We start from the raw sequence: 110953 nt of genomic DNA, 5'->3' as shown, positions 1-110953 counted from the left end.
GCTGTGGAATTACCCACTTGTACTTCAAATATGTGTGTTGTGGTTTGTTGGTTTGGTTTGGTTTTTGTTCCAGTTAGTTAGCAGGCTGTCTACAAAATGTTCACCTGACATTTGTGTATGCACCAGAGGCCCTGGTGATCAGGACAGCTTTAAAATTTCATCTAGAAAATCCTTAAATGTAGGACCTGCTAGCTGGAATGTCCTGTGATGCATTAATTTAATAATGTAGAATGGTTCAAGATCAAATTTTCACTCCTGGGCAAAGTGGGATTTAACAGAGCTGGCTCCTGTGAAACTCACCTTGAGTTCAGGAGGCTTCCTTCAGACCCTGGGACTTTGGCCACAATGAAGTCTGAGCTCAAAATGAGTTTTATACAAACCAAGTGTGAAACCACTGGGATATAATGCCTTACTCAGGATGCCTCTACAGCTGTGAGCATCTAAGTTCTGATAATGATTCTGGATGTTAAAATACCTTTTATTGAAGCTTTAATAGGAGAAAGGAAGTAATGAGTAACTAAATAAAATTACTCTGCTCTTATTTAGAGTTTAGCTAAGCAGTTCCTATATTGGCTTTTTTAATGGTCCAGAATATTGTACATTGATTTTTTTCCTTTCTTCAAACATTACACTTTGAGAATTTTAAGCACTATAGGGGTCTAAAGCCTTGTGTTGTCAGTTAGCTTGTCCTTGAGTGTGCAGGAGAATTAAAGATTTGAAGAGTCAAACTAAAGCTTTAAAACAGTGGCGTACCTTCCTCCCGTGACCATTGTAATCCATATTTTTAAACTATTTGACATGTGGAATAATCTGTATTCTCCTTCCCACCCCTGCCATTCCAAGCACTTCTCCAAAATAAAGCCCCCAGCTCTAGGAAGGTGATATCATGGGACCAGTATCAAACTGGTCAGAAAGAGAGTTTGCAAAAGGGACTGGAATAATACAGCGAAGTCCCTAGAATGCTTTGGCTATAAAACCTGGAACAACTCTTGTATTTCATACAGTTCTGGTGTAAATTACTTATGGTTTATGCATTGGTATGACTTGCTACTACACTAGTCCTAAACATTGATTATCATTCCTGGATGAGAAAAATAAATTACAAGTAAAGGGAAAGGATACCAATGATTTGCGAGTCCAGAAAAACAGATGCTCACTCATTATGGGCATTCTGAATCTTCTGGTTATTAATCAGGGTTGCTGTTATTTACAAAAAATTGTGTTTATGTTTGAGGACTTCCTAAACTTTTGGAAAGGTTTAAAGTACAAGAATATAATGGAAATCTGAGAAAAAAACCCAACAGCAAACACTCATCTTAATATTAGCTACAGAGATAAAACAAGTTGTTCCACTTGTACGATTGGAGCCTTAAAAACAGGGTTATTTGGATTCACTTTGCATTTGGGTTCAATTTAAGAAAACATTTAAATGCAGCCATTTTGTACATTAAGTATTCTCTGTTCAAGTGTTACTCTTGTAAATGTGAGTACTCTGACTCTGTTTTGTAATATTTTCTAACTTAGGAAAATCCAAGTCCATTATAGTCTACTCTTAAGTATAAATAAAGTAGCAGGAAAACTCACACTAGATTTATAACTGAACATAGATGTTTGCCAAGCTAGGGTGAAATCAGGGTGTATTATTTTCTCAAGCCCATTTGAAAACCAGTTTGCATTGCATCATGCTGCCTCTGCTCTCCACCCTGAATGCTCAGGTACCAGTTCCAGGTGAGCAGATTGGGGCTGCCTTTCCCAGGAATCCTCAGGGAGGGATGCACTGACACACTGGGTACTTAACTCTTTTGCCTCAGTGTGCCTTCTTTGCCTTGGAGAACAGCCCCGGTTAATGCAGTATTTTGGATATGTTATGTTGTCCCTAGACACTAACTAATGTCTCTAGAAGGAACTCATTGTACATTGTACATTGATACTTAATGGCTGAGAATGATAATGGGCTGAGATGCTTAGCTCAGTGGCTCAGCACAGATTGAAGGCAATTGATACTAATATCAGTATTCTGTTGAAATAGTCCTGAAAAGGTGTTAGAATAATTCATTTCATTCTGAATTAGTATTTACTGTTACCATTCCTAAAGGAGAGGCCAAAACCTGTCAGACATTTGACACTGACTATTATCATTGCAGTTTCAATTTGAGATAATCTTTGCCTGCGGGGTTAAATACTGAAATAGAGGGTATTATCTCAATGCTTTAAATAAAAACCTTCCGTAGATAAATCAGTTCTTTAAAAAGAGCCAAAACAACAGTTGCTTAGTCATTGTCATATCAGTTACTTTTAAAATAATTTTATTTATTTGTTTGGTCCTCACCTGAACATATTTTGCTTTAGGAAACCCTGCTCCAGAGAAAGCCTATCTTCCTTCCAGATGTAGCTTAAGAAAGTTTGTGTTGTACAGCTGAGCCAAAAGGCCCCACAGACAACACTTTTGCACAGTCCTTTGAGACAGGGGCGAGTGAGAAGAGGAAAAGGTAGTCAGCTGTTCTGTACCAAAATGTAACCAAGATGTTCCAGGGAAAAAGAGCATCTCCTCTGTACAGACAGAGCAATGTGTTTCTTCCTGATCACTTCTCTGCTTATAGCCAGTAAGAATAATGACAGACTGGACTAATTGCATTATTGGATAGACATTTAGTCTTTTAAATCCAAAGCAGTAACGACCTGTCTGGAGATGTGCTGAGGTAAGAGGCCTTCTAGAAGGATGTTACTCACTATTAAAGATTGAATAAGGAAAACAGTGTAGCTTTGCTCTAGGAAAAGTAATGTGTAGTGAGGTTGGGTTAAAGCAGAAGCTTAGAGTGGAGGTGAGATCGAGGGACCCTAGCTCCACAGAGGAAACTGGGCTAGATGTCCTCCAGACACTGCTACTGTCCCCTATCTCAGGAGCTTTTCCAACTGTGAAATTGGAATGTTAATACTTCATTGCCATCTGTTCCTTTCAGACATGTTGAGGTGATTAATTTGTCTTCTTAAGCCCCTTGAAAATGAAAGCAGTTTATTAGTGCTAAGTAATACTGTTAACTGGCAAGAGAGAAAGAGGCAGTATGTGGGTTTATGAGTTGGAAATAAATAATTCTAATCAACTCTCACTGTACTAGTTAAATAACTTAGTGGAACTTGCTGCATCAGTCACTTGTGTCTTTCCCTTTCAGGGGACTTTAGGGGTCTAGGATTAATTTCTAAATTTTATTTCTTTTCCCTCCATTCAGAACTATGGATCTGAAATGAAGAATATAATGTGCCTATTCAGCTTCCTTCCAAAGCCTTGTTATTTACACAGGCCACAAGATCCAGCTGCTCTTGGCAGAACAGAGGAATCTAATGCCTGTGAGCCTGTGTGCAGACCCCTGGGCTGCTTGTGTCTGCAGGTACTGCCTGTCCACAAGTACTGTGTGTCTTGCAAGCCCTTCATGCCTGCTGAGGGAGGGAGCTGTGGTACTTTCTGATGATGCTATAGTCTGGGTCATCCCACTCCCCTGCCCCTCTCCAGGGCAATTCTACAGAGCCATGTGGTTTTCAAGGGAAAGAGATTGGTAAGCTTTGTGGGTGACATGTGGATTAGTGAGAATTTTGTTCCTTTTCTTGCTCAGAAGACAACTTGCAGACAGAAGTTACACCCAGTTTAAAAATGGTTGTGCTCCCTTTTCACCTCTGCCAGCTCCAATGAGCATGTCCATTTTCTGTGGGGTAGCACCCCTGCCACTGGAAAAACCAGCGTCGTGCAATTGTTTCTTTCTCCTGGAGCTCTTTCACCAGACTTGGCACACAGTTACTTGCAGCTTTTACTGCATCAGTGAAGGGAATGGTGCATATCTTTTGCCATGGTTGCTTGGCTTCTGTCTTTCTCGAGCTGTAGAAGTGCTGAGCCTTGAGCTGACAGCCATCACATGTACCAGGGCCAATGTGTTCAGATAGCAGAGTACTAAGCTGTAGCTTGTAAGTCTTTGGAAGCATTAATCCTTTCTAATGTGTGACCTAAACAGATGTCATCTGTCTTATTATCAGGCTTTCAGTGCTGTGCCACTCAGATGGCATGTGAAGGAAGCTTAGAAAACAAAGGGGAGAGACACAAGCAAGGAAACGATTCTGCAGACTTCCATCCCCTTCCAGCCACCTCCCGCTCGCCCACAGGGACTACAGACAACTCCAGTAACAATGGTGTCACGGGTGTGATGAAGGGGAGATTTTGTCTCCCGAGGTGTTAAAGGTAGCGGCACATAAGGAATGTGGGTCAGGCACTCCGGTGCACTCCTGCTGGCCAGGATTATATCTCTGAGCTCCACCTGGCGCTCATCGCCGGCGGACGGCTCCGCAGGACAGACCCACTCTTCCTCTCTGCCTTCTTCTGGTCCTTGCTCACCTCCTACAGTTTTTACTGTAAAGCAGAGATGGGGGTCACAGCTTGGGGTGCAGTGACCCCTGCCCGAACACCCTTCTGTTTGTGTTTTCCAGCACACATCTGCTGACGGGCAGCTTTTTGTGGTGCAGGAAACACACAGAACTATGCAGGCCTGGGTGCCAGCACCTGACCTGTGCTGTACTGCCCTTAAAGTGACAGCATTTCTGGTCCTTCGCTTGACACAGACACAACACCCTCAGTGATGACACATGCATAAAAAGTAAGCCTTTTGCCTCCTCTGATGGCTTTTTGCAAGCTTGTAGGTAATTTGTTTACACTGCCTCTGATGCTGGTTGTAGTGCAAACTGGTGCACTCCAGATTGGGACTGGGTAGAAATTCCTGTGTGCAGGTAATTTGAATGCTGTCTTGTGTTCACATTGTCTGGAAAATCCCACAAATGCCATTGCCTCAGAGAATCCAATTTTAGAAAAGCTTCTACATCGATTTAAATTCATGGTGTGATGTTATAATTTGTTATGTTGTAATTTCTTCCTTGTCCACATAGTGATCTGTGTTTTCTACATTTCATGCTTTTTTTCAGCATCAACCTCACTCTAACAGCAGAATGAAGGGTTAATTTAATGTTGTGCTTTCTTAAAAAGGATCTTGGGAAAAGATGAGACACACGTTTCTGAGAAAGCAGAAGAGATCTGTTTCGATTGTGTGATGCCTGTTGTTCAACAACCTGCTTCCCCACTCAAATGACAGCAAACCCTAGAGCTGTAACGCAGCCCTTCTGTTCCAAGTCTGCACTATGAGACCTTTCCTGTTCCAATTTTGACTGGAATATATGTGTGTATATATGTTGGGGGGAGCTGCAAAATGTCTAGTGACCAAAATCACACTGCTGTTTTACTATAGGCTCAATCTATGTTTGTGATAGAACAAGTTTTCTGAAGCAGGTTGAAGCTTCATGAAAACAATTTTAGTCTAGTTAAAATTGTTTCTACACTGTTTACATGCCTCCCTCCCTCTAGTGTGAGTCCTTTGGTGCTGTGCCTGTTATTTCTTGCATTGATAGGTTTGGGCCATAACAAGTAAGAGATTTGTTCACATCTGTGGTGGGACCCTAATTCACAAATGCAACCCATTGGTTCCAGAAATTCTGCCTTTGGTTAGGCTGGCTGGAGAAGCTACAGAAGACCTTCCTGAGAAACTCTTTAAATGAAAGATGAGTGTGGAGGTAGGTGTAGTCTGTACTTTTGTTCGATGTGAAGTAGGATAGATGAATAGACAGCAATTTAAAAGTTTGCAGAAATTAGAAACCTCTAAACTAGAGAAAGGAAAAAGGCTGTGTGTGGTGTGCAGGAAAAGGCTATTAAAACATCTGTTTACAGTCTATATATGAAACTGTGTGGGAGCTCAAGAACATTTCGTTTCTCTCTGGCACCGAGGTAGCTCGACACAGAAAGCAAAGATTCAAGGGGAGTAAACACAGCGCAGAGAGCTTTGAAAGTGCCTGCAGGGCACTGAAGCCTTTGGACTTCAGCACAAGCGGCGGCTGCTCCGCTCGGTTCCTTGGGCGGGCTGGGGGCTGAGGTCGCCCTGGAGCCACAGGCGGGACGGGCCCTGCGGGAAGGCTGGGGATGGATCTGGTGCACAGCTGTGGGACCGAGTGCCAGGTCACGGCCTGCCTGGAAGGGGACCAAGGACAGACGTCAGAGAGGATACGTGGAAGGGAGGGTCATGCACCCCGGCTGGCAGGGACAAAGGGAAAACAGTCCTTTTCCAGCGGCAGACCTTGAGGAAACTGGAGATTCCCGCGGGAGCTGCGTGAGGTTCCCTGACGCCTACAATGACCACTCCTCTAGAGTTTCATACTCCGCCTTGGGACTGCTGCTGTTTGTGACAGGAGCAGCCGGCAGCTTGTTGGTCTGCCTCGGCTGTGCCGGGCTTGCTGCCCCCCTTATTCCCCCTTTACGCGGCAGGGATGGACTGCTTAATAACTGCGTGGTAGCATTGCAGAACAGGGAAATCACATTCTGGGGCATTTAACAGGGAAGTTAACACCGCTGATGCTCTTCAACTACATTATTACAGTTGTTGAAAGAGGAACGGTCTGAACAGAAAACAGAAGCATTCTTTAAACCCCATAAAATTTGCTCTAAAATAATTGCATCAGAGAATATTTGTCAAGTTCTTTGTGGTTTGAGTGTGCACAGTAGTAGAGTTTTGCAGGCCCATACCTAAGAAATGCAGAAAAAGCCTCCAGTTCTCCACCGAAGCTCATGTTTCCAAGGGATGGGAAGGGACGAATCTCTCTCTGGTCTTCATTTTCACACTGCAGATGAGCAAGGAAGAATGTCTTTGAGTGTGACCAGGGAGTCATTATGCACTTTTGCCAAATCAAGGAAGGATTAGTTTATGCTGCAGAACTATATGTGGGATTCCCATTCAGCAAGAAATAGCACTGAATCATGGGTATAGGTGTGCATTACATGGTGTCACACCTCTTAAGGGAAAAGCTGCAGGCTTTTATCCTCATTAACTATTTCTGATGTGTATGTAGATCCCTTTTATGTATCCAAAATGCTTTTCTTCATACTCTTATTGGAGGCTTATTGTGAACACTGATACACAGTTTTATCTAGTGCTGAGGAACTGCCCACTATATGTCTCCATCTTTGCTGCCGTTTTAACACGAGCAGATGATCTTGTTTATTTTCCCATGAAACTGCATCTCTACCCAACCTTTTGCCTCTATTGTAGTAGACCACCAATTTGCCTTTTGCTTAAGCCGATGTAATTTTAAATTTCTTTTTCTGATCTGCTATGTAGGTTTGTGTAAAAAGGCACATCTGGCATGGCAAAGGGTATGGCTGAGGGAGGAGCAGTGTGTACTGCCATGAGGGATGGGAGGAAAGAGACCATTAAAATATGTATGTGGTTCCTTACCCTTGATATTCCTTTAGGGATAAGATGGAAGATGTATCCAAAGAGCAAATCCTCTTGGAAAGGCATGACCTTAACCACAGTGAATCCACACAGAAAGTGTACTGTGCAGAGCAATTCTACCAACAAAAAACCACTCAAACCATCTGGATTATGACAGTGCCTTGGTCAAGCCCTAGGAAGACATGACAGAAACCTGCCATTGTCCACTCTGCCTGCTTGCCCAGAAGAGGTAGCTTTCTTTTCTTGGGAGAGTCCTGCTGGGCAACTGCATGGGCGGACACAACAACACTGCTGGTTTTCCAAGGTCAGGCAGGGTTGGTATTGTTTTTCCTTTTAAATCCAAATATCAGAGAAGGATTATATAATACACCCTGTGTCTCCTACATATTTATACAAGGAAGCCAAATACCTGAAATGCTGGTTCCTAGGGTAACAGCACATCTGGGATTAGGTGGCTGACTTCTACTTTCTCTTATGTCAGCACTGAATAGCAAGGTCCTGTTCAAAAGAACGGCTCCTTGGTCTGTGCCCAGAGGAGGAAATGTGTAGGAAATTGTGACTCAGCTACCGCATGTACTCAGCTACTTATATTTCCATTTGAAGTCCTTTCTGCTTGAAGCCCCAATACATTCTCTGCTAATCTTTAAGTGCTGTGCACACACCTACAAAAGGCAGCATTTCACACATATGCTGGCCGGGTGGTCATAGAAAGGCCGAATCTCACTGAATCACAGAATATCCTGTATTGGAGAGGACTCACAAGAATCATCGAGTCCTGCTCCTGAACAGCCACCCCAGGATCGAACCCACAACCCCGGCGCCATCGGCTCCGCGCTCTGACCAGCTGAGCTGATCTCCTCGCCCCTCACCAGCTGAGCTGATCTCCTCGCCCCTCACCAGCTAACGCGCGTGGGCAGCGAGGAGTAACTGGATTCTTTTCCCAGCTGGAAAGCGGGATGGCAGTACTGGGAGGTGTTCTGCCGGGCTTCACACTTGTGGAAAGGAAAACCCCAAACCTGTACTGTGTAAAGCCAAACCAAGCCACGTACACTGGGAGATTTCCGGTGGACACGCGGAAGCCCCAAACCGGTGGCTCGGCCCAAGATACACGTTCTGTGCTCCGGGGATTTGCCGTGCCGGGTCGGCCGTGATTCCCGGATTTTGGCTGCCGTGTGGAGCACCAGCAGCAGCAGCAGCACAGCCCCCGCCGCTCCCTCAGCGCCGCCGCAGCCCCTCCGCCGCGCCGGCAGGGGGCGCGCGGGGCGGCGGTCTCGCGAGAGCGCGCGGGACTGGCGCGGGCCGGCGGGCGGACGGCGCGGGCTGAGGGAGCGGCGCGCGGACGGCGGTGAGGGAGCGGCGGGGCCGGCGGGGCCGGGGAGGCGCCCGGGGAGGATCCGAGAGCAATCCCGTAAAGCTGCCCGTAAGGCACCCCGTAAGGCACCCCGTGCCGCGCAGCGGGAAGTGCCCAGGCACCCGGCCTGGATCGAGCAGGTCGGTCGGGAAATGGACGCTCCGCGGCGCTGGGCTCACACGGGACACGGAGACGGGGTTTTGTACTGATCTCGCTCTCTTCGCGTCCCGGAGAGGTTGTGTCGCGAGCGCTCCTAAAGCCACGTCTCTGATTGCAAAGGCAAAGTCTTTTGTTAGCAGCTGCGCTTCTCGGACGTTATATAAGCAGTAAATGTCTGGGTTAGGAATGGTCGGGGTTTTGCCGCATCGTGGTTGTTGAAAGTTTGTCCGACCTGTGTTGTTCGGTGCCGGTAAGTGGTGTGAGCCAGAGCTTCCAGGGGTTTGCTAAGCAGTTTGACAGCTTTAAACTCGGTGTTTATGGCTGGGACTAAAGAGAAAAGCTGTCAGAGGAACAAGGTTGCCTTCCCTTGAGACTTTGGGTAAGGTATGCAGTCACGGGAGCGGAAGAAAGCTGGCAGCCATGTAAAAACCACTGTTCATCACGGTGTAAGTGCATAACATTGGATAGATGGATGTGCAGAGAGCATGGCAGTGCTATCTTTGGGGCCATATGCTTCACGCAGGGCTAGGGATTTGTTACTTGTTTTCCAAAGGGTTTTCAGTGCAAAAGTGTGGAAGATAGTTGTGTTGTAATGTGTAATCTGTATTAAGATAAGTGTGTGTCTTTCCCACTCTGGGGTATTGTCACTCTGGTACTGTCAGTAGTAATAGCATAGAGATTTCAGGCCTTCATATTCAGATAATTTGTGATTTCACTTATATGCCTGTTGTGCATAAAACATACATTTATGATAGATGGAATGAAATGGTGATCAGACTTCTTCACAGCTGCATTAGTGATTTGTGACTGTTCAGAGCCCAGGTCTTGTGAGAGTGTCTCAATACAAGTACTTTGTGCACTGGCTGGGCTATTTTGAGGCTAAAATAGGCAGAAAAGGTAGTCACACATGTTCAGATCTGTGCCACAGACCATATACTGTGCAGACAGGTGAAAACTACCCGAATTTTAGAAAATGTATTACCTGAAACTTTTGTTACTATTCCTTAAGGTGTTTATTTCACTTTGTCTCTTACTTGGAACTGTTCAAGGTTATTTTTTTTCCTTTACACAACTTGTAACTTAAAAAATAGGGTGTTATATATTTGTTTTGGAGTAAAATAATCCCCTCATCTGGAGCTGCGTACAGATACTGGCACATTACACAGATACTGAACTGTACAAAGTGCTTGTTATGCTTGGATGTAAATGGGAAGTTCCAGGATTCAGCTCGTGTACTTAGAGTAGTTCACTCCCTGACCACAGCTCCCACGTACCTAATTTGGGAGAGCTTCTTAAGAAGAACTACTGTTTTTTGGTGGGGTAAGATGGAAATCCATGGGGATTTCAGTTCAAACAGGCCAGTTGGTTTAAAGCCACATAAAGACAGGTCAGAGAGGCCTTTGGAGCAGCCTTGTCCTGCCAAATGGAAGAAGTCATTCCACATTTATAAATAGAGCCTGTTCGATGGGAGGCTTCGTTCCCTTTAGAAGCCTTTCCCCAACAAAGGCTCTGCACAGCCATGCTTTTGAGGTGACCCATTTGAAATGGAAAACAATGCTCTTCCCAAGGGCAGCAGGGATGATTGTGCTGAGAGTGAAAGCTGGTAAAACCAGTTTCCTGCTGGCCTGTTTGCAGACTGTGCAGAAGAGGCAGGGTTGTCTCCTCCTCTTCTGCTCCCCAGCCACCAGATACTTAATTAAAAGCTGAAAATTATTTTTCTCCAGTAGTTTCTGATCTATGGAAATTAACACCTCAGGGGTGGAGTGTAGGCAGTCAGGAGGTTGCACAGAGCACCAGGAGAAGTAATACTGTGAGCAGGAGTTGTGGGTGCAGGGTCTTGGGGTGACAGCTCTCCAGCAAGTCAGAAGTCTTCCTGTAAAAACTGGTAGTTGTTTTCCTAGGAACAATAATACCATCTTCCTGCATCATTCAGGCAGTTATTTTGGTTTAATGGCTATAACATTTTTACTGATTATATGCAGGTGAGGACACCTACATTGCCCATCCCTGGGAGTGTTCAAGGCCAGGCTGGATGGGGTGCTGAGCAGCCTGGTCTAGTGAGAGGTGTCCCTGGCTATGGCAGAGGGAGTGGAACGAGATGATTTCAAGGTCCTTTCCAACCGAGGCCATTCTATGTGCTTTCCTCAGCTGTGTGTGTGAAATTATGGAAACAAGAGTTGTGTATGTGTGTGCATGTCATTTTGGTCCTTCCAGGAGCTTAACTTGCATCCGAGAGGCTCAGGATTTCCGAGTGTCAGGATTTCCGGCACGTTGCAGGCTCAGTGCTGGATGGGGAGCCTCACTGCTGGGCTGTGCATGGCCAGGGACGGAAGGTTGAGCTCGGCGGCTGGGTCGGCTCGCAGCTCTAGCTCTTGCTGCTGCATCCGCGCTGGATGCCTTGGCGCTCGGGTCTGCTTTGTTGTTGCATTAAGGAGGCACATTGCCGCGCTTCTGAAGTTGCAAGAAATAGCGGTTTTGTTGCAAAACCTTGAGGTTTCGCGGTTTGAAGTGCTGGTGGGATGCTCGGAGGCACTTGGTGTTTTGCAGAGCGGATGCGGCTCGGCTCGGTCCCCGCCCGGCACGGGGGTCGCGGCCGGCCCCGGGCCCGCCCCGGCGCTGCCGACGTGCGGGCTCGGCCGGGCGCGGTGGCCGGGGAGGGGCGCGGGCTGGGCCACCGCGATAAGGCGCGGGGCCGCTCCGGCGAGCCAGGGCTTGGAGCGGAATTTGCAGGGTTGGGTGCGTTCTGGAAAGCATTCCGGAGGCCGTGCCTCAGCGGAGCGGGAGTCTGGGAATGGAAGCCTTGTTATAAACAGGACATTGTGGGATTGCTTCCTGAGCGCGGAAAGTAAGTGCGAGCTTATCTGGTGGGGGGTGTGCATCCCGTGACGCACATAGCGGGGACTGGGGGGACCCCCGTGTGCTTGGAAACAGTTTGGTGGCACGGAAATGGCCAGAACAAGTGAGTGTGTGTTGCCGGCTGTGTGTCTTCTTGCAGAAGTAATTGTATTTTGTTAACTGTTGAGGCGAAGTGTGTGAACGCGGGTGTTTCAGAGCATGTGACCTGAAAACATCTTAAATTCCCAGTGCTATTTGGGAGAAACTGGGAAACAAGGAAGTAGGTGCTTGCCCTCACTTAGTTTTGTTAGAGGTTTGTGGAAATTGAAAAGAAAGGTGGATTGGCTCTCATGCTCAACATGGGAGTTTTACTGGCTAATTTTCGACAAAGCCTAAGAACAGCCATTTTAACAGGAGTTGGCTGGCTGGAGGAATTCATTCAGCATTCATTCTCCCTACGCATTCCGGAGAGAGTCTCTTGCTATCATCGAAAAACAGGAAAAGCAACAAACAATAGTTTCAGAGATCATTAGAGAAGCGTGTGCAAGCTTCTTTAATTTGATTGTGCCATTATGGTGTTGCTAATGAAGAGTATGATAAAGTAGGTTAACATAATTTTCACAAGAGTTTTAAGTACATTGTCTATTATGTGAGCAAATATGATAGTTACATTTAGCCTTTCAGACTTTGACTTACGTGAGAATATAATAAATGAATTAATAATCAATATGATTTTTAATATTTACTTTTGAGTTTACGATAGTTTTTAAGGTATCTGATATCCTTGTTTTCTTGGCTGGGTGTATTGCTGTAATCTACTTGTTAGATTACATCTGAGGACTAGGGCTCCCGCCTACACTCTTGGCTCCTACCTCCTGTAGGTTGAACATGAGAGTTGAAAAAGCAAGATAAAGTCTAAGGAGTGTTGTGAGGAGAAAGGTTAGCTTACCTTTTTTTGAACATGACTAGCATGGTGAAGATGATGAAACCTTACAGAAGTGAACCTGCGAATGAGTTAGGGTGTGCAAATACTGGGACAAAACTGGCATTCATAGCACAGCATGGAGAATTATGTATTTTGGACTTCTGCACCCTGTCTGATTTGGTGCAAAATAACATAAGCTTAAAAATTCCATTTGAGTTCTCTTCTCTTGTATTTGTGCTCTGCAGTTCCTAGAAGATGAGATGTTATGGTGAGGATGGGATTGAGTTGTGTTCAGGGTCTTGGGGTGGCTTCTGTGCCTAGTCCATGTCTCATGTCTGGAGGCACTGGAGAGACAGGAAGCCCATGGTGTTGAGGGAACTAAGGGAGGTGCAGCCTCTGCTCCTGCCCCACAGTGACCATTGCTTTTTCTGTCACCTTGCACTTGCAAGCCACGCTTAGCCCTCTCCTGTCTGAAACACATTTTAATATCTGTCTGGTGGATCTTGGCTGTAGAAGGATTTTTGGGTTGCAGTTTATATGATCATGAGGCCTGGAAATTGCCGACTAAATAGCTGCTTAGGAACACAAGCTCATGGTTGTCTTGTATTCAAAACTACTTTCACTTCTGTCTAGAGCCGTGGTAAAATCTGTGACATTTTAGCTTGGCACATGTGTACGCTTTAAATCTGCTGGGAATTTCCATAGCTGTCATTGCTGAGGACTTGTTTTAAGTAGAAGGAATACTATGAATGTTTAGTGCTTCAGGAATCCCATGAAACTGACAAGAGAATTCAAACTCTTCGGTAACAAAATAACCCACTGTTGAGGAAAAGTGCTGATCCTTCCCATTTTTACTAAAAATCTATACTATCTTTTCCCCCTTACTTGCAGAATCCTTACCAGTATAACTTCTGTAGAAATTTTGTATTTGAGCCCCTTTTACTTGAGACTATGCCGAAGCTGACTAAGCTACCACAGCTGTGACCAGGACAAAATAATGGGTAGCTGTTAAAAGTTGTGGCCTTTGCAGCTTAGTAAAGAGTGATCTTTGTAGCAACACATGGGCTTTCAGTTGGTGAAACTGTATTGGAATTTTCTCATTTATGGGAGCCAGCTCATTTGCCTGCAGAGGAAAAAAGGGTGACTGAAATATTTCCTGCCCCCGGCTGGGCCATTCTCCCCCAGCTCCAGCATTGCTGCTGAACCTTCCCTTAACCAGCCCCTCAGCTCTGGAGTTTGCTGGCTAGGCATAAAAGCAGGAGGAAGGTGGCTGGCAGGGGAGGATTGCCTAAACTCCTGCGGCTGAAGCTGTTGTCAAATATCTGTTGGTTTTCCTGTGATTGTGCAAATTCTGTGGGCTGAGGTGTTTGAGAGATGGCTGTTGCTCCTGGAGGAGAGCTTTATCTATGTTTAGAAAACTTGCATCTGTGTAGGGTCTTAGGGGTTTTTTTGTTCACCTTTATAGTGAAGTAGAGCAGATGGTTCTTCATATGATGCTGTTCCTCTTCTGTTAAAGAGGAATAGAAACTATTAAGAAATAGTTTTTTCCATTGTGTTTTAGGAACACTTCAAGAATGAGTCCACCACAAGATAGAAATAGAAATTCCTGCAGCAGTGAGACTCTGGCAAAGTGCCTTCAAGCAAAGAAGGACTTGGAAACAGCTATATCTGGAATTGTCAAAGCTGAACAGCAGATTAAAGAAAACTGGCGGGAGGTAATTTAAAATTCTTTATCTTAATTTAAATACTTCTTAAAGATGTTTTAATAACTAACATGACTTCAATGAAAGTTTCTATTATTCCAGAATACTTACTATTATCATGGTGGTCTGAAATTTTCCTAGCGATTCGCAAACACATTGCTGTGTCATTTGGCCATGCTCTTCTTAAAGGTATTCCTGTATTACTAGCTTAGGCATGCAGAATTTCCAAAAGCTGTTGGTTGAAAGATCAGAATAGAGAGAGATTACAAATAACAGTATTCTTTGATACCTCTTTAAAGGTAGCCCTGGAACTGTTACTGATCTGAGTCATGTGGTGCTGTGGGTGACTGGGATGAATTTTTGAGAAATAAATCGCTCTAAAAATACCACTTGCCACTGACAAACAGTAGTTTGTAATCAGTGCAGCACATGCTTGTTCACTCCGCTTGACAGATGTAGAAATGTGCGTGTTCCCTGACAGGTGAAGGCCAAGATCCACAGCCACATCAGCCGGCAGCTGGAATGCCTGCGCAGCCGTGAGGTGTGGCTCTTCGAGCAGGTGGATCTCATCCAGCAGCTCAAAGAGGAGGCCTTGCAGCAGCAGGCACAGCAGCTCTACTGGGTGAGGCTTGGTTGTCGGTTGCTGCACCGGCATTTTCAAGCAAACTTTGTCCTTGCAAGTATTGTCTCACTTTTGATCCTGGAAGCTGAAACAATAATGTGTGTTTTGTCTTCCATGCAGTACTTGGGACAGTTCAATTGCCTTATTCATCAGCTGGAACGCTCCTACAGTAACGAACTGGCAAACCAGATTTCAGTTTGCCTGGAGAGGTAAATAGATTTTATGATGCAAGTTAACACAGTTGGGTTTATTTTAACTTATCAATTGAATCTGATTTTTTATTCTAATAGAACTAATAATAGATCTCACTGTTCCTACATTTTTAATAGTTCCTAGAAATAAGAACTTCAAAAAAGTCTGAGGTAATAAATCAGGACTATAATGAGCAGGAGAGGTACTCACTTATGCAGATTATTTCAAATATTAGTTGTTGATGGCAGCTGAAGTAAGAAGGTGAAACTTGTGTTTTGCTGGCAATTTATTCTATTCTTGGTTTGTAGATAGCCATTTCTTTTTTGTATGCCATATTAAAAGTCTTTTTTGTTACCTAATAACTGCCAAGTAGCTTGAAAGCCTTTTTATGAAATAATGGACTGACTTCCAAAACAGAATGGATGAAGAATATTGTAATTTCTTTTTCTTTCTGTAACTATCACCTTACTCTTTCAGACTGGAAAGTCTTACACTTAAACCTGAAGAGTCTTCCATCTTGAATTTTGAGGCTGACACATCTTACCTTCGCCAAGCTATTACCTCATTTGGTTCCATTAAAACGATGGTAAGCACCAGGACTTCCCTGGGTTGGAATACTTGCCTCAAAGATTTATTTTCAGTAGTGCAATCTATTCCAAGTGCTATTTTTGCTTTTAGTGACAGCTTGAATGGATCCTGTGCACGAGTCATATAATTTTAGCTGTATAATAAATACACAGTGGTTTATTAATTGTTGCATGTAGTTCTCACTTTCCCTGAGTTTAGTTATGTATATGTTATTTTAATGTATTTTGGCAGAGGCTGAGGGAATGACTACTGCATTCTTTCTCTATTCCAGCAAATGAAAATTTGTTACTGTTCTCTTTAGCTAGCAATAGTTAAAGCATTGTAGATGCTTTCTGTTATAGAAGTATTTTGGGATTCTTATGTAAGCAGCATATTTCCTGTATTGTTGGAGACAATTCTGTTAAAGGAAGCAGACTCAAGGTAGTATTTTTATAGTCAATCTTTCTCCATTCTGTTTGTAAACGTTGAGAACATTGTTAGCCATGAAGCACTGAGCAGGTGTAACTGTGCTTTACTTCTGCTTTATTGTAGAATTTGTCCTAGAAACGGGACAAAACGGAGATTTAAATTAACGTTTACTTTTCTTTCAGCAAACCTCAGAGAGAGAGAATGCTTCTCCCTGGTTCCCAGGGCAGAACTGTGCCCTAATGAACTGTGAGCAGGTGAGCTTGACCTGTGTCTGTGAGTGTTTAATTGCATTAGAGGAAAGAGGAGAACTCAAGCATGTTAAGTGAGCTTGAGTAATGGCTTGTGTTTGTTAAGATGCTTGAGTAGCCAGTGGCTGTGGTGAGCAGAGTGATCTGATACTGTAGCTGCTCCAGGAACAGACAGGCAAGAACACAGTGTGAAAGTGTATATGGAGTGTGACTGACAATTTTTTAACTGAATGTTCCTTGATGTTGGAACTATCCAATTCCTATGGGTTTTTTCGTAATTAGAAGGGACTGTGTTTCCTTTTGGTGCAGAAATACTGATGCATGATGCTGAATGCCTGTGTTGATGTTCACCATAGATTGGCTCAGCAATTAGTCTTTCTCCTAACCAAGGACATTCTCTCTCAGCAGCAGACACTGTGTGGGACAGTGAGTGCCTCTCTGGCTGAGTGGTTACTCGGAAGCAGGCCTGTGGGTGTGTGCCAGGCTCCCTATGTTCCCAGCACCAATCTTGAGGAATGGGTTACGCAAAAATGTGTGTCAGAGCCCAGCCAGGTAAACCTTTTGTGCACTAACCTAGTTTTTAACAGGGGAAAACACAGTATCTGATTGCAGGCAGAATGTGGTGGGAATTAAACTCTGTAGAACTCTTCATTGTCTCATGTTCAGCTGATGCTTTGGCACTTACTAGCTGAATGCTCCGAGCTCTATGCAAACAATAACTGAACATTGCCTTTCAGTTTTAATAGATGAATTTCAATGTGTCTTTACTAGGATTTGAATTCTTCCAAAGTCTGTTATTTTGAGCAAGCCTGGGGAAATCTAAAGGATTTGGAGAACTGGCTCCTGCACAGTCAGCAGTGTGATGTTGCTGGGAAGACAGAGTCCCCTGGTCGCAAGGACTCCACCTCTACTCTCAACTCATCCTTTTCCACTCTTGGAAAGGTGGAGGAATTAGAATCCCTTGGACAAGAAGAGATGGACTTTTCTGACTGGCTGCTTACTCCTGACACAGAAAATGGAAGTATTGCTTCAGAGGAGAAATGGAAGAATGAATTTAAACCTTTTAGGGAAGAATGCAATTTGAATGATTGGCTTCTCAAAGCTGAAACATGTACCAGTTGTTGTGGCAGCCAGAGCAAAAGTGTGGAAATTGAGAACCTGGGAAATCTGAAGTGCCTGAATGAGCATCTTGATGGAAAGAAATCGCCCACTACATCTGCTGTAAATGCTTGGCTTCTTCAGCATCCCCAGGCCCCCTTTAAAGTGGAAGATGTGTGCAAAGCTAATGATCTGTGTGCCAGCTTTTCAGAATGTGTGTGTGATGAAAACTGTGGAAAAGAGGCTCTTTGCAAATGGCTTCTGAAGAAAGATGGGAAGGACAAAAACGGAGTTCCAGTCAGCCAGAAAGATGTACCAGACCCTGAGCATGAGAAGACCAAATTTCCTGCCAGTTCCTGGCTTAGCCCCTCAAAGCAGCTCCCAGGGGAACCTCTGAGTGCAGAGAAAGCAGATTATTCAGCAGAAGTCGCAGAACCCTGGAAAGCATTGCTCGAGAGGCCTCTGACAAGCTGGCTGGCCAAGACTGAGCATAAAGCAGAAAGCACAGAAGAAAAGGAGAGTCGGGAAAAAGCAGACAAGAGTTTCAAGAGTCCTTTCCTAGACCTCCTGGCTCCATTCCACCTCCCCTTAAATGTAAACAGTTGGGTGTTGACTTCAAATGACCAACAAAATGCAAACCCACCTCCAGTGGAAGATAAATGGCTTCTGCGCAAGAAAGCACAAGTGAGCATAAGTTTTTGATACTTTTGTGTCTTATGTGCCAGGTTTATTGCTTTACTGAATTTAATGACTTCCTTTTCTTCCAAAGTCTTAGCTCTTCTGGATAATACTGACTGAAGATTTTCAGGTTTCTCGGCTCTTTTAATGTTTTCACAATTATTAGTTACTTAGCACTAAACAAGTTAATATGTTGTACTAAATGAAGAAAGTATTAATCTCAAAGACTCAAAAATCAGATTCGGTTTTTTGAACACTTTACAGAAGATACATGAGAATGTAATTACGTTCAGGTTGGTAATTAAGGTGACTTCTCTTTCAGGACTTTGGCCTTCCTACAGTTTGTGACCTTTTTGCCTGTATGAAACTCAGTGGAGATAACGAAAAATGGCTGTATCGGTCTCCTTTACAGGTAGGATGCAGAATGTATTAGAACAGCTAAGCCTAAACATAACTTGGGGGTACAGAACACAGACACTGGCAGCTAATGGTCATCTTCAGTTCTTTAAATGTGATGTTTAACAGTGTAGTAATTCCCTCCCCATAGACCTGTTTAACAGCTTGGACCATTCTCCTTTGTTATTATTCCTCCTCTCTTGATCACAAGCCAGGGAGGGAATTACTTCTGGTCTTGTGTAAATCTCTCAACTGATGGACACTTGGTAACTTCCATTGCAACTAAGATGTGGAGTCAATGTGTAAATTTCCAGGCAGCTTCTTTCTTATCTCAGTAATGTATTTACAGCTGACATCATGTTTTTCCTTTCTGATCATAATTCTTTGTAGTTGCTTTTGAAATAATGAAAATGGTCCTTAGCAGGAGTACTTCAAACCCTAAAAGGTAGGATACTCAGTTCTAGGAGGAATATTAGTATCACTTTTTTTCCAGGGTATCTTATAGTTGGCTTTTTTTTTCCCCAAAGTGTTGCTTGCTGTTTATCAAAGTGAATAACCCTATTTTAAATTTGTTTAGATGTGAAGAACTGGAAGTGTTGAAGTCATCCTCTTCCTGCTATCAGTCGCACATCATGCTGAGTGACTGCAGCCAGCTGAGTGCTTGTGTTTTGTGTTAGGCCGTCTGCTTTCTCTTCTAAAATTATAACAAAGATTCCTTATCTAACAGTTACGGAGCAAAAGATCCCTTTTTGTTGTCATTGATTCTGAAATGTAAACCCACTGAGCATAAGCAATCTGATGCAATAGAGGTGTTAGCAAGTTTGTATCTGTTACTGGGAATACAAGGATCTTTAATGGGTTGTCACTTGAAGTATGTTGAAGCCAGTGCAGGTATAAAGCAGAATCTTCCTGGTGCTGTGGAACATCCACCTTTGACAGTGACTTCAGAAGTGCTGCTGTTCCTTTCAGCTGCTACAACTTTGTCATGCGTTGGGTTCCAGCTTACTTAGGCTGTACCTGGAAGCAATTTGTTTTATGGAGCAGTTGCTCACTGTGGAGGCTTCATTTGCATCTTGTGTTGGTGCAGTTCCCAGCTGAGTATATGTAGTCCAGACTTTGAAAAAGACATGGATTTATGGGACCTAACACTCGACAGGAGACTTACTTTTGTATCAAAACTTTTCTTGTGTATTTTTGAGCCTTTCAGAGAACAGGGTAGGGTGTTAATTTTCGTGCATCAGTAGATCAGACCCTACTGTGTCCCCAGCATTTACAGACTATTTGAATGTCACTGAAAAAGCTGTAAAATGAAATGTGTTTCTGTTAGTTCTAGATATTTCATAATGAATTTTTACTGATTAAACCACTGGAAAGCAGGCATCTTAGCCACCTAATATTTAAAGGTAATATTTGGGGAATAAGATACCTTTCAGCAGATTGATGTCATGCTGCTTAATTGGGAAACACTGACGTGGCAACCTGTGGCTCCTACTGATGCAGTTTAAAAGTATTTAATCTGTGGTTTCCATGTGATTATGTATGTGAAAGTGGGGTCCAGTAACTCGGATCTCCCTGAAGCTGTGGATAAAATATGAGCAATACCTCTTCAGATATTTAGCCGTTTGAGCCTGTGGGAAAGAGTGCAAAGATGTTAGATGAAAACGTGGATCATGCCTCTCAGGCTCCTTGGAAAAACTGTGAAGTTCCATTGTTTCTGGTGCAGCTTCTACTCACTTAACAAATTGCTCTTAATGACTATGAAAATAGGCCCCCCTTCTCCCCATCCCTGCTGCCTGCCTGGGAATAAAACTGATTTGAGTTCTTCACAACCCTGTAGAAAAGAAATTATTATTAAGATCCGACCTTGGTATCACTCTGCAGTGTGAACACATTCCTGTCTGATTGAGCCTGTGCATTTATTTAAAAGTAAGTTTTCAGTCTGAGAAGGGGAGACTGCACATCTGAAACCAGGCCCTGAAAGGGCTTAACATCAGCAAAACACTTGAGGCTTTTGTACTTTCATAGCCAGGGCTTTCTGCAGGAGGCAGAGAGGTGTTTTAGAAGTTCACTTTCCCCTTCACATGTGTCCTTGTTGCTGTATGGGAAGACTGCACTGTGACTAACTCCAGTAACAGCCTGATCTGATTAGCAGTTGAACTTAATGAAGGTGATTGATGTGCAGCCCACCTCTTCTAATCAATTCCGTATAGTTGTCATTATGTGCTTCTTTGTCAGTTCATTATGAGCCTTTAAAACTTGGGGGTATGTATTCCTTTACTTACTCAACTGACTTGTTGTCACTAATTGATATTTATGTAAAACATTGATTAGACTTTTCCATTAAAAAATAATTGCAACCGAAGTGTGTGTTATGTCTCATTTACAAGCTGGTTAACAAAAACTGCTGTGGCAGGTGTCCAGTTTGCCTCTGTCTGGAAGCTGCTGCAGTTGTGCTTCCATCCAGATGGGATTCACGTGCTTTAGTTCATTTCACCACTGCTGGAGCTGCACTGAGCTCCCAAGCAGGGAAACTCTGGTAGCAGGCACACCCTTACACACTTAGTGGGAAATTCCTGTCAGGCACTGCCACACTGCACCTCGCGTGTCTCAGTCACTTGTGCTTTGCTCAGCTGTTGGGAGAAATAGAGACTTGGACAAAATGACCCATTTGCTTTTTACCACTCTTGAATACTTCAAGAGGACTAATGGATTTTAGTAGCATGTGGTCCTTTTCTCCCGTGGCTGAAGAACATCTGTGGTCTGGCTGTGCAATTGAAAGTGAGTTCCTCTCTGCCTCCCTGGTGTTTGAGTATCAGCCTCCCTGCATGACTGGTTCCGCCACTGAGGATTTTCCAGTATTTACACTCCACCCTGCATTGTTCATTAAGAGAACATTTACAGCTGGGCCTGGCAGCCTTTCAACCGTGGTACCTTAAATTTCATGTGGGGGTGCACACACACACACACACACACACACACGTTTTTTTAAAGTGGACTGGAAGTTCTTTGTTAGAAGTAGTCACATGCAGAACTCCTGAATGTGTGTCCTGAATGTTTAGCTTTCAAACACAGGGGAAAAAATACTTTTAAATTATCCCAAGACAGGAGGACAGAGTAGCAGGAACAGAGAATGCTATTCATGGGTTCTCAAATGGCTGCACTTTCTTTGAACACGCTGAGATATGTGATCGATGCTCTGTACTGAGGAATGCTTCTTTCCCTCTCACGCTGCTGTGGAGCAGGGTGGCCACAGGTTCCTGGGCCACCAGCTCCCTCAAATCCTTGTCCTCAGGCCAGCTGTGGGGTGAGTGGGGCAGCTGTTCCCACAGGGCAGGGAGAGAGGGCGGCTGACAGAGGGGGAAATACCCGTGAGGAACACAAAGCAGGTCTTAATCATGCTGGGAAAGTACCAGAAAGGGTTCGGGTACCCTCTGGTGTCCCTGCACTGGCCGGCATTCAACAGCACAGACCACTACTCACAGAGTACACAAAGCTCCACTTAAAATACACCAGTTTCCTATCTAGAATTTATTAAGCACAGGGGTAGCCTTCTGTTAAAGCATACAAAAGGACTTCCCCCCTCCTTTTGAAGTCCCATCTTAGATCACAGGAAACAGACTATGAACACTGCATCATTTTTCTGCCTTAACATACATTTGCCTCCTGCTTTCAAAAGCTGCTTCTGCTTCGAGGTGCCCATAGATTTCCAGCCTAAGTAGTGATTTTTCAACAAATTCTTCCATCCGTAAGAGACGTCACCTGCTGACTGGGAACGATGGAAGTGGATTTGCTTTTCTGTTCTAGAGACTGAGCAAAACCAGCTTCACAGGATTCAAACCCCCTTCATTATACCTGCTGTCTCAGCTCCCTCACTGGGTGCCACAGCATGGAAAGCTGCCTTTTGGATCTATCAGCAACAATACCACGACTGGCACCACAACCCCGCTCTTCCAGGACAGTCAAGGTCTCCCATGCTCACATTTATGTAACACTGCATAGGAGGGCTCTAACTTGAACCAAATCCTGTTTTCAACTTGATTTTTACACCCTTCTATTTCTACTCAACTTAGATATACTTTTGGTCACAATTTAAAGTAGCAACTTCATACTGATTGCCAGTAAACTGTGAACACAGTATGTCATGACACAGAATATTGTAAACACATTCTCTGTAATTGTATCATACAATTCACCTCCCTCACTGCCGCCTCTGTGCTGGTTCTGTTTCATAGCTCAAGCTACAGATCACTCCATAGACAAACAGATTATGAACCAAAACTTTTAAGAGCTGTAACACAGCTATTTCAGGAAAATGCTCTCAAGCTCTGCCCTTGAAGGGAGCAGTTGCAGGAAATCTGAGGGCACTGCAGACCAGGTAACGTGCTAAGTTGTTCAAGAGTTAGCCTAGCCTTAAGGTTGTGCTAACTATGAACTTGAAAAGGCTTGTTTCTATATCATCTTCAGTGCACCTGAAGAATTAAATACATTTGTTAAGCTTCACAGTTTTCCCACTTCAGTTAGGGCAGATAGTTCCTGGGTCATATTTTAGTCCTGAAAAAGTTTTTAGAAAACATAAGATATACTGCAGAGTTCCTGACATTTAAAAAGCCACCCTTGCCCACCATCAACCCCCAAAGCCGTTCTCAGTCCTTCATCCAGCGTGGTCAAGAGTGCAGGAACACAAGTCCAACCAATGGTGACCAAGAAACATGCAGGGAAGGAACTCACTGATGCCAGTGGGGAGAGAAAAACGGAGAAAGTGCATGTGTTTTCCCAGTGTCCCATGTAACAGCACTGTGCAGATGGAGCCCACAACACTGCTCTGCAGCCTGCGAGTGGGGCACAGTTACTTTGGTGGTGCAGCCCTCAAAAAAAGTATGCTAGGAAGTCCAGCTCTCACATCACAACAGTAACATGCAGAGCACTAAAGACTGGGGAACATAAGGCTTAACAAAAACCAGCATTGACAAAGGGGGTGAGAAAAGGCCTGTTTCCTTATGCTACTTTTAAGTGCTCGCATAAATCTCATCTAATTTCACCTGGTATTCAAGCAAAGCTAATCAAGTTCAACTGTGAGGGCTCCTTAGCTGGAGCACTTGCTCTATAAAAAGCTGGTCTCAGGTTATTTTCTGCCAACGAGGCTTCTTAGCAAAGTGGTATTTCTTCTTGGGAGAAGGTAAGAGCTACCATCTTCCCTTTACTGTTTTTTGTTGTTTTTATTTTGTTGGGTGCAATGCAATTATCAAGAGCTGTTTCAGTAGTGGAAACTCAAATGTAAACTTGGTTTGCATTAAGTTGTCTGCTGACCAGTAAGTTTCCTGTTTTTCCCTTGCTCTGCTTTCCCTGTCTTCAGACCTCTTTAATCATTTACCTGTTTAGTTATTTAAACATAGAAGGAATGAACTGTTATACAGTAACTCTAATTACTGAACTAATTCCCAATTTACTGTTTAACTTATCTGCAAATGATGCTTGGTTTATAGCTTAACACTGGAGAACATGTAGGTTCATCACAGTCTTTGTTCTGCCAGTAACCTACAAATGGTACTTCAGGCAAAAAGTTTCTTGCTAATTAAAAGTCCTGTAATAAGGCATGAGTGGAGTCTTTATACTGCTTGGTTTTTAACTGTTGGGTAAATGAGTTCTGGAGTACCCAAATATTTTGATAATCCACTGGCAGCTGTTCTGCAACAGCAACTGTATTTCATCTATAAACAACCAGATCCTTATTTATTAGAGCAAATAAGGGAGTGAAGTCAAACCATGGTATGCCTCACCATAACCACCCCTCAGGAGACGATCAGCCTGCCCGTCCGCTTCCCCTCCCCACCAACTCCCCCAGGATTTCTTCACACTAGTCCTTTAAAATGAATCCATAAACAGGTCACTGGATGCAGCACACTTTTGTCTTACCAGTAGCAGGAAGAGCAAAGGATAGAAATGGTATTGAGTAAGTACCACCCTTTTTATTCTGATGATGTCCCTTTTCATGGCTTGCCTTGTGCTGTCAGAATAGCAAGGCCTGCCCTGTGCCATGGCAACTGGGGCTGTGCTGCTGGGCTGGCCAGGTGAGGCGCTGGGACTGCAGGGAATGCTCTATGGACACAGACCTTACAGGCACCCCAACAAACCTGGCAGCGAGCAGGAGCAGCTACGGGGGCCCAGCGTGCCTGGCAGCTCTGGCCAGGGCTGCCTGGGGAGCATGGCAGGGAGACTGTCTCGGTGGCAGCTGTGTTCACTTGCAGGTCCAACAAACATTGCTGCCTCTCCAGCAAGTGGCTGGCGGGAAGGGCCAGTCCAGCTACAGGACGTCAAGAGGTTCCTCTCAGCACAGCTTCCATCAGTTTCACACTAATTGTAAATAAAATAGCAAGGGGCACCAGATAGATCTCACAACTGATTTGATTGGTGACTAAGCAAGCGTGTCCTCGGCCCTGCTCACAGGGACTGCCGGGCTAGGGAGCCCTTCATGTGCTCCCAGTTGTTGTACAGAGCGTAGAGGCCGGTCAGCGTCAGACCTGCAATCCCACCTCGTGCTATCCCGCGCACTCCACCTGGAAAAAACAAAGCACATTACAGCTCATCAGTGTTACTCTGCAGGAAATAGTCAGTGAACAGCAACTTCCAAGAAGTTATCTAAATCCAGAGGCATCTTAATGAACAGTCCTTTCTTAAGTAACTCTCCAGAAAGAGTCCCTGTGCTTTTTCTACCTCCCTCTCAAACCTGCTGCCAGGCTCAGGTTGATTCTGGCAAATCAACCTCATCCTGACGCTAATTCTGCTGGAATGACTTCCTCTCAAACTGTGTTAGTACTACTGCCTCAGGGAATCACTATGGAATCACTGGAAGCCAAGATGGCTTTTCCCAAGTCCTACTTACTCTATTCCATCTGTCCTTAATACAATTGTTTCTACAGTTAGATATGCTCTCCTCCTGTTGCAAAAACTCCTCAATTTAGGTTTTCAACTGAGGTTTTCAGTTATGGTAACTAGCTCTGGGCAGAAGGAGAAAGGGCAGGAGGGAAATAAGTGAACAAAACAGCAGCTGATACAGACATGACACTGGGCTCCAGAGATTCATTAGGGCCATCATGCAGAACCTATCACTGCTTTTGTGTCTTTGGAATTTTAAAACCTTTCGGAAGTAGATGAAAGGGACTAACTGGCAAGAACTTACTAGGGTGTACATTGAACAGCTTTCTTTATTCTTACTTTTATTAATACTCAAAATTATCACCTTGCAATGGTAAAGCGTGAGTCACACAGGTGACTGAAGTTTCAAGGTGCTGGTGAGCACCTTAGCGTAAGGCAGAAATATAGGGCAAGTTTGGCTACTGCCTGCAAGCAGTGCATCTGGCTGGAGCTGGGAGTCAGCTGGCATCCCACCTCCACTCCATCCATATGAGGACTGGGGTGTACAGGTGCACAAGTAGAGACTTCTGTTGTTCTTACGAAACAGCAAAACACTTCTGTGCCTCAGCAGAGCTCCCAAAATGTACTGTAAATGCACAGAACACCTGGGAGTATGACCCTCAATGCTAGGAAAACTTCAGTGAGTTTGATTCTGCAATGTTTATCATTGTAGCTGAACCAAGCTAGATAATATGTACAGTGTATAGAACAAGGCCAGTTACTGCCGACAGTGAGATAAAAAACCCTGCCTGTTTTATTGGAGAAACTGGCAGTGCACTTCAGGTTTCTCGAACTTGAAAATAAATGCATCTCAGTAATCAGACAGATTGCCTTTTTTTCTTTTTTCTTTTTTTTTTTTTTTCCCCTCTTTCTTTCCATTATGGGTCATAAAGTTGTCTCACAGAATTCCTTTTAGTGAGGCAAGAAGCTGTTGGCATCAGCTAGACTGAGACTGTGTTCCCTGTGCTGCAAGGTTAAATGGGTTTCACTGGAGTTGTTAAACCTCCCCATATTGCCCAGGTATGCAATGAAACCAAGAAACTGCACAAGTGGGACCTGGTACTAGAAGCCACGTCTAGCCACAGGTTCTGGGAATTTCATTGCCAGACCAGTTGTGACAATTTGAGTTTTTTTTAGGGTATAAAGCTAACTGTGTTCACCGCTGTAACCATTCAGAATTCAACAGCTCTAAGGAAAGCCCTACTGAGTATGCTCTATGTGCCTAAATCAGCATTTAGGAAAGCAAATGTACATTTGTGTTTGCTAATTGATACTGAATTTGTTGCACAAAAAGCTTTTCATATGAAGGGCTTGCAGCTGGGTACACAAAACTAACCATGTGCAAGCAATGTCTGGCAAAAAGCCACAGGTGAAATTTAAAGTAGTACTGTTGCAAAACAAGTATTTGAGACAATCTGTAAAAATACTGACTCCTTGTTCCTGCTGAGGTAAATGAATACAACATTAGAGCCCAATTTTCTGCTGTTCATATCAGGATTCAAGAGATCACAGCAGAAACCCCCAAAGGGGGTCCATGGCCATCAAGTGCACAAGGAAACATGGAACATCCCCACAGAATGTGACGCACTACAGAGCTATGACTATTCCTGTAGGCTCTTCCCTCAGACCCCAGGTTCAATTCCTCTCCTTCCCCCTTAAAATCCTATTCTTCCTATGCAAGAACAGGTAGTTGAAGGCTGATCAAGCCTGGCTCCAGATTCTGTGAAGTCAGGGTTGTACAAGAAAGGTGTCATCTTTAATTCGGATTGCTGAGCTGCTTTCTAGCATCCATGTATGTGGACTTAAGATGTGCTGCTCCTACCACAACAAATGTTAGCGTTCTCTTATGCTTAGCCAGCCAGGTAAGGATGGTAGCTCTAAGCCCACTGACAAAGGGTCAAGTTCAGGGCCTAAAGCCATCTGTAGGCCTGCAGGCAACCTAGGGACATTGCTGGAGATGTTTCATGAGCAGGGACTAAACTTGCCATTGGTATAGGTGCATGACTGAGAGAGAAAATACCCAAGAAAACATGCAAGAAGTGTTTCTTTACCAATGTTTCTATACTATGCTTCTTCTACAAAATGTTTGGGTTTTTTTCTTTTTTGTAGCAGTTGCTCCTGGTTTCTCAACTACCCACAGTTATTACAAAAAAAAAAGGGAAAGAAAACTTTCCCTAACTGGTCAGATTTACATTTGAATAAGTATGTTCAGGGCTGTGGCAGACTTCAAACAGTAATGCACTTTAGAATACAGCCTCATTGTTGGGCAGAAAATGTTAGGCCCTCTGAGAAAATTACCTTGTTAACAAAAATAGAAACTAAATTCTCCACTCCCCATCCCAGCTGTGTTTGCATGATAGAACACGTTCCCACTCCTCCTCTGCAATCACTCCCTGCAAGCCTTTGATACCAATATTGCCCTGACAAGCCCTGCTGAAACATGGCCGTGTGCCCCTAATCTTGCATGTCCCAGTAAGATAAAGGTTTCAGCTGACAGACACTTCTGGAAGCAGGTATTTTGAGATCAGGCACCTTACACAAGAGTTGAGAAAGACAGATCTGACGCTCTCTAAAAGGGAAATTAGTTCTCTGGCTTCAGCTGCTGCACCTTTTCACCACCAGGTATAGTCCCTCCTCCACGCATTTCGAGTAGGTTCCAGCCATGGCACAGCTCAGCATTCCAGTGCACTATGCCATGGCACACAGCCTTCCAACAGCACAGCTCTGCACTTCATCATAGCAGGGGCCACTCCTAACTGAGCTGCACTTGTCCAGTAGGTAAAACCATGAGGGCAAAATCTTCCCTTTAGCACCTTCCTGTCTCTATTTTTAGAATGTTACTCCAATGCCCTGTGATGTTCCTGGGATGGTTAAAGCAAGAACCATACAACAGTAAACATTAGAAATACCTTAACCAAAACCTCAGACCCACACACTTATGCTAAACAAAAGAAGAATAATCTTTAAATTGTGATTAGTTTTCTGTCTTTCAAACTCTCTCAGATACTCTGAATGAAAACAATTTCTCTTCCTCCCGGGCTTTCAGGAACAAAAACACTTTTCAATGGTTTAAAGAGCTTGAGTTAAGCATACAAGGCAATCTCAATTTTGCTCCAAATTCAAGCTCAGTAACCAGACCATCTGAACCATCAAGCAGTCATTTGTTTGAACATCTGTGGGTGGCCTGATGTCATTAGAAACTATCAAGAGTTTCCTCCTGCTGCTCCATGGGGTTCATTTTATGAAATCCTGTAAGTAGTGGGCAAAGTCTGTGGATACAGAAATTACTGAGGAAACTGATAAAACTTCTATTTGGAAGCAAAATATATTCCAGAAAAGCATGTTCCATTTTCATATTGCTGTAGCTAAGGCAGTATTGTGCTCAGAATACAGAAACAACAAAGCCTGACAGAGGGAACATTTCCTGTAGCTATTGTGGTATGAAGGCTAAATTAGAAAAAACAGTAGGAATCTACTATTTAGTTTACTAGTTCAGAAGTACTAAAGCTATTGAAATTACTTTGCAAACATGATTAAAATTTGCTGTCTTCTCACTGAGTGAAAGCAGCAGAACCTGACTGACAGGAGGCTACTTCAGCTCCTGTAACTGGCACCTGCAAACCCTGAAAATCCCTGCAGCTCTGAGTTCACTGCTCCTGCAGACCTGGGCAGCACTGAAGGCAGCTCTGCTCTCAGTGGCCACACATGCTCTTAGACATCAGTCCTCAGGAAACTAAAAAAGCCTCATCGAGCTGTTACCTGTAGCGCTGCTTGTACACTGTCCTTATCTCTTCCTTGTTTCAGATCTCAAACAAAATCCTTTCTCTAAACACCATCTGATTGATAACCCTATAAAACTTGTTAAAACAGGTTTTAAAAGGGATTCTTAATTTCCAAAATGCCTGATAGCCCTAAACTTAAGTGATGACAAGCAACTTCTTTACTTTTCTCCAAATACTGCAGAAAGTAAGATATCCCAGACCTGTACCTGCAGCAGCCCCCACAAGCTCTTCTTTCCCCTTCCCCAGCCAAGAGAAACAAGAAAACAGACCTGTCTGGCCCAAAGAAAAACATGGGCTGGGCTCAGAGAACAGGTTTTTTATAGCTCAAGAAGTTAGTCAGCTAACACAGCTGCCCTGAACTACCACTGGATGTCACAAAACTGATCTTTAGCTCCAGCCAGATTTTACTGCTGGCAATAAAACATTTAGCCCTTAATTCATAACGTATTGACTCTTCAGGGTTGTGTTCTGAGGCCTTGAAATGACAACTACTACCTTCAGCTATTGCTAGCATGCAACTCCCTTCTTTTCAGACACACACCATTTTCTGTACCAAATTATGTAACGCCTATTGTTCCAAAGGCATGAGATGCTGTACCTAGGATCGGGCTCCTACTGCACAAAAGTAAACAAAGGGATTTAGTTTGTCCAAAGCATTACTTTACTTTTGTTCCTGTTACCCTGACCCTCAAGAAAGGAAAAAATTTATCCAAGAAAAAGAACATCTACAACCTGTGTAACCCTCAGATAAGAGGGTTAGTCTTAATCCCGAGGTTAGTTAACTTTTTTGCTTACTGAAGTCTGTCAGGGATTCCAGTGAGAAATTAACAGCTGTCACACTCGGTCCAAGTTTGTCAAAGGCCAAAATCCCATCCAGCTCGGTATCTTTTCCTGAGTGATCAATCCTGCATGCTTGAGGAGGAGTGCAGGAGCCCCAGCCAGCTGTACTTTGTGACAACTGGAACCACGTGCATTTTCATGGTGGGAGGGAATCACAGTGACAATTGTTTTTGGTTTTTTTGTTACTTTCATAACTAATACAAGTATGAGAAAACCTAATAAATATGGTTGGTTTAGAAAAGAGGTTGAAAACACATGCAAGGAGGGGAAACATTTGTTTTAAGATGTACTTGTGCTTTGTAACATTTATCATAAAAAAACTAATATTAATTTAAGATATTAACTAATATTTATTTAAGATACTAATTTCTGCCTTTGCTTAAAACTGAATGAAGAATAGTATCTTATTAAATGGAAAAGCCATCCTGTGGACTTAGGATATCAGACCCCCTTTTAGCAAAACTCGAATTGACTGAGTTGCAGTAACATTTTTATTGCATGTTACTTGCAGAGGAACCCAAAGGGTTTCCTTCTGACTGTTACCCAAACTGAATGTTCTGCACAGAAGTTAAGTGGTGAGCTCAAAAAACAGCTCCCATAAAGTTATAAGACCGGTGTAACAAATTAATATGTACTCTGATTGCTGCATTTGGCCTAAAATCTAGTCAGTAATTGTGGCATTAAATTTAAATTGAAATAAACGTGAAAGTTGGCGATCACTTTGGTCAGATGAATCAAGCAGTAGGTGTTTCAAAACTCCTCACATCAGCTCTCCATTCCCACTCAGGAGGTGTCTGATAACCTAAGCTATGCAGTAATGCTGAGATGGAGCCCAGCTATCACCTGGGACTGAACTGCTTCAGTCACTTCAGTGGGGAACTTTCAGTGACTGATGCCGCTGACCATGAACACAGGGAAGGGACTGAATTGCCACTGTCCTCACTTGAACAGTTTTCAATCCTCTCTTATCTTCTCCCACACAGGCTGTGTCAAGTAGCTTTGCACAAAACTGCCCACCATCAGTGGCTTTAGAACGTGCACGTTCTGCTTGACTGCTGGCATTTTGGTAATGATTAACACTTCTACAAGGACAAATTGTGAAAACTGGGACCAGTTTGGGGCAACAGATCTCAGCCTTCACAAAGTCTTCCCACTGTTGTTTTTTTTTTTTTTTCCTGTCCACTCATCGAATGCTTCATCATTGGTTTCAGAAATTCAATCTGGGCTTTGCAGTGTACATAGGAGTGTTTTTCAGCAGGAGTGTACATCAGCAGGGCTGCTGATGTGATTCCTCCATCAGTGCTGTGCTTAAACATGAAGTTACAATGAAAGACCTGCCATACATTATCTTGTTTCTTCTTATGTATGATCCTGATCCCTGTACAAAGCAGGAACGATGGAAGTGGAAATCTGAGTATTTGAACAGCACTGCCTGCCAACTCTATACCCACCTCTTGCGGACTACAGAACAGCCTTGATTTGCATTGGCATGTTTGTATGAGCTGCCAGCTGACACTCAAATATGGAGATTTATAACTCAGTGTCCTTGACAGCTTTTAAATTTTCCACTTCTTAATGCCAACACATGGCATTCCATGTAACACAGGTAATTATTACAGTCTTGATATGTCACAGATGTGTGCTGATCTTTTCCAAGGTTCAAATATTCAAGGTTTTAATGTAAATATAGATACTGATGCAGGGTAAAGGCAGAACTTAGAAGTTTTACCATACAGAATAAGAAAGGGTGTTCTGGCATAAGGTGACAGGAGAGGCAGCAGTTTCTCTGCACTATGGTTCATATGCACAGCACACACTCGAAGTACAATACTGTAATGAATAGAGATTTACTGACTTAATTTGCCTTTATCAGGGCTACTACTAGCTCTGTAGATCTTGTGTTACAAAACATATGTCCTACCGTGCTCTGGTAATAAAAACTTTAGTAGTGTCAGATGACTGTGCATGTGACGGAAGTAGTTACCTGTGGTTGCACTGTGCCAAAAAAAGATTACACATAATGCCAGCTCTATACTTCTGAAAGGTAAGGGGGATGCTTCTGCTGGAGTATAAGATGACAGTTCTCCTTATTAATAAACTCCTACAGGAAATATTAGGCTTCCATATGCTACCCTTTCCAGCTGCTCTTGGTCATCTGTCATATCACTCATGAAATCTCAAGGAAGTAATGGAATACAGGAGAGCTGTACTGTGCCCTTGCGAAGTTTAAGAGTCTCATATTTATGAAGGCTGCTCAAGCCAATTATTTTTGACTTCAGGTAGTCTAAGCCATCAGGAAAATAAAAGTTACTCAAACTGTTTTGCCCCATATATAAAGCCGGCCTTTGGGAACACTTTTAAGACACTGTGGCTCAGTTAGATATGCAAAAGTACATAGGTTAATTCTTGCATTATCTCCTCCATAAAATGCAGGTGAGTTATGCAGCCAAACATTTACTGAGTTACTTAAAACATAAGACTTTTTTCCATGTGGTAATATCAATCTGTGGTACACAGCAATCCTCTAAAAAAGATGATGCCTCCAATTGTTAAGCTTGGAACATGTGTTAACAGGCATTTTGCTGATGAAGCTCAGACCCTCTCTCCTGCAAACAATTCAGTTTGCAGAAGCAAACTCACCTTAAATCCATGCTGTTCTCAAATAACATTGTTTGCTGGTTTTGACCACTTTGCAAAGACTAGAGTCCTACCACAAGACAACAGTTTCATGAACACCTAAGTAATAATTTCAAAAATATTCTCTGTGTGTAGGGTTTTTTGTGGCTCCAGGTACCACTTTTGTGTGAATCACTGTTACATTAATCACTTGTAGTAAGTTTCATCCTCATGCAGTCAAGCTCTGTGTTCTCCATGTGTGTATTTCTCCCCTGCCCCCATTCACTTTGGAAGGTAGTTCCCATTTGCCTGCAACCAGTCATGGACTTGAGAAACAATTAGTTTTATCCTGCTATTGCTGAAAAACATGGCTAGGAATGAGGGGGGTATGTATTTTATACAACCTCACCATATATCTGAGGAAATAAATGAGTGTTTCTTCAGTATATATGTATAATGGTCATAACTTGGCCCTCATGGTTACTGTCAGTCCTGGGCAGTTGGAAAGAATCAAATTTAACTCAGCTGGAATTTTGTTTTTGTTCAAGTTTTCCTTAAGTAGCCTTAGTTGTATGAAACACATTGTGGCTTAGAGGACATTGAGCTAATAGCCATTTTTACACTGTCAATTTTCAGAGCAGGACAGTATTTAGTAAAAATAGTGAGAATCCTAATAAATAGGATAAGCACAAGAGCAGGGAAAAGAGAAATATTTTGCTACTCTACCAGTGCTTTTGTATAGCATTCCTGTCAAGGTTCCAGCAGCTATGGTGTTCAGGTCATCTTCTGCACCTCGTGTTTTTTCAATGATGACTCCAAATGCACTGTAAAGTAGAGCTGGGGGAGAAAAAAAAGTTAAAAAAACCTTCCACTGTCTGAGGCCCAAAGCTTAGAATTCAGGCTTGGTGTAGCGTTTAGACTATGCTTTTGAAACACAGATTTTCTGCTTATTTGAAGGGAATCCTCTGCAAAATCCCATCTCCGGTGTGTCTTTTCCAGATCTCTTTCTTTATAGCTATTTCTTCTTTCTAGAGCTATAATTTGGTTATAAAGCAGCATTGTTCATGACAATATGTGATACAAAGCACTGACTGAAGTTTTAAAAAACTAGCATATTTTGCCAGTTTGAATTTGTTTAAAAATTCAGGGTTTAAATGTGTACTGGCAGTTTCATACTGTCTTCTGTGGACGGCATGAAACTAAACCCAACACTTTCTAGGTAGCAGAGAAAACTGCTGTTCATGTGTGACAGTGATGAAATGTTAAGTACAGCATTCAGATCATGCTACCAAGAACTGGAGTACAATGGGCTATGTTTCTTTTAAAAATTACTATTAGAATGCTTTGGATTTGACATTTACAGCTGTTTCACCTCTGCTTGTGGATGAAACCTTTATCCCCAGAGGGCCTTTTGTTTTGGGATTACTTTAGGGACTGTCCTGGAAAGGACTATAAAGAAAAATGCATGGGCTTTTAGTATGGATGCATTTATCATTTATACATTTTGATGAAGGGAAAAGCACTCCCCACCCCATCCTCAGCCCTCATGATATACTCATATTCCATGTTGGCAAAGAACAGTAGAGTATGTCATCATTTTAAAGCGATAAAGACAATGCCATTTAATTCTTTCCTTGTCCTCCAAGAATTTGAAATCTTTCCTTCTGCTAAAAGGCAGTAAATCCTTCATAAGCAACCATAATAATGTCAATGCCTTAACAGCAGCATCGTTCTCCATTCAGCACAGGCAAGGGTATTTCAGCTTGTCTTAGCAGCAAGTAGATTAACAAGAAGGGAAGGAAAAGCTGAATTCAACATAATTTTTTAAAAAAGTTCAGCACAGCTGTTGCTTCTGTTCAGGAACAGAATGACAAAAATTGCCAGTAGTGACAAAAAGAATCTCCAAGGTACAGAAAGGCTGCACAAGGTGAAGTAATATGCAAAAATAATTCAGCTCCTTGAAAGAAATTTCTCTGGTAGCTAGGACAAGATAGAGCTCTACCTGAACCCCAAATATAAGGTTCTGCTTAACTCTGTGATTTTGGAGGCCATATTTTGTAAGAAAAAGAACAATTTGTTACTGGAATGCACAAACATTTTCTTGAGTAATCTTTCTCCAAACACAGCTGAAAAAACATGTTAATGTGTCACTTAAACTGAAACCTTGAACTGCAGTGTACCTCCATCTCAGTTCTCAGACACGTTTTCATTAGATTTGGAATTAAAAAAAAAAAAAAAGAAAAAACCCATCCAAACAAAAAACGGCCTGATAAAACTTATAGGCAACATGTGTTTCTTATGGAAAAAGTGCCATTCTTGCTGTAGTTCAGAATCCTATCTCTAACCATGCCCTCTATACTATGCCTCAAAAGCTAATGCCTGAGATAAATGGCAGCTAATCTGCTCTTCAGAAAGAAGACCGAAATAAAATGTCATAAATGCAACTTAGCCCATGCTTTGATGCATTTCTCTGAAGTCAAGCAGATGTAGACTGGGTTATAACGTGATGTAGTCTCTGATTTAAATATTGCTAACTTCCAGTACAATTTTGTAGGACAACGAGTTCCATCATTATTTTTCTTCAAAATAATTTCATCATTTTGGATTTCTCCTTTCAAAGTGACTGCATCAGTTTTCATTTTTTAAGACTGTGGAAGACTGGGGAGAGGCGAAAAAATCTGTAATCTCTAGGGCATTAGTTATTTCACTGACTTTTATGAAATAATTTCGTTTTTCTGAGGCAACTGATGTGATTTTATTTCATGGCCCCCTCCCCTCCCCACCCAAACCTCAGTTCACAGAAGTTACTTTCTCATACATCAGGCTATTGATCATTTTCTTTTCTCTTTTTTTCTAACCCACATTAGTTGTAAGCAATATTTAGGTTTAGAGTCAGTGGTATCATGAGGGATTATTCTAGCTAATGTACCATCATTTAAAGAATAAATCTTCGTAGTGACTATCATATTTCTTCCCCACATAAACATTTTGTTGACTCTTTAACAGGAAACAAACATCAGGCAGTTGATCACATGACCAGTCTCAATGTAGGTTGTTATTTCAGAAATATTGTATTTTTTGCCTTAAATTGTGAATTAACTGGAATTTATTAACAAGTAAACATTATCTGTATTTTCTAGTTATTTCTGATATAGCTAGAATTTGTTTGTAATGTAGTGAAAAGTCTGGGTTTTTTATTTAAAGGCTTTTGGCTCCTTATGCTGTAAATCCTATTTTAGCTTTTAATTTCCTTTTGATGTCTATTGAACTGCCCTCATGTCCCAAAGAAAAAATCCTGTACTTTTTCCTGATGGATTTAATAATGAAAATTTAGAGAACACTCTTATTCAGATAATACACAAATATGCTTTCCCAACAATTACATCTTTAAATTGCTTTCCCTACAAAGGAATGACTACTTACCCAGTGATCCCAGAGTGTTAGCCCATAACGCTCCTTGCCTTGTCACCATATTTAGAATTCTATAAAGGAGTTAAAAAGGTAGGAAAACCTTTAGCACTCTGTGTTTACATAAAGACAGTGTTTACGACAGTAGGGCTTGTGTGTTTATGCTATACAATTGGTTAATAAAACTGCAATAATGAACTAAAAGCTCTTGAAAGCAAATATTCAGTCCTGTCAAGTCTTAAGAAAATCTTTCTCTCTTTCCAAGGCAAACTTGACTCCCACCAAGACTCAAATTTCTTCCCTTCAAATGACTTTCTAACCTGAGTTGTCCTTCCTTATGTGGTGACTACACACAGCTCCTGGAATGACTGATACACTTATGCAGACTTAGCTGGGTAAAAGGTTTCCAAGAAAGCCTCAGTGCTCCTCTACAAGGACCATGTGGCAGGGAGTGTGGAGATGCCTGAGCAAATGGTGTGGGTAATAAAACAGGTCTGGACTGCAGCAAGTCAGGAAGGGAAGAGGCAGTCCCTTGCACTGCCATTTGTCCACTCAGCACCCAGCAAAAAGCCGAGAGGTGGGTCTGTGTGTATGGTCTGTGTGTAGGCTTCCAGACTAGCACTAAAGAGGGCAAGAGAACCTCTAGTGCACTCTCAGGGAAGCACAATGCCACTTCTTCTTGGCACCAGCTGTCTCCAGAACAGTGACAACAGCAGCCAGAAGAAATGACTGACCTTTATCTCCCAGCAGTGTAACACTATCACAGGCATAGTATTGCTCTGGACAGCTGACTACCACTGGAACTTAGTTCAGCATTTAATGTGTGACACTTCCATTGCTTTATGTTCCTTCTGATTTAATTTTCTACTATTTATCCTCATTTTATAATTTTCATTAGGACACAGGTCATTACTGAATATGGTTAGGCAATGAACTAAAAAATAATGGAAAACTTCATTTTGAAACAAGAGAAAAAAAAATGTAAGAGGCTAGGGTATTGACAACCTCTCCTTAATTACAACCCCCACCTTCTAACCTGATATTCATTCTGAATTGATAAGAAAAATAGTAATTTTAATAACCATGGCATACTGTGAGACATTTTGATGACAAATGAATACCTGCAAAATTAAAATTCATTAAGAAAAAAATCTGTGTACATCAAAGATAAATTTGGATGAAATCTAGCTAGGCAAGTCTGTTCTTTGCACCTGATGAGGGAAAAACAGAACTTAATGCACTGTTGGAAGGTGATGACCTTGAGCAGATCTTTGCCTTGCAGAGCCAGGATAGGAGCAGTGTGAGCACTGACTGCCACCTCCTGGGCTTGACCTGCTGAAGTTTGTGCTTAACATCATGGTTTTGTCCAACTCTGCTCATTCCAAACACCTAAAATACAACTCTGTTCATCTAGAACATTATGAAAGAGCCATAATTATAGTGGTGAATATTTTGATAAAGAAGGGGATGAATACAGAAACAATTTAAAAAGGAGCAGAGCCAATATAAACCGTACCAGGAAATATTAAATTCCTCTTCTAAAATTCCCTTGTTCCCAAGTATTCTGCGAATGAAAATTGTTTTCCCCCAGTTATTCTGTTCCTCTGGTTTTCTATGTCTCTTTCACTTAGGTTTTCCTATAGTATGTCTAATTCACCACTATTTTCAGAAGAGGCATCCTGTTGAAACAAATGTTTCTGTCTTTGCTGTGTTCTTTCAAACAATCAGGTAAGGTGAAAACACAGCAATGTCACGGGTGCTCATGGATACCACAATCCAGAACAGCTCCCCCCACGCAATGCCTGCTCAACAGCATGCACCAGTGTCATCCCTAATGCAAACCCAGGCAGGCCCAGCTTCTGCATTTGAATCCTTTCCTGGTTGTGAAAATCTTGGGAAAGAAGGGAGATTTGTGCTTAGACAAATTACAGCAAAAAATAGCTCAAAGCAAACACTGCTGCTTGTGGGAATATTTCAACATATAAAAACACTGCTTTGGCTTTGAAGTAGATTTTTAGTAAGCATCAAAGTAGTAATTATTTCTCAAAATGTTTAAGATAAGTCAGAGGACACACCAATTGTGAAAATAAAAAGCAGAAGGTTGAAATGAACGTCACTGTAACTAAAAACATGCCATAACTTGATGAAGACAAATACTGACTCCACTAAAGAAAAAAACCTCCAAACATTTATTTTTTGCGGTATAATCAGATCTAGCCTTGTATAAGCTGGAAGAAACAACTCTGTCACTAAGAAGTACATTTTTTTTTTAGATGAAACACTTACTGTACGTTTCTAGGTTTTGACCATGCCATATTCTGTGTCTCCTTCAAGCCAAGTCTCAAGCCATTCAGTGCACCAAATGCTGCCCCTAGTTGGAATAATATCAGTTATTACTTTTTAAGAAGAAAAAGAATCAACAATACTAGAAGCAAATAGCGAGAACAGAATTCAGTGTATAGACTAAAATCAAGTATCTCTTTATTTAAGACTAGAACAGACAGAATTCTTGCAGAACAAGACATTTACAACCTCAAAAATCACTGTATGCATAGGTGTTACCTGGACAGCTGGGAAAAGTGAAACCCACAACCCTACCTGTCATACAACATCCTCCAATGGTAAAAAAGGCCAGCTCAAATCTGCCTCGAGTTTTGTTGGCTCCTGTGGGCAAGATAAACTCATCTGTATCCTGGGGGAAAACAAAAACAAATGCTTTTGTATTTTCCAAGTCTAGTTGAAAATGTAGGCCATATTCACTTTTTTCTCTAATCCATGCAATAAACTAAAGATGGATAGAAGTATTTCTGGAAAATTATTGTCTACAGTAGCACAGAGATGGAATACACTATGTGTATACTTTATTAAGCATGAAAAAGGACTGTAAAAAGATAAATTGACTGAAAGCTTTTCTTTCCCCCTAGCTGTCCTAACTTTTTATAAATTACACCAGTCAGCCAAGGAACTCATACTGTGTGGGTTGTTGGTTGTTTTCGTTTTTAATTACTATTTGCTTAATTATTTATTACATCTTGCAGCAGGCAATAAAAGCCTACCAAAAGCCTTCCTGTTGTCTGATTACACAGCACTGTTTGCTCACTGAGCAACCTAGTCCGATACAAAAATGCATTAATGCAGGTTTCCCACTACTCTGATACTAAATGAAAACTGCCTTTCTACAAAAAAAAAGTATTTCCTTGCCCTGAAATAAGTGACCTATTTTGAGGATGTGAAAAATGCAAGGAATACACTAAACACTAGTGATGATAAGGCATGAAATATGTGGGGTTGGTTAATTTTTTACTTGTCCATCTTTCTCCCACAGGGCCAGGCTTGTGTTCTTGTAAATCAGTGGTCTAAAATGTTAGAGAAATGGCCTAGAGAATGGCATATGTGTAGGGATAAGGTGTTCCAAGGTATTTCTTCAGTATGAGACATTGAAGGTGCCTGTTCTTAAGGTGCTAAAGCAGCAGATCTCTTTTAAGGTTCTGTGCTTTCCACAGTATTATCCACCCCCTACTTAACTGACACATGACTCCAACAGCTGCAGGCTCAAGGAAATGCATCCTAAGGGGTTTTACTGCCTCACACTTAACACTAAATGTGAATGGCAATACAGAAAAAATAGCTTCTAGAATTGTTAATTCTGTTATCAATAAAATGAACGTATAATATGCTTTCTATCTTCCTTGTAACTAGGCAGTTGGAGAAACTCAGTAGTTAGCGGTTTCCAACAGTTTTCACTTCTGTCCCAAAAGTCAAGATTAAGCAATCCTTGCCTATGTAACATTTAAGTTTCTAGAGACAACCTCAAAAGCCCATCCTCCAGGCTTCTGCCAAAGGCTGACATGCTAATTTGTAACATGTGCTACCTGCTGCAGGCAACACAGCATTGCAGAAAACACCTTGTTCTGTGCCTGCATTCATGGACCAACCAAAAAAGTGGGGTTTAAAGTAATGAGTACCATTGTACTATGGGAAGACCAGAACCAAAATATAAGATTCTCAACAGTAAGGCTGACTTTCCTGCTGCATTCTGAAAGCAAACAGATAGTCTTTAAACACCAGAAGACCCTCACCTCTTCACGTGCACCTTCAGAGAAACCCCAAATTTAAAGGCTAATAATTTAAGTTCTTCTATTCTGAAATATTAGCTATGCCTTTTTCCTTCAATATTTAGAATCCTAGGAACCTGTGGAGACTGTTTAGTGCAACCCCCATTGTTAAAAGAAGGGTCAGCTAGTGCTGGGCACTCAGAGCCATTCCCAGGTCTTCTGATTCTCTAAGGAAAGAGACCTCACAGCTTGTATGGGCAACTTTTTCAGGTAAAAAAAACAATTCTAACATTTAAAAGGAATTCTCTTTTATTTCAATACACTTGCCTTTTACTTCAACACACTAGGGCTAAACATGATGGGCAGTGAAGTTTTACAACACAGACTGCAGCCTCTAGTGTTACATCAACAGGTATTTTTAGAACTGTATCATGACACTAATGCCAACACCTTTTCATTTAAAGCAAACTTCTCTTTTGTTTCTAAACTCTATTAGTATACACACACTTAATTCCAAAATCTCTGCTATACCATTTTCAACACCAACATGTTCTCAGACAAACTGTACTAACGAAACAAGACAACTTTAGAGAATGTTTTTGGAAAAAGTCTAAATAATCTCTTAGCTTCTTTCTGACCACTCAACAGCAGCCACAGTACTGAACCCAGTCCCACCAGAGGCACAGCTGCTGTTTTCTATCCTTATGGGAATGTTACATCATAATCTGGACTACAACAGCTTCTAGCACCCAGAACTGCATGCAGAGCTTCCAGTTACAAAAGAAACAGTGACCCAGAGCAGCATGAAACAAGGCACAGAGGTTAGCAGATACTATGCAACTGTTGACCTTAAGTGCTAATTCTAGAAAATTTCAAGTTCTCAGATAATATGAGCCATATATGTAGAAAAATACTAACTAAATAAAATCATTGACATGCATCCTAATTTGATTAAACATTTTCAGCTACAGTTAATAATTATGAAAAATGAAAACATAGCTTGATTTAAAATATTTTTTCCTTATGATGGTCTCATTTTATATTAAGTCATGTTAAGCCGTGTAAGTGTGACAGCTACGTTATTCTGTAGAATAAAATGTAAACTTTTACTTCACAATAGTCTCCCTTCAGCTGAGTAATGACATAAGGAGTGGTATGAAATTTGCTACTGCTGCGTGATGGCAAAGCCTGTTATCAGGTATAGGGCTTGGCTGAACTGATCAAACTCATCCATCATAGTTCAGAAAACTCACCCATGAAACGAGGGGAGAGATTCTGGCTGTTCTGACTGAAGGGGCTCAGTGGAGGCTGTGAGCAGTGCCACAACTTGTGTAAGGGGGTGTTGGGCTGTCTGCCTCAAGGCAGGGAGGGAGAGCTCTTTTCAATAACAGCAGGCTTGTATTGACACAACAGCCCTACCTATCCTTTGTATTATCACTGGTCATTTTCTTCTAGATGCCATGCCACTGCAAGCTTTTATTAGGGACAATACTGAAAAAATTGTTTCTTTCCACTGTTCTTCAGTTCAAGACTTCAATACAGAGTGCCCAGCACTGCAGAAGGTTTGAGGTGTTCACGCATGGTCATGCAAACACTGAGTTCGAGTTCAACACAATAAAAACAAGCCACCTTCTCACCTGTACGAGGTACTTGGGGTCCAAGTTTAAATACGGTGACAAAGGGCTCATCCCAGTTACTGAAAGGAAAAGAAAATACAACACTTTAACACGAACTTCCGTAATAACAATTCGCATCCTGTAAGGCAAAAAGGGGCAGATCTCGTGCGAGGCAGCAGGGAAAATTCTGCCGTGAAGTTGCCCAGCTCCTTAAAAGGCGGCACCGGCCGGCAGCTCCCCCCTTCCAGGGAGCGGAGCGGGAGCCGCTGGGGTTACGTGAACACGATGTCCCTGTGACCAGCGTCCGTCAAGACACGCGGCCCCTGCTAAGGCCTGGTACCTCCGCGCCCACCCCCAGGAAGCGCCGGGGGTCGGGATCTGCTTCCCGTGGCCGGGCGGCGGCGGAGCCCCTCGGGGCCGCGTTCATTCCCGGAATCGGCACCGCCACCGATCTCGGTCCCGGCCGCCCGGCCCTGCAGCGGCCGGTGCATAGACACGGACCCCCCGGGCCGGCCCCGCCGGCCGCCCCGGTACTCACGCGGCACCCCGGCCAGGTCGGCGTGCGAGTAGCCAAGCCCGCCGGCGCCGAAGAGGCCGCCGAGCCCGGTGCCCTTGGAGTTCCCGCCGCCCTCCATGGCGGCCCCGCGCCCTCCACCCTCGCCGCCACCAACGGCTGCCGCAAACCGCAGCCGTAAAGCACCGCAAAGTGCTGCCCGACCTCGCTGCTTTGCGGGTCGCCATGGCGACGGGGTGAGGCGCGCCGGCCGCCATCTTGCTGCGAGCGCTGGGCCCCGCTTGCTGGACGCCGCTCGTTCCCGGCCCCGCCGCGCCCCCCGCGCCTTGGGAAGAGCCCGGCGTGCGGGACGGAGGATGCGGACGGGCGGAGCCGCTGCCGCAGCGTTGCGCCGTCCCCGGGGGGCGGGTGCCGGCCGGCCCCGGCGGGCAGGGCGGCCCCGCCGAGGATGAGCGCGGGCTGCGGGCGGGAACCCCCGCGGAAGAGAGCCCGGCCCGGCCCCGGCAGCCCCGGCGGCGGCTCCCAGGGAGAGCGGCAGGAGGGGCCCGGGGGCAGCAGCTCCGCCACCGCCGTGGGGAATAAAGGTTTGTACCAGCCCCGGGGCGGCGGGAGCGGGGCTCGCTGGGATCTGTGCCGCTCCCGCCTCTTTTGGCCGCCTGCTCGCTGTCGGGGTGCGGGGACGGGCCGGCGGTGCCTGCAGGGCCTGGGCAGCGCTGAACTGGCCCGAGCCGGGAGCGCTGCTCGGCGCCCCCAGCCAGCCCGACCCGCCCGCCGTCGCGCCTGGGGCTGGGCGGGAGGAGGAGGAGGTGACCGGGCCGGGGGCTCCGCCGCGTCGCCGTGTCCCTCTCTGCCAGTCATGGCATCTCTGCCGTGCTGCTGCCGGCGTGGGCAGCGTTGAACGGCGGGGACCGCATGTGCCTGTGCACCGAGCCTCCCCGGAGCTGCCCTTCCTCGTCGGGCTGGCATTCTCTCTTAACTTCGCTTCCCGGTGCCAGCGTGTCCCCCGTATCCCAGCCCGGTGGTCCGTGCGCGCTGCTTCCCCTTGGGGACGGCTTTGGGTGCAGGATCTTTATATTGGTTTTATGCCTGATTCTTTGCAAGTTTCCACTAACAGTGCAAATCATTGAAGAGAGGTATGAGCCGCTAAAGGTAGCGTGTTCCGCAAGGGAGGGGACGGATACTTGCTGCGGGAAAAAGGGCTTTCAGTGGGGGTTGTGCCAGGCTGTCACACAGGAAAAGCCAAGGGTAATGACAGGAGCTCACATAAGCACGTGGCTGCCAGCCTGGAGCGCTGCTGGCCCGTGGGGTGGGGTGCCTGGTCCTTCTGCCGCCTAACAAAGCTGTGTAGACGAAGTTCCCACGTGGCTACCTTAGTTTTGTTTTCTATTTGGAGCTAACGCTGACAAAATAAAATTTTAGTGCACAGTGAAACACTTCTTTCAGGAACAGAGAGGAGTGCATGGAAGGGGAAAAAAGACCACAGACAGACTTGCGGTCATCTGCAACTGATGAGTTAAACCTCTCTAACCCCTGAGAGGCAACTTTGAGTAGATAATAGTTTGGAGTTAGAGGTGTACACTCCTACAGAGTGATAATTTTTAGAAGATTCTTACTTAAGTTGTTTTCCTCAAAGGTAGATTGTAGGGAGTGTTTTGTTTTATGGGACTGATTTGGGGAATCTTGAGTAGAAATAAAGATGCCATTTAAAAAAAAAGCCAAGACAGCAAAGTCTGGTTCTGCTGTTTATGCTGAGAATAAGCATGTGCTGTCTTTTTGTTGCCTCTTGTTTTCACCACCTTATCTGTAGCAAAAAGCCTTGCTGGAAGTATGAAAGTGATGTGTGTTACATTGGTTGGAGGGCTTATATGGCTGCTCAGATGCTGCAGTTCAAACTAAAGCCGTTTCGTTCTGTTCTGGTGCTGCTGCCATCATTTCTATTTATTGTGCTAATGAATAAGTATTTCTTCCTCAGCACAAGTTTAAACCTCAAGAGGTAATCAGCTGCCTTTGAAGAGGTTTATTTGTCCCATGTTTTAACATGTCTCTTCAGGGTTTTTGGTTTTTTTTTTATGGCTGCTTACCTTTAGGCAATTTGGATTAACACTTCAAATGTAAGAAGGTGAAATTTGCTAATCAGAATGACTACTAGATTTAAGTTTAGTGCATCTTTGGAAATAAAAATATTTTAGTTCATAAAATCTGTCAGTCTGCTATTTTTGTCTGAGTGGGGTGAAGCTGAGTGTTTTTTGAAACACTGAATGGCTGATGATGGCACAGGTATCCCTGTGCTTGGACCCTCCATCCAGCTTGACATTGCTTCCTGGTAACCCAGTTACATGGTGGCAGTTTTGCACTATTGTTTGTGCCATTACAGAAGAACTGAAAATGATTTTAGTATTTTCTGGAGATTACGTCTCATTCTAAAAATTCCGATATCCTCTGATGAGGGTATTTGATAAGCAGCTGTATAAAAGTGTTCAAGGCCTTGAATGTTAGGGAAAGTGTTTATGAAACGATCTCTCTTAAGTTACTGATGGCCTAAGCTGTCTTTCTTACAAGTTACACAATCCCCGTTTGCAGAACACAGCTAAGACTTCCCATATTCACTCAGAATCAGAAGAACCAGATCTGCTTTATTGGCTTTTCAGTTCTGCAAAGCTATTGTTACAGTAAGGTACTCCAGCTGTTGCTCACCCAGTTGAAAGCAGTGAGCAAGCACCTTGCACAGTCAGTGGTGGCTTTCTCCTGGCAAATGGAAAGAAAAGGAATTGAAGCTAGTTGCCAAATTTGCAGAGTATCTTTGAATAACAACAATAAAACTAAACATCCCTTAAACTAATGAAGACTGTTTTCCATTTTTGAAAGAATTGCTTTGAATTTTTTCTCCCTATTCCCCCCCCAAGTCGCTGCATAATTAGTTCACATGTTGCTGTTCTGTTGAAAGCTTGTCTGAACTGCAACAACACACAGATAAGACTGGAACTGTGTTGTTGGTAATAAATCTGAAAAAAATGTATCCTTCATTATGTTGCTGTTTAGAGGAGTAAGCACTGAGAAGTTTTCGAACTGTTTATGGATGGAGGAGAAAAGAAAAAGTCCTGAGTGCTTATCACTTCTGGTGTGTGCTGTGCTTATATTGAGCCTTATGTTTCACAGTATGCTACATACAAATAAAATTCTTGGATGGGTCCTCAAAGATGCCTTGTTTTCTTCTTTTTTGATTTTAAGTTATGTCAGGTTGCCTCTTTATTCCAATATTCCGCAGATGTTTTTGGGGCTCACTGTGGTAGTGATTAAAGGTAATGATGGGGGCTGGAAAGTACAAAATATATACAAAATCACTGTATATTTTTAACCTTTTAACTATATTAAAAAAAAAAAAGCTGGATGAAACAAATCCCACCATTGACCAAGCCTGGAATTTATAAATATTATTACAAAACCTACAGCTGCTGACTGATGCAAATTAAATATTGCATCACATGTAGTTTTAATACTGCTACTGTCTGGATGCTTTGTATAATAGAGCTGCTAATGAGTGCTTAATTGTAGGTGTTTTTATCTTCACCCAGTACAAGTTATCTTTTTCATATGCAATGATATTGCAGTTTTATCATGTTTCATGTAATAACAGTGAACTGTGGTTTTTCAGTTTGTAAGCAGCGGACAATTACCAGTTGGTTGGAGAATAAAGGACCCAAGACAACGGAGTCCAAAAGGTAAGAAGCACAACATAAGCATGTTCAAAAGTTGTGTTCTTTGAGGGGGCCTGGTGGGAGCTAAAAGTGCAGGTTGCCAGTACAGCTGGCTGAATGGAGGTAGCCCCATTTCTTTCCTTAGCTTGGCACATCCTCTTGAGTAACAAACTGAGACATTTTCACTACGAGCAGCTGCCTGGTCCCCGCCATCCCCTCTAAACACCCAAGCCCAAACATATTGCTGACATCGATTACTGAAGCACCTCACTGTTTACATGAATAAATACATTGGCTCCTGCAAAGAAAAAGATGAGAACCTGGAGCAAGGGAAGGCAAAGTGGGAGTGTTGCTTCCATTGGCAGCCAAACACTGGATCAATTTAGTTGTGATATCAGATTATGTCTTTGGTCAACAGTTCTGCTTTTATTTTTGTTTGACATAGGACACTTAACAGTTGCAGATTTTTGCTGATAGTGCTGTGATCAATTCACTGTTTTGCTGTTAATTTACAGACAAAAATCTGTTTTGGTTTGTCTCAGTGGACTGTGATTGTAGTTTAAACATGTGCAGCTTGATTTAATACAGCCAGAATTTACAGGTGCATTGATGTTTTTTAATGAAAGATGTTACAAAATTTTGCTGCTGAATGTTATCAGATAAAGTTTTATATTTTTGGCTAATGTGGTCTGTCAGGAGCAGTGATTGCAAGGCAGCATTAAAATTATACTCCAAAGAATTTAACTATCTGGTGCAGAGGAATATCAGATATTATTTTTCTGTAGTTGCAATTGCAAATGTGCTGTTTTATTTTTCATTGATGTTTGCTAATAAATAAAGATTGAAGTCCGTAGCAGTGTTAAAAACAGCTGGAAAGACTTGTGATAATGATTAATACAGAAGTATGTAGAGCTAATTACAGGCTTAGAGGTTGCACTAAATCAAGGATGTTAAGAGGATTCTTAAGGAGGGAATGAATTATTTTATTTTTTTAAAATTCCATTTAGAGTATTGCTGTTCTATGCTCTCCTCCATCCCTGCTGACAGATTAGAGCCTAGGCAGCTCTAAGAAGCCTTTAGTTGTGTAAACATTTAATGTGCCTATTGCAGTTAACATCACAATTTTAATTTAAATTTGTCTTTGTGTTAGGTTTAATTTCTCAAGTTCGCAACAGATATCGTCAGTACCTTTAAAGAGTCATTGAGATGGCAGCAGTATTGTAACTCTCGTTTTTGTTCATCAAAATTTGCAGGAATAAATGCCTACATGGGAATTTAAATTATCAAGAAATAAACCCCACTAAAATCCTTTTGTTTTCAAGTAATCATCCTGTGGATGAAGTTTCAAGCTATCAGCTCTCCTTATCCTGAGTGGTCTTTTAGAAGACGATCTGTTACCATTCATGAAGAGAATTAATGCTTTTAGGAATCTATAATTATTAAAGTGTTCAGTGGCTGAATTTAGAGTTGTGTGGTAATTGCATATTTTCCTATTTAGTGTAAATGGGAAGCTGGGCAGTGATCAGGCATACAGAGTTTAGCGTGCTCAGTTTGCACTGGGAATATACTGTGTTGTAACAATACATTCAGGAGAAGATATTGTTCAGAGTGATGTATTCATCAAGACTAGTCAGATTTTTTTTTATATTCACGTGTCTTCTAAGTAATTATCAATACGCTGACACATTAATTAATATCTAAATGTGAAACAACTTTCTAACACCTGATCATACAAAACTCACTTCATTTCCCTTTGTAACCATTAAGATACGTTTCTATCCTGCACTGCCTTACACAAAGACAAATCTGGTTACTTTCCTCTTAAAAGCCCCTGATTTAGTGCATCTTTTTTCTTATCAGTTTGAAATGTATTTTACCCTTGAGCTTTTGAATGGAGTTTTTTTCAAGAGTCATGGGCTGTTTATAAGAGTAAGGGAGTAAGTAATAGGAGACTGTGGAGCAGAGCTGTGCCCTGCTCTTCTAAAAGATGAATTTGTAGCTCTGAGGGAATGGCCATAACACCATTGATTTCCTTGCTCATTTATTTAATGGATAAAAATGAAAGTTAGGGAGGACTCTTATCACAGCTTCTAATTTTTTTTTTCATCTGGAGAAAATATCTAAATAATAGCCTCGTATTGTTTAGATTTGAAAATAAGGATAATGAATGACAGGAATAGATTCCTGAGGTAAGCAACTGGCTGATCATCCTTTGGAGCCTTTAAATGGAAATAGGTTGCTAGTGAGCTACATTCCTTAGTGCAGTAAAACTTGTTGATCCTGGTAGTGCTTATTTACAGAGTAGAATGAATAAAAATCTGTACTTCCTATTGTTTGTTTATCATTGTTGCTTAAAAAAAATATGCACAGAAATTTCATTTGGAAGTAAGACATTGAATTCCCTTACTTCTCTTCCACAGCTTACACAGCAAAATTAATAACAATACTGAAGCAAATCCTAAGATGACTTCCATTAAAAAAGATAACTTTTGTGAGCATGATGTGAAAAAGCTAGAGAATACTTGTCAGCAAAATTATGCAAAAATATCTGTGGAAGTTGGTGCAAAGCAAGTAAATTTGCCTCAGACAGGCTGCATGTGTAGCTGGGAGGCTGAGGACAAAGATGCAGTCTTAGATACAGATCCTGTGAAGGGTCTGCAGTCTGGAGACCTCTTTAAAAATGCCAACATTGATCAGATGCACAAAACTGGCAAGCAGAAAGGCTGTGAAGAAAGCAGTGCCACTTGGGCTCAGAGGAAGTTATCATCAGGCCGGGCTTCAAAACCAGGAAATTCAAAACCTTCTTCAAAAGCCATCGAGACAGATGGACAAGTGGCTTCGTGCAATTCACAGAAGCTGAAGAGTTGCAATTCTCTCTGTTCAATGGGTGAACAAGAGGAAGGGGATGTAGTTCCAGAAAGTCCACTTTCAGATGCTGGTTGTGATGCCTGTATCTCTGATCTTGGAGGTCCTGGGAAACTGAGCAAATGTCAGAGCAGTTCAGGGGACTCGCCTGCTTTTGAGAAAGAAAGTGAGCCAGAATCGCCGATGGATGTGGATAATTCTAAAAATAGCTGCCATGGGTCAGAGGCCGATGAAGAAACAAGTCCATTTCTGGATGAACGAGAGGAGATTAATATGTCAAAACCCATAAACAAATCTTTTAGAATTCAATATGGGGATGCTGAATTGGAGTCAAGGAAATCACGTTTTTCTGCCAAGGGCTGTGAAAGCTTTGAGGAAGTAGATAATTCTGTTAAAGAGGACGGCCTGCATACAAAGTCACCTGGGATCTCTCCTGCTCCATCATCAGAATGCAAAGGTGCAAAACAGGGTGTGAAGAGAGACTCCAAAATCACCTCTCACTTCATGAGGATATCTAAAGTTGAGGAGAAAAGGTAGCATTCTGTCTGCCTCTTCATCTGTTTTTTTCATGCTTGGGGATTTCCTCTTTGGTGATAGAATTTCAGAGGCTGGATTGTATAAAGAGTTTTGCAAAATGTATTTAAAGATACAAAGAAAACTGACATCAGATTGAAATAACTTATTTTTAATGGGGCTATTCATGGGGTCTTTAAAGGATATGTTTGTCCAGTGCAATTACAATTCTTACTAGTTTCATTTGTTGAAAACAGTGAATCTATTTTGTTAAACCATCAGTGCTATTGATGCTTTGATTGAAATAGACATGGAAAAATTCGCTTTTGAGAGCCACTGTAGAGATGTTTGGGGGTTTTTGTTGATGTTTTTGGGTCTGGGGGTTTTTTCGGTTTGTTTTGTTTGGCTCTATTCATAATTTGGGAGAGAGAAGGACTGGTGGTTACACACTGCAGTAATGGAAATAGGAGTCCTGAACATGGCACAGGACTCTGCATGCCAGGTGTTGTGGAAGGACAAAAGGATAATCTCTGCTCTGAAGACCTTACGTTTCAGTAGGAGCTGAGAAAGTGAATAAGCATCTAAGGAGTGAGCAGAAACAAAAGGGCTGTGTATTTTGGTATGACATGCAATTATTTTACTTGACTCAAGTCCTTCAAGTCGGGCAAGAAAGTAGTTTTGCACATCTTTACTGAGGCATTGTCCATGGATAAACAGACCCTGTTGGGAAGGAGCATGGCTCTGCAGAGGGATATTCTGCCTTGCTAACCTACTGCAGATCTGTGAAGGGGTTTGTCAGCCTGTAGAGAGGAGTGTTTTTGTAGACATGTACTTTGTGTGTTGGGCAGGGGAAAGCTGGTGGTGGTGGGAGTTTTCCCCCAAGTAAAGCTTTGGCCTGAGGCCACAGCAAAGGCTGGCAAATAAACTATTATTGTTGTAACTCTGCAATGGAAGTTTGTGTATTTGCCTACCTGTTTTTTCAGTGCAAATAAAAAGTTTCAATGCATTTTATTTTAACAGCAGGAAAGAAAAGTGTGAATTCAAACCCCAGAGGCCGGGAAGGAAGATTGCTAAATATACACCACCCCCTCTTCCAAGCAACAAGAAATGGTTTGGAACCCCGATTGAGGAGATGAGAAGGATGCCAGTGTGTGGGGCCCGCCTGCCTCACCTGCGGCCCTCAGCCAACCACACCGTGACTGTCAGGGTACAGTAATGCACTGCATTGCCTCAAATCAGAGTTGTGCCTGAAGTGTTCAATAACACGAAATGCCATGTGTTAGTCTTACATTTTGGCATCCTGCTAGTACTGTTTCTTTTCCATACCTTGCATGCAGACTGGGCAACTGATTCTCCTGAAAATTGGCTATTCTGGTGCAGAGAATTAGGATATTACGATCCAGAAGAAACATAATAATGGTTTTACTGCCTCTGTCTTGTTAGGGGCAAGTATTTTTCTTCTGCGTGGAGGTGTGTGTGCTTCCTTGACTGAGTTGTAAAGTGTAGGAATTTAAATACGCCTACAAGTAAAATTGGTACTTCCAACATTTTCATGCTCTGTTTTTATTTTAATGTGATTCTGGTTTGGGTTCAAGACACACAAACGGCTCAAGATATTCAAGATATGGAAAAGACAAAGAATGAAGCAGAGTTTCTAGCAGTTTTACCGCTGCATTTTAGATCAAATCTGGTATGTTTGCCTTTAATCCTTTGGAGTAAAAGGCAGCCTAAATATTGTTGAAATAAAATGTGACCAGAAACCTGTAAGGTTATGGATAAATCCCAACCAAAAGAAAGCCACATTTAGTTCAAACACGTACTCTGAGACACTTAGTGCTGCCAAAGGGCTGTATAACAAGTTAGGTCTTCAAGAACATGGTGTTTGTTTTTACTTTTTTTGATGTTCTGTAAGTAAATTTGAGTTTGTTCTGGAGTAGATTCGAGGTATTGCTCTATCTATAATGATTTCTCATCCCTTTGAGTGTTAGGTTAAAAATACTACTTCTGCACATGACTATGGGTACATTTGTAACTACATTTTGAATATGTTTGGATGAAAATATGTAGATACTTAAATTAATAAATGAGGATATCTTCAGCTGGTGATTGGATATATAGTAATTGAATATATTACCTTTATTTGAGTGTGTTTCAAGAGGTCTAATGATAAGGTGGCGTTCTTTTCAACAAGTATAATGTTAGATTAACAGATGGATTCTTTTTCTGTGTAGCTCTCAGTGGTGAGTTGGTAGCTTTCCCCTTTCCAGACAGGATGGCTGTACATGAGAACTTTTAAAACTGTATTTTTGCTTACTTTTTATTTCTTCCATTTAAAAACTGAAAGTAGAGTCTGATTTTTTTTTTTTGCCTTCTCTTCTGTGTTAACAGGTAGATCTTCTAAGGGAAGGAGAGGTACCTAAACCTTTTCCAACTCACTACAACGATTTGTGGGACAACAAGCATGTTAAAATGCCCTGCTCAGAACAAAATTTATATCCTGTAGAGGATGAGGTAAGATTAAGTATTTACACTTGTGTAATCAAATAAGTTTGTTTACACATAGATGAGTTTTCATTTTACTGCATTTGCTCAATTGTCAAACTGACTGTGGAATTAGAAAATGAAGTCTGAAAAACTGGAATTTGGGTCATGATGCTTCAGACAGAGCAGAAGACTTTTTTTCCCTTGTAATTATTTTGCCTAGCTAATGATTTGATGATATATATATTTCTGTACTTATATGGACTGTAAACTTGAACTCCTTATAAGTGATATATTTATTTACTTACATATTTTTATGTTATATATTGTGTGCATGTGTGAAGTAATTTGCAGTTTCAACAGATGTGAATGAATTTGTAACCACAGTTGGATTATAATACTCTGTCAGGTATTGCTGATAGTGAGGTGTATCTGGCTTGTTCTGCTAAGACGTAGGCAGAGATTAGCCCTGCGTGGTTTGTTGATCTGGTATTGTCACTGCTTGAGACATAAACATACCCACTGAAATACTTCAGACTAGGGTGGATATAATCAGCAAGCGTGTCCTGTAGTAAAAACTCCATAATAGTTATCTATACTTGGTTCAGGAATGAAGAATTCTTATAGCCTCCATTAAATACACTCAGTCTTTTCACTGACCAATTTTACAGATGGCAGTTATTAGTAAATGTGTCTTTCTGTTTCAAATGACTCAATCTGACTTTCTTTTGGGTTTTTACTTTAAAGAATGGGGATAGAACTGCTGGAAGTCGATGGGAACTAATCCAAACTGCCTTACTTAACAAATTTACCTGCTCACATGATTTGAAGGTAAGTTTGTCAGTTTGAAATCCAACCTATATGCGTATGAATACATTCAGGTTGTCTGTATACTGCCAAGTGATTCTAGCTTGGTCCTATTTGTTTAATCACTTAGAAAAATAAACTATAAAAAAAATCTGCTGTTCAAGGGTCTCCCTAATGAATGAAGTCCTAAGTGTTACCACTGAATTTATTCCGATTATTAAAATGAATTGCCATTTTAAAGTCTACACAAAACTGTTTGTCCAGCAGTATATGGTAGTCTGTGGTAAACATAGCGTGAGGGTTTTGTGTAGCCAGATGGTCAGGGATGCACAGGTGAGAGAGTTGGAAATAGTAACTCTTCGCATCAGTTCACTCCACTAAAATCACAATTCAAGCTGCTGACAAAAATCTGTAGATTTTGGAGACTAATGCTCTTTTGATAACTCTTACAGTAACACTGGCATGAAGTCTTACAGTTACAGTACATTAATTGTGATTTGGTGTGGCTCAGAGTTGCTATTACGTTTTTTTGTGAAGAATGTAGGCAGGGAAGGAGGAGAATGTGAAAGCCATAGATAAACTTCAAATGAACAAATAGTTGCTCCCCAGCAACTGGGGAGACTTCCCTTGATGTTATTTTATTTGGGTTTTTTTTCTTGTGATTTTTTAAAGGGTGGTGGTGTTGTAAATGGTCTATTTAATTTTGTGGTGGTTCTGATTCTTTAAGTTCCTAAACTGATGCAACTTCTGCTATATTGCTTTTATACCTCAAATACCTTTTATTAGTACTTTCAACATGAGCAAGCACGGGGTGAGGAACATTTATGTTTGTTGGGAGATACGAGCATGCCTTGTCTTGTTTTGTGTTCGGAGAAAAAACCGCATGGACTGAAGCTTATTCACTGCTAAACCCAAAATAGAAGGTTCAGTATCAAGGATTTGCACTATTTTGGCAGGCTCTGTGGCAGGTTTTAGCCACCAGATGGTGCTGTTCCTTCAACAAGGAAATGTCCTTAAATGGTTTTTCTTCCATTAATAATTACCTCTAAGCTCTGTTTTGTTGTGCTTCTTCTCTAGGAGGCCATATTGAGGTACAATGTTGCTTACTCCAAGAAATGGGACTTCACAGCCCTTACTGACTTCTGTGAGAAGGTAAAACAAGTTGATTTAAAATAGAAAGAAAAGTAGTATGAAAGTGACTACTTTGCCTATATGTCTCAATGCTTTTGGCTTTATTTCCATTTTCAAGAGTAAATGTTTGCAGTTGTCATCTAAGTGAGCAGCTATTTAGCTGGTAACTTCAGCTGAAACAATAATTATACTTCATAAACTGGCTTAACTTTAAATTTTATACATGTAATTTGGGTGCTTCAGTGATACCTAAGCTTCCTGGGGGTAAGGTGAGAAATTCCCTTTTCTTGTTTTATGAAAACCAGATTTATTAAGAAATTGTATTAATATTCTCAGTGTATTTTTTTAAGAGGTAGTCTTTTTTCCCTTTTTTGTAAAACTTTAATGTTATATTGTAGTGGTGTTTGTATAGACTGTGCTTTGCTGGTGTAGCAGGAAAATTCTCCTATTTGGTGAGATGGTGAATTTAAACTGTAGAGCCTTTTAAAAATTGGGGTGGGTTTTATGGCTTCAGGTCTTAGGTATTAGCTCTTTCATGGGGAGGATGGAAAAGAGAAATGAATAGTAGGTCTCAAATGCAAGTTGGACTGCTATTAATGTACATCATGACTGACAATCCGAAACTACGTTAATTAAAGCATAATGAAAGATTAAATGAGATGCAGTAGAAATTGTAGTGTTTTTCTTCAACACTTCAGAAGTACTTCTGAAACATACATGCTTGTTTTCTTGGGAGGGGCTTGCTGAGCTCTATTAAGGTTCAGTGGAAACTAAATCTGAAGTGAATTTTGTTAGTTCTGTATGTAAATAGATGTCTGCTTAGGCCATGTGATCAGAGGAGCTGTTCTGTTCTCTCTGTTGCCTGTCTCCATTGCATGTGGGGACTGCTGTTTCACAGAATGAGTTTTCTTTTGCATGTAGCACATTATTATTACTGCTGACAGAAGGCACCTATAAAAATCCCAGTGGTATCATACTTGCAAGCCACGAGAGCTACTGTGCTCACCCATCTTGCAGATTTAGTGCTCCCCCCTCTCATCTCTGGGGTCACTGACGTGGCTCCATGGTAGAGGCTGTGGACAGTCGGTCTCTGCTCCTATTGACTCTTGTGCTAAATGAAATTAACTTGGCCTGTTCAGCTGTTCGCTCGTGTGTTACTGAAGTATACATAAATTAGAGTGTTTTAAAGTGTGAGTGCTGTTCAGTTAAAAATTGGACTCAGGAACATACCAGATTTGCATCATATTGCTGCAAGCACAACTGAGCTTGTCCTGATGTGTTCACACTGTGCCTTTGGGATTTTGGAAACTCTGGGTGATTAGATTCAGAGATCATCAGCCAGAGAGCATAAGTAATATCAGCAGTCTCCAGAGGAGAGAGAACAATAGGGAAATAAGCTATGGATCGGGCATCAATCTTTCATGAAGATGAAAAGGAAATTTCTGTATCCTGGGAATGATGATTTATTTGTGTGGTTCTCAGATGAAGGGAGGAGATCTGTTTTATACACAGATTTTAGACCAAGTTAAAAGAGTGTGCAGCAGTATTTTAAATGAGAAACAGTGAAGTGCTTGTGACACAGTCACCTCTTGTAGACCATAGGAGCAAAATCTTGCCCTGGCTTGCTTTGTTGATTGTGTGGAGTTTAGTGAACAGGACATGGGGAGGGGATACATTTTGCAGAGAAGGGCTTGAATCTTTTCTATTATAAAGGGATGTGTGAAACTTTCCAAGTTTTGTGAATTAACAAGGCATCTGCTTTCAAGGAATGCTTGCAGTCTGTTTAAGTGAGCAGCTCTTGTGTGAAAGTTGATCACCCCAAGACAGACATCCTCTGTGGAAATGACATAAATATACTGGCTGTAGTGAGCTGTAGTGCTTTTGAATTTATTGTATTTGGGTGTTAATGATTAAGGGCTTACCATTGGCCTGTGTATTTTCTTGTTTATCCTATGATTTTGAGGGTACAGAGGAGCTGTTTCAGGTTTGCCCAGCCAAGGTTGAAGGCGTTGGTTAAAAGGACAGCTGGCCTGACTAATCAGCCCAAAGGGAGTGGCAGCAGCTCAACAGAAGAAGTGATCACAAATACATATTAAAAGAAAAAGATTAAAACAGAGTCTGTGATTGTCAGCTATGTATTTATGTCATTGGGCACTATTGACTTTCAGTGCCTGCTTAACCAAGGGTTTTGTAGTCTGATTTAGAAGGGAGCTGTGTCTGTAAATCTAGTGATGTCTGTTTTAAAGATTATTCAGATATTACTTCAATATGTCTGTGTTTGGTTACAAGGTGCCTTTTGTTATTTTATCTTCTGATTATGGACACAGCTTACCTCATCTATTAATCTCTTGAATACTGTCATACCAGTCTTGCATCGAGTTTCCTATTTTAGGTAGTTCCTTGCAAGTTATACTATCAAAATATGCATTATTTTTAAACACTACTTCGTTAGATTCAAGTAAATTTTCTTATTAAAAAAATAATTACCAGTTTCTTGGGCTTAGGTTTATTTTCCCTTAAGATTAAAACACTCTCAGCTTTCTAAACTAATAGGAAATATCATGTATGTGAGCCAAGATTTTTTTCCAGAACAACACAGCCTAGAAGTTCTGCAGTTTGGTCAAAGTGTTGCCAGAAGAGGGAGCCCTCACACTTTTGAAAGGATTCTCTTGCAAGTCAGTTAATGTATAGAAGTAAAATTCCTGTTTGTACAGTGAAGTAAATTCTGAAGTTTTGATTTTTTTCTGTTTCTTTTGAAAATTTCATAGAACTTGTTCATAGAACATACATTGTTCTATGAACAAGTTCTATGTGAAGATCTTGGTGACTGTTTACTTCAGACATCTGACTGTTTTGCTGTTCTCCACGGAATTTCCACAGTGTTGTATTAATTTGTTTTGCCATCTGTCTGTTGATATTGGCATACATGCTTAGGATTTCTTTAAGTTAAAACTTAGTGGACGAAAGTTATTAGTGCTAATATTTTTCTTTGTACGTGCAAAATTCTTGTCACTTGGAAGTCATCCTTGCATCTGTTTTTCCAGAACTTACTTAGAAGCCAGGAAAGAGTAAGCAGCAAGCAGAAAAAGAAATGTGAGGAAACCACTATGGATGAAGCTGTATTGGAACACACAGTGTGTTACAGATGAGCTTTATTTCTGGGAGTGATGATGGGTTGGGTGTTAATTACATGCTTTTGTTCAACAGTGCTATGTACTGTAGTTGTTTTTATTTTTCTTTTTTGTGGGTTTTCCATTCCACTTCCAGGAAAAACCAAGTTACTTTTCTTTTTCCCACATGCGTGAAATAAAAAGTCTAGTTAGGTCATTCTAGGATTATGCCTGAGACTAATCTGTGACAACAGCAACTTTATCTAAAGGGAAAAGTAGGGCTCCTATCATTTAAGAGAATCATGGGGTCTGCTGCTTTAGATTGGGCCTGCTTGTGCTGGACATGCTTTGTTTTTATTATATTGCTTTAAAGTCTCTTAGAGCTTAAGCATAATTCTCGTTAATGAGCTCTTCCTCTTGTTGCATGCATCTGCCCTGCCCTTTCAGGAACAGAGGAGTGTTTAAATCTGAAAATGGCATAGACCAGAGATTGAGTTTAGGTAAATCTGTGTGCCATAGGCAGTGATTGTCTCTGAGCTTCTGCAAGTGGTCTGAAAAAGGGATCACAGTACATCTTGCACATACAATACGGTGAATCCATAACTGTGTTTTGTTTGTCTGGACTCTTTAACCTTGATCATCTCAGTGGAAAGTTTGGGAAATGGAGCAGATACAGGGAGAGGAGTCAGGAGTGGTATAAAGGTATGTAATAGTTTCCATATGAGGAATGTCTAAATAAGTTAGGATCATTTCACCTTTTCATCTTAGTTGAGGGACATTAGTAATGGGTATAACAGTACTGTCCAAAAGAAATGTAAGAGAGGGTGAAGAGGAAATGGCTGCCCATTCTTCTAGTACAGCAGTTAAGGGACACCAGATGAGTGTTCCTAGCAGGTAAGGGTATCGACACCAGACAAAAGTAGTCATTGAGATACTGAATGGGAGCTAGAGGATGCTATGGCCTTACATCAGGTTTTGAAGGAATTAGGAGAAATTGCTGTTAGAAAGATCTCAGTGATACCCACTGAGATATTTTGATGGACTCTGGGAATATCTGAAACTGATTACTGCAAATGAGGAAGTGCTGCTGATTGCTTGTGTTTCTTGCTGTTTGACTTTACTAGGAATCTTTTGTTAATGTGCTTTCATTGTACTGTTGTTCTGTTGTACTTGGAACTATTATCCATTTTTACATCCCTATGGCTTGGCTGGATTGAAGCTGAGAGTTGAGACAAGTGGCCTTGTCCTACATGCAGGGTCTGTCATTGCATAGTGTGCAGTATGAGGTGTTGCTGACAGAAAGGTATGGCATCTATACAGTAGACTCTTTAAAGAGGAAAAAGTACTAAAGGTCATTGACATTTTAAATGCTTGAATCACTTAAGGCACTTATGCCTTTCAAAATTTGCTTTTCCAGGCTCTCTTTAAACCCTTGGTGCCTACTTGACTCAAGTAGGAATACTTAAGGGGGATATGCTATGAGTATCTTTACAAAGACACTCTCCACTGTGTAATACTCAGTTTCCAACTGTTAGATTTGTTTCTAATGTACAGAAGAGTGTGTGTGTGTGTCTGCAGTGCCTGTGTATGGATGCCTTGTGGTCTTTCTGTCTTTTGGGAAAGCTGTTTGAAGCCAATCAGTCTATTTAATGGCCAGTAATTGCATATTTGCTGTTGATTCCCATGTAAATTCAGTATTCAGGAAATCCTTTTATATTATGAAAGAAGCTGTATAACTCTTAACTTTGGATTTTTCTATGAGATTGAAAGAAAAATGATAACGATGTCTAAAAAGACGAGTTTCTTCCCTGTTTATACTTAATTACAGAGAAGAACCTTCAGCACGAGGGAAGAATGTACCAGGTACTTTATCTGTGCTTCTCTTTCTTGTTTTCCAGTCAAGCATGAGTTCACTGGTTTTAGCCTCAAAACTGACTGTTAGCAGTTGGGGGTAGTTTGTGGCACAAATCACAGCTTATTCTAAAATCTGATAAAAAGCCATGTAGCAAGGAAACAAAGTCACTTGTCAAACTGAAGGAATATATTGCTCTTTTTCTTCACCCTTTAAAAATAGTCATCTCAGAATTACAGCTGTAATTAGTTTTGATACAAGATTAGATAGAAAAGGAGTTCCATTCCTCACTTTTGTCCACTAAAACTTACATGATGGATGCTGCTGAGTGCTGGGTCCTTTTAGAAGTCCAGAACAGCTGGGATGTGAGACTTTGTTACCTTCTGTTTTTACATGCAAGTCTCTATTTGGAAGTTTTAGAACTTCACTTAAGACCTTTTTAAAATTTTCCATAAATGTAATTTAAAAATGCACAAACTAAGTGATAAGATAAATATGTAAAGAAATTAATTTATAAATACAACTTTTTCTATTTTCCACAAATACCACACATCCTTATTATATATGTTTTGGTCTTCCAAAAGTCTAGTTTCCTTTTCTTGTAAAATTGAAGTTAACTATTGTACTAGAAATTGGTTTTTGTTTTCCTTACCATTTTAATTTTAGCCTAGGAGTATATATATGAGTATATGCGCATACACTTTCTAAAATATCACTTTTTCTACTGCAGGTGTTGTGTGCAAATTCCAGAATATAAGAGAACATTCTGAGAGTGAGGAGTGATGGAGCTTGTTACAATGAGTCTTGTTCCTGTTAGTCAATGTTTTGCACTTAAGGATAATTAAAATAAATAGAAGAACACTAATATGTTTCACTGAAACACCTAGCACTTGTGTGTTACTGATTGTGGTGCAAACCTGTAAAACCTGGGATAATATCTACAGAATGTGCTTAGTGCATTTTTTGGCCAAAGTGTAGTTTCTCATTTAAATGTATGCTACTGCCTAGTATACTAGCACGTTTGGCCTGAACTTGTTACTTCCAGAAATGTCAGATACAAGTAATTGAGTGAAGATAGAGCATACTAAGTAATAGAGGACTGAACAAAACAGTGAGATGTGCAAATATTGGCAGCGTGTCTGCTTCCTCTCTAAGAAGAATTGGTTGCATTTTGAGATAACTGAATAAAATTAAGGACTGTCTTGTCAGTGAAATACTCTACTTCAGTTGCAGAATTGCAAACAACCACAGAACCACACACCCTTTGTGGGTGTATAGTCTTGTCTTTAGTAACATCAAAATTAACTTGAGAAATTTTTCAAATTACCTGGGCAATTTTAGAAATTATGGTTCCAGTTTTTTTACCATTATTTCAAACTTTCATCTAAAAAAAAGACTATACATGCAACATCTGAAGATGATGCAAATGCAGTATAGTCTCGTTGGATTATGGTTGAGGTCTAGATTTTCATTCATTTGGAAAAGACCAAACACAAAACACTGCTACAGTTAAGTATGTGCATATCGTGGGAAACCTTTATGTTCTAATAAGGCTTCACCCCACTCCTGCCTCCTCGTAGGTCTTATGAGCCATGTCAGTCTTTCCTGGTTCTTTTGTTGTTTGAATGACTTGCTTGAAGAAGTGATTGCTGTAATCAGTGAAACTGGAATAGAAGGAATTTTTAAGTACCAAATTGTTCTGGTCATTGGGTTTTTGATAAATCATTTTTATAATTGTCTGGACAGTACTAACAGAAGTGAGCATTGTATAGAGATGTCAGCACTACAAATGTAGGCTTTTAAGCAAGAAACAGAATGTCCCAAGGCTGAAAATAGCCTATCCATTGCTCCTTGTTGGATTTTACTTTAGTCCAGATGTTTTCAAGCAATTTTCATTACATGAGATTACCTTTTTAAAATCTAAACTGAAAGGGTCTTTTGAGTGTGCCGTGAAGGGTTTTCTTTTCACAGCAGCAGAAAGGAATTTATTCCCATGCTGAACAAAAAGGTGAGCTTTTCTGTGGTGGGGGGAATATGCATCTTGTACACATTCAAAACATTAGAAACTAAGCATTGTGGAGGAGAAAGAGCGTTGAATTACAGGTTTATTCTTAGTTTCGTGTACTTTCTTGGCAGAACAGTTGAGTATTTCTTAAGTGCTGTTTTGTAAGCACTGTTGCAATGACTGTTGAGTTGGAATTACCAGGGAAGGGATATCTGCACATAGCAGGTGCAGAGATATAATTGTACTGTGTCCCAAGTGCTTGTGGATACTTAATGCTTTAATAGAGATCTATGTAAAAACACATTCTGGAGCATCTCTTTCATAGTTTTTCACTGTATTGAGAACTGTTTGAAAGAGAAAAAAACCCTCATAAATATAAAAGTTCTGGGTTTAAAGGCTGCCTTCTGATACTTGCTTTGTTTTGTTTTGGGGTCAGAGGACAGTTGAATAGATTTCTGTACTTCCATTGGATTATGTGTAAGACATTGTTTATCTGTGCTCACCTATGTATCCCAAATGACTAAGAGAAGCTTCTTTTGGTTGTGGGGGGGCTTTCGTAAGCTGCTCTGTGCTTCTGGATTTAAAAAAAAATTTATAATGTATTGAGCAGTTAGAATAAAAAAGCCGCACAAAACAAACCCTGATGGTCAAAGCTTTCAAGAGAAATGCTCACTGAAAAGGTGTACATGTAGGTAGGGAAGTGCTAAAGAGACATTGCCGTTGTTAGGATGACTATGAAGTATAAATGAAGTGGTTTGTAATGGTATTCCTGGGTTTTTTTCTCCTTCCTTTTCATCTGAAAAGCTGAATTTGCTTATATTGCTTCTTTGGAGAGTTTGTTACTGCTGCCATGCATTCTTTAAAGAGCAGGTTTACAAAGGTGGCAAGGTGTGTACCCTCAGGATGGTCTGAGGGTCTTATTTGGCCAATATAATAGTAATTACTGGATATGTTTCTTTAATTATTGGTCATCTTGAGCCTATGTAATACTGACAGTCAAGCAAAAAATGGTCTATAGATGTGTTAAAATCTGCAATCTGTGTTATCTGCTTGACTTTTTTTTTTTTTGGCATGTTACAGAAAATACAGTTTTCGTAAGGTAACAGCTCTGTTGTCTCATGAAGCTTTTCGTGCCAAGGTTTCAAAAGTGGTTGCAAAACATATTTAGTATCTGGTGGCTTTCAAATGCTTCTACACTATGTTTTCTAAAAATGTTTTTTAAATCATAGCAGTAGTAAATATTTTTCCCCTATCACTGTATTCAGAGAGATAAAAGTTTTGAATAAGCCCGGAAACAGATCACTTTTGTAACTTATGTCAGGCAGGTGAAAGACATTTTATTTTTCCCTCATGTTATAGCTCTGCTGTAGAGACAAGGTCATTGTCCTCTCCACTTCTCTTCTTCCCAAGAATAACTTGAAAGTAGCTAGAAAGCAGTATTTGACTTTTCATCCCAGGACTCTGCCACTGCTTTGGAAATGGTTGCGATGCTTCTACTCATGATAGAATCACTGCAAGAGCATAGAGGTAGAAGTTATTGGTGGCCTGAAGGGTAGTGAAAACGACTGATTAGATTTCCAGTTAGATTTCCAGTTCCTTGGAAGTATAAATGGGGTTTCTAAAACCATTAAGAGGAGATTGAAAAATAAACACGTATTCTTCTCTAAGATTTTATTTAGAATATTTAAAAGCTTTGGAAACAAAGCAGCAGTTGTTAAGGATGATACACCTGAGAGATTATTCCAGGGCTGGATTGGCAGAAGATGTGAATGAGCCTTTGGGGGGAAAAAAAATAAACAAAACCAAATTAACCTCTGCCTTGTAAGCTGTCTTCTTTTTTCCTTTTGAAGTGTCAGTTTGCGATTTTGATAAATGTCAGAAGCATTCTTGTTCTCAAATAAGATTCTTCTCTGCATAATCCAGTGTTATGGTTCCTTTCTTCTTTCCTCCAAAGATTACTTTGTCCTTCTTTTTGTTTCTAATCAGACAAGTGCTCAATAAATAGGATGGATTTGACAGCTAAGTGTGTTTCCTACTGAATTAGTCTTGTAAGGGAACTAGAGGAAGCAGATGAGGGTATTCTTTCCTGCAGTTTTGGAAGTTCATTGACACAAAAAAATGGGAACTAGAATGCACACACACACACCACACCCCATGCCACATGTTTTGTCTAGATTTCAGTCTTGTTGATATGTACAGTATTTGACATTACGATGAGTCTGTTTTACAGAGGCATATGAGTTACTGGGCTGCAGCCTGGTGTCTCTGTCTGGCTATGAGTATGCTGATAGTTCTCACACAATGTCTTTAAGTAGAGTTGATGTCCCTGTTCAGAAGAAAAGGCTTTGTAGACAGTACTACTTAGTGAAGCTTGTTTTGGGGGTGTAATTTAAATAGATTAGTTTTTAAAGTCACCCAATAAGAACTTGTGTGGGCCTTTTTGTTGTTTTGTATGTTTGTTTGTTTAGTTGTTTTTGCCCAGCTGTTCCAAATAACAGATTGAGAAAGTCTGCTTTTAGGATTCTGTAATGTTTAAAGGTACTTATGACAAGGATTAGAGGAAGAACGGGAGTATGGATTGCCAGTCTGAGGTTGGTTACTTTCAGGTAAAAGAACTTCAGTGTCATAAACAGTGACTTGATTGTTTTGTTGGCACTGGGGAGTTGTAGTCGTAGATTTAGACTTCACCATGTTTAAGTGTTAAACAGTATGCAAAAAGCATGGGACTTCTGGATGAGACAGGAGAACAAATAAATAAGCCAAGGCTGCTCTGGAGGGAATAGAAAATGAAAACAGCTCCTGCAATAAAGGAGCAGTCACATGTTGTGATTGTTTGAGCACACTCAGGTGTTTAAATGTCTCAAAATCATAGAACCATTTAGGTTGGTAAGGTCCCTAAAGTTCATAGAGTGCAACCATTAACCCAGCACTGCCAAGTCCACCACTGAACCATGTCCCTAAACACCATATCCACACATTTTTAAAATACCTCCAAGGACGGTGTTCTCAGCTTTGAAGTATTTAATGTGCCTCAAAATACCCTATAAAAGTATAAAGAGATCTTTTATTTGAGACAAATTGAAGATAGCGAAGAAGGAAAAAGAAAAAAAAACCTATTCCTGAAATTAGGAGAAAGAACCTACTGTAAAAAGAGTACATACAAGTTATTTGGCTTGTCTAATTACTTAGTTCAGCATTATCACATGTAACCATATGATATTGTACATTAAAATCATTAGGAAACTTGTTACTGGAAAGGAAGTTCAGTAGTAACTGCAGATGGTTCAGAGCACTGACAGCATGAGGCATTATGGCAGCTGTGAAGGAAAAAGAGGATCAAAATCCATTAGAATTAGGAAACAAGAGACACATAGTCTGAAGGAAGCACTCTGGTTTTCCTCTTCATCCTTAAGAACATGATTCCATTGGTCCTTGTCCTGCCACAAAAGTTAATATGGGGCTATAAAACCAAACAAATTGAAAGCATTAAGCCATTGCTGTCTTAGTATGCTGGCTGCCTGTTGGCATGATGGCTGTGCCTTCCCATGTGATAGATGGAGCTGTCCAAATTTGTGCACCCTATGTGCAGTTTGTTTGCTTTGATGAGCTGTCAGATTTAGATTTAAACTCTCTACCATCACTATCACCCCATGCTACCTCAGATCCTTCTTATTAGGCCTGTCAGGCATATTCGTCTGCTGCGTTTTGGAGGACTGGTTTATAGTGACAAGAAGCCATTACTTACAGCCGTGTTTAGTCAGGCCTTTTTGCTGCAGGATAAATGTTCATTTTGCTAAATTGCAGTGCAGGTTTGGCCAAGAGCTTGTACCTCTGCTATGGCTCACTGAGCCATTTGCATCTTAGGAACTGGAGCCCTAAGTCCTGTTCATTTAATCAGTCACTCCAGTGAAAATAGTGATGGAATTGCCAAATTATTTCTTTGGTAAAAAGCAAGTCATGCTTTGCAACTCCATAGACTTTTCCCTCAGGGTATAACCCCTGCAGGTGTTTAATTCCTACGTATTTTGCATGATTGGAGCACTGAATAAAGTCAACACTGTACTTATGTTTTTGTTTCAAATACGGAAGGAAGCCACGAAGGACAATAGTGCATAATAAGGAAAGAAGAAACTGATCAATTGTTATAAACCAAAATTGCTATGGTACTTACATGTATTTTCCTTTATCAAAACTTGATGACAACCATTTCATATTTTAGAATTCCTTAAGTTCTAAATCAAATGTTAGTTCCTTTAAAAATGGAAACTCAGTCCTTTCTCTTAATGTTTGCAGAGTTGTAGCCTTGAAAAAGTTGTACACAATTAAAAGCACATAGGTGAATTCATACTGACATTCATGTACTAGCAGATTTACTTCCAAGTCAGGTGCTTGTTTTAACAACTTCATTCTGACTAGAACATTCCTGCTTTTTCAGTGAGAAGAGTTGCAACTGATATCTGCCTTTGTAGCCCATTGACAAGGGTCATGACTGGTTCTTTCTCAATTACCACTCACTCTGCACACATCTAATAATGCATGACTTTTTGGTAGGCTGCTTTGACTTGTTACTGCACAGGAGGACTACCCCCACCACCTGGTTATTTTCCTATAGAATCAGCAAGATGAAGGATCTCAGGAAATTGTCAGATGAACATTGGAACTGATGAAATGTGGGATGTGTATGTGTCTGTGTTTTTGAGCAGATAGAGTGAACACATCCCTCTTTCAGCAGCATCAAATATGTAGAATGTGTAATGTCACTCTAAATACACAGGATTTTACATCAGTACAAGTCACTGCTTCCCGAGGGGAGTTTCCCTGTAAATAAATCTTCCCTCAGTTCCGTGACCAGGTGTTCTATGTGCTGATGCTGCGTTCTCCAGGTTGGCATTTGCATCGTGGGATGTCTGCCAGATGTAGATGTGTTGTCAGCACTCCATGTCCTGGAATCCTTTCACTTTCCATGACTGAGTGTTCTTTTTTTTGCTGCTTTCAAAGCCTGAAAAGACTGTCACAGGTAACACCAGGCTCTGTGTTGCACTCAGCATAGCTGAGAATGTGCAGTGACGGTGGGTCTACAAAGCTGCACCTGTGATGTCAAAAGAGGTTGTGAGGGCCAAGCAGCCAGGGATTTGCAGGTGTTCTTTTTCATAGAGACCTCAGAGGAATGTTACCTGTACAGGAGGAGTCTGTGAGCAGACAGAGTAAGCTTTAATTACATGGATGTGGCCATTTGATAGAGAACAGTGCTGAGTTAGGAGTTTCTTGACAAGGTCTGTGAACTCACAATGATCATATTTTTGAAGTAGTGGGGTCCTCATGGCACCCAATACTTTTTTAAAAATCCTCTTCATTTACATGTAAGAATAATCAGAAGTCAATGAGAACACTTCTGGACAGTAACAGCTTCAAATTTTGAGGTTTTTCTGTAGTGGAGGTCTAGTAAGAGTCATGCATAGAAATACTATAGAAAAGAAAGCATACTCCGGTACATCATTAGAAAGGTAAGAAGGAAAAGTAAGATTTCAGAGTTGAAGAAGTGTCCTTTATAGTTAAGTATTCTGCATCAGAGCTGAGCTGTGCAATTGCTGGCCTGCCTCTGTTTTGGGAAGAAGTTGTCTCATACTATTATTATGTTGTTTTCAAAGAAGCATAGAGAAAAGGTTGAAGTCTTGACAGCTATGACAAAGTCTGGTGCCATAATATGTCACCAAATAAGTGATACTGTATAGTCTGTGGCAGTCAGCAAAGCATAGCAGCCACAATTTAAATGTCAGCTTTAAAAGAGAGGAAGTGTTACCCGAAGGGAAGAGAATATCAGAATTTGACAGCCTGGTAGACATCTGAGGTTAAATGTCAGTTTTTGAATATCCGTAACTTACATATTCATTTTATGGGTTGAGATCTGAAATTTCAGGCTTTAAATGCTCATGTTGTTACTTTATGGCACTTAAAAACATTGTGCCTAAGAACAAAGTTTCCTGCTGGAGCAGATAATGTTTAAGGTTAGGTCATAATTTTCAGTGTTTGACTTACCCTGTGTAAATATGTAGGTGCATATGCAGCCAGCAACAGGAGAGATGCATCTTGCTCATTTCCTATCTTAAAAATAAATTTACTTTCAGAAGTAATTTGTATATTACTTGGATTCCTCCTCATATCAAATTATTTTCATGTTTCCTGGGCTTGCTGTTCTTTTTTAGTTCTTGTTTCATTTTAAAACTTTAGCCTTCATTTTTCTGCCTCCACAAGCAGCATACATAATGCATAGAAAGTAACTGCGTAGGTCTCGGTGTTGTTATATTTCCCCCCTTTTCCCAAACAGAAGTTGGCTGTGCTTTGAGCATTTGTTTGTGTCTTGGTTTTTAACTTCCTGAGTACTCTTATCCCTTTATATTACTTGGAGCAGGAGACAACAGAGCCAAGATACTTCTGTAGTTATTTTAATGATCTCAGAAGAACAGAAGTTGTTAGCCTTCAAACAATATTTTCAGTATTTATGAGGAGCAGTGTGTCTTGAGTCGGAGGCACCGTATTTTCCTCTTCTCAAGAGAATTGCCAGTGTCTTTTTTACATTCTGAAGTCTGTGTGAAACTTTCCATTGAAAAGTGAGTTACAAAGCCCTGATAATATGACTAAAATGATCTCTTCCTCTGATTTCACAATTAGACTTAGTGTTGCAGAGACTAAAGTTGCTAATACCTTCATGCTGTTTCATCCATTCTGTCTGCAGCTGGTTTTGTGCAAAATTGGTAGCAAATGAATTTTTAAATCGTTACTTGAAAAATAATACTCTGTAGTTTTAAAGCCACCATTTCAGAATTTTAAGGATTTTGGTCTAGAAACCAGTAGAAAGTAGTGGTCTCAAATACAGTTTCCCTAGATGCAGGGGAAGGAGGGAGGCAGACATCTGAGCTGTGACCTTTGTCTTCTGTTCCCCAGCTGTAGTGCACATTGTGCGTTCTCTGCTCTCTGCTTTTTGCCTTGAATGCAGCATGCAAATCTAACAGCCAGTCACATCTGATTCCTGTATCCACAGACAAAAACTTCCACAGCATAGGAATATGCTTTTCTCTTCTCTTCCCTTCAGTCTGTTCGCTCAGCAGAATGTGAGTTTTGAGGTTTTTGTGCTGTTTCACGTATTGGAGCTGCACTGCTTTATGTTGCATTTCTTTCTATAACCTCCTATCCTAGCTTTTCTTAGAAGATCATTGCCCCCCATAAAGAACTTCTTGCATCTTTGAAGAATAGGTGTGTGATACATGAATGGGCATGTGGGTGAGTTCATCTAAACCCTGGTTGCGGGTTGTTGAGCTCAGAACTGGCAGTTGCAACATAGAAGAGAGATCTTGGACTTGCTCTGAATATATTGCCTTGATAAGCTTTGGCAGCCAAACCTGTCAACAGTGGGCCACACAGCATCGGGGGGGGAACTGAGAACAGGACAAGAAGGGTTTGATGTGCCTTGTTCTTGAGTATAAAAGCTTTGAGAAGCCTTGTGAAACATTGGTGTGCCCATTTGTTTTCAGTGTTGTCAATTCTGTTCTCCCCTTCTCAGAAAGTATGTTAGAAGAGAGGGAGAGGCAGCTGAAATAGTTGTATTGTCAGCTGTCCTACAGGAAGATACTGAAAAGATTTCAGCTTCAGCATGTGGAACCAGGTGGGCTGCACCTGTTACGTAATCTGTTGGCTGTAATTCTTGAGGGAACATAGTGGGATGGATGGCAGAAAATGCCCAGAATTGCATCCTGTTGCATAGGAATTCCTGTTGCTGCTGCAGAGGCCCACTGATCTGAGCCAGGAGTGCATTTTATCTGTCTTTAATAGGAGGATGTCACAGGTACTTGTCTCGAACTATGACCTAAATATGAAATTTGAGTAAATCATTCCAGTATTTTTGTGGTTAAGTAGTGATTTTTCAGATGATAATTTGGTTCATTGCCTTGGAAAGAGTCAAATGATAACTTATTCAGGCTTCCTTTAAAGGGCATATGGTGACTTGTTTTCTCAACTGCAACTTTTGAGACTTGTTTCTGTATCTCAGTCAGTGGATTATTGCAAGGTAAATTCAGTGAGGCACTACTGTGAAAATGCTACAGATTTGGCAGGAAGCTAAGAGGACCTATTCTTTTCTTACTTCTTTTGCATGAGTCCTGTTTTCATGAACTTTTTATTCAATCGTTATTTCTGAGGTAAAAAGCTTTTTTTTTTTCTTCTTTCAACAGGTTCTTGAAGATGCAGAGGCTCAACATCTGTTTCAGTCCATTCTTCCTGATATGGTCAAGCTGGCACTCTGTCTCCCTAGTATCTGCACCCAGGTAAACAAACACAGCTAGCAAGTGCTCTGTGGCAGACCACTTCTCTGCAAACTGCAGCTGATGGCTAAGGTCAAAACATCAGGGTCATATTATGTTCATAACAAAAGCTGTAATTTTTGTGTTGAATGCAGATGAGACCTAGGGAGCATAATGGACAATACACATCTGCAGTTATGTAATAGAATGTAAAAAAAAGTAAATCTCACTGTCACAGTTTTAGCCTGAACTTCAGTAACACTTTTCTTTCTATATGCTGAAGTTGCTTCTTGCATCATTAAATGAAATGACCATGCGACATTTCAGGTTGTAAAATCACACTTAGAAACTGGAACAATTGAATAATCTGAAGCCATCTAATTTTCTATTTTAGAATGTTTTTAACCTTAGAAGTGGTATTTTCATAAAGCTTTCATTTACTTGGGAACATACTTTAATCTGTTTAGAGCATATAGTACTTGCACACATGCAAATCTTAACTAACTCGATATTAATGTTATGGGAGTTAGTTCTGTAAGGAGTAAAGCTGATAAAAGTGAGTAGGGCTGGTCAAGTGAGGATGTATGGTAGGTAATGTATTAGCAGGGTAACAACAATTTGTGAACTCCTTTGTTACCATTTTCTAAATTGATTCTGCTGGGGATCCGCAGGGAAAATCTCTCCCTAGTTTGTTATGCTACAAGGGTCCTGAAGTAGATACATAATTTCAAGCTATGAATTTTTTTTTTTTTTTGCTGGTAACTTGATGAGGGAAGTTGTTTGAAAACACTATGAAGTTTCTGAACACAAAGTCAAGCACAAGATTTGCAAGTGCATGCAGTAATGCCTTTTATAAAGATCATGTACTGCTAGGCAATGTAAATTGTGAAGATCTCTGTCAGACTCATTTTTTTGGTTAGACATAAAGATAAATTTGTTCCAATATAAGACTATCCAAAATATTCTATTTTTATAGGTTTGTAGAACTTTAATTAGAGTGAGCTTCTCAGGCTTTTTTGCTCCTCTAGCTATGTGATTTCAGACATCATAATATAACTTGTTAATTAAATAGCCAGAAGACAGAATGAGATTCAATGAATGTGAATGTAGTAGTTAAAAGAATGAAGGAAAACTTGCTTGTTTTGTGGAGTAAGCAGGGCTGTGTATTCAACAGTCTAAATCAACAGCAGTTTCTGTATTCACAACTAGAAGGATGAAAATGTATCTACATTTCTCCAGTACATCTCCATGTACTGGAGCTAGGCTAATGATGATGGCTGAGAATTTTGGAAGGAGGTGAAAACTCTGTTCCCTTTCTCCTGTCAAGTGGGTTCATAGTAATTGTTACTGGACTTCTTAGCAGTCAGAATGATGTCCCCCTGCCATGCTCCATATTATCACATAATTAAAACATAAATAAAATGCCATGAATGTTGTGAGCCAAAGTTCCAAATCAGAAGGCTAATGCCTGATAAAATGAAAGCTGTATAATGCTTCAAGTTGGGGAGTTTTTTGTTCCCTCTGCCCCTTTATTTCTTTTTACATTAAGGAAACCATGACCATAGTAAAATAAAACTTCAAATTGAAGACCAAAGTGAAACTGAGCTTTTTGTTCATTCTGATTATATAAGAATGGATAATTATACACTTTCTACAAATACCATCAGTGTTAGGATAGCAAAAAAATTCATAGCAAGTCATAGAGTTATGATCTGTGGCCTGACTTCCTTGTTTCTTTGTAAATTTTAAAGCATGGTTATTGTAGCTGAAAGCATTCCCTAAGGGTTCTTAACTATACAGCTATTGAAAGTGGATTTCTATTTCAGTTTTTAACATTGCCCAGGATTTGCAACATCCCATCTATTTTTTCCCCTCTGCATTCCTGATGGTTTTGTTTGATAAGTTGTGTTTTCCTGATCTTTCTTTTTATTGTTGATTAGAAATCTGAATTTTGCCAGGCAAGCCCTTTCTGAATTGTCTTGAATAAACTGTTCTTGACTTTTAATGGTGCTGCTGCAATGGCCTAAATTACTCTTGTTCTAATATAACAAATGTAATTTTGTGCTTCTGTTTTTTCTTTCAAAAAGGGTAAGCTAATTATTCTTCTCTCTCCTTCCCTCCTTTCTCCCCTGCCCCTTTCTCCCTCTCACTTCTTTTGTTGGTAGCCAATACCTCTGCTGAAACAGAAGATGAATCACTCCATCACAATGTCACAGGAACAGATCGCCAGTTTTCTGGCCAATGCTTTCTTCTGTACTTTTCCACGTCGAAATGCGAAAATGAAGTCTGAGTATTCCAGTTATCCAGACATTAACTTCAACAGGTATGGCACTCAGCAGTAAATGAACCTGGTAACCCTGCCATGAAAATATTGTTGTTGTTTAGGGGAGAAACTCGTTTGTTTCATGTTGCTGTCACTAAACTCATTAGTTTGCTTTTTGTCTTTTTTTCCTACTGCCTCTAAGGGACAAGGAAACTGCATCTGTGTTAGAAAGGATCTTGTGCACAGGAAGATATGATGAATATTCCAAATTTTTTTTTGTGCATGAACATGCACAGACACACTCTTGCTCTGGCATAATCAGATTGATGCAGTTCCCTGCCTCCTCATAAGCCAATCATCTGCGAATGGTATATTTTAGTTGTGCTTCAAGTTTTCTGTGTGTATTTAAATTAGAGATCGGTGTTTCCCCAGCCACGTTTCTGTTGTCTCCTGTGTCTTCAGTGGTGATCTGCGCATTAAGTCAGATCAATAGGACTTCATTCTTCAGCATCCATACCATTATATTAAGGCAGTTGTAGAGCTGCATATCAAAATTAACCTTTCCTTTTTGCTACAAGTTAGCCTAAGAAGGCCACAATAAGAATTTACTTAAAGATACTCTGATGTCTAAGCAAACATTTATTCTTTTTTTCTTAGTGCTAACTTACAAACAGATTTGATTAGAAATTTTTCTTTACGTTTTTTTTATAATTTAAATATGCTTATTTCAATTTTAAATGAGGGAAATAGATGGAGACATTTTCTGCTGCAGAAATTTTTCTTTACATCTTTTTTATAATTTAAATATGCTTATTTCAATTTTAAATGAGGGAAATAGATGGAGACATTTTCTGCTGCAGAATATTATGGTTGACATGGACTTGTAGATTAGAAATACAAGTTCATTGTTTCTTGGCACTTCCATACAAGTCTGTGTAGATCAGCCTTAGGTTTATTAGGCTGGAGCTTGGATAGATTATTGATCGAGAGTTCGTCTTATTCCTCACTGTTAACAGCTGTAGTGTATGTGCTCTGCCAGCTGAGATCAAATATAAAAACAGTGTTGCCTGTGATCCAGCACACTTGGGTGCATGTGTTATGAGAGCTGTGTTAGACTAGAACTTCCCAGAATATCTTGTCAGGCATGCTAATGTACTGATACTGGTTTTGGTGGCTGCTGCCTTTAAGGGCTGTCACAGGTTTGTCCCTATTGTGTATTTCAGAAGAGACACCAGGATCACTGTCTTGGTGTTTATCCCAAGAGTGGAGTGGCTTATGGAACAGAAATGTGGGTGGGCATTATTATGCCATACAATTCAGTATATTCTTCTACCAGTAGTTTCTAAGAACAAATAAATGAAATGTACTATTGATGCATTCTGATGTTCAGAGCAGTGTAAGAGGAGAGTGAAAGGTCTGGAAGAAGCTCTCTTTGACTGCACACTTCTAGCTGTATTTTGTGGTATTTTTAAAGGACTTCAAGCTACTGATTTTTGTTGTAACTTAAACATTTTATAAACCAACCAGTTAAATTTTGCAAGTTGGATAATTTCTTACCAACTACAGAATAAAATGCTGTTAAATAACTGGAGTAAATTCATATTCTCCTCTATGAACATTGCAGAGCAATGTAAGGTGACAGTAGTACGGTGCTGTACTTGTGGTTAACTCAGAGCATAATATTGGAAACTACTTATAAATAAAAACGCCTTGGCAAATTATTAGGTAAATATTTTCCTGCCATAGACTCAAAGAATGACCAGTATAAAGCATTAACCATTCAGAGTTTTCATCTCATTCCAGTCAGTCCAACATTGTTTTCTGACTTGGCTGCCTGGTGCTATCATAGTAAGATCCAACAATGTTATTTAGAAGGGGAAGAGAGCAGACAACCTTCAGGCCTTCCTTTTGCATTATGAATGAGGCAGTGCTCAGCTTATAGTCACACAGGGTAGAAAGCCATTTTTATTTGTGCAAGAACAGCAATATTGTTGCCAAACTGGAGAAAAGAAAGGAAGCTAATGTCCTCTGGTTAGTGAGGATTAAAAGTGGCTCTTCCTCAGTGTTTGCCAATTTATGCATTTATTAGATAAGTACAGTTTCCTTTTCCAGTCCTTTTTTTTTGCTTAACCATTTTTTGCAGCAAATCTACACCCCTACACCCCCTGTATTTTGAATTTGATTATAAGCAGAGTAGTGAAGGTGTGACAGGCAGTGGATAAAATTGAGGGAATGTGTCATTGAGAGTGGGATTGGTAGGATAAAAGCAAAAGGAAGAGTTGTGGGTAGAGTACTACAAGACTGTACAGTTTTCTGCTACTGCATATAACCTGCCTTAGTTAAAATCTAAAATGAGGGGGGAGAAGGAGGATAGATAGTATCTTATGTCTTTTTTCTTCCTGTCAACCCTGTCTTTTCTTGCCCTGCAAAGTTACTTCTTTAATAGCAAGGACAGAGTAAACTGTCATCTTTTCAGCTGTTGTTTCAGTCTTGTAAAGATGACAAGGTTTGGTTCACTGCAGTGTGTATTTTCAGCTTTTTAAAAAAAGCTTTTTGGGAAGCTGGATGTACTCAAAAGGCAGTAGGCAATGACTGGAGTTAAAATATTTGTGACTTTTTTTTCCCTGTTCATAAAAATGTTTTGATGTAAAGGCTTTGGAGGCTGCTGCTCTGCTCTGTCTGCTTAGGGACAGGCATAACAGATTGTTCACACAGCAGCCTTTTGTCCCCACAGTATTATGGTCTGTAGCTTAGTTAGCTAAGTTCAAACTTAGTTCTTTCCTCAGCATTAATTCATCTGCTACATGACTGTGAATAAATGACTTTGTTCTTTGAGTATCAAAAAATAACCTGCTGTTGTTCCCTAACAAAGCCAAATTACTGAGTGCGTGGATGGTAATGTTTCAAGGTTTTTTCTTTAGCAAAGGTGGTGTTCCTCAATTCCTTTATCCATGTCCTGTCTACATTCATACAAAAGGCTCCCACTCCTCCCCTCAAATCTGTGAGACTGAAAACCTGAAATTTGTGACTTCTAAGTTAGAAACACAACTGTGTAAGTTTCCTTGTGTTTTTGGTTTTAGACAGCAGTCTGTTATCAGTTCACTTTATGGAGACTTAAACATTTTTACCTTTTTATACACTATAAAATAATTATGGTTTTTACATTTAAATGCTGATACGTTCCCGCTTTCCTCCCAGTCTTCTCCCTGCTTTAGGTTTTTATGTGCTATTAACTACCATATTTTAAGTTCCACCCCTACTCATCCCAAGGTACGAATCTGTTTGACAGAACAAGAGTCAGTGTGAGATAGTTTAAAATTTAAGACTCATTGAGACATGAGTGCAGCTGATTGGGAGGAAGGCTGTTGTACGTGTTGGTATCAGCATACATCATCTGTGCTTCACCTCTCCTCTCCTGCTCTTAGTCTTGCTGAATGAGAGGAGAATAAAAGTGGCCATTCCTCTTTTGACACTGAAGCACTTGGTTTAATGGTGTGTTGTGACACTGACTGTCCATTTTGATACCTCATCTTGTTACAGACTGAAAGTCACCTGTGTATAATTAAATACTCAGTAATTTAATTGAATTCTTCCCTTTTTTGCTTGGCAAGGATGAGCCTATTATGAGTCTTAAGTAATTAATAACATAATTCATTTCAAATATAGTTGGTAAAATGGAATTCATAGTTTAAGAGCTTTAATATTTATGAATTCTAGTAGACAGAATGACATCCATTCAGTGGCCAAACATTAGATCATACTAAATAGCATAAAATATTGCTACTGTTCAAATTATCAAGTTAAATTTAGGGTGCTCAATTTTTCTTTTTAAAAAACACTGGTATAATATATATGATGACAGTAGATTGGGCACATTCATGCAAAAATAACCCATCACAAAAGAAAGAATTGAATTGGCCATTTTATTTACCTTATTGATGAATTTTTCTTGGAAATTGCATTCTGGTTGAATATAGAGCCTGAATTGCATTGACTCTCTACATTTATGATGTTGGTTGCAGAGTTTAAAATAGTTGATTGTGGTGATAGTTGTAATTACACTATAGACACTATAGACAGTATAGAATTTGGTAGTTTAGGAGACTGTCTAGTTTGGTTGTATGCAAAAGCAAAATGAAAGGAAAAATGTCTGCAATCTTGAGCCAGTGTTCTGGAAAGGGCACAGGTTGGTCAAGGACCTGTTTTGCTTCTGCTGTGTCTTTGACCTGCTACAGATTTGTTTTAGCTGTTGTGTCAAGTTAGAAGAACGCTTCCATTTTCCTTGTTCAAAAACTCCATGGTTAAACTGGAGATGTGAGAGCTCCCATCAAAGCCACTGGGGTTGAATTCATAACTGAAGGCAGTAAGTGTAATGGCATAAGCCTGGTAGATCTTCTGGCACAAATATTAGCAGATGCTCTGGTCTGAGACCACCAGTATTCCTCTAGGACTGAATCTTTATCAAACAAACCTTTAAAGTAATTTCAAGTGATTGGAAATGAGGAGAAAAACACACTAGTTAAGATATATTTCTTTTATGGAATATATAATATATGAAAGGAAATGGGAAACTGTATGGTACATTTATGCAGGAGAATTGAAATCTAATTTACCAGTAATGCAATTATCTCTCCATAAACAACATCAATTTCACAACATTAATGAATATTCTCTGGGGAATAAATTATCTAATGACTTTGAGAGAGCTTGGTTTGGACTGAGATGTATTGCTCCTCTTGTAAGTGGCTCTACAGTTTTTGAGTTAAAGGACACTGATCCTACAAAACTCATTCTGTTACACCTACTTTGGGCATGTGAGTTGATTAGCTTTGGATGGATTACTTTGAGTATAATTTTCTGTAAAAAAATTTAAATCCACATTTGTGTTTGGTAAATGTGGAAATACTCTTTAAATAGGCAACTCAATAGGACACTATTTTTATGAATCTGTCATAATTATTTTGCTGTAGTGATTAAAACAGTACCGAATCTGAATATTTTTAGCTTAGCAAATATAATAATGTAGTCCAGAACTTAGTTGTACCGTGCTTGTCCTTTGGTTTAGATTCCAAGGGTGAAACATTTTACCCTGCTATTCCCTGGTGTTGAGCAGTTGGAGTTAGCATCTTATTATTTCATCAAGGTCAGATGCCAACCTGATGTATTTTAAGACTCATAAATCACCAAAACCTTTTGTTAAAACAGATTTATAATGCTCCAAGTTACTTGCCACAATAAAGAGAACTACAAAATGAAAAGTGCAGAGAAGAGAGATGTGAGTATATGGGAGTGTCTGAGATGAAAGATAGTTTTTTGCATCTAGATGTTGGGGAAGATGAAACAGGAAAGCCTTGGAAATATGATTGCCTGACAAAAGATTTTGGGAATATGAAAACTACAGGCAACATCGAAATGAAATCCACTTTTGAAATACCAGGTCTTAGTTACTGAACAACTAGAAAACAATGGTATGGCCACTGAAGTAATCCCCTCTTGATGGAACAATACCCTCTGCTTGCAAACAGGTCCAAGGGTCAGAGCAGACCCTACTAGCTCAGCAGAAGGGGTCCAAAGAGTAGTTTTTAGAAGTTAAGATGTAACACTCTATGGTAATATAAGAACTCTTATAGGCTGTATGTAAATGCTATAGGATTTGTATCTTGTATTAGATTGGTTAGTGACAATTAGAATATTCAGTGCAGAAGATGATTTATTGTATTGTAACCAGGACTTCAGACATTCTCATTCTCATTCTCTCTCTTCTATTCATTCTCATTCTCATTCTCACTCTCTCTCTTCTACTCATTCTCATTCTCATTCTCTCTCTTCCACTTCCACCCATGCTCCTACTCTCTCTCTCTCTCTCTCTCACCCGTTCACTCTCTTGCTCTCTTGGGCCTGCTCAGAGCTGAGTCTACCAGCTCTGAGCAGTGCCCCAATACCCACGCCCTTTACAATAAACCGGCTGTGTCCCAAGACCTGCCTATAGAGATCTCTCGTCTCCATCCGTCACCGTCTACGTCCGGCCGTCCCGACTGGACCCCCAGAACCCCCACAACCTACATCTAGATTTACCAACAAAATTACATTGCTCAGTTTTTTTGTTTGCACACATCTTAAAAGTCATTATTTAATCTAGAGATGAAGTTCTAATATAACATAAGGTTGTTGAACAGTGCAGTGTTCTTAAATAACTTCTCAGATGACAACAGCTTGTACCTATGACACATCACAGTAAATAAGAAATTGCCCATGAGGTTGAAATATTGAATGTTTTGTTTTTCTCCTACTTGATATGAAGGAAATTAGAAAACTCTAAAATTACATCCTTTGTAAGCAAAGAGAAGGAAGGCAGTTTTAATACAGAAAGAATTCATGTTGAGTGGAAGAGGCACACACCAGGCACCAGAAAAGCAGAACCGAGGTTGCTGTGCCTGACTTCTGTACGGTTGTGCTCTGTTTTCCTATTGGGAAGTGCAAGATGTGGACAGTGGCATTTCCTTTTGTTTGTCAGAAGGATGGTTAATATGCCTGCTTTTCATGTCTCTGGAAGGAATTCCTCATTTGGATTATTCTGCTTTTGATTTCCATTAAGTCCAAATTTCATAAAGTGAAGTTGTGATATTCTGAATAGTTTTCTTTCTAATACTCACTTAAAATATTTTCAATGATTGCAGGACTTTCTAATAAGGGTTTATATTTTATATTGGATATAAGAATGCCCCATTTAAAATTTGGTAAGGTTTCGTTATCTTGCATTATCTAACTGATGTGTAAGTATTTAAAGCTGTCTAGGGCAGTGGTCTCCAAGCTTTTTTGATCACACATACCTATCAGTAAAACATTCTTGAGCATGCATCCCCAATGTATTCCTATTTATTTATTTAGTAATTACATACATGTGCTACTTTATTAATATATTGCATTATAAAAATTTAGAAAGGATGAGATACAGATGAAATAAAAACTACTTTAAAATGTTTTTTATTTAATGAATGGGACAAAAATATATTCTTCCTGCAGCCTAGTGGATTGTCTTGCACACCCCTTGGGATAGTTTGGAGACCAGAGTGGGTCTGGGGTATTACTGTTCACAAAATACAGCTACATACCAGGATTGAAACATTGTGTAGTTTGTTTCCCTTGGCAAGGGAAGCATAAATTATAGCAATGAAACACTTGTTGCAGCTTCATTCTTCGTGAAAAGTCCTTGACTGGTCCTATCTCCTATCTTTTTCACTGAAGTGAATCTTGAGTGATTTAAAATTCCATTTTGAAAGGTGGATATGTTTCTGTGTGGAGGGAACCCCACCCAATAAATAATCAACCAAAACAGCTTTCTCAGAAAATACTTGAGGCAAAGGATATGGGTAGCTAATGCAATTCCAGTTATTCCTATATGGTAAACAGGTTAGCTTTCATGTATTTAGAGAATGAAATTGCTCTCTGTCCCATGCAGTTGTGTGATAAGCACGCATAATTACAGACACATTCCAAATCTTACACGGTGGGCTTCTCTCTCTCTGTGCACATTAATGCACACAGCTTTCTTTGACCTTAGATACACCAGTATCTATAGGCAGTCCTTAATGTGGATGTGACTAAGGTTGCCTTAAGCCCAATTGAATAAAAAATGTCAAATCATACTGAGAGAGAATCCTTTTGAAACAGTGTTTTGATAAGCTGTGCTTAGTGTTGGAAGTCAGAGCTCAAAAAATACTTCATTAGAAATATGATACTGGTTTTGAAAAAGAGAGAGTTTTGTATTTCTCTTTTGTTCCTGGAACTCCACTTTGTTTTCTGGGGTTTTTTTTATTCCAAGAGGTTGGGAATTGCAGGAGAAAGATGAAATAGATGCCTCTTACGTGCTTCCCAGTGCAACTAATGCAATCCTAAATGATGGGGTTATTGGGCCATTCAACACTATATTAGTTTTTCCTTTAGGGTGCTGTGTATCAGCATGAAATTTCAGTGGTTCCTATTGAGGATGCTCAGCAGCTGAGAATGCTCAGCCACTTAGTCAAAATAGCCCTCAATTGTATGGAGGGGAGTACAAGTTTGATAGTAACATATTTAAGCATATTATTTCCACCCGTATATGTATATATATGTATGTATATACCCACATATATATACATGTGTATATATATATACATACCCGCATATATATATATATATATATATGTATATATACATCAGGTAAGCATAGGCTTGAAATGCAGCAAGATAGAAAAAGCAAGATATTTGGTTTATTCTCTTTTCCAAGTGTTTTGTCATCCACTACCTTAGACTAAAACTGTTTAGTGATTAGCTCTGTTGCTGAGGTCGAAGGAAACATCTACTCAGTATTTTCGTTTCTGCCTTAACTTTCCATCCTCCCCCCTACTGAGTCCCTTTACTGGGTGAAATTCATCTATCCATATGACTTCCACGTAAATCCTTCTTTGACTTTAATTTATAGGAGAGGATCAGGTTTTAGTAAAATGTTTCATAATTGTTTAGATCTTACATTATCTTTAGTGAGATCGTGCTAAAATAGAAGAAACAACTCAAGTGTGTCTTCAAGTCCAGTAATAAAAGGCAAAGACACTTTTTAGTGCATGTGGGGTAGTGGAGGAAAAAGAACACATGGTTATTTGTGGGGATCACAAGTACAAAATTGTATATCCACACTTCTGCAAAGAGTACCCGTGGAACGCCATGGATTTATGAATGGGAATTGTTCTTTGAAGTATGATCCATAGTGCAAATTTTTGCATATTGTTACAGCGTGTACACCTGTCTGGGTCTTACAATAGGTTCCAACTTCAATGTAAAGACATGATTATTCTCTTTGAAAAGAAACCCAGCCTGGCTGTGGAAATATCATTATGAAATTATTGAGCTGGGAGATTAAATCACGTGATTGTAATGGCTCCTGCTGGAGCCAGTTCTTAAGAGTAACATCATGGGAGCAATTTAACTCCTTGGAAATTAAATTTTACAAGTATATACTGTATTTTAATTTTACCTTGATCAGAAACAATGTATTTGGGAACTGTTTACTTAAGCTGGTTCAAATTCTCCTCAGTAAACTCCATGCATGCCGAGGTCACTTTTGTGAAGCTCTTAATGTTCTTAAATAATTTTTCTCTTGTGTCATTTTAAACTCATCCTTTGAAGTTCCATGCAGGTTTGAAGTCCACTTGCTCAGGAAGGAGTTTGGAACAGATTCTTTGGAGCTTTTGACTCCAGCTTTAGGAGGTGGAAATATTGGTTGCAAATATGACAGTTTTGAGTTGACAGTCAAGACTGCAAAAACCAGAATATTGATTGCACTTTTTAAAAAGCTTTTTTTTCCACCCCAAAATTGTTAGGAAAATGCTAATGCAAAAAAGGTACATGTTTTTGTAATAATTGTTGAAATGTTATGAACTACTGCCTTGTATCTTTACTGTATATTTACTGGCAGTTTTACATTTTCCCAATATCAGTTTTTACTGTTTTTCGTATTTTATTTCTCATGTATTGGATTTCTCTCCAGAACAATTAAGTGTCTGAGTATTTGCTAGAAAGGTTTTTTTATTTAGCTGCAATGACTTTAGCAAACTACAATGTCATAAGCACAAAGTTCTCCCCCCTACTTCCTTATGCTTTAAAATCTCTGGCCTTGAATACTTAAGCATACCTCTGTGGAGGTCTTCTGTTTGATTAACATTGCTTCTACCCTGGCTTGGCTGGAGAGGCAGAGATGAATTTGCATCTGTGTTTGGTGATCAGTCCTGGAGGCCTTCTCAGCTCCTGAAGTGATAAATTGAAGACACTGCATGGCAGTGGGAACGTCCTGTACAAAGCCAAACAGCTTACATACGCAGTTGCCAGTAAGATTTCAATTACTTCACCTGAAAGTAGCCTTGCAGTGCTTTGCATTTGATTTACAGTGCACTTCATTTGGATGAGTTCTTTAATTGAAATTAATGGGTTTTGGCCCTAGGTGGTTCTGTCAGGAAATTGTATGGTTTCCACTTAGATTTTCGGGTGTTTTTTTAGTAGGATCTGTGTCTCAGCACTTGTAGAAGAATTTTATTTAATATCTTAGTGGTGCTTTCATATTGCTTTATTCTTTAAAATATTTGCTTCAAAAATAAATTTTTCATAATTTTGCCTAATTTATTATTTCACATATAGGTTCAAGGTAAAACGTTTGTAACTTTGTCATGTTATGTCTTCAGTTAAATTAATGGGATAGGACCAGGCCAGGATTTTTGAATCATGTAAATATCACTTGCTTTTCCTGTTGCATTCACAAATCTGACTGGTTTTAGCTTGATCTGACTTACTCTAGGCATACTTCTTCAAGTTCTTCACCTTTCCTGCCCAGTCTGCTGTTCATACCGAGTTACATATTGCCTTTGTGACATGAAGAACTCTCTCCTGAGAGTTCGCAATGTAAGCAAGGTGTCACTTTGATGTGAAGAGGCAAAAAAATTAGTAAAGGCATGATCAGGCTGACAGATAAATTAACCAGTTTAAAGGCTTCATACAAAATGAGACTTCCAGATAAGAGGTTGGGGGTAATGTAGGCAACACCTGCACAGACATGCACACATTAACTTCTTATATGAACCCCTTTATAGCTGTGCAAGCTCAAGGCCTTGATAGAACTTGCATATATAGGCCCATTTTAGAGTAGACTGTTTAAGTCTGGAGTTTACCTTCTTAAAGTCCTGATTCACTGTTCAAAGAATAACACGTTAATAAAATTAACCTCTGTGACTTGATACAGATTTTGGATGCAATTGATCTCCTCAGCCTGTATATATCATAAGAATTTTTAAATGCTGAAATAAATCTAGTTCACTTCCTTGCTGAATCTAGTTCAATTCACCTCCCAGCATTCTGGTTTTAAAGGCAGATTGTCATTCCACTACACAGAAACAAATGAAAAATGTTGTGTCATTCCTTTACTTAGACTGTTTATTGGGGGGAATCTTATATCCTCAGGGCTTTCAGTGGATCAGAGATCTTTTAGTAAACTTCAAAGGGTATTATTTCTGAAGTCACTGCTGTTCTTCCTTCCAGATACATTCCATTATGTGTTGCCAGTAACAATGCCTTGTCACTCTCTTGGAAGTGAAATTAAGTAATGCATGTTCAAGTTGCTGGAAGATAGATGATGCAGTAAAAGTATTTCAGCTAACCTTAAAAGAATGCATTCACTTAATGGCTAAAAATAGGATCCTTCTATTTAATGCTTCAGTTTTTCACAAGTGACTGTTAGAATGGCAGTAACAGCCCAGTGGATGGAGCCCTTTGTGTTGGGGGAAGGTTCTTTTCTTTTGAAATGCTGCTGGTGCTGTGCAGCTCTTGAAAGCAGCATGGTTGCATTAATTCTTCTGAGCAACTCACTGAGCTGAAAGAGGGTAAGACATTTGGATCTTGGAGTACTCAACATAGGTGTTTTCACCCCTTGGTCACTTAATGGCCTGTTAAACATTTCAATTTGTTGCAAATAAAACTAAGAGCTTTCCAAAATGTTCATAATGAAATTACATTTCTTAGTATTAGAAAATTGGTGCAAGTGAGAGAGGCACTTGTGATCTTCATAAGAAATGCAGCAAGTCAATAAGCTCATTAATCCTAAAATCTTGAATTACAGAGGGGCTGTCTAGAGTGTTCTTTCTACAGTACAGTACTTAAATGCAAGGCTAATGAAAGGTGTACATAATAATTACAAAAAATCAAATTGCAATTAGTAAGTAGCATTAATTCCTATGCACTGTATCCCTGAAATCTGTTTGCTTTTATTTGTTGTTTTTCAGATTGTTTGAAGGGCGGTCACCAAGAAAGCCTGAGAAACTTAAGACCCTTTTCTGCTATTTTAGAAGAGTCACAGAAAAAAGTATATCCTTTATTCTTTTTTTGAGCTGCAAAGCAGATACATGAAATATTTAATCCCATTAAATTTAGAAATGGCTATGCAGCCATGATAGAAGTATGTAACAAAAGCCTGCTTGCAAAGTACACTGATAATGATATTAATGGCACTTCTTACCATATGTATGATGCATGCAGGCAAATTTTTTGCCAAGAGCTCATTCTGTTTTATTTTCTCTGATGAATACATAAATATATATGTATGTATATATGGGGTGTGTGTAGAATACAGAGATATATTTTTAGCCCCCTGTAGATACATATATAAAAAAATGTGCGTGTGTATCATTGTGTAGATAAATATATGTATATATATAATGCTTGTCATATATGCAGCCGCTTGCCTCACCACATCAGAGTGAGGATGTAGAGGGAACTGGGCACCCTTAGAGTCATTAAAATCACAGGCTTAAGATTTTGAGTCAAGCTTCACTTTTCCTGCAGAATGCATATTTAGTCTTTTGACTATGATGTTTGTAGTTCTGAGGTATTTTCCCCTACTCGTGTTGGTATTTCAGGTTTTTCCCTTCCATGGTTCCAAAGCAAAGCTGTTTTTAAGTTTGCCCAGTTCAAATAAAACAAATGATAGCAAGACATGAGAGATCTCCTGCTCTTGGAGAATTTAGTGCATAGTCAGATCTTCTGTTATTACCACAGATTTCAACATTTGCATAAGCTTTCAAAAACAGATTTATTTTTGTGATAACTGCCATAGCTTATATATTGCATTTTTGGGGAGAAAGAGATTTTACTGTCGTAGCATACATCAGATCTGCAGCAATACCTTTATAATAGTCTTTTTTTAAAGAACTTCTTCTTTACATGTCAGCATTTTGCTATTAACTTCATACTTTCTCAAAGGATTTGTTTTAAAAGAAAGACAGATTTAAACTATTAAATATAAAAGCCTGTTACTTGGTTTAGACCATCTTCAGTTCATCATTTTAATTCACCACAAAGTAAATGCAGCTAGATCCTATTTCAGCTGTCAGACTTTAAGCAACGTCAATTGAACTAAATCTCTGAGGTAGAAAGTAACTTCTGATCTATGTGTGGGACTGAGAAAAGATATGGTGTACAGCTTTTTTTAATACTTGAGTAATAATGTTTTCGTGCAAACCAAATCCTAAATTTAGGCAGCTGTCCCTGAGCCCCTGTGCATGTGAAATCTGATGGGAACATGCTTAATGAAACTACCGTATTAGATCTCCTAACAGTATAACTTTAAATAAAATTTAATAAGATTCTCGAATGCTCTTTTTTGAATTAAAAATTCATATTGCACCTTTAAAATGCCCAATTTCTTACTCTTTTTTTTGTCACAGGAATTAGTAGGGCTGAAGTAGCTTAGCTCTATAAATTACTGTAATAATTTCACAACTCTTTCTATTGTAAATAATAATCGAATTCTCTGTAAAAGAAGAGAAGACTTTGTGCTCAAAAGGTGAATGCTTGCTTTGTAGAATACCACTACTGATAGCAGAATTCCCTTGTGAAAGAGCACTTCATTACTATATTTGAAAGCTATGCACTTTTTTTCAGAGAAAGTAGCCCTTTTTTAACCTAAATTTTAAAGAAAAGCGTAGGACCACTTAAGGCTTTTTTAGAAGGATGCATTTGTGCTGTACATACTTTTCTGAATGTCTTCACAAATCAGCACAGTAGACTTAGTGTAGCAGAGAAATAAGTCTTAATTGGAATTTGTATTAGGATGATATCACCTAATAAAAAGTTGGTGTTTTCTTTCTGTTGCAAAACTGAACTTTTTTGAGTAAAATGAAGAGAGAAGATGATACTGCATCCTTCCTGCCATGAGAAACAGCTCCTCTTTTTCCCTTGAGGACAGGAGTCTTTTCTCAGTTGGAATACAGTGAATTTCACTGGCATCCTGGCAGGGCTAAAAACGGCTTGATTTGGAATCTGCTAACACTGCATCCTTATTGACATAGCTGGACTTTCTTGGAAATATGAGCTGCTGCTTCCTCCATCCGTAGGTTGAATACTCTCTGAATTGTCTGTTGACATTGAACAGTTGTTGATTTTAAAGGTTCACAGTCTATTTTTCTCTAAAGCAGCACATTTTAATTCAAGTACTGGGTCTTTCTAGTAGTGTTTAGTGTTGTTGAAGTGAAAATCACTTAAGAAATAGTTTTTCCTAGATCTGGAAAACTAAAATACTCAAACTGCAAAGTGGGAAGAGAAGTAAGTACTTTGGTCTTCATGTTACTTGTCTTCAGTTGGAGTCAGGGGAAGAATCAGAGTCACTCTTGAGGAAAGTTAAGCTCTTGGTATCTACCAAGAGTTATGTTTGTAGTTTTCAAAGCTTGCCAGTTAAGATAATCTAGGGGCTAAAGCTCCCACCCTTAATACATTTTCCTTTGGGGTTGGTTTGCCTGTAGAACCTACGGGATTGGTGACGTTTACAAGGCAGTGTCTCCAGGAGTTTCCAGACTGGGAGAGGTAAGTCAAACATCCTGTTAATGTAAGAAATTTCTTAAGTCCACGTTAACTGAATGTCATTCATTTGGAATTGATTCAGGTCTGGAAGTACTACAGAAAACAGTGTTTGCTATGGATTGTTGCAGAAAGAAATAGAGGGCAGTGGGTGAATTGCCACAAGTAGTTTGTGTCCTGAGTTTTCCCATATGTTTGTGTGTAAAGCAAGCAAGTCTTAGTTGAAGTTTTAAAACAGTAGCATATCTTTGGTGCTGTTGCTTGAGTGGGGGGAAAAAAGAGAAGGATGGCTTGATTTAAGAAATGACAGGAAAGATAATGAAATATGGGTGATAACCAGCATGAACACAAGTATTGCAGCTTTATTGCTGGTTAGCAACTTAATGTGGAACAAGAAAAACTTAGAACTTCAGATTTGGGCTTTTTATGGTAAAAGGTGGAGAAACTGAACAAATGACTTTGTTAAACTTTTCCATATTGTGTCTGCAAGGCAAACATGTTTTCTTTAATCCATCAGGGTTTTTGTGGGTTTTTTTAAAATCACCTTATGTTTAAGGTGTGTAAGCAGTTTGGGTTTGGGTGAGTTTTGTTTTAAAATGAATGTTTTTGTGTGGGGGTTCTGAAATTATCCTTTCTGTACAATATCTTTCCTCAATGGTAGATCTCAGAAAAAGCTATCTAGATTGCATGTCACCTATGAAGGCACCATCGAAAGCAATGGACAAGGTATGCTCCAGGTAAGTGCATATAACAGTTAATGTGGCTTTCATGTTTTTGTCATACTTTCATGGTCTGCCAGCCTAACAAAGTTATTTGTTTATCCTCAATTCACTTAAATGACAAGATGTTATGCAGTGTAAAAAAACCCATCAAAATCAATTCCATGGTCAGTACTGTCAGTGTTCCCCAGCTCATCTAGGTAGCACATGTACCTGTTACAGGAAGAGCTGACAGAAAATCACAAATCCTGGACAGCTTCAGGTCTTCTGGTTCAAGCCAGGATCAAAGATTGGCAAGATAAAAGATTCAGGCTGCGATCTTGATGACTTGTCAAGGGTTTCAGTTTATTAAAAAAAAACCCATTATTCTTGTGCCCCAGACAGTGACCAGGTCAGTGTTTCAGGAGACTTTTCTTGCTGCTGCCAGCACCACTGTTCGTCTGGGAGGCAGTCAGCAAAAGAAATTCATGAGGAGGATGTCCTGTCCATATGTATAGGAAGTAACATGTTTGAGTTTTCAGATTAGTTGTTTGCTTTCTGCTTTTCTTAAAAAAAAAAGTCTGCCTTCTAGAATTCTTTTACAAAATAGTAAAAATCAGAACTTTTTTAGCCAGGGACAAGTACTGCATTGGAAGAGGAGGAAGGAGACTAGGAGGAATTTCTTTCTGCAATGCCTTTTGCTCACATTTTAAAATGTCTCATAAATCTATGAAACTTGAGCACTCAAATGTGTGATGAATTATGAAGAACTCAGCAATTGCTCAATAATGACCATTTTTCTAGTGTTTCACTCTGTAAAAGGGACTATTGCCTAGGATGTGATATTTTTCCTCCTGGCATATCTCTGCTCTGATGAAGAGCAGTCACTCCAGCAGGGAGCAGGATGAGCATGGCAGGGCAATGCAGGAGTCCACTGTGACCCCAGCCTCAGTGGGCAGGGGTGGTGACAATCACAGTTCCTGCTGACTGGCTGGTGGCCATCAGACAGAGGCAAGGTGGTGAGTCAGGATGCCAAGGACAGTGAGAGATGTCTGGTGGACGTGTGGGCAGCAGCAGAGCACAGGACTGGGCATGGGCCCACAGGGAATATGTCTCAGGTGAGGACCAGGACAGGGGTGGGTGTTAGTATGGGACAAGGATGGGGCCTGAGGAGAGGCTACTCAGTACAGTTACAGTGCTTTGGGGCTCTGGCACACTGAACATTTGAGTGGTTTTCATATAACTTTTTTGATCATAGTCAAGTTTAGCAAATCTCAAACAACTGAAATGTGTTGGTATTTCCAGGATAGACTAAAGGAACACATGCTGCTGTAGTGGCTGGCTCTTGGTGTGCTTTGGACTCTGCCTCCTGGGTCAGTTTGTAATCTACACAGGTGTTCATGTCACCCCAGCAACTTCTGTCCCCCTCCTGTACCTCTGCTCTCATCAGCTATCTAAGTAAAAACCAGTAAGAAGCTAATAGCATTTGAAACATTAAGTAACTTTTTAAAATTACAAATTTATATGGGCAGTTAATTTGAGTGAATAGTAATTACTTTATTGAATAAACACACTCCTTTTAAAACTGTTGTCTGTATGAAAATGTAATTTGCAAAATATGTACCATTGCAGCAAAAATAGTCCAGAGCTTCTCTATTTCAAGCAGAAACCTTTAGAGTCAAAATTATTTGCCTTGTTCAAGTGCATTTCAAGGAGAATTCATAAGAGGATTTTTTTGGGTATAGAACTATTACAGGGGCAGTGCTAATCTAAAGATGCTTCAGTGTAGACAGTTGGGGCAGAGTGCTTTTTAAAGGACAAACTCATGATTTTTCAATGTCCCTAAAAACAAGGCTGTTTTCATCTTTCACATTTACTGAAATGTGTTTTATTCTGAAACATGTACCTCTTCAAGGGAAACCCACAAAACTTGGATTTGGAGCATTTGAGATGCAAAATTTTTTTTGCTGTGTAATGTCTCATTTGTCTTAAGTTTTCTGAGAAGTTGAATGGAAAAAATAAGGAAAGCATAATCATGTTAATCAGTCCTTCTGCTTGTAGTTTTAAGTGATAGCAATAGATTTCAACAGAATAACTGAAATTTGTACATGATTTTATTTACCTTGGTAAATGAAAGGTTTTTTTTTTTTTTTCTTATGCTATCATAATCCTCCTGAATGTATTTTTGGTAGGTTGATTTTGCAAACCGTTTTGTTGGAGGTGGTGTGACCGGGGCAGGACTAGTACAAGAAGAAATTCGGTTTTTAATCAATCCAGAACTGATTGTATCAAGGCTCATCACTGAAGTCTTGGATCACAATGAATGTCTTATCATCACAGGTTAGTCTTTGCAGAAAATGTTTCACATTGAATTCTGGTTTTATATATATAAAATACTTTTCAAGTTGAAGTTTAGTATGTTTAAATGCTGTAAGGATAAAAAAAAAGCAGAAAACCAAAAAGTTGATACTCATTTGACAAAGAGCCTCCTACTTCATCCCACCTCTTAACACCACAGGGTCACTGTTCCATAGATGGTTTGTGAAAGGAGGAAAAAAAAAAGGTGACAGCAAGCAGAAGAACTTCTTTTTTCCTCTGTAAATGTGTTTGAGGATTTGGTGTCTTAGCTAAAGAATGCTGATGGGCAGTATAGGTAACAGCCACAATTTCCAGCTATTAGCTGATACTGCTTCTCTTATGTTGAAGGATGTGGGGTTTTTGTTCCTCTCTGGAATTTGTAACATTTGATGTGATCAGTGGGATTGAACACTCCTAAGAAGAGGAACTACCTTCTGATTACCTAAAAGGGGAGGAAATGGAAGAGTAGAAAATCTGCATCCATTAGAAAAAGGTAGAAAGCTAGAAACTGTCTCTGAAGGACTTTGATCTTTTAAGTTCCACATATGTGTTTGTGTTACTTGTAAGTTAGGTATGGGCTCCTAATTACATCAAAAACTACCTGCTTCTCCAGTGTGTTGCTGAGGGGTTGTGGACAGAGACGTCCTGCCTGTCTGGAGCTTAGCTGAAAAGGTTTTTTCTTTTGCTTTGCACTGTGTCATAGAGCTTGGAATGTGTTATTATCCACTGGATTAAAACAGTTAGCATCAAAAGACCAGATGTGACTGTTAAGAACTGGAGCAGCCCAGGTCATGCTGTCTCAGTTCTATACACGAGTGAGCATTTTTCATGACTGAAGAAATAATATGATGCTGTAATGCTACTTTATTTACACTAAAGAGCAGCTATAAAGAAAAAAATATATGATCAGAGACATCCTCTGGGTAAATATTATAGAAGACTATGTTTTTATTTTTCAGTCTGCTATAGTAAAAATGTTGGGTTTAGTTACCTGAGCTGTCTCAAAAGTCAAGAGTTTCTGTAGGTATTAGAACACATTTCTTGGAAAAATCCATCAATAGCACTTCTTTCTCTCACATGCATACACAGTAGAAATTTGAGCTTAAATCTTGCAGGCCTTACTCTGTCCTGAGTTATTGCTTGTACTGGGCAGAGCATCTTTTGTTTTCAGTCTTACGCTTGGTAATCTTTTTAAGACAGTGTTTTATTTTGTTTTGCCATCCTGCCAGAATTAATGCCTTTATCTGTGAAAAGTTTTTGATAAATTGGCTTTTGTGATTACATTTTAAAAAAATGAGTCAACAAAAAACTTCTTGGCCATCAGAGACTTCTGTTCTGTATTTTGGATATGATACCATATTAACCTATTTTAAACACTGTCCTCTGGGAGAGACTTCTTTGGGAAGGATAAAAACAGAGCACAGCTATCAGTCTGGGTAATAACTGACTGGGGGAAAACACTAAATCAGTGTTTTGAAAGACCTCCTTGCATTTCCCTGCAAACAAAAATGTTTGTTTGGTATGGACAAGTAAAGGTGAGAATGTTTTTTCACTGCAGCAACATTTTAGTTTTCTTGAGTACTTCAGTGTTTTGCAATTAATGTTTGGGATGTGGAGTTCTTCTCTAATGGAAATATTCATTCCATCATTTTTATTTAATCTCTGGAGCTTTTCCACCTTGGTTCTTAGCCAAGTCTCCTCTGTGTCATGATCCTCTTGATAAATTACATTCTTTGTGATGCATCTTGACTCGGCAGCCTAATGGGTATAACTGTGTAGCTTAAATTTGCAGAGAAGTCCAACAAATTGGGAGATAAATTAAATTTGTTGTGATTTCACAGTATCTGGTTAAGATCACTGCTGTAATGACTATGGAACTGGTCATGCAAACAGTCGAGTTCTTCAACACAGACATCTACCTACAGAAATGTCAGCAGCAACACCAGAGATTCCCACAGCTGCATTTCTGGTAGAGCTGTGAATAAGGTGTGAGTGCTTTTCATTCAGATTTTTTTTTTTTTCCTTTCTTTCTTCCCCCTGTTGGAACTCACACATCCTTGGGCAGCATTAAGAGCTGATGAAGCTGTGTTCCATGTTTCCTTTAAATCTACAGATCTATTGATGGCCAGTTGGGACCACATCCTAGCAGGGCAGTTTTGGAGACTTCTGACCGCACTACTGAGGCAGCAAATGAGATGAGATGGGTTGAGATAATTGGTTTGGCTGAAGATTTACTCAGAGGGGAAAATTGGTTTTCAGCTGGATTTAGCAGTCTGACTGTGCCAGTGCTGGGAGAGCCAAAGACTAATGGTGGTGCAAGATAAGGATTGGAAGAACTGATTGACAGGGAAAGAAGGACATTCCTCTCACTTATGGCACTAAAAGTGCCTTTCTGTTGGTGACTACAAAACTTTACTCTTGCAATTTTCACATCTACTTTTTATTTAGTGCTAGTGGTCCTGCCTCTTCAGGGATATAATTTCTAGCTCATTAAAAATACTAGAGGAACACTATGGTGGGATTTTTCCCAATCCCTGGAAACGTTATAATGCTCTTACAGGTCATACGCAAATGTAAGGCTAGACTATGAAGTCTGAGAAAGGTATATTTATTTTTAGTAATAATTGCAAATCTTTGTAAGTTGGTGAGGTCCCATAAACACCAACACTTGGAAATTTCACTTTTTGTCTGACGATGTAACTTTTAGAAGTGTCACAAAGGATGGACTTTTGAATGGTACATGTATATACATTCTTTTGACTTTAGGTAGGCTTTTCTAGGTTTTGTAGCTTGTTTTTAAAGTTCTGGTGGAACTTTATTTGTGGTTTGCCTTTTTTTTACTTCCTTTTATTCATTTAATGAGAAGAAAAAAAATTCACCAGAAACACTGACATATCCAGCTTATCCCATACTGCTTTTGTTCTCCCAGCAACAGAAGTTTGTATCCCAGTAGTTCAGAGGCAAAAGTGTTGCTAGTCAAATAATCATTTTTGTCTGACAAATTTCCAGAGCTTCACTTATGAAAACTCATTGATTTTCATTAACTTCGTGTTTCTAGGACATGACTTTAGAGTCTGTGTGATTTCTTTGAGTTTCTCCATTATTGATTTTTTTTATAGATATATGTGTATATGTGTGTGTGTTTGCTTGTTTGTTTGTTTCCTGGTGCTTTTGTCATCAGACACTACACTTCCATAAAAATTAATGAAAACAATGAACCTTGAAAATGCCAGTTTAATACTTGGACTATAATTTAATCTATCCTGGTACAATATCTTGATGACCTAGAGTTTTCTTTCCCCATCTTAGACACCAAAGGAAATGCTTCCTTTTTGAAGCTGGAAGTTTTGCCTAGGTTGTCCTCTAAAGAGAGCTCTCAAAAGAGTCACGTACTTCCTTTGTCTATCTTTTCTTGCTCTGTGCTCAGACACTTTTACCAAGCATATGAAGAGAACTGAATTTAATTCATGTCAGGAAAAGTCTTAGTGAAGGTTGATAGCCTGCAATTCAATTAGAAGGCTGATTTCTGAATGTGGAAGCTGCTTGTGGTTGTCCTTTGTTTGAGGGCATGGATGTATGTAGGCGTATTCTGTCATCCACATTTTTCAGATGATTTTTTATCAGGAAGTGAACTCAGTGAGGTATCTCTTACCATCCCACTCATTTTGCATAGCAACTTTTCAAAATAGCCTTGAGTGAGATTTGTGTACCCTCAGAATGATTAATCTTCTAGACTAAATAAATAATGCGTGGGTAACAGGGCAGATGAGTTAAATGAGCATTGATAAGTCTTGTGAGTTAAAATTAATATGGGTAAGTGGGGAAAATATCTTGAAGTATATGCATCACTGTAAACAGTTTTTAACAGCTTGTTTCCTGTGCTTGAGACTACTGGAGGTAAACATTGAAATTTCCTTGTCAGTGAGGTTTAAAGTTAATAGCTTTGTTTTTGATTGTTCAACTGCATTTTTATTTAGGGATTGGAAAACTTACATTAAATGTAAACATTTATATTCTCAGGGTACTGCTGATCTGTGCAATAGTTAGGCAGTACTCATCTTACTAATCAGATATTTTGTGCTGTCAGCTTGCATTTCTTTAAAACCTCTTTTTTCCCATTCTATTTAGAGGCATAGCTGGTGTCACAAATTGGGGTTGCTTAACAGTTCTCTTCTTGCTCTTACTGTTTATGATTGTGCCAAACTACACCTGTATGAACCACCAAACAAGTCAGCTCAGCTGGTCAGAGCACAGTGCCAGTAACACCAAGGGCATGGGTTCACTGAAGGGTTGGACTCCATGATCATTGTGGGTACCTTCCAACCTAGACTATTCTGTGGTTACTTCTGAAACTCAGCTGTTGTGAGCTCAGAACACGGGGAAAAGGGGTGATTTTGTTGTGGCATTACTTCAGCAGTATTTCTCTGAAGCATTTGTGCAATGCCCAGTTTTTGAAGCAAGGTCCTGAATCTCTATAAAATGAGGTGAAAGGCAGCCTTTTAGAAGTTATGATCCTTGTTCTTGGTTAAGATGTGCTCTTTTTTGGTCTTGGGATACACTTTTGAAAAGGAATTGGTATAGCAGAGCATAGTAGCTAAAATCACTGGTGGCCTTAGGGAGCTGCTTTCTGACAGCCTTTAATACTTGCCAAGGTACCCTATTGGACCTTTCAAGAGCAGCCAAATATGTTCCATACTGTGGTTTTTTGGGTCTTGGTGCTTTTACAGAGGTAGTTTGTTGGTGCTGACCACTTCTCATGATACACTGGGCAGCATATGTAGATCTGCACTCGTAATGTTCTGTGCTGGGTGCTGCTCATCACCTGTGGGAAAGGAGCTTTACAAGGAAATCTTGTATTCATGGTGCAAATACAAATTCTCTGTTTCCCTTTGCTTCTGGGAGCTGCATGTTCATTTGGAGAAGCAGTGATTCCTATCAAAGATTTGCCAAGTGAAAAAAATATGTACATATTTTGTATGTAATCTGGAAAATTATTTGTTTCAGGTACTGAGCAGTACAGTGAGTACACAGGCTATGCAGAGACTTACCGGTGGGCAAGGAGCCATGAAGATAAGACCCCTAGGTAAAGTTCCACATAAGTATTTTAAGTTGAGGAATAAATAAATGTGAGAAATTTGAAAACTTGGTACTTCTGAGTATTTCCTAGCATTTGCCTTAATAGGATATTTGCTTGATGTTGCTCTCTTCAGTAGGGCCAACAAGCTAAGAAAGTTATATCATATTTGTAATGGCGTACTAATGCTAATAAGTGGTACCTGCCCTTATGTCGGTTCTTAGACCAACATCTTTTACAGTTTAGAGATATATGTATTTAATGCACATTTTTGTTAAGATACTGATTTAACTGTGAATCGCAATGTCACAGGAAATTTTGACAGCGAGACCTCAGATGACACGGTGCAGCTGATGTGTGACAAAATAAGAATCAATACCATGAATCTGAGTAGAAATCTCTGAGATCTTGAATTTATTTCTCCAGCAATGTCACTAGAGTGCATACACAAAATTACTCATTTGGTATAGGAACATCCACAGTGTACTCTCATTTAAATGTTGGCAGAAGACAGAGAAACACTGACGTTGCAGTGTTCTTACATACTTGATAAATAGTACTGTGTTATTAGATTTGTTTCACGTTCATGCCCAAAGTCTAGCCAGAGTATTTCTAAATTTATGGGGAGGCCTGTCTCATTTCTGATTCTGCTTTCATTCCCAACCCACAAAGAAAAAGTGCTCCATTGTCTGTTACGAATTCACCTTTCCAGCTGCTTCTAACACAGAAGATCTGCAGGGAATTGCTCATTTTGAATTGGAGTTATATGGCTGATATTAAACAACTAATGTCATCTACTTTTCTCCCCCCTCCAATTTTAGGGATGAATGGCAACGACGCTACACCGAAATTGTTGCTATAGATGCATTTCACTTCAGACGTTTCCTTGATCAGTTTGGTCCAGAGAAAATTAGAAGAGAGCTCAACAAGGCCAGTAACTTCTTACAACAGCCTGCAGTCTAGTGTTTATAGAACCTTTTCAAATATTCTTATATTATTGTCCTCATCTAAGGAAGTTCTTGCTTAGTTGTGTCTTATATGAGAGGGTTTTGCTGTCCAATGTTAAAGCAAAAGATTGTCAAATATATTTCTTTGATGTGCTATTCAAAGGTGTATTTTATATAACTTTCAAAAATATAAATGAAACTTGGATATACATTTTGTTAACTTTTCCCTGTCCTGCCTCTAAACAACAGTCTGAGAGTTGGGGTTGTTCATCAGGGAGAAGAGAAGGCTTCAGGGAGACCTTATTTTATCCATCCAGTACTTAAAGGGGTTTATAAAAGGAAGTGAGAGGGACTTTTAATATGGGCAGATAGTGACAGTACAAGGGGCAGTGGTTTTAAACTGACAGAGGACAGGTTTAAATTAGGTATTAGGAAGAAATTCCTTACTATGAGGGTGGTGAGGCACTGGAACAGGTTGCCAAGGGAAGCTGTGGATGCCCCATCCCTGGTAGTGTTCAGTCCCAGGCTGGATGGGGCCCTGAGCACCCTGATCTAGGGAATGGCATCCCAGCCCATGGCAGGCAGGTTGGAATGAGGTGATCTTTAAAAGGTCCATTCCAACTCAAGCTATTCTATGATTCTAAATTGCAAGTGTAACTTCTTTCCCTGTGATTTGTGCTGTTGAATCCTACTCAGCTGTGCAGTCAAGGTGGAAAAGGAGGTGCCTCATGTTTTAAGATGGGGCAGTTCAAAAATAGGGTGCCCCTTGCTTTTCTTTCACCTTTCTTCTTTGCCCTTGGGGTATTGACTTATTTCCTGGGAGTTTACCTTTCCTGATATTGATGTCTTCTTGAGATCAGATCCAGCTGTTCATAAATCCTCTTTATTTTCACAGTAGCTGTAAGGGCTGTTGTAGCTGCTTATGTGTGTATACATGCCAGTTAGAGCTTACAGTCTTCAAGAAGACTGACAATGCAGGCCAGTTGTAATCCTTTAAACAAAACTTCTGAGCTGACATTCAAAACTAGCACACTTCCTACTAATAATTCTTTCACATTGTTAATCATTATCATTATATATTCAAAGTTATCAGTCCTTGACCCTGCCCTAGGTCAGCTGTGTATGTACAAAACTGCACTTTGCAGTGACTGTGGTGCTTGATAATCTACACATCAAAGTTGCCAGGCTGAAGAGTTCTTTGAACAGGGGAAGCTGGAATTGTGGTGGACATAATTTTTTTTTTTCTCTTCTCTTCTCTTCTCTTCTCTTCTCTTCTCTTCTCTTCTCTTCTCTTCTCTTCTCTTCTCTTCTCTTCTCTTCTCTTCTCTTCTCTGCCATCCCCAATTTGTGATACTGTCCTTAAATAAGATATTTGAGATGTTTCCCAGTCCTTGGTCTCTGCCCTGGATTATGTGCTGCATAATGTTTGGGAACATTGGGTTACTTTCCCAAGCTGTGGCAGGTGCTTTATCATCTGCATAGCCTGGGTTTTCCTGTCACTTGTTTTTCTTGTTTTGCTGCTGCTCTTTTGTTGAAGCTAAAGCAGTCTTTTCCCAGCTTTTAAGGTTGTACTTTTTCAGGGACTAGTAACTGTCATCAGTGAGCTGTTTATGGTTATGAGACCTTAGCTTTACCCTGTGCCAGTGTTTTCAAGGCCTTTGCTGTTATCCCTTGCACAAATTTTATCTCCTAACTTGCTGTGTCTGGAATCAGTCTCCAGTTCACAAAGCAGATTCTCCTTAGTTAATAAGAAGGCTAATGGGCCAGAATTAAGGCCTTGCATGGCCAGCATAAGGCGTAGGTAGTGAGAGGTGTGTGGCCTGTGCTAGCAGTGGCAGTGCTGTTTTTACTGGGCAGTGGAGTACAAGAATGCTAATTCAGTTATACTATACTATATATAGTGGTATAGTATATACTATACTATACTATAGTGTGCAAATTTTTGGGATCAAAACATGCTAATGAGTCTCCTTCATGTGATTCCACATTTACAGATGCAGTGGGCCTTTGCTTTAGCTTCGGTGTTGAACATATATGCTCAATGCTACTGTGGCCACAGCCTCCTGCTTTCTGCAGTACAGAAGGGTACAGAATATTATAGGATGTATTTTAAATAAATTCAAACATAGGAACACACTGTCCTAATTCTCAGCTGGAAAGGGAATGCATCCCCTCAAAATGATGTACAGTGCTGAAGGACTAATTTAAATTAGTTGTAAAACCTTAGCATCTTGACTAAAGTAACATTCATCAGCTTGTTTCTTCATGGTTGGTAACGAAATTAGCCCTAAAAAAGACAGTTAAGTACAGTTTGTAAACTTCGCTGATATCTTAGTACAAAATTCTAATTACCTACATCAGTGAATTTATGATCTGCCTACAATTTTCAGTTTATTGATTGGTTTGGATTTTTAAAATAAATTATGGTAGATCACTGCAACATTTATAAGGTTAGTTGGTTTGGCTGATGTTTTTTTATGAGGACTGATTGTTATTTAAAGAAAATTTTAAGTCTGAGTTCATTTTCTGTTCAGGCTATCCTGGAAAGTTTCCTGTAGCTGTGATGAAATGCCTGGGACTCAGCACCTGTATCTTAATTTTTAACTTGGGTCCAAATAGGGCAAAAATCTTCCTGCTTTAAATTTTTTTGTTATTGCTGTTAAATTGAAAGGAAGACTAATGGTGTATTGAAGTAGTTTGAATTTGATATTGCTAGAAGACAATATGATTTTTATTATAATTTTATTTTTTGAAAGTATCACACCGGGTTGCCTCTCAAATCCATCTCTGACTCTTGTCTGCATGTAGGCCTACTGTGGCTTCTCTCGACCCAATGTTCCACCTCAACACCTCTCTGCAATAGCCACGGGAAACTGGGGATGTGGTGCCTTTGGAGGGGACTCCCGATTAAAAGGTAAATTGTAGCAATTAGTTAATGTTCCAATTAATCCAATAACTTATGTTTTGCTCCTTGGCCATATGTTTTTGTTCAAGTACATTTCTTGCTTTTGTTCTAATTACTACATTTTTCCAAGAAATGGCATTCTTTAGAATTGGTTCATTAGTGCTGATCTTTAGGCCATGAGTAATGTGACCTTAAACAATAAAAAAGCATTCTACTCTATTCTTTGTGCTTTAGACTTTTATGCTCTTTTCAGTTTAAAGTATGAGGCAAGCACGTGATGATGAAATGCTGGATTTGGAAGGACTTGTAGCACTGAAACCTTCCAAAGCACAAATATGCAGCATTCATTCACAGAAGAACATGTTCATTGCAGTTGTCAGTCATATAAATCAGTTGACCTTTCTGGAGCAGTCTTTTTAGATTCTGCCTGAAATTCATATCTCTGCAAAGCTGTTTAAAGTACCTGGTGATTTGCAAGGCTTCACAAATTTGCTGGCAGTGCTTAATTTTGCTCCTTAATATATTGCTGTATGCTAGAGAGGTTTCCAGTCACTCAGACGTGCTGCTTTCTTTCCTGACTTGCCTGCTGTATCACTCACTTTCTCATGTTCTTTTATATTTAATTACAGTATTTATAATGCAGCAGATATCACATGCTTACATTCATTTAAGACCTTTTCCATCAATTCAAGAACTGATGGATCCTGACATGTAAATTCATATCCTGGTTCATATAATTCTAAGTAGAAATTTACATTTTTTTGTTGTTTCCAAGTATTTGGAGAGTATTTAAAATTTGCTTTTCAGAACAGCTTCAGGTAGCTACAGTGAGACAGTCATCAGGCTACTAGCTTCATTAGTTTTCTCTCTTAATGTGCTTAATTCATAAAGCATCTATTTTTTTCTCGATGCTCACTGAGTTCCTGGCAGTTGTTTTTTGATTTCCATTAGATAAAATAGGCTGCCAAATGTGTATCTTATCAATATCAGGACTAGTATTTACTGTAGGATCTGAGCATAGTTGATTTATGTTAGGCAGGTTTAATAAATACTTTAATTTGCATAAGGTCTTGGATCTGAACTGTAATACCCCATGTATATTTTTTTAATGTAGAAGGGATGTCAGTACAGCCACTGCTTCAGGTGCAAGCCCAGAAGTTAAGTGGGATCACATCAGCTGCGTGCAAGGGGCAAGAAAGCTCAGATCCCTCCAGACCCGGTACCACAGGCTCTATTGCTCCTCCTGTGGTGCTTCTTTCTGTATCAGTAGCATGGAAATCTCCCATGGTATTGTGTCTCATTAATGTACAGAAGATTGTGAAATTTCATAAGATATAGAGCAATTCAAAATAAATAATAGGATATTTTTATTATCTTGTAAAGTGAAACTGCATTGTTTGTTTGGAATGAATAATAAGATTCATTAGGTTCTGTTCCCCTATGCAAGCTAGTTAATTAGACTCTTTAAAAGCTGAACTACTGAAGCTTTACTAAATCCACAGCTGGTTCAGTAGTTTAATTAAAATATCATTCCCAGATTGAGATTAATTTCACACGTGAATCATGTAATTTATAATTTTGGCTATGGGTTTACAAGAGAGGGTTTTTTTGATTAAGGAATGCAGTGTTTTAATAGGTCTCTGTTTAAAATGTGAGAGATTCTTGATCTGAGCTCTGAACAGCTTTCTATTTAGCTTCCACTAGCAGGTGGTAATGCAGTATGTACACTGTTTTATTTAAAATTAATCTTTACAAAGACAATATTAATCACATTTTAATTAACTCTACTTACTGGGTAGAAAAAGGAAGAATTGGTATCAGAGCTGCACCAACAGGCTCTGAAGTAAGACAAGCTGCAGCAGATGAAATAGTTGCTGGGGTCCATTGTTTGGACTGTTGTAGCTCCCGTGAAATGAACCTGTGATTGATTTCACGCCTCTGTGGCACTCCAGCCTGGCAGTGCTGGCTGGTGAAAAAGCTGCACTCTTTTAAGTTTGGTGCTGCCTAAGGGGGTCCTGGTTTTTTTCTCCCCCTCATTGTTTCTCTTCCCCCTTCTTTGTTCTTGGCTCTATGGTCTGGTGCCCTCCCTTGCCTCAGCTCTGGCTCATAGCAAAGCTTTCACTCTGCCAATTCAACTGCTGTTCTCGCAGCAAACCATTAGCTTTTATTCTTCATCTGTAACTTTTCTGCCAGTTTGGTGAATGGAATGGGCACAGTGATGTCTGATGAGCACCAGTGATGTCTGATGAGCACCAGAGAGCTGCAGAAAAGTGAGCAGCTACTTGAGAAGTGGACCAGAGCTACTTTCTCCAGTTGCACTGGGTCATTAGCTTGGCTCAGCTGCACTGTTGATCAATACCCCAGATGATTTCTCAAGGTGAATCTTCAAAAAACTGTTTCCAAGATAGGAAACATTTTTCTTTCTTTTGCTTATAGAGGAACAAAATCTGTCTATATTGTAATGGTAGCTGTTGGCAGAATTTGGGATGCAGCCTGGGCCAATGAGTTTGACAGAAAGCTGGAAATTAAATAACATGAATTGCATTGCTGATATCACACCTCATAGGTCAGAATAAGCCAACGTATTCCATGCTGCATACTTCTATTGTAGGTATGATGGACACCTTAAATTATACAGGAAGAGGCTGCAGAACCATAGTTCTCCTCTTGGAGCTAAAAGCTGGGTCAGCTCCCACTCTGCGTAGCTTATCTAGTGAAAGGGTTGGCTCCATTCCTTCTAATAGGTGGCACAGAATGGAAATTGCCAAGTGCTCATGGATGAATTTTACCCCACTGTCTGTGGCTGTACAGGCAGCTCAAACCAGGATGGAAGGTGCTGCTCTGTTGCCTTATGCTGCCACAGGCATTTATTGGCTAATTAATGGCTGCATGCTGCTTGGGGGCAGACATGGACCAAAATAAACCCCTCTCAGTTTTAAGCACAGTTTATCTGGAAGTAAGGGTGGATGTCAGTAACAGCTCTAGCAGAATGCTTCAACACTCTTGGCCTGCAGTGCCCAGCGTTCTTTATTTAAAAAAGAATTTTGGAAGTAATAGTTATCCACCTGTTGTTTGTACTGCTTTGCAGCACCCATGTGGAAATGGATGCTATGGTTGTTTGCTGTAAACTTATGCTGTGTTTTTTCCTTCAGCAAATTGTTCTATCCTGTGTTCATATGTAATCTTTTTTTGTTGTTTCAGCCTTAATTCAGATATTGGCAGCTGCTGAGGCTGGACGTGATATTGTTTATTTTACCTTTGGAGATGTGGAGCTGATGCGGGACATTTACAGCATCCATACTTTTCTCTGTGAGAAGGGTCAAACTATTGGTGAGCAAAAAAAAAATCTTTGTGTGCAGAAAAGAGACATTACCATCTCTACAAGTAGAAATTTTCCAGTATGAATTCTTGTCACCAAGTCCTGAACACAAGCAAATGGGTCTCGGTTTATGTGTGCCTGTTTTCAGAATGGGGAAGTCTGCTGATTTGGGATCAACTGCACAGTGCTAATCAGTTAGAAGACTTCTAGAATGCTTTTCTAATTCCTTGGCAGTTATGCTATAGAACTTGAAAAATACAGATACATGTGGTAGGTAGAAGATTTGCAAAAGCTTTTGATATAACTCAGTAATGCTTTGAAGAGGGAAGAGCTGCTTAGGCATTCTTGACATAAATTTGTCTTCTAGTGGTTCTGTCTTGATCCTGCAAGATGTGGTCTGATGTGTTTTCCAGCCTAATGTTGGGATAGCTTGTGCAACAAGTTGAGGGAGCCCATCCTATGTTCTGAACAACCTGCAGACATTCCCATTACACAGTCTGCCTCTGTCACTGCTCATTTAGAGATGTCCCTAGCCCTGTCTGTGCATTTCTAGCCTTCCTTTGCAATCATACATTGCTCATATGGCGTGTTCTTACATGGTGTTTAATGATCTGTTTTTGGTTTTTGAAGGGGACATTTATAGGCTATTGCTGAGATACTACAATGAACAATGCAGAAACTGTTCTACTTCAGGACCAGATGTCAAGCTGTACTCTTTCATATACAACACCATTGAGTCCTATGCAGATTCTACTGATGATGATGATGAAGATGAAGAAAAAGGGTTGTGTTTTGAAGATTAAAATAAACGTATTTGATCAGAGTAATGTTTATCTCCTCCCACTGGTATATTGTGTGAAATGCTGGACATAATGAATGATCTGGCTTAATTTATATTGACTGCATTGGTAGTTATGTATAACACCCAAACAAAAAATCCCACAAACACCTTTGAGAGATGAGATTTATTTGTTTGATGGTTTCATACATGAAAACCTTGTTCATGTGTGTACAGAAAAAATTTTTTTGTTAAGTCTGGTTTGTGTTATACCTTGTTAAGTAGAATATTTTGGTACACATGTATATTTCATTCAAGATTGCTGAAGATTTCCCTGTACTCCTTTACATTTATTTTTCAGAGCTCTTACGTAGATTTCTCATGGAGGCTTAGAGCTGGAGTACAGACAGCCATGTAACTCCTTGGATGATGTTAGAGAGAAGCATTTAGATGATTTTTCTTACTGAAAATTGTCATAATCCTTAAGACTGCCAAGGTACCATCAGTGTTCTTACCAAAGTTTTCATTCATTTAACTTAAAATGTCCTGGGTCTAATTTATTTTTTCAATAAATGATTAAAATTGGAAAAGTTCTGTAGGAGCCAAGAATGCATTTCACAACTGCATGGTCTTTACCAAATTAGACATAAAAGTTAGCATAAAGAAGTAGAGAAAAAACAATGAGAGTGGGAAAATGAGAAATGTGACCAAAGCTGGAAGCAGAGGCAAAGATTTTCACATGAATACCATTTTGTTGGTGCTATCTGTTACCACATTGAACAAGGTCTTAGACACTATTGGAAATTTCTCCAGGTTCAGTGCTGCTGGCAATATTTGAGTTAAGGTCTGCTAGTTGTGTTTATATTGTCATATCAGTTCTCCCTTATCTCAGTATGCATATATGTGAGTATAAGATCCCCATGGGATATGTGAGTGAGGAAAAAAATCACGTATCAGTGGGAGGAAAGTCTGCAGGCTACGTAAGAACATGAGGTCTTGTTAGGAGTTTTTGCCTGTGTCATTTTAGACATGGGAATAACAGTGAAGAGTTGGCAAAACATCTATAAAACCCATGCTTTTACTATCTGTGAATACCAAATTAGTGTTGCTGTAGTACATTAATAGTTTACACGAAACTGCAGATACATCTGTGATAAAACTTTTTCAGGTCTATGTACAGGGCAAGTCCAGTGAGACTTTTGTCTGTTAGTAGTTTAAGCTCACCCTAAGCTTCAGCCCAGAGTCTAAGTTTAACCTCTTCTGTGTTAGATTTTTTTTGTCTGTCATAGTTGCTGTTATGAGTTAGCAATACAAGTAAAAACTGCAGCAGGAAATGTAGTGACCTAAGTCTCTTAATCAATGAATCCTTTTGAGTTATGTCAGATAAAACTTCTCCAAGCCTCAAACACACCATGGTAATTAAATGCTGGAAGCTGTTGGCAGTCTGGCTCAGAATAAATCACTCACTGCTTCAGCTGCTCTGGGGGAAGCAATAGGAAAAAGCTCAGGTTGTTTATAAACACCTTCAGGGTGCTGTATCTTTGCGTTAATTTTAAGTGGGCAGCTTGCAGGTGTGTTTTTTGGCAAGTGATGGACACAGAGGTTTCTTCCTGTTTTTCCCACCAGCTGTAGTTTTCTCCACCCCCATCATTATAGGGAAAAAATTTTGGCTAGAATTTCAAGCTTTTTTCTGTGTTTGCACCTTGTGTCCTTAGATTTAGCAGAAATCTTTTCTCCTGCTCCTGGTGTTTCAGTGTTGGCTCAGATTCTGGCAGTAGGAATAACTGTTTTATTAGCTCTGATTTGGGCATTTAGGTTCAAGTATGATCGTGCTTCTAGATGCATTGCCGATGATAGATGTACCCTGTGAATTACGACAAGTGCTGGAAAACTGGTGCTATCTGCCAAACCTTCTTCACCTTACTACTCAGGATCTCCTATAGAAGAGATGAACAGAATTTGTTCCTAAACAACTGGAAAAAAAGATAACAAAAAGCCTTAGATGGCTAGACATGACCTCCCCTTTATTATATATAAATACTTCTTCATTAGTGCAATATTACTTGTCATTGTGAGAAGTGATTGGTCAGGTATGAAAAATGTACCAAAATATGATGGAATGAAATTCTACTTCAACTCTAGAAACAGAAAAATTTAACTTTGGAGAGATTATCTGATGATCATATTACAGGTATGCAGTTAAAAGAGTTCTTGCAGTGTCAAGTGCTTCCAGGATAATCCTAGTCTTTTTATGCAGTCTGTAGTGTCAGTGATACTGAGCATTTTCTAATATGGGGAAGAATGCCTTTGTTTGAGATCATTCATTAGGGTATGTCTACCTTATTTTTTTCTCTTGTGAATTATGCTTGTATGGACAGGAACAAAGGAAAAGAACTCCTTTTCCATTTCATGTGTTGTCTGAAAAAGAGTGATATATCCTGCTTTCTGTGGTGTGTTCCTGATCTTGTAAAGAGCAACATTGTAAGAATGCTTTGAATATGATTTTGATCACAAGCAGGCTGAAGATTATTTTTTTGTTATTGTTGGTTTGGGTTTTTTTAAAGCAAAGTAGCCCAGAATTAGCTAACAATGGTGTTACATTCCCATGATGTTCTAATTCAGTAAAGAGCTGAACTGCCCAGATTGCTGCATGTCAGCCCAATACGTGCTCCACATCTTTCTTTTTCTCCCCACCCGCCAGTCCCCATTTCCCAACTACCTGAAATGTTTCCTTTAGCTGGCCATGCCTTCGGTGCTCTGGGGGAAGTAGTGTGGAATGGAGATGCCAGTGATCTCCTTGTGCAGCCTAGAAAGCTTCAGTTTCACTCTTCCAGAAACCTGGTGATGGAGTAATCTGGGTTTGGGATTTTTTATTATTTTAGAGATGTTTGCTATATGATTTCCAATAAAAATAAACTTCCTACCAAAACTTTTGTTTTATACTTTTTAGCAGCCAAATGGAATGCCTGATGTGAAACAACAACAGGCAGTCATGTCAATCGCAATGTTGCCTCATAGTCAAGTTTGATGTCTGAGCAGTTCAGTTGTTCTACAGCTCTTGCACCTAAATTGCTCAGTTTTGAGGTTTTCTTATCTGATGGGGAGTATCCAATACTGTATATATTAATTTATAAACTGTTGAAGTGTTTCTGACATTCTTCTAAACTTACAGTTTATGCACCGTTATATTGTATTGATTTTTCTGGATCTGTATGCTAATGTTTACATAATTTTGTAGGAATACAATTAAAAAGTTCTGACTGAAGCAATGTTGTGTAATTTGTCACATAATATACTTTCCAGGACAGAGGAATTCCAGCATGTCTGAATGCACAGGGCACAGTACTGCAGATAGTTCTAGCTGTAAATTGACACGTAACACAGAGCTGAGAAATGTATTTTTCCTGTACAGTATTGTGGTGGTTGCTTCTGTCTGCCTAGCAATGTAAAAAGCAATTAACTGCTGTACATTGGAAGGGTGTGAGTGTGAGGTTTCATCTTTGTGTATTGGCCATATACAGATACTCTGATGTTCCCGAGCTTTTGGTAAGCAAGTAGATGTTGGATTATTCATTGAACTTTGTGAAGAAAATGTCACTATATAAAAGCAAATAACCCCATAAAAATATATAAATAATTAACATGTTGTAAAAGGGTTTGTATGGTTTGTAAGAGTGAGGCTGAGATCCTCCTAAATGAAACCATTTCAAACTTTTTGCAAAAAGTCATTTTAAGCTAGTAAGGAATTCATTTTTTAGCATTACAGGAAATTAGGATAAAAATATAATTTGATTGCTCCTAAGGTTTTATGTGTAGCTGTGCTTATGAAGTTTGCGGTGTTGGTAGTAAAGGATTTCATCCATCAAACAGCAGCAACAGAAGCAGAGACGGTGAGCAGCAGGCACGTCTGGGGGAGCGGGAGTGAGCAGGTCAGTTGTGGCTGAGCAGGGAGCTCCCTGCCCTATGCCCAGATAACTCATGGCAATGGCCAAAGGGATCCCATTCTCCACGAGCAGTGTTTGGCTGAGTGCTGTATGGGCTGGAGGTGGCGGGCTTTGGTTGCGTGACAGCTGGGTAGGGAGAGAAGGGTTGATGCCCTTTATGCTGTACCTTGGAAACCCCAGGTGCAAGGGAGGCAGAAGGTGCTCCCATTGTTCTGCTGCAGTGTGGAAGCAGTTGCCAGTCTCTCCTGTCCCAAGCTGTCACTGATCTCACTGTAATCAGCAAACACCCTCAGGAATACACTTTATTAATTCTTGAAAGCAACTGTAGCCTATTGAGATAACCCTGGGGATAAAGCACAGTTGCAAAGGCTGCTTCACCATGGACTTTTCCTGGTTTTCTCCATTGTTTTCCCACCTATGTCAGTGGACAGAGGAGTCCCAGACACCTGAATTTCACAACTTTGCATGTTTATGTTCAGACAGTCTTCATCCTCTCATCCAGAGCAGCTTTCTGTGACAGAAGGATGGACAGATGGATGTCAGACCTTGGGATTCCAAAAGCTGTTACAAACTCTGTCAGGTTCACTGAGGTAATTGTATATTAGCCAGTGTAGGGTGATGCAATGTTTGCTCTGGATGGATGACCTGGGTTTTTTCTTTCTCTCTTTTTTTTTTTTTAATTTAGTTTTAATATCTGCGTAAACTCATCTTTTCCTGTTTTGTGACACCTCTGTGACAAGAGTGAGAACATCCATAAAATCATGGAGACTGCAAGATGCAACAGCTGTCTGAAATTGTTGGGTTTTTTAAGCTCAGAATTGAGTATTTATGATCTTGTTTTGTGCTAACAGTGTTTCATGCTCATTTATCATTGCTTAAGTGAGTGTGACCTGGAAGTTGCATAGGAGGTATTTGTCACTGATAACTCCATTACAGCAATACCATCAATTTCTGCTGAGCTGAGCTGTCAGCCGGGGTTTCATTGCGTGGTCCTGCTAAGTGGCACAGGGTCCACAGTTAAAGGAGGCACTGGTGTGTTCTGGGCCCTCGTGGTGACACTGTGCGACACTGTTGGGATGTGTGTGGGTGTGTGCACACTGTGCTGTGCATGCACACACATTGAGGCAGCTGTAAAGAAGCTGCCATGAACTACTGGAGTGGGGATTATTGATAATGTAGCTTTTAGCTGTAAATCTGGGAAGCAGAGGACAGGAACCTAGAGAGAGATTGCACTGTCTTTAGGAGCTGGCTGTGCTTGCTGACTCTCTGGTATCCAGAGTTCACACATGTTGGGGTTTTAGTTTAGTCTTAGGTTTTCCTGTTAAAGGAATTTTCTCCCATATGCATGTTGCTAGGGGACAAATAGCTGTACTTAAGAAAGACAAAAAGGGGAGTGGGGCGGGCCTGGCTACTCTTTTGTCTACACCTGGGTGTGGGGACAGTTCGCTCTGAGCGTCCGGAGAGAGAAGCTGCAGAGAAAGGAGCTGCTGCTGCTTTCTTTTTGGCCGTTCTTTCTTCCTGCTGGAAGCAACGCCGGGACCCCAAAAGCCGCTTTCCCTGCCCTGCTGGAGACCGGGCTGTGGCTGCCCTGCCCCGCTGCTGCTTCGGGCTTTCGCTACGCTGTAGCCCTGCTCACCCTGCCTGCCTGGGCCTCCGTGGTTTTTTCCCATCTGGATACATCTCACCTGCCACCCGGGATTTGCGTTCGTCCCTGCCATTCCAGCCTGCTGTTCCTGAGAGTCCGGGATCGGCTGCCCAGCGGTTTGTGAAGCCTTTGTCCCATCCCTTCCCGGGATCCCAGGGCACCAGAGCCGCGGGTTTCCCGAGCTCGCTCCGGAGCGCCCCCTGCAGCCGCGGGGGAACCATCGCACCTGCCCTGCTCACCGGGAGCCGCCAGCGCCCCTGCCGGCTGCGAGCGGAACTGCACCCGAGGGAAAAGGGCCTGACAGCCGAGAAGGCTGGGGCTGGGTTTGTGATTGCTGTTACTGCCAGAGTTGTTGTTGTTTTGTTTGACTGGTTATATACATATATATATAGAGTAAAGAACTGTTATTCCTATTTCCCACATCTTTGCCTAAAGGCCCTTGATTTCAAAATATAATAACTTGGAGGGAAAAGGGGTTATATCTGCCACTTCAAGGGGGGCCTCTGCCTTCCTTAGCAGACACCTGTCTTTCAAAACCGCGACAGATCTTGGCGCCCAACGTGGGGCCTGAGGGCATTAAGAGATAGAGGTGAAAAAGGAATAACAGTTCCTCGATAACTTTATTTTGTGTGCTGGATATTGGAACCTTGTTAGGCAGCACTATGTGGTCTAGTTTACCCTGGTTTGGGTGGCATGTAGCCGTGGCTATATTCTTCCCCTTTGCAGCTCCTTACTTGAATATGGGTCCTCTGACTAAGGCTACCATTGCTGTTATCCAGCTTGCGTTATGGGTCGAGAAGGTGAGGAATTCATGGGTTTTTAACTTCCTCCGGAATGTGGGCACATGGATAAACAGCTATCACACACTGAGCACATGTTTTTGGGGTTATGTTAACAATGGTACCTTCTGTGAGGAAATGACACCAGGGGAAGTTTTCTCCCAACCCCTCAACCAGTTCTTTGGGCCCACCCCATCAATTTTCGAAGGGTTTAAATTCCCTCTGAATACTAACCATCTGCTGCTGATAGTCCTACTCTATTTAGCATTCAAGGGTAAGTTGAGATTGGCTTGGATATCTACCCGGACACCAGCCCCAGAGACTAGAGATCCTGCCCCAGAACCTGACATGGCCCCAGAGAGTAGAGTTCCTACCCCAGAGCCTGATCCTGCCCCAGAGCCTGACACGGCCCCAGACACTAGAGATCCTACCCCAGAGCCAGAGCCTGCCACAGCCCCAGACACTAGAGATCCCGCCCCACAGACTGATACTGCCCAACAGTCCACCTCAGAAATGGACTACCCAAACTGGGTGGGGGTACTGGCAAAAGGGATGCAGGAGATGTGCCAAGAGATGGGTCAGGTGCGCCAGGGGATATGCCAGGAGATGGGTCAGGTGCGCCAGGAGATGTGCCAGGAGATGGGCCAGGTGCGCAAGGAGATGTGCCAGGAGATGTGCCAGGTGCGCAAGGAGATGTGCCAGGAGATGTGCCAGGTGCGCAAGGAGATGTGCCAGGAGATGGGTCAGGTGCGCCAGGAGATATGCCAGGAGATGGGCCAGGTGCGCAAGGAGATGTGCCAGGAGATGTGCCAGGTGCGCAAGGAGATGTGCCAGGAGATGGGCCAGGTGCGCCAGGAGATATGCCAATTGCTAAGGGAATACACCTCCTCAGCTAGTGAAAAACCCTCTCCCTGCCCCAAAGAGGGTGAGTCCGATGGTGCAGCAGTGGAACCCACGGATGTTACAACCGTCCAGGCTTCAGCTGAACCACAAGGACAACCACAGCCAGCAGCAGTCGCCCCTGTGCAAAGGAGGAAGTATAAGACCAAATCAGTACGACCAGTTAATGATGATGGGCAACCAGGGCCCTCACAACCAGCAGGAGAGCCAGAGCCAGAAATCATTACTGAGTCCCTGTCGCACGACAGTCTCCGTGCTATGCGAAACGACATTGTGCGAAGGGGGCGTGAGCCTTATACCACCTGGCTGCTTCGGGTTTGGGACCTTATGGGCACAAGTGTGCAACTGGATAGTGGTGAGGCAAGGTATCTGGGATCGTTGACCCAGGACCCAGGTGTGGACCAGATATTTGTGAGGGAGCCAGGGCCTCTCTCTCTCTGGGAGCGGCTCTTAATGAGTGTGAGAGAAAGGTTCATTCACAAAGAAAGAATGCAGGAGTGTCATCATAGAATGCAGTGGAAGACACTCGAGCAAGGGATCCAACAGCTAAGAGAGGTGGCAATATTAGAGGTACTCTTTGGGAAGGATGGACAGCATGATAATGACCCCGATAAGGTCAGGTGCACAGGACAGATGATGTGGAACCTGGCAAGGCTAGGGCCATCGCAATACACCACCTTCATTGCAACGATTGATGCTGACAATACCCGAGAAACAGTGGGCTCTGTTGCCAACAGGCTCAGGCATTATGACAGCATGATCAATGGCCCGCTGAAAGCTCATGTCTCTGCTGTGGTCCAGGACCTCAAAGAGGACATGAAGGAGATGAGGAAGGAAATGAGGGAGGAGATGAGGGAGGAGATGAGGGAGGAGATGAGGAGGGTCAGTGTGGCACCAGTGCGAGTCACAGGCCCCCAAGTCAGAGCCCGTCGTCCCCCTGCTAGAGAGAGAGGGTACACCCCATGAGCTGAGCTGTGGTTTTTCCTGTGTGAGCATGGGGAAGACATGAGAAGGTGGGATGGGAAACCCACCTCTGCCCTGGCAGCGCGGGTGCGTGAACTCAAGGAGGGAGGCACTAACCGAGGGGGTTCCGCTAAGGTGAAGGTAGCCTCAGCCTCCCGTGACCGAGCTGCCAGGTATTACAGAAGGGAGGATGATATGTCGGATCCCCTTGAAGGTACCTCGAGCATGTACGCCCAGGGAAAGAATGATAACCAGGGCTAGAGGGGCCCTGCCTCTAGCCAGGAAGAGGCACGGGAGAACCGAGTTTTCTGGACGGTGTGGATCCGATGGCCTGGCACATCAGAGCCACAAAAATATGATGCATTGGTTGATACTGGGGCACAATGTACTTTAATGCCATCGGGACATGTGGGGGCAGAACCTGTATCCATCGCTGGGGTGACCGGGGGATCACAGCAGTTGACCCTTTTGGAAGCTGAGGTGAGCCTGACTGGGAAGGAGTGGCAAAAGCATCCGATTGTGACCGGCCCAGAGGCCCCGTGTATTCTGGGCATAGACTTCCTCCGGAATGGCTACTACAAAGACCCAAAAGGACTCAGGTGGGCATTTGGGATTGCTGCTGTGGAGGCAGAGGGCATTAGGCAATTGAACACTCTGCCTGGACTATCCGAGAATCCTTCTGCAGTTGGGCTCCTGAAAGTGGAAGAGCAACGAGTGCCAATTGCCACCTCAACAGTGCACCACCGGCAGTATCGGACAAATCGAGATGCTGTGATCCCCATCCACAAGATGATCCGCGAGCTGGAGAGTCAAGGGGTGGTCAACAAGACCCACTCACCCTTCAACAGCCCCATCTGGCCTGTGCGCAAGTCTGACGGGGAATGGAGATTGACTGTGGACTATCGTGCCCTGAATGAAGTGACTCCACCGTTGAGCGCTGCCGTGCCAGACATGTTGGAGCTCCAGTACGAGCTGGAGTCCAAAGCAGCAAAGTGGTA

At 40.6% G+C, this 110953-nt stretch overlaps 3 protein-coding genes and 1 non-coding gene across 9 annotated transcripts; 2 read left to right on the top strand and 2 right to left on the bottom strand.

Annotated features, from left to right (window-relative positions):
• The first annotated feature begins 8615 nt into the window (after nt 1-8615).
• On the top strand, nt 8616-20878 carry NCOA4 (nuclear receptor coactivator 4). Of its 5 annotated transcripts, none has more exons than XM_048311147.1 (10): nt 8616-8658; nt 14145-14298; nt 14768-14908; nt 15029-15117; nt 15578-15686; nt 16279-16350; nt 16750-16896; nt 17116-18126; nt 18443-18532; nt 19094-20878. In XM_048311147.1, exons 2-10 carry the CDS (start codon nt 14158-14160, stop codon nt 19097-19099), a joined length of 1806 nt encoding a protein of 601 aa, XP_048167104.1. In that variant the 5' UTR covers nt 8616-8658; nt 14145-14157; the 3' UTR covers nt 19100-20878. The 5 variants fall into 5 exon arrangements, with proteins under 5 accessions (XP_048167104.1, XP_048167105.1, XP_048167106.1 ...); XM_048311148.1 differs by lacking the exon at nt 8616-8658 and adding an exon at nt 8723-8804; XM_048311149.1 differs by lacking the exon at nt 8616-8658 and adding an exon at nt 8838-9073.
• A 3584-nt stretch (nt 20879-24462) lies between these two features.
• On the bottom strand, nt 24463-42435 carry TIMM23B (translocase of inner mitochondrial membrane 23 homolog B). The gene is made up of 7 exons (XM_048311150.1): nt 42284-42435; nt 41767-41825; nt 38673-38766; nt 38361-38445; nt 36090-36148; nt 33393-33503; nt 24463-25070 (listed from the first exon to the last, which is right to left on the bottom strand). The coding sequence occupies exons 1-7, from the start codon at nt 42378-42380 to the stop codon at nt 24955-24957; spliced, it is 621 nt and encodes a 206-aa protein (XP_048167107.1). The 5' UTR covers nt 42381-42435; the 3' UTR covers nt 24463-24954.
• LOC125329791 lies at nt 36674-36876 on the bottom strand. The gene has a single exon (XR_007205278.1). It is a non-coding gene; the product is annotated as a small nucleolar RNA SNORA74 (small nucleolar RNA).
• A 67-nt stretch (nt 42436-42502) lies between the features above and the next one.
• Nucleotides 42503-104989, top strand: PARG (poly(ADP-ribose) glycohydrolase). Of its 2 annotated transcripts, none has more exons than XM_048311143.1 (18): nt 42503-42843; nt 45912-45978; nt 48375-49352; nt 50353-50539; nt 51721-51843; nt 52561-52644; nt 53698-53772; nt 68944-69036; nt 71178-71335; nt 83077-83156; nt 85591-85651; nt 86307-86382; nt 88536-88683; nt 93706-93784; nt 94597-94705; nt 97531-97636; nt 100829-100957; nt 101577-104989. In XM_048311143.1, exons 1-18 carry the CDS (start codon nt 42708-42710, stop codon nt 101747-101749), a joined length of 2862 nt encoding a protein of 953 aa, XP_048167100.1. In that variant the 5' UTR covers nt 42503-42707; the 3' UTR covers nt 101750-104989. The 2 variants fall into 2 exon arrangements, with proteins under 2 accessions (XP_048167100.1, XP_048167099.1); XM_048311142.1 differs by having other exon boundaries at nt 42618-42843; nt 50356-50539.
• The last annotated feature ends 5964 nt before the right edge of the window (nt 104990-110953 follow it).

Source organism: Corvus hawaiiensis, chromosome 8 (assembly GCF_020740725.1).
Source record: "Corvus hawaiiensis isolate bCorHaw1 chromosome 8, bCorHaw1.pri.cur, whole genome shotgun sequence".
Lineage (NCBI taxonomy): Eukaryota > Metazoa > Chordata > Aves > Passeriformes > Corvidae > Corvus > Corvus hawaiiensis.
The sequence above is the reverse complement of the archived record's forward strand: the minus strand, read 5'-3'. Positions and strand labels throughout refer to the sequence as shown.

Bases quoted from the DNA above. Each gene is read 5' to 3' on its own strand.
- NCOA4 (XM_048311147.1), top strand. From the start codon at position 14,158: ATGAGTCCACCACAAGATAGAAATAGAAATTCCTGCAGCAGTGAGACT. The intron at 14,299-14,767 runs GTAATTTAAAAT...GTTCCCTGACAG, and splicing joins TTAAAGAAAACTGGCGGGAG to GTGAAGGCCAAGATCCACAG. The intron at 15,118-15,577 runs GTAAATAGATTT...TTACTCTTTCAG, and splicing joins ATTTCAGTTTGCCTGGAGAG to ACTGGAAAGTCTTACACTTA.
- PARG (XM_048311143.1), top strand. From the start codon at position 42,708: ATGAGCGCGGGCTGCGGGCGGGAACCCCCGCGGAAGAGAGCCCGGCCC. The intron at 52,645-53,697 runs GTAAGTTTGTCA...CTTCTTCTCTAG, and splicing joins CCTGCTCACATGATTTGAAG to GAGGCCATATTGAGGTACAA. The intron at 71,336-83,076 runs GTATGGCACTCA...GTTGTTTTTCAG, and splicing joins CCAGACATTAACTTCAACAG to ATTGTTTGAAGGGCGGTCAC.
- TIMM23B (XM_048311150.1), bottom strand. From the start codon at position 42,380: ATGGAGGGCGGCGGGAACTCCAAGGGCACCGGGCTCGGCGGCCTCTTC. The intron at 41,826-42,283 runs GTGAGTACCGGG...TTTTCCTTTCAG, and splicing joins CGACCTGGCCGGGGTGCCGC to TAACTGGGATGAGCCCTTTG. The intron at 38,767-41,766 runs GTGAGAAGGTGG...GTTTTCCCCCAG, and splicing joins ACCCCAAGTACCTCGTACAG to GATACAGATGAGTTTATCTT.